Here is a 121,896-nt window from a genome sequence, read left to right on the forward strand (position 1 = left end):
GGGGGATGTAAAATGATGCAGCTACTGTGGAAAACAGTTTGGTGGTTCCTCAAAAAGTTAAACATAAAACTACCATATGACCTGGGAATCCCATTTGTAAGGATATACCCAAAAGAATTTAAAGCAGGGACTCGAATAGTTATTTGTTCAGCAATATTCACTGCAACATTATTCACAATAGCCAAAAGGTGGAAGCAACCCAAGTTTCCGTCAACTGATGAATGGATAAACAAAATGTTCTATGAAATAGAATACTATTCAGCTGTAAAAAGGAATGAAAGTATGATACATGTTGCTACATGGGTGAACTTTGAAGACATCATGTTGAGTGAAATAAGCCAGACACAAAAGGATAAATATCGTGTCATTTCACATACATGAAATAACTAGAATATGCAAATTCAGTAGCATTGGTATTATGTTTGAAAAAGCCATCTGTTAGAAATACATACTGAAACAGAAAGTAGAGTACAGGTTACCAGAGGTGGAGGTGAGGAATGGGGAGTTAATGCTTAATGGGTAGTGTTTCTGCTTGGGGTGATGGAAACTTTTTGGTAATAGATGGTGGTGATGGTAGCACGACATCGTGAAAGTAATTGGTAACACTAAATTGTATACTTGAAAGTGGTTAAAATGGGAAATTTTATGTTTTACATATGTTTCCACAGGGGAAAAAAAATTAAAAATGGGGCAGGGACCTGTTACAGATTACTTTTTCTTAAAAGACACATCAACCAAATACAAAGTGTGGACCTTACTTAAACCTTTATGGGAACATTTCAATTACAAAAGAAATTTGAACAGGGACTGGGTATTAAACGATTTTAGGGAATAAGTATTACTTTTGTTAGGTGCGACAGTAGCATTGATATTATGTTTGAAAAAGCCATCTGTTAGAAATATACACTGAAATAATTTGGATACAATATGTCTGTGATTTGCTTTATAATACTCTAGAAGGAGGGAAAAGTGGCAGATGGATGAAATAAGATTGACAAAATGTTGATGATGGGTTATGTGTACATGGCAGTTTATTATATTATATTTTTATGTATGTTTGAAATTTTCCATAATAAAAAAATTTTTAAGCTGCAAGTAAATGAGAAAATGGGGACAAAGAGAAAAGACAGATCAAGAAATAGAAAAGTTTGGAGCTTCTTAGCAGCCAAAGGAAAGAAGGAAACAAGTCTTGATAGCCAGGAGATGAATAAAACCAACAAACCAACAATAGCTCCTTTAAAAAATGGGATTATGGTGGTGGCAAAATTCAGGCCTAATGTGACCTATCAGGTGACCAGCAGAGGCCAGTCACATCCTGATTTGAGCTACAGTGAGGGGTTTGCTAAAACTGGGACAACAGGAGGGGAAAGTGATGGACCTTAGAGGATGGGGAGAAACCGGGGAAAAACAGAGGAAATGCAGGGCATTCTAGGTGGGACGTATAGCATGAACAAAGTCAGGGAGGCTACTCCATTTTCCTAAAATAAATTATACAAAATTTGTATGAACCGAAATAAAGCTGGTCCTTTTTTGCTCCCTCCTCACCCTCCAAAAACCTGATCTAATGCCAAAAAGGAAACAAGTCTTTACGGAAGATGCCTGAGGACACTGCAAAGGGGCACATTGCACCCCACAGCAAGATTTCCTTTCAAAATCCTCCTAAATCATCTCTCTTCCTCAAAGTTCCAAGTCACGAGTTCCTCCCCAAACCTCTTTTCTTTTTCTCCTTTCCAAATTCCTGACCACTCAGACTCACTCAGCTCTCTCCCCTCCCTTCTCCTCTCAGCCCCACTTCCTCCTTTTAGTAGCAGCTTTTCCTGAGTGGGACTGGGAGGAAATTCCTCCAGGTAAATGCACACTTTTGCTTGTCTATTCCTCGCTCTCTGCTCTTTTCCCAAAGACTCTTTAGAACTAAGTCGGGAAAGCGGAAAAGCTGTGAGTATTTACCTGCGAATATTTTTGTCCCTGTTGCATAGACAAAAAGATAGGACGGAAATACACCAGAATGTTAACAGTAAGAGGCCAGCAGAAGTTTGGAATAAAATAAAGCTGGGCCCAGGTCCTAGCTTTGCTACTTTCTAGCTGTGACCTTGGCAGGCCTCCCTGGAAATATTTCTCTAAATCTCAGATTGCTTTTCTGTGTATTACTCAGCATGTTATCTGGCATATAGTGAATGTTCCATAAAGTGTAGCTTGCAAAATAAAGGAGTTATCACTACCTGGTAGGAATATAGCAAATTTCATTTTGCCTGTATCAATATTTTATTAAAATTTTAAATAATGAACACATATTTGTAACTTAAAATAAAAACACCATGAAGAGTAATATAAACATGGGCATATACTAAATGTTTATCACTAGAAGACTAAATGAAATATGGGATATCTATATACTGGAATATTATATGAACTGGTTAAAAATAATGAGGTATATCTATAAATAATGACAATAAAAAATGCCCACAGTATATTGCAAGTTGCCAAATAGAATGTGTAGTGTGATCCCATAATTTATATATTTATATATTCTCTTAAATACATAAACATTAAAGGTTCTGGAAGATTACGCAACAGTGGCTATCTCAGCAGTGATTGAACAGTTGAGGGTTTTTCATTTTTTTAAATCTAATTTTTTAATGCAATTCTATTGGGATATATTCACATAGCATACAAACCATCCAAAGTATACAATCATTGGCTCACAGTATCAGCATACAGTTGTGCATACATCCCCATGGTCAATTTTAGAACATTTTCATTACTCCAGAAGAGAAATATAAGGGAAAAAGAAAACCCACATCCTTCCATACCCCTTATCCACTCCCCAGTTACTGACCCATAATACTGGTGTGGTACATTTGTTCCTGTTGATGAAAAACTATTAAGATATTACTAACTGTAGTCCATAGTTTGCAATAGGTAATTTTTTCCCATATACCCCTACATTATTAACTCTTGTAATAGTGTGGTACACTTGTTCTAGTTCATGAAAGAACTTTTTAATTTTTGAACAGTTATTCAGACATTGACCACACACGATTCACTGTACTATACATTCCCGTGTTTTAAACTCCAGCTTCCCTTCTGGTGATGTACATGAAAATCTATAGTTTTGGAAGGTTTAATTTTTTAAATAAAACGCTTGAATTACTTTTACATTTTAAAAACATTTTTAGGGGAGAAAAAACAGGCAGGGGGCCTAGGGAGGGTTTCCTGGTGGACAAAGCATGGCGGAAAGAAAAAGCCTCTCAGAATTTTGACGCAGCACTTCCATCCTGTGCAGCAAGCACCAGCTCCTGGGTTGGGGGTGAGGAGTTAACAGCCGCATCCTGTCTGCACCCGAGGAGCCAGCCGAGGTTGGCCCCCAATTGGGGACCCCTCTAGAGTGCCTCTCCTGAGTAAAGTTTGCTGGAGCCATTAAGAAGGCAGGGGAAGAGAACGCTCGGGCCCTAGAGATCTTTCTCGATCTCATTAGGGGTACCGGGGACTCTCCTCTCCCTTCAAATCTTGTAGGGACTGATTCTGAGGGAGGGGTTCTGTGGGACAGCACAGTTTTGCCGGGTACTGAGTGGGGCCCGTCCTGCTGCGTGTGGATGGAAGGAGCCGCTGGGTCCCCAAACACTTGGGGGACAAGCCTGGGCAGTTCCTGGAATGGGGGTGGGGGAACAAGTGAGACGACACACTAGGGCCCCTATCAGCCTGTCACTGTACAAACCATAGTCTCCAGATCTACTCCCCAGATTAAGTCCCAGGATTTCCTGGCTGGTTCCAAGAACCCTGCCCAGAAGGTGGGCGGGGTTCCCGCCTCCTCTCCTCCCACCCCCGCGGGCCCGTTGGGCGTTGGGGCCCCAAATCCGGGCCCAACCCCAGGGCCAGCCCTCCCAGCATCCACGTCAAGTCGACCCCTCGTCCTCAAGACACTCCGGGGTGCCCAGCCCGCCTCCAGCACACCCAAGGCGCTGAACACCCCAGCGCCCCACGTCCAGCGCGCCGCGCATCCCAGCTCATTTCCGCAGAGTTTCCGCTCTTCCGCTCCCGTCGCCCCGCGCGCGCGCCTCCCTTTCTCCTGGGCCCGCGGGAACCTGAGAGCGACAGCCCCGCCCACCGAGGCCCCGCCCCACCGGGGCTCCGCCTCAGTACGTGCCCGCGCGCGCTCCTTTCACCTCTCCGGGCTTTCAGGCACTGCTGAACGCCAGGCGGTCCGGGACCTGGAAACCCTCGGCGCCCTCATTTAGAGCGGTGGGGTAGAGATCGCAGTGTTACGGGAAGTTCGGGGAAGACGCTTCAGTTTCGCTTAGGCCAGGGAGGCAGACACAGGCGCTTCTTTCTTTCCCCCGAGATGGAGAGGCCGCAGGGTCGGGCGAGCGAGGGCCTTAGAGCTGAGCCCGCGCAGCTGGGAGCTGGAGGGGAGGCGAGGTGTGGCGCGCTCGGTGTCTCTGGTGGAGGGCGAGTCATGTGAGTGGGGCTTGGAGGGATGTCCGACTAGAATCCGGACTCCGGGCCCAGCGAGGGGTATTGCGGTGAGCCTTGGGGAACGTCTAGTCTCAGGCGCAGCGGCTCTTTCGGCCTGAATGCCCTGCCCTGCCCTGGTAGGGGGTGGAGAGCACCGCCAAGGAGGCTCTACCCAAGCGGAGCGCTCTCTTCCCGGAGCCTCCCAGGTGCGGCGCGGAGTTCGGCTCTGCGCCGCCACCGTGTGGCCGAAGGCAGCGGAAGCCGCCTGGCACCGGGAGACCCCTCGGGTAGGGAGGAACCAGGCCCCGGCGACCGCGGGAAGGGCCGCCCTCAGAGCGAGTTTTCCAGGTATGGCCTTGTTCGGATCCGAGTTCCAGGGTTGGGGTGTGAGGTTGCCATGGTGACGGCGGAACTGGGCGCGGTGCCTTCCTCCCACTACTGTGAACCTGCTCAGGACCGCGCCAGACTAAGGTGCAGACTCCCAGCACCCACCACCGTCCCGCGCACGGAATAACGCAGTGTGGTTGGGGAGAAGAGAAGGATGTTTCCCAAAGGCAGCCAGGCCCCCAACAACCAGCCTTTGCTGAGCACCTGTGTGTGCAGCAGCACTGTCTGAAGGAAGTACGCAAAATAAAACTTGGAATAACAAGTAGGGAACATTTTATGGCATGTCTTTCAGACCCTGGTTCATGAAATAACATGTAAAATATTTTATTTATTTTTTATTTTGAAATATGTCCAAACTTACAGGACAGTTACAAAAATAATACAAACCTGGTACAGAAAACATACCCCTAACCCCCAGATGCCCAGATCCACCAGGCTATTTGCCACATTTGCTGTATCATTCTATCCATCCATCCATCTATCCATTTATCAGTCCATTTTCTGAACACTTGAGTGTAGGTTGTATACATCATGCTCCTTGAACATACTGCCATGTACATTTCCTAAGAACAAGAATATTCTTATGTAACCACCTTCAGTGCAGTTTCAAATTCAAGCAATTAAACACTGATATAAAGCATAGGTACATAAATACAACATGAACTTTCCCATCTCAATAACTCGCAAGCATACCATTCAATGGGATTAATTACATTCACAGTATTGCAGTATCCTTTCCACTTTCCATTGCTAAAACTCCCCATCTCCTGAAACAGAAACCCTATGCCCATTATGTAATAACTTCTTCCCCCACCACTACCCCACCCCTGGCAACCTGTACTCTACTTTCTGTCTCTTTGAGCTTCATATCCTCTGCTATTTTCTTTATGGTTGCCGTGGGGCTTAAATTTAACATCCTAAATCTATAACAATGTCGTTTGCTTTGATATCAACTTCAATAATACATGCAAATTTTGTTCCTATACTCCTCTGTCCCCCTTCTTTATGTAGTTCTTGTCACAAATTACATGTTTATACCTTATGAGTCCCAAATGACTGGTTTCTCATTACATTTTATGCATTTGCCTTTTAGATCCTGTAGGAAATTAAAAGTGGAATTACAAACAAAAAATGGACTAGTACTGGCATTTATGTTTACCCATGTCATTACTTAGTGGAGATCTTTATTTCTTCGTGCGGCTTTGATCAATTGTACCTTGTCTTTTCCTTTCAGCCTGCAGAACTCCCTTTAGCATTTCTTGGAGGCCCAATCTAGTTGTGACAAACTCTGTCAGCTTTTGTTTATCTAGGAATGTCTTAATCTCTCCCTTATTTTTTTTAATTGAGTTTTATTGAGATATATTCACATACCATACAGTCATCCATGGTGTACAATCAACTGTTCACAGTACCATCATATAGTTGTGCTTTCATCATCCCAATCCATTTTTGAACCTTTTCTTTACACCATAAAGAACAAAAAGAAGAATAAAAAATAAAAGTAAAAAAGAACACCCAAATCATCACCCCCATCCCACCCCAATCTTCATTTAGTCCCTGTCCCCATTTTCTACTCATCCATCCATACACTTGGTAAAGGGAATATGATCCACAAGGTTTTCACCATCACACTGTCACCCCTTGTAAACTACATAGTTATACAGTCATCTTCAAGAGTCAAGGCCACTGGGTTGGAGTTTGATAGTTTCAGGTATTTACTTCTAGCTGTTCCAATTCACTAAAACCTAGAAAGGGATATCTATATAGTGCATAAGAACGCACACCAGAGTGACTTCTTGACTCCATTTGAAATCTCTCAGCCATTGAAACTTCATTTTGTTTCATTCCACTTCCCCCTTTTGGTCAATAAGATGTTCTCAATCCCATGATGCTGAGGCCAGGTTCATCCCCGGAAGTCATATCCTGCATTGCCAGGGAGATTCCTGGGAGTCATTTCCCACTTAGCGGGGAGGGCAGTGAGTTCACCTGCCAAGTTGGTTTAGCTAGAGAGAGAGGGCCACATCTGAGCAACAAAGAGGCACTCGGGGGAGACTCTTAGGCACAGTTGTTATAAGCAAGTTTAGCCTCTCCGTTGCAGCGACGAGCCTCACAAGGGAAGGCCCCAAGATAGAGGGCTTGACATACCAAACCATCAGTCCTCAATATTTATGAGAACATCAGCAACAATCCAAGTGAGGAAGTCCAACACTTCTGCATTTTCCCCCAGGTCCTCAGGGGGGCCCTACATATATATTTTTATTCTCTGCCCAAATTACTCTGGTATGTGTCACTGTTTCACACTAATCTGTACAAACCTACCAGATTTCACTTCCTTTTCAAAGTTCCATGTAATCGTGGTGATTGAACACGCTGACTGTACAAGTTAAATTGTTTAATGTACTACAAAAAGTATAGATCCTGCTCCAGATAACCTTCTCTTCCCTTGGTCTCACATGGAAGTTGAAATTGTAAAACAGTCAGTATCGTCCTTTACCCTTTGACCCAATTTGCCCTAGTCCTAACCAGATTTGCTTCATTCATATCTCCAATTGAAGTCAAGACTCTTTTTCAACTTTTTAAACAGTTGCTGTATGTGCTAATACTGACATTCATATCCGTTGAGCTCTAGCTCTGAGCCTCAGGTGTCACACAGATACCCAGTTCCAGAGACCAGTCAGGTCATACACAAAGTGATCAGCATCTCAGAGTTTGGAGACAGCCATTACAATTCAGAAATAGATGTGACTGTTGTTAAGATCTTACAGTCTAGGGACCATTACAATAATCATTCCCCTGTTAGGCTGTGCTCTAAGATTCAATTCTGAGTTTACGCATGGTAGTTAGTCCATATTGGTGAGGCATTATAGTGTCTGCCTTTGTTTCTGGCGTACTTCATTCAACTGCTGTCTTCAGGATCCATTCACCTCATTGTGTATCTCACAGCTTCACTCCTTTTCCCAGTTGCTCAATATTCCATTGTATCCATACTCCACAGTTCACCATTCTTTTCCTCAGTCCTTGTACCCTTAAGCCACCTCCTCTACCCGTTGCAAATCATGAATACTGCCTCCATGAACACCAGTGTGCAAATGTCCACCCATGTCTCTGCTCTCAGATCTTCCAAGCATATACCCCATAATGAGGTTGCAGGACCTTATGGCCCCCACATACTTAGCTTCTTGTGGAATCATCACACTGTCCTCCAGAAAGGCTATGACAGTAAATAGGTATATCCTTCTATCCATGTTTTCTCCAGCACTTTTATCCCTATTTATATTTTTTCCCACAATTTTATAGAGATATATTCACATACCATACAATTATCCACAGTGTACAATCCGTTGTTCACGATATCATCATATAATTGTGTATTTATCACCACAGTCAGCACTTAAGCATACTGATTACTACAAAATAAGCACTTTTTAAATGAATAATAAAAAAGGTAATAAAAATAAAATATCGTACAATACAATATAATAATAAGGTCAGACAACACCACCACTACCAAGAATCCCATATCCCGCCCCCCTTCATATCCCCCTCTCATACACATTTAGCTTTGGTTACATTTAATGGAAGCATACTACAGTGCTACTGTTGACCACAGACTGCAGTTCACTTTGATTTTATTTTTTCCTCAATACCATCCCTTTTTCAATACTTTGCATGGTTGACCTTCATTTGTTCTCCCACATGTAAAAACAATCCCACAGGGAGTGGGGGCAAGATGGCAGCATAGAGGGGTGTGGAATTTAGTTAGTCCTCTGGAGCAATTAATAAATAACCAGGAACAACTAGTAAATAATCTGGAACAACTGCTGGGGGACAACTGTGACTGTCCACACATCGTACACCAACCTGGATTGGGTGGAATGGCTGAGAACGCAGCATAAAAACTGTAAGTAAAAACTGTGGAACCATTCTGGGAGCCCCCTCCCCCCACAACAGGCTAAGCTGCAAGACCTTGCTGTGGGAGAAAGCAGCATTCCCAGAGCAAGTGAATATAGCACAACCAAGCTCCAATTGGGATTTTATTTAAATGTGGATGGCAGAATACAAGCTACAAACATAGACAAATCTCTAACAAGCAGCAAAGTACCCTGAGGTTGCTCCCAGTGGAGAGGAGGTGGGGCTGATGGAAAAAAAGTTAATAAAAAAAATACAGAGACTTTTAGAGACGACTGACCTTAGAGAGCCAGAAAATGCCTGTGCCCCAGGGAAGGGAGCCCAGAAGACCAGGTGCTCTCTGACCAATGTGCAAAACTGGGGGGCTGTGGACTGGCTCTGAAAAGGGGCTTTCTTTCCCTTTTTTTCTCTCTCAACCTGAGTGGCTCATTAGAGAAAGCTTCAGCCATTTTCAGTTTGCAGTGCTCTGACCCAGACAGGGGTGGAGTTAACAGAGTGAGAAACAAAGGAATAATTCAAATGCAGAATATAATTCCCTAGGGGGTGTATCTTTCCTAAGAGGAAGGAGGTTGGGCCCAGCTCTAGTGCCTGCCCTTCCTTCAGAGCTCAGACCCCAGGGCCTGGGGGGAAACAGTGAAAACAGAAATAACCTAAGTTGAGAATTAAAGGGGCCACACCTCCTTATACCATTCGGGAGCAACAGGCTGACAGGTGCCACGTGCTGGGCAGGTTAGGGAAAGCACAGCAGCTAGAGGCCTCACAGGAAAGTCTGTCAATCTTCTAAGACACACCCTTAGGGAAACTTGACACTGAATATAGCCCCATTCTGAGACCTAAACTCGTTCTGGTCTGGGAAAATCTGGGATAACCAAGGAAACCAGATGCCTAGACAATAGAAAACTACAAATTACACTAGGAAAAACGAAGATATGGCCTAGTCAAAGGAACAAACTTACACCTCAGTTGAGATACAGTTGAGATATTGTTTCACTTTAATGAAACAATCAGTTAAAGATTTTCAAATAAATATGTCAAATCAATTAAAAAACCAAATCAACAAGTTCAGGGAAGATATGGCAAAATATATGAAGGATATAAAGAAGACAATGGGTGAACATAAGGTAGAAATCAAAAGTTTGAAAAAACAACCAGCAGAATATATGGAAATGAAAGGCAAAACACAAGAGATGAAAAACACAATGGAGACATACAACTGCAGATCTCAAGAGGCAGAAGAAAACATTCAGGAACTGGAGAACAAGACACCTGAAATCCTACACACGAAAGAACAGATAGAGAAAAGAATGGGAAAATAACTCAGGGAATTGAATGACAACATGGAGTGCATGAATGTGCATGTCATGGGTATCCCAGAAGGAGATGAGAAGGGAAAAGGGGCAGAAGCAATAATAGAGGAAATAATCAATGAAAATTTCCCATCTCTTACAAAAGACATAAAATTACAGATCCAAGAAACAGCATGCCCCAAACAGAATAGATCTGAAAAGACGTACACCAAGACACATAATAATCAGATTATCAAACATCAAAGAGAAAGAGAGAATCCTGAAAGCAGCAAGAGAAAAGCAATCCATCACATACAAAGGAAGCTTGATAAGACTATGCAGATTTCTCAGTAGAAACCATGGAGGCAAGAAGGAAGTGGTGTGAAATATTTAAGGCACTGAAAGAGAAAAAACCACCAACCAAGAGTCCTATATTCAGCAAAACTGTCCTTCAAATATGAGGGAGTGTTTAAAATATTCTCTGAAAAACAGACAGAGAGTTTGTGAACAAGATACCTGCTACAGACAGATAGGAAGAAATAGGAATGAGAGGTTTGGAACACAATTTTGGGTGATATTAGTGCAACAATGTAAGTACACTGAACAAAGATGACTGTGCATATGGTTGAAAGAGGAAGGTTATGAGCATGTGGGACACCAGAAGGAAAGAGGAAAGATAAAGAGTGCGCAACAAATGTGATAAAATGTACAAATATGTTTTTACATGAGGGAAAACGAATGTTAACCTTGCAAGGTGTCAAAAATGGGGTGATATTGGGGGAAAAGTACTATCAATGCAAACTAAAAAACAAAACAAAACTTTCCTACATTTGTACATTTAATCAAAATTATCAACCACTCCAGCTTTTACCAAGTCATACAGTCTCAGTCCCTATTGTCTCTGTACCTCCATTGTCATACATGCCCCTAGCCCACCCCTCTAAGCTTCAATCACAGACATCTTTGTTCAGTGTACTTAGAATATTGTGCTACCATCATCCTGCTATTGTGGGGTGCAGTGTTCTATAGATGTCTGTTAAGTCTAGTTCATTTATTGTACAATTCAACATCTCCATTTCTTTATTGATCCCATCTATATGTTCTATCCATTGATGACAGTGGTTTATTGAATTCTCCAACTATTACTGTAGAGCTATCTACTTCTCCTTTCAGTGCGCTCAGTGTTTGCCTCTTGAATTTTGGGGCACTCTGGCTTGGTGCATAAATATTTATGATATGTTTTCTTGATGAATTGGCCCTTTTATTAAGATATAGTGCCCTTCTTTGTCTCTTTTAATTGTTTTACTTTTGAAATCTAATTTGTCTGATAGTAATATAGCTACTCCCACTTTTTTTCTTGTTGTTTGCGTGAAATATCTTTCTCCAACCTTTCACTTTCAGCCTGTGTTTGCCTTTGTGTCTAACATGAGTTTCTTGTAGACAGCATATAGATGGGTCCTGTTTTTTAATCCATTCTGCCAGCCTTTGTCTTTTTATTGGGGAGTTTAATCCATTAACATTTAGTGTTATTACTGTAAGGGCAGTGCTTTCTTCTACAATTTTGTCTTTTGGGTTCTATATATCATATCTTATTTTTTCCCTCTCTCTCTCCTTTTACCCTTCCTGATAATCTTCATTTCTGCACTCTTTTCCAAACCTCTCTCTCCTGTCTTTTCCTGTCACCCTGTAGCACTCCCTTTAGTATTTCTTGTAGTGCTGGTCTTTTATTCACAAACTCTCTCAGTGTCTGTTTGTCTGAAAATATTTTAATCTCTCTCTCATTTTTGAAGGACAGTTTTGCCAGATACAGAATTCTTGGTTGACAGTTTTTCTCTTTCAGTGTCTTAAATATATCATAGCACTGTCTTCTCTCCTTCATGGTTTCTGTGGAGAAACCTGTATATAGTCTTATTGAGCTTCTCTTGTATGTGATGGATTGCTTTTGTCTTGCTCCTTTCAGAATTCTCTCTTTGTCTTTGATATTGGACAATCTGATCAGTAAGTGTCTTGGAGTAGATCTATTGGGATCTGTTCCATTTGGGGTATGTTGTACTTCTTGAATCTGTAATTTTCTGTCTTTCATTAAGAGTTGGGAAATTCTCAGTGAATACTTCTTCTATTATTCTTTCTGCCCCTTTTCCCTTCTCTTCTCCTTCTGGGACACCCGTAACACATATACTTGTGTGCTTCATGTTGTCATTCAGCTCCCTAAAAGCCTGCTCATATTTTTCCATTCTTTTTACTATCTGTTCTTTTGTGTTCATGAATTCAAATGTCTTGTCTTCCAGTTCACTGATCCTTTCTTCTGCCTGTTCAAATCTACCATTGTATCCATCTATTGTATTTTTTTTTTATCTCTTCTATTGTACTTTTCATTCCCATAAGTTCTGCCATTTGTTTAAAACTTATGAATTCTTCTTTATGGTCATCCACTGTCTTCTTTATATCCTTCATCTCTTTTGCCATATCTTCCCTCAGTTCATTGAATTGGTTTTTTAATTGATTTAGGAGATTTGTTTGAACATCTTTAGTTATTTCTTCCCTCAGTTCATTGAATTGATTTAGGATTAGTTGTCTCAACTCCTGTATTTCAGTTGATCTATTAGTTTCTTCCTTTGGCTGGTCCATATTTTTGTGTTTTCTAGTATGGCTCATTACCTTAAGCTGTCTAGGCATCTGATTTTCTTGATTAGTTTATTCTGGAGCTCATGTTCACTCTTTTACCTAGGATTTTCTTGTTAGTTGGCTTTGTTCTCTGTCCTTTGGTGTTCAGTTCAACTTATTCTAGATCCCTAAGTTAGGTTCTATTTAATTGATCCGAATTTTTCACCTCTTGTTTTTCTGTTTCTTGCCTTGCCTCTATGTAGCCTGTTTGTGAGAGGGTCTCCTCAGATATGGTCAACCCCAGTTAGGTTTTCCCAGTCCGGAGAGGCCCAGGTCTCAGAAGGAGGATATGGAGTTTCCCTGAGAATGAGACCCTCCTGTGAGGCCATTAACTCTGTGCTTTTCCTATGCTGTCCAGCAGGTGGCACTTGCCAGCCTGCAGCTCCCCCACCAGTGTAAAGAGTGCAGTGCCTTTAGTTTTCTGGCTTACTCTGTCCCTGTTGGAGGGATGGCTGACTGAAACTAGTTTCTGATTTCCAGCCCCTGGGGTCTGAGTTCTTTGAAGGAGGGCTGCCAGTTGAGCTGGACCATGTTTTGGCTTTTATGCTGCAATCTCAGCCATTCCACCCATTCCAGGCTGGTGTTCAATGTGTGGACAGTCGTGGTTGTTCTCCAGCAGTTGTTCCAGACTATTTGCTAGTTGCAGTTATTCCAGACTATTTACTAGTTGCTCTAGTGGACTAACTAAATTCCACTCCTCTCTATGCCACCATCTTGCCCCTCTCTCCCTTAATTTTTTTAAAATTCAGTTTTATTGAGATACATTCATGTACCATACAGTCATCCATGGTGTACAATCAACTGTTCACAGTACCATCATATATTTGTGCATTCATCAACCCAATCTATTTTTTGAACATTTTCCTTACACCAGAAAGAATAAGAATAAGAATAAAAAATAAAAGCAAAATAGAACACCCAAATCATCCCCCCAATTCCACCCTATTTTTCATTTATATTTTGTCCCCATTTTTCTACTTATCCATCCATACACTGGATAAAGGGAGTGTGATCCACAAGGTTTTAACAATCACACTGTCGCCCCTTGTAAGCTACATTGTTATACAATAGTCTTCAAGAGTCCAGACTACTGGGTTGGAGTTTGGTAGTTTCAGATATTTACTTCTAGCTATTCCAATACATTAAAGCCTAAGAGGTGTTATCTATATAGTGCATAACAATGTCCATCAGAGTGACCTCTCAACTCCATTTGAAATCTCTCTGCCACTGAAACCCTACTTCATTTCATCTCACATCCCCGCTTTGATCAAGAAGATATTCTCAATCCCATGATGCTGAGTCCAGATTCATGCCCATCTCCCTTAATTTTGAAAGAATTTTTGCAGTTGTAGAATTCTTGGGTGGCAATTTTTTTTTTACTTTTAGCACTTTACATTTCATCCCACTGCCTTCTTGCCTCCCTAGTTTCTGATGAGAATTTGGCAGTTGTATCTTACTGAGGATTTCTTGTATGTGACATGTTGCTTCTCCCTTGTGGCTTTCAGAATTCTCCCTTTATCTTTGGCATTTGACAGTCTGATTATAATATGCTTTAGTAGGGATCTGTTTGGGTTTATCCTGTTTGGAGTTCATTGAGTGTCTTATATGTGTGTATTCTTGTGTTTTGTTAAATTTTGGAAGTTTTCAGCCATTATTTCTTTGAATATCCATCTGTTCTGCCCCTTTCTGTCTTTTTTCTCCTTCTGGGGCTCCCAAAATACATGTATTGGTATGCTTGATGGTGTCCCACAGGTTCCCCAGGCTCTGTTCACTTTTCTTCATTCTTTCTTCCTTCTGCTTCTCAGATTGAAGGATTTCAATTGTCTTATCTTTGAGTTCACTGATTCTTTGTTCTCCTAGCTCCGATCTGCTATTGAACCCCTCTAGGGAATTTTTTTATTTCTGTTACTGTAGTTTTCAACTCTGTTTGCTTCCTTTTTATAATTTCCATCTCTCTATTTATATTTTCTTTGTGTTCATCTATTGTTTTCCTGAATTCCTTTAGTTCTTTGTTCATGTTTTCTTTTAGCACTTTGAGCATATTTAGGACCATTTTTTTTGAAGTCTTTGGAATATCCCAGGTCTGGTCCTCCTTTGATGGTTTTTAATGCCTTAATTTTCTCCTTTGCATGGGCCATCACTACTTGTTTCTTTGTATGTTTTGTAAACCTTTTATTGAAATCTGGACATTTGGTTAATTAACAGACTCGTGTCTGTTCCTTCAGTTTGTATCCACTTAGTGTTATAGTCAGTTTTCCTTGAGTGTCTGGGAGCTAACGAAAAAAGAAGGAAAAGAAGAAAACAACTTTCCCAGTCTTTGCAGATTAACTTGTGCCAGTGCTCTCTTTCAGGGTTTATCTATACAATGGTTTGTGTGACAAAAGTGTGGGGGCCTCCCTAATCCTTTCTGCACATGTATGCATGTGTGGCCCTGGGAATTCCCCTGTTTACACAGTTACATATTTCCCCTCTTCCCTAGGAAACAGTTTCCTCATGGTCCCAGGCATTACACTGTATGTCCTGCAGCCAGCAATCCCTCACCACAGGCAGCATAACCTGACTGCTGTCCTACAGCCCCCCACAGTCTGTAACAAAGTTCTGTGAGCCACCATCTATATACAGAGAAGTTCTTGGACAGCAAGTCACTCAGGCCCCCATCAGGCAGATTGGGCAAGACATACATGCTCCCAGCATGGGCATGAGGGCCACTCTGCTCCCTGTGGAACCAGGACCAGGGATCTGCACTGGGCACACGGACCTGCTCTGCAATGAGCAAGTGAGAGGTAGGGAAGAGGCCAGCTTGGGTGGCGCAAGATCTTGCAACTTCTAAGCAGCCTATTCCTTCACTCAGTGTTTGCCCTGTCACTGCAATCCTTTAACTGTTTTCTGGAGTCTTGAGAAAGATGTTTCTGCCAGTTCTTGTTGGTTTTTCAAAGCTTCTGTGTGGGGATGGAGCCCTGAAGTGTCTTACTCTGCCATTTTGATCAGAGCGGGACCAACAGGTAACATTTAAGGAGTGCTTACTATATGCTAGGCACTTAGTGAGTGATTTTACATGCATGAGGACACTGAATTCTCACCACCATACTTTAAGGCTAGGAAACAGTTTCATAGAGGTTAAATGACTCTTCCAAAGTCACACAGCTAGCTAGGGATTGAATTACTAAACCTGGCTTTTGCCCACTATGCCATTCTCTTGCCCTGCTTGAAGGCCGTTGTCATTAAGAGGGTGGGGAGATTCCACTGGGACTTTGAAGGATGGATAGAATTCCAAAGTGGGGGGTGGGATGGGCATTCAAGGCAGATGTATGGCATATATAAAGAGGTGGAGGAGTTTTCATATTTTCAGGGTACTTGGTACAACTTGAGCAGATGTTCTCAAATTTTAATCAATTGAGTATCAACCTTATGAAATTTGTCCTAAGCAATAATAGATATGAAATGATGGGATTCATGTGCACATTTCATTTTTTTCAATTACGCATTAAAATAAATGCATATTAAAATAAAAAATATCTGGCCATATACCACTAAAGGCATCTTGAGGGCCTCCAGTGGTAGCAGGCTCTATTCTGGATAATACCACCACTGGGAATTAGCAGGAGGTGCCCTGAGGAGATAGGATGAGGCTGCTGTTTGTTGAGCAAGGGCTGTCTATCTATGTCCAAAGCAAGGGGTTTTCACTTTTTGTAACAAATCTGACTTCATCACTTCCTTGCCTCAACGCTTTGTTGGTTTCCCATTCCCTTCTAGAAAAACAGCAAATGCCTTACCATGGCCTACACGGCCCTCTGGGATCTTGGGAAGGCCCATGATGAGCCCATGATCAGGCTAGTGGATAGAGAGAGGGGGAGACAGCAGGGCCAGGAGACAGGGAGGGCCTTCTGGAGGAAGTGACATTTGGGCTGAGATCTGACTCCCAAGTGGGAGAAACCTAGACAGTGGTTGTGAAGAGCTTCCCAGGGAAGAGCACATGCAGGAGTCCTGAGGCAGGTGTGCATATGAGCACCTAAAAGAGTCATGAAGAAGAGGCCAGGGGAGAGAAGTTTGCAGAGGCCAAATCATACAAGACCTTGTGGGACTGTGATCAAGATACTGTGCACAAGGTGAACTCACTGCCCTCCCCCCTGCATGGGACCCGACTCCCAGGGGTGTAAATCTCCCTGGCAATGCAGAATATGACTCCCGGGGATGAATGTGGACCCAGCATCGTGGGACTGAGAGTATCTTCTTGACCAAAAGGGGGATGCAAAATGAGACGAAATAGTTTCAGTGGCTGAGAGATTTCAAATGGAGTTGAGAGGTCACTCTGGTGGACATTCTTATGCACTATATAGATAACACCTCTTAGGTTTTAATGTACTGAAAGAGCTAGAAGTAAATACCTGAAACTACCAAACTCCAACCCAGCAATCTGGACTCCTGAAGACAATTATATAATAATGTAGATTACAAGGGGTGACAGTGTGATTGTGAAGACCTTGTGGATCACACCCCCTTTATCTAGTGTATGGATGAGTAGAAAAATGGGGATAAAAACTAAAGGACAAATGGGGTGGGATGGGGGGATGATTTGGGTGTTCTTTTTTCACTTTTATTGTTTATTCTTGTTCTGGTTCTTTCTGATGTAAGGAAAATGTTCAGAGATAGATTGTGGTGATGAACGCATAACTATGTTATCATACTGTGGACAGTGGATTGTATACCATGGATGATTGTATGGTTTGTGAATGTATCTCAATAAAACTGAATTTAATAAAAAAAAATAGATCAGGGTGACGAATGAACAACTATATGATGGTAATGTGATCAATGGATTATATATTTTGGATGACTATATGGTATGTAAATAAATCTTAATTAAAAAAAAATACTGTGCACAACCCATTTGGGTGTCAAGTAGGGGGATGACTTTTATTCAATTACATGAATAACAAATATCTTTTGAGCAGCTACTGCATCTAGGGTGCTGGAGATTTTTACAGTTACAAGACTGCTGTGATCCCTGCAATCAGGAAGCTTGTATTCTTTTTCTTTATTTAATCAAAATGCACAGAGTTTAAAGGGACAGGATTATAAGGTTTTCTGTGAAAATAAGAACAGCAGTCCACTATTCCCTCCCCCCATTTCCACTTTCCCAGAGGCACCCATTCTAAAGTCTTTTAGCTGATTATATTTTATACTCATCTCCATATCTCTAAATAGCATGCTTGTTATGTCACTTCTTGATATTTCTGTTTTAGGCACTTCCCACTATGGGAAATAAAGGTTTAACTCTCGTCCCCCATCACCTGCCCCCACCATACACATAAACCTCATCTTCCCCAAACTCCCACTATAACAATATTATAACTTTGGACAGATTATTATTCAATATTCAGTGTTGATATTATTATGATAATCTATGGTTTGTTTTCCCTGGAGTTAATAAATGTTGGTTTGTCATTGGCTTAGTTTTGATGTATTCCATTCTCCACAGTTGTCTAAATGTCTTCTCAAGATGATCAGACAAGTCAGGTGTCACAGGTTTCCTTCTCTGGCAGCAATTTTGTAGGGTCTGGAACTTAGACAATCTGTGGGCCCTTTTAAACAAAGAATCAAAATTAGGTATAATTTGTTTGGATTGACAAAAAAAAAATTACAATAAATTACAGAAGCTTCCATTCCCTTGAAAACTCAGGACCTTTTCTTTTGAGAGCTCGTTAGGCAATCTAGCAGAAAAGCTTCACGATTACAACCTGGCTTCCTCTACCCCTCTAGAATCTCTGCAACCCCCTGGCACTCACAGAGGCTTATGGAAGTGCAGGAACTGGAAGCTCAGGCTCCAGGGGCCTCTCGGTAAATTTGCCTCTGCTCCTGGGATAGCCTTCGCCATCATCCTAGGGCTCTGTTCCTGCTCTCCTGTGCTGGATCTGCCCAAGGTTGCTTCTTTCTTGACTTACTCCATCCTTCGGTTGAAGCAGCTCTCCAGTAGCATCTTGGGAAAAAGTGCGGAGGTGACAGTTTTGAATTCTTGCATGTCTGCAAATATCTTCATTCTACCCTCACCCTTAGTAATTTGGCCGAATACAGAATGTGTGAAGAACCTTTAGACCAGCGCCCAGCACATAGTAAACTATTAATATTATAGAAAATTCTGTTGGAAACTATTTTTCTTTAGTGTTGCTATTGAGAAGCCCGAAAGCATTCTGAGTCCTGGTCTTTTGTATGGAATTCTCTTTTCCATTTTGGCAACTGCTGTTTGTCCCCAGGGTTCTGACATTTCGTGTTTAGTGGCCTTGGTATGTGTCTGTTTTTATCCATCGCATTGAGCACTTAGAGCCACCATGCAATATGAAAACGAACATCCTTCAGTTATGGGGAATTTTCTTCAATTTTTAATGGCCGATTCCTGTCCTCTGTTTTCTATACTTGCTCTTTCTGTACTTCCTATTATTCAGATGGTGGGTCTCCTGGACCAGTCCCCTAATTCCCTCCCCTGCACCCCTTTCTTCCATGTCTTTTTCTCTTTGTTCTACTTTCTGGAAAATTTCTGCAAATATATCTTCCAACTCTTCTATTGAATTTTTTAATTTCCAAGGGCTTTGTTATTGTTGTTTGGCTGTTTTTCTCTTTTTAAAATGCTTTTCTGTTCTTATTTCATGGATGCAACATCTTCCCTTCTCTCTGTGAGGATATTAACAGTAGGTCTTTCCCCTTGGCCTGATCAGATTTCCTCCAAGAGAACCTTTCCTGATCTCCTGCCTAGAAAGCAAAGCCAGGGCTGCCAGCTTTTCTTTTTTTTAAAGCTTTATTGAGCTATATTTTACGTGCCATAAAATTCAGCCATTTAAAGTTTACAATTCAATGGTGCAATGGTCACCACAGTCAATTTTAGAACACTTTTATCACCTCAAAAAGAAACCCCGGACCCTTTAGCAGTCACCCCCCTACTCTCCCGTTCAGACTCACACCCCTAGTGCTCAGCAACCACTAACTTACTTTCTGTTTCTACAGATTTCCCTATTTGCACTTTCATAGGAATGAAATCATATAACGTGGTCTTTTAGTTGTGGCTCTTTTCACTTGGCTTAATATTTTCGAGGTTCATCCATGTTGTGGCATGTATCAAAACTTCATTTCTCTTTTTTTCGTTCTTTCATTCCTTTTTATTGTTGAATAATATTCCATTGTATGTATGGATTACATTTTGTATCTCCATTCATCCATGGTGGACATTTGGATTGTTTCCACCTTTTGGCTATTGTGAATGGTGCTGCTCTAAATATTCGTATCTACATTTCTGGGTGAACATATGTTTCCATTTCTCTTGGGTATTTACCTGGGAATGGAATAGCTGGGTCATATGGTAATTCCAAGTTTAGCTTTTGAGGAGCTGCCAGACTGTTTCCCACTGTTCTGGTTTGCTAATGCTGCTGTTTGCAAAACACCAGAGATGGATTGGCTTTTACAAAGGGGGTTTATTTGGTTACACAGTTACAGTCTTAAGGATGTAAAGTGTCCAAGGTAAGGCAACAGCTATAGGGTACCTTCACTGGAGAAAGGTCATTGGTGTCCAGAAAACCTCTGTTAGCTGGGAAGGCACATGGCTGGCATCCGCTTGCTCCCAGGTTGTGTTTCAAAATGCCGTTCTCCAAAATGTTGCTCTTGGGGTGTTTTGTCCTCTCTTAGCTGCAGCTCCTCTTCAAAATGTCACTTTTAGTTGCCCTGAGGTCCTTCTGTCTGTGAACTCCTTTATATCACTCCAGTGATCCAATTAACACCCACCCTGAATGGGCGGGGTAGCACCTCCATAGAAATTATCCAATCAAACGTTTCACTCACAGTTGATTTAGTCACATCTCCATGGAAACACTAAATGAAAGAATTCCAATCTAATCTACCCCCACAAGATTGCATCAATGAACATGGCACTTGGGGGTCATAATGCATCCAAACTGGCACACTCACAGTGGTTGTTCCATTTTACATTCCCACCAGTGGTGTATGAGGGTTGGCTGCCAGCTCTCTGGGAGCCAACATGGGGTACAGCATTCACGGTGCAAATGTTCACATAACTGCCTGATCTGAGGACACCCCTGTCCTTAACTGTGCCTGTGGTCTCCCATTCTGTGATGCTGTTTCCTCTCTGGAGAATGAACCTCCAGTCTTCTGCGACATTGGGGATGGGACTCAGGGAGCTAACAATTCTGATTCTTCAACAGCTTCCAACCCCTTCTCTGTGTTTTATATCCCTTCACCCCATCTAAACAGTACCTGAGCCTCTTGGGGAGTCTGCAGTCTAAAGGGGTTGGTTCTCTCTCCTCTCACCACATCCAGATCCAGGTACAGTTCTCCTAGATGTGCTGTGGAGTTGCCACCCAGCCTTCAGTTTTCCAGCTTCCAAATGCAGTGCTGAGGTCTCCTCCCTCATTCTCCTCGACTTGGTGGGTTTATGTCTTGCGCAAAATTTTTTCAGTGTAGTTTCAGTGGGGTTTTGGGAAGGAGTGAAATTAGATGCATATATTCAATTTGCCATAAGTTTCAGAGTTTACATTCTTATGTAAACTGGTAAGCAGAATAATAATTATAGACTGTGTGAGACCCAAAAGGAAACAAGTATGGAGACATGATGAGGACAAGCAGAACTCAGCCTTAAAAAACTTAAAAGATGCATCTTGCTGCTGGGTAGAGAAGAGATTGTACAGGAGCGAGCCTGGAGTCTGGGAGACAGTGAGGAACCCCTACAGAGATCAAGGTAAATGATGGGGTGCCATGGCCCCTGGGAGGAGCCATTTAGGATGTTGACAGACTGTAACCTCAGAGGGCAGGGACCATGGCCACTTCATCCCTGCTGTGTGTGATCCCTGACCATCTGAGATACTTTACAAATGGTTGTCGAATGAATAGCTGGGACATGGGGTGTGAGGGAGAGGGAGGGGTCGAGGACAAGCTCCAAGTTTCTGTTCCTGGTGTGGACTTGGAAGGCCAACTAGAAGCCGTGGAGGGTGCAGTTAAAGGGACTTCCAGAAGGCTCAGGTGAGAGCAGGACCTGGCAGCAGCTCTGAGGTTCTTACCTGCACACATAGGCCCCTCCACTTTTGGGCCTCCTCTTCCACCAGCCTCTGCTTCTTTGTCCATGCAGTTCCCTCTGCTTGCCACTCCCTCTCCCGGCTCCAGCCCTTCACCTGGCCGCTCCAAACCCCATCCTGGCCTCAGAGGCCACAGTCTGATTTTTATACCATGCTCTTTTTCTGCCAAGCTCTTACTTGGTTTGCAATGTGTGACCATTGGTGGGATTCTGTGTTTAATGTCAGTCTCCCCCATAAAGTGTAAGCTCTGGGAGGAAGCTGCCTGTTTTGCTTGTCTTTGTAACTCCAGCACCTAGGACTGGGCCTGACATGTGAAGGGGCCTCAATAAAGAGTTGTTGAATGAACCAAATAAAAATAGGCATTGTCTCAAAAAGATGGTGGGACAGAGAAGAGATTGAAGGGGAGACACTGGAGGAGGCATGGGCATGGCCTGGGAGGGAGAAGGCTCTGTCCCAGCACGGACAAGGGGCAGAAGTTCTGAGAGAGGAACTGACAGGTCTTGATGCCTGGAGGGCCTCAGTTGAGTGAAACCAGCCCTGAGCCTTTGCTTGGTGCTGGGCCCTGGCCTGCCCCGAGGAGCTCTGTGGACACACGTGGCATGTGACTGTCTAACTCCGGGCTTGGTGTGGTGAACTGCTATGGGCAGGTCACACACGGTGAGGGCAGCAGGGAAGGCTTCCTGGAGGAAGATGCCCTGGAGATGGACTTCGAAGGCTGAGGAGGACATGGCCAGCCAGAGGGGAATCTGTCGAAGGGCTCCCAGGTTCTGAGCCTGGGTATGGTTGAATGGTGGGGCCACAGGCAGAGGCAGGAGACTCGGGTTTTGGACCCATGGATTGGCGTCCGGGCCGGGATGTCGATTTTGAGGCGCAGGTAGAAGGGCCCAGACAGAGAGGGGCATGTTTGTCTCATGCTAACCCCTCCCTCTGCAGGGCCTGCTTGCTGCCTGGATTCAACCGCCCCAACCCTGCCTGCCCTGGGTTCAGGCCACTAGGACACACCTGCTTCCTGGTGCCATTGCTCACCCCCCTCCCCAGCCTCCTTGCCAGCCCCTCCCTGAGGAGGGCTCACCCTCTCCTTTCCCCCCAGGAGTTGCTTCCCCGCACTTCAGCTCCCCCAGGATTTTTGTGCTGGGCAGTTTTCAGACCTCTCTTTTATTTCCTTGCATTTGGCCATGTACCCCACCCCCACCCCCCTTTAAAGTGAGAAACTCAGGCTCAGAGAAGTGAAGTGACGGCCACAATCATATAGCTGGTCATGGGAGTTAAATCTAGGTCTACAACTCTAAAGCCCCCTTCTCACTGCACCCAAAAGAGTCCTAAGCAAGCAGGCAGGAGGCCTGGGGTGGAGGGGCCAGTGGGGGGGGGGGGGGATGGTCAGTGCTGCTTCTTCCAGCCAAAGCCCTCTCTGGATGCCCTGAGAGGTTTTAATATATTTTTATTCAGATTTATTGAGATATATTCACATACCATACAATCATCCATGGTGTACAATCATCTGTGGTTCACAGTACCATCATATAGTTGTGCATTCATCACTGCAATCAATTTTTGAACATTTTCCTTACTCCAAAAAGAATAAAATGGGTTGAGCCCTCTACCATAGGTTTTACCCCTGGGAAGACGGTTGCTGCAAAGGAAAGGCTAGGCCTCCCTATAATTGTGCCTAAGAGCCTCCTCCCGAATGCCTCTTTGTTGCTCAGATGTGGCCCTCTCTCTCTAGCTAAGCCAACTTGAAAGGTGAAATCACTGCCCTCCCCCCTACGTGGGATCAGACACCCAGGGGAGTGAATCTCTCTGGCAACGTGGAATATGACTCCCAGGAAGGAATGTAGACCTGGCATCGTGGGACGGAGAACATCTTCTTGACCAAAAGGGGGATGTGAAAGGAAATGAAATAAGCTTCAGTGGCAGAGAGATTCCAAAAGGAGCCGAGAGGTCACTCTGGTGGGCACTCTTACACACACTTTAGACACCCTTTTTAGGTTCTAAAGAATTGGGGTAGCTGGTGGTGGATACCTGAAACTATCAAACTACAACCCAGAACCCATGAATCTTGAAGACAGTTGTATAAAAATGTAGCTTATGAGGGGTGACAATGGGATTGGGAAAGCCGTAAGGACCACACTCCACTTTGTCTAGTTTATGGATGGATGAGTAGAAAAATAGGGGAAGGAAACAAACAAACAAACAGACAAAGGTACCCAGTGTTCTTTTTTACTTCAATTGCTCTTTTTCACTTTAATTATTATTCTTGTTATTTTTGTGTGTGTGCTAATGAAGGTGTCAGGGATTGATTTAGGTGATGAATGTACAACTATGTAATGGTACTGTGAACAATCGAATGTACGATTTGTTTTGTATGACTGCGTGGTATGTGAATATATCTCAATAAAATGAAGATTAAAAAAAAACATAGATCGGGGTGATGACTGAACAACTATATGATGGTAATGTGATCAATGGATTGTATACTTTGGATGATTGTATGGTATGTGAATAAATCTTAATAAAAAATTAAAAAAAAAAAGTAAGAGAACACCCAAATCATTCCACCCCCACCCCACCCCATCCCACCCTATTTTTCATTTAGTTTTTGTCCCCATTTCTCTACTCATCCATCCATACACTGGATAAAGGGAGTATGAGCCACAAGGTTGTCATGATCACATAATCACATGGTGTAAGCTACATAGTTACACAATTGTCTTCAAGAATTAAGGCTACTGGGTTGCTGTTCGACAGTTTTAGGTATTTACTTCTAGCTATTCCAATGAATTAAAACCTAAAAAGGGTTTTAATTCATAAGAATGCCCACCAGAGTGACCTCTCAACTCCATTTGGAATCTCTCAGCCACTGAAACTTTATTTTGTTTCATTCCACTTCCTCCTTTTGGTCAAGAAGATTTTTTCAATCCCAGGATTCTGGGTCCAGGCTCATTCCCAGGAGTCATATCCTGTGTTGCCAGGGAGATTTACACCCCTGGGAGTCAGGTCCCACATAGGGGGGAGGGCAGTGAGAGCACCTGCCGAGTTGGCTTAGCTGGAGAGAGAGAGAGGGCCACATCTGAACAACAAAGAGGCATTCAGGGGAAGACTCTTAGGCACAATTATAAGTAGGCTTAGCCTCTCCTTTGCAATAACAAGTCCAGGAGGTTTTATTTTGTACCAAACAGAAGAAGAGTTAGGCAACTGGGGGAACAACATAGCCCAGTGGTTAGAAGCACAGATTTAAAAGCCAAAGTGCTCAGGTTCAGGGCTCAGCTCTGCCACCTCCTAGACCTCAGTTTTCCCCTCTGAGATATGGCATACTACGTACTTTATAGGTTTATTATGGGGATTAAACGAGGCACATAGTAAGCACTTTATCAGTCTTGTTATTATTTCCCTTTCCCAAGCCCCTCTGCTTGGTCAAGTTCAGCTGTTTCTCTGACCCTGGTCAGGGGTGGGCAGCAGGGAGCAGGGTTTCCTCTGTGCTCTGGCCTGGGGACCAAAGACAGGAGGAAGTAGTTTCCTACCATCTCCATTGTATAGATGAGGAAACCAGGCCTCAGAGAGCAGAAGTGACTTGTTCAAGGTCACAAAGACAGGGACAGAGCCAAGATTAGAAGCTGGGCCTACCCAGCCCCTAAGCCTGGGGTCTCCACATGCACCAAGCACCTCCCCAAATGGAGCCAGCATTGCTCACTTCACAAGGAGATCCAGAACACTCTTCTTTCAGTTCTAAGAAATGCATGAAACCCCTTATATCCTCCGGAAAGATGGTGGAGTAGATGAGGCGAAAACAGTCTTCTCCTCCGTGAAAGTAACTAGAAAAGGGGCTGGAGGACACCAGGGACCACGGTTTTGGGGTGTAACCGGCCATAGAGGGTCCCTCACAGTACATGGAGGGGATACTGACAAAATCAGAAGACAGACAGTGGCTCAGGGACGGGTGAGTGTGTTCCCATCAGACCACCTCCTGGCTGGCGGCTGGCAAGCAAAAACTGCGGCTGGGCAAGGGAGTGAGCAGTGGCCCTCCAGTCCCATGCACCTACCTTGACAGTTTGCTGGGGGCTGATCCTCTACAGTCAGACAGAGGGCAGCACTGCATTCCTCATGTGTAAGTTCTGGATGGGTGCAAGAGTGAGAAGCAGGGAAGGGAGAGGCACCATATCGGTGATCAGGAGTCCCTCCCACACCCCAGAGACTCGCGGCTGCAAGGCAGGCAGAGAACCAACAAGCAGGGCCCATGTCTCACCTGCAGGGTGCCCTTGATCAGAGTCCCTGCTTGCCTGCTCAGGGCCTGCATCCCAGCCACAGGACAGACATTCCCTGGAGCACACGGAGATCCAGTGCACTCATGGTTCCCCACCCAGTTTGGACTCTGCCCACTGCGAAGTTCAGGGAAGACATACTTGAGAGCACCACCTGCTGGTAAGTTAGGGAAACTGCACTCCAGCAAGCTGTACCTCAAGAGCGCCACCTGTGGTGAGGGAAACCACCCCAGCGTGCTATAGCTTTACCAAATTATATTTAATGTGCAAATAATTATGCACTTCCCAAAATAACCCTATCAAGACAAGCAAAAGCCCCGAAGCCAACAGAAAATTACAAAGCCCTTGAAGGTTCTAGAAGATATAGACAAGCCAAACGAACAAATTAAAAAGCTTAAAGAGATACAAAACTTGGAGTAATTGGTTAAAGACATACAAACAAATCTCCAAAACAACTTCAATGAGATGGTTGAAAACATAAAGGAAATCAACAGGACTCTACAAGAACATAAAGATGAATTTAAAAGAGTAAATTTAAAAAATAGCAGACCTAATGGAAATAAAAGACACTGTGGCTCAAATTAAAAATATCCTAGAGAGAAGAGAAGGGAGAGACCAGCAGACACCACTATGTGCCTTGCCATGTGACAGAGGAGTAAAGAAGAGCCTGTAGCTAGTCATTGGAAAGAAAGCATCACCTTGATGATGCTGGATTTGGACAATTTTTCTCAACCTTAAACTGGAAGATCCAAGATGGTGGATTAAGAGAGACAGAGAAAAATTCTCCTCTGTGAAAAACACTAGATAAAAGATAGAAAGTGCTCCAGAATAGCAGCTCCAGGGTTCCCCTGGCTAGGCAGGGACTTATATATCCATAGTGATTGGGCACTTGGAGAAATGGAGAGACTGTGTTTGGAGTCAAGTGTTTGGTCTGGAGAGCAGATGGGGAAATGGTAGATGGACTCACGCTGCGATGGGGAGAAACCAAGGGATGGTGTGTGGAGGCGGGTTGGAGTGGGACCTGAGGAGCGGCTAGGGAGCTGGCAATGGGAGCCATGGTCAATCACAGTGGGGAGTGCCTTCCATGCCCCAGGCACCCACCTTGGTATCTGGCATGGGTGACAGCTCTTTGCACACCCACAGCTGAAGGCCCCCAAGCCAGGGACGAATTGCCGCAGCAGGTGGACAACCACGGAAATGGGTAGTTTCCACACCCTATGGAACCGTCTTTGCAGTGGGCTGGGAGACACCCCTTTGCAGCACTGTGGCCAAGAGCTTCCTCAAGGGAACTCAGGATTCAGCTGGCTTGTGATGGTGCAATTCCTCCTCCGCAGGATCCTGCAGAGTGCAGAGCCTAGAGGCAGGGGTGCTGCATGGAAGTGCCAGGAACCCTACACCAAGCCCAGGGACTTGTGGGTCCATGGCAGAGAGGGACTGAGGGGAGTCTGAGCTGAAGGGGTGGACGCCTGCTGCAGCCCAGGGTACTCCAGCTTCAGGCCCAGGAATGGAGGGCAGTACTGGGTCTTAAAGCCCTCTTCCCTGCCAAACTGCACAGGGCATGCCCCCCACCCACAGGGCTGGCAGTCCTCACTGCACATGGAAAATTGGTGCACTGATTGGACATCCACATGGTTTGAACCCTTCACTGCATAAATGAAGCTGGGGAGAACTGTATTGAGGGTAAGAGGTGGCTTGGGAGCATCATCTGCTGGCAGGTCAGGGAAAGTGCACTGCACCAAGCTGTAGCTCTGTCAAATTATTGATAATTGTTTAAATAAGTCTGCATATTCTAAAAGAACCCTATCAAGATAAGCAAATGCCAAGAGGCCAAAAACAACAGAGAAGTATAAAGCATATGAAGAAACTAGAAGATATGGATAGCCCAAACACCCAAATTAAAAAAATCAGAGGAGATACGGAACATGGGGAAATAATCGAAGAAGTAACCACAAACACCAATACCATGGCTCAGGATATAAAGGACATCAGGAAAACCCTAGAAGAGCATAAAGAAGAATTTGCAAGAGTAAATAAAAAAATAGAGGATCTTATGGAATAAAGAAACTGTTGGTCAAATTAAAGATTCTTGATACACATATCAACAGATTAGAGGAAGCTGAGCAGCAAATAAGTGAACTTGAAGAAAGTAGGTTGGAAAGTGAAAGCACAAAAGAAAGAATGGTGAAAAAAGTAAAAAAATTTGAAATGGATCTCAGAGATATGATGGACAACATGAAGCACACAAATATAAGAATCTTTGGTGTTCCAGAAGGGGAAGAGAAGGGTAAAGGACTAGGAAGAGTATTTAAAGACATTGTTGGGGATAACTTCCCAACTCTTCTAATGACATAAATACACAAATCATAGATGCCCAATGAACTCCAAAAAGAATAAATCCAAATAAACCCACTCCGAGACATATTCTGATCAGATTGTCAAATGCTCAAGAGAGGGAGCAAGTTCTGAAAGCAGCAAGAGAAAAGCAAATTCACCACATACAAGGGAAACAACATAAGACTAAGTAGTGACTACTCAGCAGCCACCATGGGGGCAAGAAGGCAGTGGTATGACATTTAAAATTCTGAAAGAGAAAAATTTCCAACCAAGAATACTTTATCCAGCAAAGCTCTCCTTCAAATTTGAGGGAGAGCTTAAAATCGTCACAGACAAACAAATGCTGATAGAATTTACTAACAATAACCTGCCCTACAAGAAATAGTAAAGGGAGTCCTATCAGCTGAGAAAAAAAGAAGGGAGAAAGAGGTCTGGAAAAGGGTACAGAACTAAAGAGTTTTAGTAAAGGTATGTTAAAGGAAATAAAGAGAGAGGGGAAAATATATACCACAAATAAAAACCAAAGGATATGGCAACTGATTCAAGATCTGCCTTCATGTAATAACATTGAATGTGAATGGATTAAACTCCCCAATTAAAAGATATAGATTGGCAGACCAGATTTAAAAATATGAACCATCAATCTGTTGCTTACAAGGGACTCATCTTAAACCCAGAGACACAAAGAAATTGAAAGTGAAAAGACGGTAAAAAAAAAAAAATTCCATGCAAGCTACAGCCAAAAAAAAGCAGGAGTAGCAATATTAATTTCAGAAAAATAGACTTTAAATGCAAGGATGTCATAAGAGACAGAGAAGGACACTATGTAGTAATAAAAGGGACAATTCAACAAGAAGAAATAATCATAAATATCTATGCACCCAATCAAGGTGCCCCAAAGTACATGAGACAAACATTGTTCACAGTTGACAAGAGATGGAAACAATCCAAGTGTCCTTCAACAGATGAGTCAATAAACAAAATGTGGCACATACATATGATGGAATACTTTGCAGCAGTAAGAACAAGGTCCTCACAAAATGGATGAACCTGGAAGATACAATTCTGAGTGAAATAAGTCAGACATAAAAGGACTGATATTGTTGGTTACCACTTCTATGAACTCTCTGAACAATGTAAAATAAATGTCTTATAATATGGAATTTTGGGGACCTAATGATAGACAGTAGCTGGTGAGGGGGAATAATAATCCAATATGTTCAGATATGTTAATGATGGTGAATTCAAAGGTATGGCAATGGATATGGGCTAATGATTGTTTGTTAATGGGATTATAAGTATCAGAGCTGTATTGAAGGTGAATAGGATTGAAAGGAGTTGTTTAAAGGCATGTTTCCCACAGATCAGCACCACAAATATGGATAGGTGCTAGAATGATATACTTCTAAGGTATGACACTAGCATAGAGAGTTGACAACAGAAGGGTATATGGAAAAATCTACATAATGCATACTAGGGACTATAATTAACAAGAATACCATACTAGTATTACACAAATACTAGGGACAAATAATTAAGGGCTGATAAGAGCTATGTTTTGGGTCATGAGAATTATTTAAAATGGAGAGTGATGAGGATTGTACAACTAAGTGATGACAATGTGAGATATGGATGGATTATGGTAGACATAACATGCTAGTGAACTTAGGAACCTCCTACTTGATAGGTCAAGCCCTTGATATTGAGGCTTGCTCAGGTGAAACTTATGGTTGTAAAGGGGAGGCTAAGTCCACCTATAATTATGTCTACGAGTCACTTCCAGAGAACCTCTTTTGTTGCTCAAATGTGGACTTTCTCTCTCTAAGCCTAACTGCAAGTAAATTCATCACCTTCCCCCCCAACGTGAGACAGAATCCCCAAGATGAATAAACCTTCCTGGCAACATGGGATATGGATTCTGGGAATGAGCCTGACCCTGGCATCAAGGTGTCGAGAATGCCTTTTTGACCAAAAGGGGGGAAAGAAAGGCAATAAAATAAGGTTTTAGGGACTAAGAGAATTCAAATAGAGTCAAGAGGCTGCCCTGGAGGTTACTCCTATACAAGCTTCATCTAGATATGCCAAATGACCACAGTATGATAAGCCCAAGTCAACAGTAGTCCCCAAAACCTTAAAGAATACCCAGATCCCTATCTGAGACTCGATAAAAGTTTCACTTACCAAGTTCATTCATCAGAAACTTAAATCCTTCAGAGAACTCCTATGTCAGACAAGTCCCCAAACTCAGAGGCAATAGCCTCTTCAAGAACATCAACTAGATGTTTCCCCTTTGCTCATAAAGTTGACACCCCTTTACAACCTGAACTGCCTTGAAATTCCTGAAGATCAGGAAAGTGATTAAACTAGAGGAAGGGGTAGCAACAGACAAGATGGAATTTAACAAAGGATTATGAATACTGAATTATTATATAATTTTCTTTTTCTTAGTTGCTAGGGTATTAGAATAGTCAGAAGAAAAGAATTGAAACGGTGGAACTGTAATAACCCATAGCATCCTTTGAAGTTTATTCTATAGCTACTTGTTAAATTGTAACTTGAAAGCTATCATCTTTTTGAATATATTTTATATTTCACAATAAGGAAATAACTAACTATGGCACTATACTCATAACAACTTTGGAAATTTCCTATGTATCTATTTGTTAAATCGTATTTTGAAAGATATTACTGTTTTGTATATGTGTTATATTTCATAATAAGGAAATAACTGGAACTGTGGAACTGCAACCTATATTTTTTGAAATTTGCTCTCTAACTACTTGTTAAACTGCACTTGGAAAGTTATCACTTCTATGTATATATGTTATACTTTACAATAAAAAATACGATTAAAAAATTTACCATATTATACACATTAAAAAATAAATAAAAAACTAGTTATGGGCGGCCCCCATTCCCAGTTGCCCTCAGATGGCCAGAAGCAGGGAGTTAGGGACACAGAAGGCAGGCCCAGGGTGGTAAGGAAAGCAGCCCATGGGCTCTGCAGCCAGGCAGCCTCAGATTTGATTAAGCTCTGACACCACTTTACTGGGTGACCTTGGGTAAGTCACTTTACCTCCCTGAATCCCACATTACCCAGGTATAAAACGGAATAAAACCTCCTCTTAGGGATCTTGTGAGGTTGTTGTCTGCCTAGAACCTGATGGGTAGCTGATATGTTTGTTGAGTGACTGACTGACTGACCAAATGCATGTAAATGGTTTATAAGCACTGGGCCCAGTGGCAGTTTCTGCTGAACTACTTGGCGCAGGGCCCACCCTTAACCACCCACCCTTAACCACACCTGTCCGTTGCTGCACCTTCAGTCCAGCCTCCTCTCCAAGCATTTTGTCCTGTCCTGCATGGGTCCTTCGGCCTACCAGGCCTCCGACTCCAGGCAGCTGCTGCCAAGATAAACCGGCCTCCCCATTTATGGTTTCTTCAACACTTTCCAGCCATGTCCGATCCCCCAGCTTCCAAATGTGTCCCTCATTGTCCCATTTCTGGCCCTGCCTATGACCTCAGACTGAAGCTTCTCCCTTTTCAACCTCTGGTAATCACTCTCAACCAGTTTACTTGTTCTCATGACACTTATCATTTGCTTCCTGATTATAGTAGTGAGGCCAAGAGCAGGGGCCTGATTGGGTGAAATTATAACACATTAATACTGTACAATACTGGGTTTCCACTGTTGCAGAAGAGTCAAGAACTTAGTCTCTGTGGAATCAAAATGCTTAGATTCAAATCCTAGCTCAACTACTCATTAGCTTTGGGACCTTATTTAACTCGTCTATGCCTGTTTCCTCTGGTAAGGTTGTTGCAAAAAATGAATGGCCTAGAATGGAAGTTTCATAAGGGCAGAATTTTGTCTGTTTTGTTTACTGCTATCCCTGGGGTCCAGCCCATAGCCTGGCATGTAAAAGCTAATCAAACAATATCCATTGAATGAATCTGTGGAATAATGAGATGAGATAACGCAGCTCTGTCCAATAGAAACACAGTACAAGCCACACATACAATTTTAAGATTTCTGGTAATCATGTTAAAAATTTTTAAGTTACTTTTTTTTTAATTGAGATTGCTCACGTACCATACAATTATCGAAAGATCCAAAGTGTACAATCAATTGCCCATGGTACCATCATACAGCTGTGCATCCATCCCCACATTTTTTTTCAATTTTTAAAACATTTTCATTACTCCAGAAAAGAAATAAAGACAAAAGAAGGAAACTCAAATCCTCCCATACCCATAACCATCCCCCTCCATCACTGAGTCATAGTATTGGTATAGTACATTTGTTACTATTGATGAAAGAAGGTTAAAATACTACTAACTGTAGTATATAGTTTGCAATAGGTATTTTTCCCTATATGCCCCTCTGTTATTAACTTCTAGTTATAGTGTCATACATTTGTTCTAGTTCATGAAAGAGATTTCTAATATTTGTACAGCTAATCATGCACATTGTCCACCACAAGATTCACTGTTTTATACATCCCCGTCTTTTAACCTCCAACTTTCCTTCTGGTGACATATGTGACTCTGAGCTTACCCTTTCCTCCACATTCACACACCACTCAGCACTGTAAGTTATTCTCACAATGTGCTGCCATCACCTCTGTCCATTTCCAAACATTTAAGTTCACCCTAGTTGAACTTTCTGCTCATAATAAGCAACCGCTCCCCATTCTTTAATCTTGTTCTATATCCTGGTAACTTACATTTCATGTCTATGAGTTTTTATATTATAATTCGTTCATATCAGTGAGACCCTGCAATATTTGTCCTTATGTGTCTGTCTTATTTCACTCAATACAGTGCCCTCAAGTTTTCTTCATCAGCCCTTTTTTTTTAAAGACAGTTTTGTTCACACACAATACATCCCATCCTAAGTAAACAATGGATGGTTCCCTGTATAGTCACATATTTATGTATTCACCACCATCACCACTATCTATATAAGGACATCTCCATTTCTTCCATAAAGAAGGAGGAAGAGTCAAAGAAGACAGAGAGACAAAAGAGAAAGAAAAAAGAAAGAGAGAAAAAAAACATGACAGCTAGGAAGCAACAAAAGGAAAGATAACATTAAACTAAAGTAGAATAAAGAGTCAAACAACATCACCAATGCCAAGAGTCCCATACCCTTCCCCAATGCCCCCCCCCCCATATGAACTTAGCTTTGGTATATTGCCTTTATTATATTAAAGGACGCATAATACAATGTTTCTGTTAATTATAGTCTGTAGTTTGCATTGATTGTATATCCCCCCCCCAATCTCTCCCTATTTTTAACACCTTGCAATGTTGACATTCATTTATTCCACCTCATGTAAAAACATATTTGTCCTTTTATTACAATCATTGGGCACCTTAGGTTTCACTGAGTTATAAGTCCCAGTCTCTATCTTTCCTCTTTCCTTCTGGTGTCCCACATGCTCCTAACCTTCCTCCTTCAACCATACTCACAGTCATCTTTGTTCAGTGTACCCACACTGCTGTGCTACTATCTCCCAGAATTGTGTTCCAAACCTTTCACTCCTGTCTTTTCCTTTCAGTCTGTAGTGCTCCCTTTAGTGTTTCCTGTAGAGCAGGTATCTTGTTCACAAACTCTGTTATTGTCTATTTCTCAGAGAATATTAAGCTCACCTTCATATTTGAAGGACAGTTTTGCCAGATATAGGATTCTTGGTTGGTGGTTTTTCTCTTTCCATATCTTAGATATATCACCCCACTTCCTTCTTGCCTCCATGGTTTCTATTGAGAAATCCACACATAGTGGATGGATCATTTTTCTCTTGCTGCTTTCAGGATTCTCTCTTTATCTTTGACGTTTGATAATCTGATTCTTAAGTGTCTTAGCATAGGCCTATTCAGATCTATTCTGTTTGGGGTACGCTGCACTTCTTGGATCTGTAATTTTACGTCTTTCATAAGAGATGGGAAATTTTCATTATTTCCTCTATTATTGCTTCTGCCCCTGTTCCCTTCTCTTCTCCTTCTGGGACACACATGTTATCTACATTCCTGCATTTCATATTGTCATTCAATTCCCTGAGACATTGCTCATATTTTTCCATTATTTTCTCTATCTGTTCTTTTGTGTGTAGGCTTTCAGGTGTTTTGTTCTCCAGTTCCTGAGTCTTCCTCTGCCTCTTGAGATCTGCTGTTGTATGTTTCCATTGTGTCTTTCATCTGTTATGTTGTGCCTTTCATTTCCACATATTCTGCTGGTTGTTTTTTCAAACTTTCAATTTCTACCTTATGTAGAAATTTCCATTATACGCTTCATCTCTTTTGCCATGTCTTCCCTTAACTTTTTGAATTGATTTAGCAATAGTTGTTTAAATTCCTGTATCTCAGTTGAAGTATTAGTTTGTTCCTTTGATTGGGCCATAATTTTGTTTTTCTTAGTGTAGGTTGTAGTTTTCTGTTGTCTAGGCATCTGGTTTCCTTGGTTATCCCAATCAGGTTTTCCAAGACCAGAACAGGTTCAGGTCTAGAAGGAGGCAATATTCACCCTGTGAAGCCTCAAGCCACTGTGCTCTTCTGCCCAGCAGGTAGCGCCTGTCAGCATGTAGCTCCTGACTGGCGTAAAGAGGTGTGGCCCATGGCTGTTTTCCCCCAGGCTCTGGGGTCTGGTTCTGAATGGAAGGTGGGTGGTAGAGCTAGGCCCCACCTTCTTCGTCTTAGGAAGATACACCCCCTAAAGAGAGGTCATTAGCATTTGAATAGTCTTTCTGCCTGTGCTATCTCCACCCTTGCTTGGGTCAGAGAGCTGGGAACTGAAAATGGCTGAGACTTTCTCCACTGAGCCAATAAAGGGACAGAAATCCCCCTTAGGGCCAAGTCCATGGCCACCCTTAGTTTCACCTATCAGCCAGAGATAGCACCTGGTTCTCTGGACTTCCCCTCCCTCCCAGAGAGTTCCTCCGGCTCTCCAAGGTCGGTGGTCACCAAAAGCCTTGTCTGCTTTTTGATATTTGTAGCTTGTATTGAGCAGCTCACGTTTGTTAATTAAAACCCCAGTTGGAGCTCAGCTGAACTATATTCACTTGCTTGGAGAGTGCTCCTCTCTAGTATAGTGAGGCTTTGCGGTTTGGGCTCCCAGTGTGGGGAGGGGGCTTTCAGCTTGGATTTGCAGTTTTTACTTACAGATTTTATGCTGCGAACTCAGGCGTTCCTCCCAATTCAGGTTGGTGGATGGTGAGTGGACAGTCACAGTTGTCCCCCCACAGTTATCCCAGATTATTTACTAGTTGTTCCTGGTTTTTTTTTAGTTGTTCCAGAGGGACTAACTAGCTTCCACTCCTCTCTATGCTGCCATCTTAGCTCCTCTCTCAAATTATTTTTAACAATATATATTTGTTGGGGGTTGAAATTGTGTGCCCCCAAAAAACAGGTTGAAGTCCTTACCCTGGGCACCTGGGAATATGACCTGATTTGGAAATAAGGTCTTTGCAGATATAATCAATTTGAGATGAGGTCATACTGGATTACAGTGGATCCTAAATCCAACCACTAGTGTCTTTATAAGGAGAGGGAGATTTGGAGAGAGGCAGACACCCAGGGAAGAAGGCCATGTGAAGACGGAGGCAGAGATTGGAGTGATGCAGCAACAAGCCATGGAGCACCAGGGGATGCTAACCCCCACCAGAAGTTAGGAAGAGGCAAGAAAGGATTCTTCCCTGGAGCCTTTGGAGGGAGCATGTCCTTGCTGACATCTTTTTTTTTTTTTTTTACAGGAGTTTTGTGTTAACAGATCAATCATCCAATCATGCATAAAATACAAAATTCCCATACACCATCCCACCACCAACACCTTACAATGGTGTGGAACATTTGTTATGTGATTGATGATAGCACTTTTTTATAATTCTATTGATTTTTTTAACTGTAGGTTCCTTTGTTACAATTGATGAAAAATTATTAAAATAGTACTATTAACTATTGTCCATAATTTACATTAGGTGTATTTTTTTCCATATTCCTCCATTATTAACACCTTGTATTAGTGTCATATATTTGTTATGATTCATGAAAGAACATTCTTCTACTATAAACTATAGTCCATCATCTACAATAGGGTTCACCGTGTTACGCAGTCCTATGTTTTATCTTTTAATTTTTATTCTAGTAACATATATGACCTAAAGTTTCCCCTTTTAACTACATTCACCTATATAATTCAGTGTTGTCAATTACACTCTCAATAATGTGCTACCATAATCACCATCCATTTTCAAATCTTTACCATCAACCTAAACAGAAATTCTTTGCAAAGTAAGCATCAACTCCCCATTCTTTAACCCTCTATTCTAGTTTCTAACTCTATGAGTTTACTTATTATAACTAGTTAATATCAAAGAGATCGTACAGTATTTGTCCTTTTGTGTCTGGCTTATTTCACTCAACATAATGTCCTCTAGGTTCATCCATGTTGTCACATGCCTGAAGACTTCATTCCATTTTAAGACTGAATAATATTCTGTTGTATGTATATACCACAATTTGTTTATCCATTCATTAGTTGATGGACACTTGGGTTATTTACACCTTTTGGCAACTGTGAATAATGCTGCTATCAACATCAGTGTGCAAATATGTGTTCAAGTCCCTGCTTTCAATTCTTCTGGGTATGTATCTAGCAGTGGGATTGCTGGGTCATATGGTTTATACTTAACTTCCTGAGGAACTGCCAAACTGTCTTCCACAGTGGCTGTACCATTTTACATTCCTATCAGCAGTAAATGAGTGTTCCTATTTCTCCACATCCTCTCCAACACTTGTAGCTTTCTGTTTTTTTAATAGTGGCCATTGTAGTAGGTGTGAAATAATACCTCATTGTGGTTTTGATTTACATTTCCTTAACAGCTAATGATGCTGAGCATCTTCTCATGTGCCTTTTGGCCATTTGTATTTCCTCTTTGGAAAAATGTCTATTTGGTCTTTTGCCCCTTTTCCAATTGGGTTGTTTGTCTTTTCTGTTGTTAAGTTAAAGAATTCTTTATATATTCTGGGTATTAAGCCTTTACCAGATATGTGGTTTCCACATATTTTTCTCCCATTACATAGGTTGTCTTTTCACTTTCTTGATAAAGTCCTTTGAAAGCACAGAAGTTATTCAATTCTGAGGACTTCCCATTTATCTATTTTTTTCTTTTGTTGCTTGTGCTAAAGTCTAATAAACCACTGCCTACTACAAGGTCTTGAAGAAGTTTCCCTATATTTTCCCTCGGGAGTTTTATGGTCCTGGTTCTTATATTTAGGTCTTTGATTCATTTTGAGTTTTGTACAAGGTGTGAGGTAGGGGTCCTCTTTCATTCTTTTGGATATGATATCCATTTCTCCAAGCACTATTTGTTGAAGAGACAGTTCTTTCCCAATTGAGTGGACTTGGTAGCCTTGTCAAAAATCAGTTGGCCATAGATGTGAGGATCTATTTCTGAACTCTCAATTAGATTCCTTTGGTCATTATAACTATCCTTGTGTCAGTACCACACTGTTTTGACCACTGTAGCTTTAAATTCAGTCAGGAAGTGTGAGTCCTCCAAATTCATTCTTCTTTTTCAAGATGTTTTTGGCTATTCAGGGCCCTTTGCCCATCCAAATAAATTTGATAATTGGCTTTTCCATTTCTGCAAAGTAGGCTGTTGGAATTTTGACTGGGATTGCACTGAATCTGTCATCATTTTGGGTAGAATTGACATCTTATATTTAGTTATTCAGTCTATGAATACGGCAAGTCCTTCCATTTATTTAGGTCTTCTTTGATTTCTTTTGGCAAGTTTGTAGTTTTCTGTGTACAAGTCCTTCACATCCTTGGTTAGATTTATTCCTAGATATTTGATTCTTTTAGTTGCTATCGAAAATGGAATTTTTTTTCTTGATTTCCTCCTCAGATTGCTCATTACTAGAATATAGAAACACTACTGATTTTTGGGTGTTGATCTTGTACTCTGCCACCTACCGACACCTTGACTTCACATTTCTAGCCTCCAGAACTGTGAGAGAATAAATTTTTGTTTTAAGCCACCAATATGTGGTGATTTGTTACAGCATTCAAATTATTGTCATTGCAACATGTAATCAATATAAAATAGGAATATTTTCCTTTCTTTGAAATTTGATATGGATTGTATACCTATGGGACATTCAATTTACTGCACAGCTATGCAACAATATCTTATACCATGCAATGGTTAAAATGAAATGTAGTTGTGCCAGTATGGATATATTATGTCCCCGCAAAAGCCATATTCTTTAATGCAGTCTTGTGGGGGCAGATTGATTAATCTTTTTTATTAAAGTGCGACCAATTGATTGATTCTTTCCATGGAGATTTGACCCCACCTATTCAGGATAGGTCTTAATTAGTTTATTGGAGTTCTTTAAAAGGAGCAGACCCAGATGTTTGCTGACGCTTTTGAGATGCTAGCCCAGAGTTTGCCCCGGGGAAGCCAACAGAGGACAAAATGCCCCAAGAGCAGCTGAGAGAGAATTGGAGAGACACGTGGGAGCTGATGCTTAGAGATGCTTGGAGTTGTGGACAGAACAGCTGAAAAAGACATTTTGGAGAAAGCCATTTTGAAACACAACCTGGGAGAGCAAAGGACCAGCAGACGCCAGCCACGTGCCTTCCCACCTGACAGAGGAGATCCAGATGCCATCGACCATTCTTCAGTGACGGTATCCTCTTGTTGATGCCTTAGTTTGGACACTTTTATGGCCACAGAACTGTAAATTTGTGATAATAAATCCCCTTTATAAAAGCCAATTCATTTCTGGTATTTTGCATAACGGCAGCATTAGCAAACTGGAACAGTAGTCCTACCCAAAGAAATCAAGTTGTATTTAACAGAAAAATATTTTACACTGCTTCTGTTTCTAGATCTATGCTAATTAAAAATAGATAAAATTAATCTAAATTAATTAAAAATTTAATTCCTCAGTCACACTAGCCACATTTAAGGGCCCAGTAGCTACCAAATTGGACAGTATAGATGTAAAGTGACTGGCACAAGTGAAGTTCACAATAAAGTTCAGCTATTATTGACTGTGTGGAAAGATGTCTTTGCCTTAGGTTAACTGAAACAAGCAAGCCACCAAACACTGTATACAATATGATTTCACTTGTGCAAAGAAACACCCCACCTCAAAACTATTTATATATGTTAAATATATAACCCAGATGTAAGCAGAGGCCTCCTTGCTCTGTGAGAACTTCAACCCCCAATCCATGCAAGCAGCAGGAAAAAAATGAAACGGACAACCACAACTGCCTGCTAAGGAGGTGGGCCCAGGGCAAAGGAAGCCTTTGTGTGACCTCCCTGAGGAGTCTGATAGAGGATCTGGGGGAACTGAATGGCTCCAGTAAAGGAGGGAGGGGAATTTGCATTTCCTGCGTCAGGGAAGGATGGAAAGATGGGAGAGCTAAGGGGCAGGGAGGAGAGGGAGAACAATATGGAGCAGCTGCATGGGTAAATGGTCAGGGACCATGGTCTCAGGGACAAGCGATGGCAGAATGGACTTTGAAGTTGGTCACAAAGATGCCACTTAAAATTGTTTGCTATGTGAGGTACAATGTGAACAACTCCAAGGGACCCCCCGAACCCTCACTGGTCTTCTTGACTCACCAATAATCGGTGGGCCTGGGTTTTAGGGTGGAATCCAGGAAGGCTGTTTCTTGTCTGGGTCAGAGAAGAGAAAGACCAAGGCAGAACCGAGAGTCTGGAGGCAGAGAAGACTGTGGGCACGTCAGGCCCCCACCCTACCTATCTTGGGACTCAAAGAAATCTGGGGGCAACTCCGGACTTCCACTGTTTATGGAGATGGAGGTTTGAGCCAATCTTGCTATCTCAGCTATGTCTTGAGAGGCAAAGGGGACTTCAGAAGACATATGGGCTGCTTCTGTGTGTTTGTAAAGGCACAGAAAAAGGCCTGGAAGGGTCCATAACATAAAGGTGGTGGTTGCTTCTGGGAGGAGAGTTGGTTTGCAGAGGCAAAGGGGAATTTCACTTTTGCTGATGTCTGTATTGTGTGAATTGTTTTACAAATGATCTGGTAATACTTTCATATCCAGAAGGAAAATGCACTGACGCCCCTCCCACCACCTAAGGAACACATGGCTATTGTGGAAAACTTAGACCATATGGGCAGTTAAGATAGGAATGAGAAATAAAATACATTGTTAACCTCGTTGCCCAAAAGCAACCACTCTCTCCTCAGTTGCCGCTGAGATTCTGGAGATATGTCTGACCTTGCACTGGCCTTCTGTAGCGCAGGTTCTGACAGGCTGGGCCCCACCATTTTGTCCCAAGTCCAGAGTAGCCAAAAAGATTTCAGGGCCCATGGTCTTGGCCCCTGTGCCCGAAGTGCCCTGGTGGAAAATGGAGCCCTTGCTTAGATCTGTCGGAGCTCGATTCTGGGGCTGTGCTTGGAACACAGGGGCCACCAGGGGCGTGTGTGTGTTGTGCAGCACAGGGCACTGAGGACACCGACTTCTTAGGGCACAGCGGTCAGGAGTCGGCCCAAACCTGGGTCAGATTCCAGCTTTACCATTAACTGTATGGCAGCAAGCTAGCCTTTCTGGGTCTCTGTGTTCTTTTCTCTAAAATATTGTTCTAAGGGTTAAATGAGATAATGCTATGTCATACACTTAGCACAAAGAGATCTTGGTAAGAATAAAAGCATTCCAAGAACTAGTCTTTGTTCAGCTAAATCCTCCATCCCTGGTGAAGGAGTTGGGAGGGGATGTGGTTATTTTCTGTTATAAACAGGGCAGGAAGAGACTGGAAACTTCCCTGGGGCAGTGGCACCAGCATGGGAGCCAAAGGTGCAATGGTGGAAAGCGGTGAGGGATGGGGCAGCAGCTGGTGGCCTTAAGGGCTGGGACATACAGTTATATCCTCAAGGTCATGGAAGTCAGACCCATGTAGGAGGCAGGTGAGGATTCTAGTCTCCACTCTGCCATCAGTGAGCTGTGTGGCTCAGGGCATGTGCTAGGGACTCTGTATGGTGTGAAGGTTTAGAGGTTTCTAGCGCAGACTTCAGGCTCAAACTGCCTGAATTTAAGTTAGGCTTAGTTGCTTACCAACTCTGTGACCTTGGGCAAGTGACTTACTCTAGGTACAACTCTCCCACCTGTAAAACAGGGACAATGATGTTAGTCAGTAGTTGTGAGATTCAGACATAAGATTGCTCAGACTCACAGTGAGAGCTCAGAAGGGGTGCAGAGTTGTTGGCATTCCCTGTCTGCATCACGGAAGAGTGGCAGATGATTCTTTGGGTTCTTTTTGGTTTTAACAGTCACCATTTTTCTGGTGTTCAACCTAGAATTCTTCGTGGGCAATTTAAGATGAGTCCCTCCTGTTCAGTTCTCCCTCCAGCCCTGTGGATAACAAAGCTTCTGAAGAAGTGAAAAAACCATTCTCTATCCCCTGCACTTTTTGGGGGAAATGAAGGGGGTATTTCTGCTATGGTCAGTCAAACTCTGCCTCAGCCTTCTTGTCTAGAACCTGTCCAGGTTTGGACAGTTACCCTCAGGTTTCCAAGGCCCAGTCATTCATTCCCCATCAGGTACTACCTGAACACCTAGTCTGGAGCCGGCCGGGCCTGGCCTGGGCTGATGCTCACAGCACGTGTGACCTTGAGAGGCCTCTCACCTCTCACACTCATTGTTTCCACCTGTAAAATGGAGGGACTAACTCCCACTTCCTCAGGTTGGTGTGAGGATTAAATCAAAGTGAATTGAATCAGTTACAACTGACTTTTCAGCTGGAAGTAACGCAACACCTGACAAAAGCAATAAAGACATTTCATTATGTCACATAACTAGCATCTGGAGGTTGGTAGCTCTAGAGTTGCCTTGGCAGCCATGAGATCCTAGGCTCCTCTTTCTGCTGTTAGGTTCAGAGCCATTCAAGAATCCACACAAACGCAGCGAGTCATGGTTTAAGTAGAGAGTTTAAGGTTTACTAAAGGAAGAAAGCAGAAAAAGCAGGTGGGAGCCATCAGAAAAGAAAGGAAAAATGGCTCCGGCCCTCTTTCTGAGAGCAGCATTTTTTAAAGGAAAAACCCACGTTGGGTGTTGGGGGGGAAGGGTTCTGCCGAGTGTGTTCTGGGCCTCGACTGGGTGGGTGTCTGTCAACTTCTAGGCTGACAGGTTGTTAGGATTCTAGCCCATTATTCTTCTCAGGAAAGCAGCTGTGTTATCTATCTAGGGAGAGTAGGCCTTTTCAGTTGTTCATCTTTTTGGATGTACCTGACCTTGCTTTTACCCACCTTTTGGGGTTGGGGCACCACTGTGGCGGGGACAGCCTTAAACAGCCTTCATTCTTTAGTTTATGGGGCGCCTGTTTTCTGTGAGATAACCTGTGGGGGCCTCTGGGTTAGAAACTCCTTCTACATGTTAGTTCCTTTCTTTCTGGGATCTAACACTCTCCTGTCCTCAATGTATTGGGAACATTTTTCTTTATAGCCACAAGCTGCAAGCTTCAAGCTCCAAGCTTCACATTTTCATGCAACATCTTAAACAGGAAGTTAGGGGGGAAGCAGCAATAAGCCCTTTTCCTCTAGAAACTCCCCCTGCCCCACCCCCCACCCCCAAGAAAATCTTTCTCAAGCTTTAGAGGAAGAATCACCTGAACAGCTTTTTGAAACAGATTCCTGGATCCCACTTCTAGGGATTCTGATTTCGTACGTCTGGGGTTTTTGAAACACAAATTCTTGCTTTTAAAACACAAATGCAAGAACTGCATTCCTAACAAGTTCACAGGTATGATGCACGGGCCTTGGTCCAGAGACAGAATGATGGCTTGGACTGGGTTGTGTCCTAGCCTGGATCTCTAGAAAAGAGACACTGAGGGAAGGATTCAAGTGCTAATACTTCATTTGGGAGATGCAAACCCAGGGTGATGAGAGTGAGAGGGAGAGGGAAGAGAAGATCTGATGCAAGGAGATGTGATGCATTATGCGCCGGCTACTGCCTCCCAACAGAGACACAGCAAGTCACTCAGCAGGTATATTTGATTGGCACAAGAGATTTTCTGGGACAAGTTGGCTACAAGGAGGAACTACCTTGGAGATCATGGAGAGACATTATTTATCAGTACAGTTTCCTCCCTTTCATAGGGAGAACTCCTTCACAGTCTAGAACAAATCGCCCAGCCATTTGGCTGCCTTTCAGGAAGCCAGATCCCATGTCCCTAGAAGTGGTGTTTCATGCAAGCCCAAAAGTGGAGGGTTTACCTGGCACAAGTGGGGTACCAAATAAGGGACATAATGGGACTTGAGATAACACAGACAGCTTGTATCTGCTACAGGTTATGCAGGGAAGATGGTGATAACTGTCTGGGTTCAAAATACATTTTGGAAGTAAAGCCAATAGCATTTATTGCTGGATTGGGCAGGTAGTGTGAGGGAGAAGGAGAGGGAGAGGTTTCAGTGGATGATGGTTCCATTTAGAGAGATGGGGAAAGCTTGAGGGGACTTTGCTTTGGGAGAAGAAGACACGTCAGGTTGGAGAAGTCTATTCAAACATCTAAGTGGTATCAGTCTAGAGCTGGGAGAGAGGATCTGGCTGGAGAGATGAGTTGGAGTTGTCATCAATAGAGATGAGATTTAATGTCAGAATACTTGTTGTGTATGCTTAAGGAAAGAGGCAGGTTGAAAAGGGAAGGCAGATGAGGCAGAATTTTTGACTCTGGCAAGACTGATGCGACTGGTGGCATGTTTGATAAGTAGTGGGGACAAAAGTCTCATTGGAGTGGGTTGAGAGAATGGGGTGGTGGTGGTGGTGGTGAATACAACTTTTTCAAGTTTTGCTGTAAAGGGGAGCAGAGAAATGGGGTGGTGACTGAAGAGGCCAAGGACGGATGCTTTCAAGGCCTGGTGTGTTTGCAGGTGGGAACAATCCAGGGGAGGAGAAAGGGACATTTACACCATTAAGTCCCTGGGGAACTGAGAGGGATGGATCCAGATCACAAATTGAAGGTCTGCCCGTAGAGAAGGGGTGTCCCCATTGTAACAGGAAGGGATGCAGGGTATGTGCACTACACTGCAGGTGGGTAGTAGAGGAGGAGGGGGGAGGATGAGGTAGCTCCTTTCTGAGTGCATCTACTATCACTGTGAAGCATGAGGGGAAGTCATGGATGAGAGCAGAGCTGGGAATAGGGTGTTGGGGATGGAGGCCGGGGGAATGTGTGAAATGTTACCCCAGAGAGAAGAAAGATATTTCAGGGAAATGTTACAGGAGGGTCTGGCAGTGTTGAAGACCCATTTGAAATCTATGGTCATAGCTAGGAAGCAAGTCCATTTAGCAAGGTGGTGTGAAGTTTTCCTGCAATGTTCAGTTATTTGGGTGCAGGCTAAGTGCCAGGTGAGTGTAATGGAAAGAGAAGGGAGTTGAGCATGTTTGCAAGGAGTGGCTTTAGGTGAACCATGGAATCTAAGCTGAGTAAGAGGGAAGTGAAGATTAAAGAGAGGAGGTGACTGGTAGAAAAAGTGAAAAAGAGGTAAGGGTCAAGGAAGTCTCTGAGGTTGGAGGGGACTGACTTACTACCAAATATATTTTATCAAATTTATATTTTTATAATATAGGTAACTACTGAACAAAAACACAGACCTTCCTAAATACCCAAAACAAACACAACTAAAACAAACTAAAAAAATAAAATAAAATAGACAACACATGAAAGATTATATATATTAAGACTAGGAATACATATAAATAAAACAAAATATGACAGAATCAAGGCCAAACATCCATCATTTTATGCTGCTATAAAAAGGACTGATTTCTCTATACTAATCTGGGTCTCTCTATACTAATAAGGAGTTAACTCCAGAATATATTAAGTGCAAAAGCAAGGTGGAGAAATGTATGCTATCTTTCCCTAAGAAAAGGGGAAACCAACATACATTTATCAGCTTACACTTAAATGGAAATTAAATGAAGTTTACCTAAGTAGTCAGTCAATAGCAGAGCCACAAATAGTTGTTAATGTGACTTTAAAATACAATAAAGTGACTTTACATACTTAGTGGATAATCTACAAACAAAACCTTTTTGCAAACAAAACTGCTTTCTGTAATCACTTTTGATAGTATTGTTATTCTGAGACTGTTGTGTAATGAGGTAAAGTGCGGTCGCAGTTGATTTGTCTGGGGCGGGGGGCGGCCGGTTGCTGAACCCTCGGCTCTCGGTGTTGCTTGGAGGGTACCGGCGGCGGGGGCTCTTTCCCGGAGGCGAAGGCGAGGCGGGGGACTGGGCCCGGTCCCCGGCGGAGGCGTGCAAGGTGTGGAGGGCGGCGAGAAGGAACAGGCAGGACACGGTTTTTTGAGGGTGAAGAAGCCAAGAGAGTTTATTAGGGGTGAGCACAGGTTATATAGGCTGGCATAGAGGGCGGGGGTTGTTACAAGCCAATGCTGAGGGGATAAAGGCTAGGATTGGTTCTGAGAGGGTGCGGAGGTTAGGATTGGTTCTAAGAGGGCGCGGAGGTAGTTTGAAAAGGGGCGGGAGTTGCTCTGGCAACGGTGTCTGGCAACAGTGTATGCACACTGGTGGTGGCGGGAGTTGCTCTGGCAACGGGGAGTGTACGGGCAAGATAAGGGGGTGGGGAAAAGGCGATTCCCTCCGGCAAGCTTCCCCTAACGGTGGTATTTTGGGTGAGGAAATGGGGCCTGCCTCCGGCCTCACTTTCCCAGGCCTGGGGGGCTGTGGAGGGCGCTGTCGCCCGTGCCCACCACCCTCCCCAGGGGCTGATCAGGTCCCCTGGCCCAGGCCCGCCAAGTTGAAGCACATAATCAGTATCCCGCAGTAAAGCAATTGATATTACGTGATATTTTAAATTCGTAATACAGGGTGTTGTTGAGACCTCGGGTTCTGAGTGTTGACAAAGGATATAAAAATGCAAGGCAGAAAAGTTACGAGAAAACTCTGAAGTCTTGAATTTAAATTGAAAGTATCAGCAGAAGTATTTTATCTTAAAAAGAAAGCAAGTGTCCTGGCTTTAGGACACTTTTCCTTTTGGAAAAAGGTCTAGCAACAATGACCAACAGTAGCAATAGGCACTCTAGAGCCTAGATTTTGGTCTTAAAATACCAGTCACAACTAAAGGAACCAAGGTTTTTTGTTTTTGTTTTTTTTAGGAACAGCTGATTTCAGGTTTGGAGCAGGAAATGTACAAGGTAAGCCTGAAACATCCTGTCACGCCAGATAGCAAGGAAATCATCAAATAGTGGAAGGGTTGTATCAAAAGGACTCAGGAGCCAACCTGAAGAGGCCCCCACTGGCTAAAAACTGGATAATTTGAACATCAGTAAGTTTAACAACTGCAATGAACTGAAACATAAAATGTTTAATTCTGTGATCATAAAAACACTCATTGGTCACCTTTGGGAGATGATAGCAAACCAACTCATTACTTTGAAAACAGGCCAACAAAGGAAATTTGGGTATTTTTCTTTTTCTAATATGAACTGTAACTCAGGATAACCAAATAGCAGACGAGTTAGTTTCTATTTGTAGAAATAGTCCAGGTATTCTAGGAAGGAATGGTAGAGTTAGAGCAACACCATTTTACAACCCTTCAAGAATTAATGGATCCAGACACTGAGCTTCAATGGCTGCAAGATCAGAGACATGATATGCCTCCTGAGGGAGGAACATACCATCTATGTGGTTTTCTTGCCACAAAATCTGAATCCAATCTCACCTCTAGATCCACTTACTAGATATAAAGGATAGAAAAACCTGTCCTTTTTTATTTTGCAATCAGCAAAACCTAGACAGTGGGTAACAGAGATGAAGGTACCTATCAATTGCCATGTGTGTATCTTATTTGAATTCTGGTTCAAATTCCTTTTTTTTTTTTTTAATTGGTTTTGTGGTAGTGGTGGTGTTTTCTGTCCTTATTAATATATTGTATTGTATGACACTTTCTCTTTTTATTATTTTTTTTATTATTCACCAAAAAAGAGAAAAACCTTTTTCATAGTAATATGTTCAAGTGCTGACTGTGGTGATAAATGTACAACTATATGATACCAGGAACAACTGACTGTGCACTGTGGATAGTTGTATGTTATGTGAATATATCTCTATAAAATTGTAGGAAAAAATATAAATAGGGGTTAAAGTGCTGGAGAAAACATGGACAGAGGGATGTACCTATTTACTGTTGATGAGGCAGAGTGGTGTAGCCTTTCTGGAGGTCAGTGTGGTGGTGTTCCACAAGAAGCTAAGTACGTGGGGGCCATAAGGTCCTGCCAACTCATTATGGGGTATGTACTTAGAAGATCTGAGAGCACAGGCATGGATGGACATTTGCACACTGGTGTTCATGGAGGCAGTATGCATGATTTGTAATGGGTGGAGGTAGCCTAAGGGTACATAGTCTGAGGAACAGAATGGTGAACTGTGGTGTATGCATACAATGGAATATTGAGCAACTACGAGGAGTGAAGTTGTGAGACATGCAAGGTGAATGGATCCTGTAGACAGCATTTTGAGTGAAGTATGCCAGAAACAAAGGCAAGCACTATAATGCCTCACCAATATGGACTAACTACAATGTGTAAACTCAGAATAGAATCTTAGAGCACAGCTTATCAGGGGAACGATTATTGTAATGGTCCCTAGATTGTAAGCTCAAATCTATTCCTGAACTGTAATGGCTATCTCCAAACTCTGAGATGCTGATTCCTTAGTGTAAAACTTGATTGGTCTCTGGAACATTAGGTATCTCTGTGACACCTGAAACTCAGAGCTAGAGCTCGGCAGATATAAATGTCAGTATTAACGCATACAGCAACTGTTAAGGAAAAAAAAACTGAAAAAGAGCCCAGACCTCAATTACAGATATGAATGAAGCAGATCTGGTTAAGACTATGGCAAATCGGGCCAAAGGGTAAAGGTTGAAACTCGTGTGTTAAAACTTCAATTTCCATGTGAGACCAAGGGAAGAAATGTTTATTTGGTGTAGGATCTATATTTTCTAAACAATATAACTTCTACAGTCAGTTTGTTCAAACACCACAATTACATAGAACTTTGAATAGGAAGTGAGATGTGGTAGGTCTGTATAGATTAGAGTGAAATAGCAACACATCCCAAAGTAATTTGGGTGGAGAATAAAAATATATATTTGGTGCCCCCCCGATGAGCTGGGAGAGGATGCGATGTTGGACTTCCTCACCTGGATTGTTACTCATGTTCTCACAGACATTGGGAACTGACAGCTTGACATGCTGAGCCCTGTCTTGGGGCTTACCCCTATGAACTTGTTACTGCAAAGGAGAGGCTAAGCCTGCTTACAATTGTGCCTAAGAGTCTCCCCGAGTGACTTTGTTGCTTAGATGAGGCCGTCTCTCTCTAAGCCACCTTGGCAGGTGACCTCACTGTCTTCCCCCCTACGTGGGACCTGACTTCCAGGGGTATAAATCTCCCTGGCAACGCAGGATGTGACCCCAGGGGATGAATCTGGACCCGGCATCATGGAATTGAGAACATCTTCTTGACCAAAAGGGGGATGCTTCAGTGTGCTCAGAGATTTCAAATGGAGTTGAGAGGTCACTCTGGTGGACATTCTTACACACTTTTAGGTTTTAATGTATTGGAATAGCTAGAAGTAAATACCTGAAACTACCAAACTCCAACCCAGAAGCAATGACTCTCGAAGATGATTGTGTAGCAATGTCGATTACAAGGGGCGACAGTGTGACTGTGAAAACCTTGTGGATCGCAATCCTTTATCCAGTGTATGGATGGATGAGTAGAAAAATGGGGACAAAAACTAAACAAAAAATAGGGTGGGATGGGAGGGATGATTTGGGTGTTCTTTTTTATTCTTATTCTTTCTGGTATAAGGAAAATGTTCAAAAACAGATTGGGGTGATGAATGCACAATTATATGATGGTACTGTGAACAGCTGATTCTACACCATGGATGATCGTATGGTATGTGAATATATCTCAATAAAACTGAATTAAAAAATAAAAAAAAATCACTTATGAGGCAACAGAAATGTAAAAACTTGGGTATTAAATATTATGGAATTAATATTAACCACATTATCATACAAAATTATGTTTAAAAAAAGCCTATATCCCTCAGAGATATATACTGAAATATTTATGTATGGAATATGTCAGATAATGGTGAGGGGGAGAAGGAGACAGTGGTATGAATTAAACAAAATTGGCCATAAGCTGATAGTTACTGAAGCTGTGTGGATGCATGGGAGTTGACTATTATTCTACTTTTGTATACATTTGAAATTTCCCATGATGAATTTTTTCAAAAGTCACCATGATGTAGGGACTCACTGGATGTGTGCAATGGTGGGAGGGTGGGAGAAGCCTGGGATGACTAGTAGATTTCTTGCTTGCTGGATGGAGTGAGTGTGCTGCTTTCACTAGATCTGGAGAAGGCAGGAGAGGTGGGTTTGAGAAGAGCAAGGTACCATTTTGGTTGTGCTGAATTTGGCTGTCTGCGTTACATGTGGGTGGGAATGCCCACAATATTTGGTGGAAATACTGACCTCAGAGAGCTGTGGGCGGGAGATGAAGATGTGGGAGCCAACCGCATACAGACAGCAGGGAGGTGGCGGCACAGGGAGAAACTGTAGAGGGCATCCCAAAGGGGCCTGAGTCATCAGAAAGCAAAGAACTAGACGAACACTAGCTTGGAAGCTAGAAGCCCTTACCTCACACTTAACAAAAATTAACTAAAAAATGGATCCCCTTCCCCCCTGCCCCCCCCCAAAGGATCAATCTTAAAAGTAAATCTCTGTGGCTCTGGTTAGGCAATGGTTTCTCAGGTGTGACACCAAAAGTACAAGCAACCAAAGTAGACTTCATCAAAATAAAAATGGGCATCAAAGGCCACAATCAAGTGAAGACAACCCACAGAATAGGAGAAAATATTTGCAAACCATTATTTGATAAAGGACAGGTATCCAGAATACCTAAAGAACTCTTACAACTCAATAAAAAGACAATCCATTTAGAAAATAGGCAATGGATCTGAATAGACATTTCTTCAAAGATACATAAATGGCCAATAAGCATATGATGATCAACATCATCAGTCATCAGGGAAATGCAAATGGAAATCACAACAAAATATTACTTCACAGCCACTGAGATGGCTATAATAAAATGGGAAAATAAGTGTTGACAAAGATTCAGAAAAATTAGAACCCTCATACACTGTTGGTGATAATGTAAAACAGTGCAGTCACTATGGACAACAATCTGACCCAGTGATTCTACTCCTAAGTATATACCCAAGAGAACTGAAATATATGTCCACATAAAAACTTGTACATGATGTTCACAGCAGCATTATTCCTACCAGCCATAAAGTGTAAACAACCTAAAGGTTCATGAACTAAACTGACAAAATGTGGGATGTATCAATTCAATGGAATATTATTTGGCAATAAACAGGCATAAAGCATATGCTATAACAAGCATGAACCTTGGAAATATTACACTAAGTGAAAGAAATCAGTCAAAAAAGACCACATATAGTATGATTCCATTAAGATGAAATGTCTAGAACAGGGCAATCCACAGAAACAGAAGGAAAATTAGGAGAGTGGGAATTGGGAGAGACTGCTACTGGGCATGGGGTTCCTCCTGGGGGTAATGAAAATATTCTGGAATTTGACAGTTACTCAACACACACCTTGTGACTATACTAAAAATACTGAACTGTACACTTAAAATGGTGAATTTTACAGTACATGAATTAAATCTTAAATTTTTAAGAAGTATAGGGAGTGCTTAGGGTATCTAATTTTATAATAGAGAAATGTGACCTGCCAAGACTGATTTAGGAGTAGGCAGGGGACCCAGTTCTGCCCAGCGAATCTCAGGCTGCCAAGTGGCTTCTGGGAAATATCCATGTATTTTTAAATAAGAGAAACCACAAAAAAGTCCTTCTTCCTCTGGATGTTGGTGTGTCAAACTGTGATGCTAGAGCAGCTGACTAGGTTGGGGTTGAGGTGGCTGCATGAGAGCCACCAGGGTCCTTGGAGCTTCTCATCTTAGGAGATAAACCCTCCTACTGTTTAAGCCATTTTGATTTTATTATAGTTTTTTTTAACTTAACAGCCCAAAGCATCCTAGTGCAGGATACAGGTGACTCTTCCCCTGAGATCAGAGAAAGGGCTTGCAGACGGGCCTAAGGAGTGAGAGAGTCCACCTTCCCGTTTGTCCACTAGAGACTTCATCTGCCCCGCTGGTCAGGACAGGTTGGCACCAAACAATGTGCTATTAGGGCTGTCTGAAGCATGGTCTTGACCACACTTTGATGTCTGGGTTCCTGGTTCTTAAGCCCAGGCACTTTCATGGTTCAAAGCCAATGAAATCAATACATATCCAGGGAGGGGGAAAAAAACTCAATTTCACCTCATTCATCCTAATTTTTGGTATCAGGAAGAGAGCCAGTAAACAGAAATAAAAACAGGTTACTACTAGTGAGTGTAATCTTGGCCAGTCACTTCACATCTCTGAGCCTTTTTCTCAATCGTTAAATGGGGGTAACACCTGTACCTCAAAGAACAGAATTGAAGATTAAAGAGCATGTGGCAGAGCTCCTAGCAGTCCATGGCTCACGAATAATGAATCTGAACACAAATATTAATATAGTAATCTCAACTGTGGCTTTCCCAAATTCTGCTCAAATATCACATAAGTTATCTGTACCCCTAACTAATCTAAGACAGGTATACTGGTTACAACTCTGGAAGATGATGCCTCTCCCTGAATAAAAATTAAGAACTTACAATCTGTAACTATTTCAGCAATAATGAAGGTAACTGGTTAGAAATTGCCTTAATAGACAAATGACATTTTATTCAGAAGGCATCTCTAAAACAGAAATGATTTGTCTAGTGAAGCAGGGAGCCTGAATCCTAGATATATACATAACCTCGAACAAGTTTCATCTCTGAACCAGTTTCTTCATCTATAAAATGGGTATAACACTTGTATTACACAATTGTCCTAAGACCAGAGATGAGATAAAAGAACTTATCAAGAAAGAGCTCAACTGACAGGCTCTACCTTTCTGTTAGACAAGGCAACCTAAGACATTTTGTACAGTTCTCCAATTTATCTTATTCCCCTCTAACAAAAGGTGGCCTATGAAAGCAAATACAAATTGCAAGCACCAACAAAATACAAGTTCTATATTCTAACAGATAACTTCCTACTATTTCACTAGAGAAAAGCAGTTCCCTGCAGGGTCTCCAAACTAAAGCAATTAGAAGAGTCCCCATTAAGGCCCTTGTTTGGGAGCCAGAAAGACACGTACTTAACCAATTTAGAGAATAAAGTGTCTTGTCACTGGCTTTATACATCTTGTCACCAACTGTGTAGACAGGGGTACTTTCTCTTGACACAAGGACTATAGGTGGATCTGTAACTAATTGTATTGAAACACAATACTTATTTGTAAACACAAAGTGGAAAGGGCCTTTCCCACCTTCTACCAGGCCAATGCCTCAGTCCTACCAAAAAATCTAGTTTATATAAAAATACACTTTTGAGAATGCTGCACAACAAACTGAGGAAACACTTCTCTGTTCCCAGCCTCTTGCAACCAACCAACCTGCTCCTGGAATCCTTCGTAACTCCACCTAGCACTGTGTGTTTTGGAGAATGACTATCAGTCAATGAAATACAGTCTGAACATACATGGAACCTCTATACCTCATACTGTGGTTGGGAACAGAATGCACCCTGTCCTAAGACTTGGAGAAACTAGGCTCCCCAACTTGTGGGAAAAGATCAGAGGCAGCATTCCAAGCCAAACTGTATCCAGCTTTATTAAAGATACTTTTCATAAACATTCATGGTATTTCAGGCAGGACATGGGCAGACAATCGGTAACAGTATACAACTTTCAAACTCCCTTCTTCAATGGACTACCAAAATCAGACAGCCACTATAAAACCCAATGAAGTCTTCATTTGATGCTCTGAACAAGGTAAGTTTTAGAGTGAGGGCTGACATTTCACATTTAGCATGTTGTTTGACAACTTTTCACGAGCCGACCCTGACTTTCAGGAAATGAAATGAGAACAGCAGAATCATCAGTTTTAAGATCCACAACCTAAACAAGGACTCACTGCTCTTTTGTAAGATGCCATCTCAGGGGCATCACTGGAAGGTCCAAATTGCCCGACATTCTGGTAACCAATTCTTTTGGGTCAGGCCCCAACAGGTTTAAGGGAGCCAAGTCTATGCTGAAGGCTGAGAGGGAGAAGAGGACATAAAAACGAATTTTAGTTTTTCCATATAAGGCATTTGTGCCAAGGTGGCTAATGTGTGTCAATATTAGGGAATCCCATCTCCTGGGGGTAAAGAGGAAATCTCTCAAAATCAGAGGGGAAAGATGTTTTCCTCCATATCAACCCAGCTTCAGAGACATTCTATTAGCGACATTTGCCCCTTCCCCAAAAAACAACAATGAAGTGTTCTGTGTGCTAACAACATAGCTTTAAAAAAAAAAGTAAAACAAAATTCTGCATTTTTATAAAACTTGATAAAAAATAGTATTTCAAACTGTACAGTCACCAGAAGTACACAGTTATCAAAAATGCACACACTTCACTTGGCATCTCCAGCACCTTCAGCTTTCTGTGCCTAAAAGAAAAACAAGACAGATAAAGGCAGTATGTAGATTTTCAAACTGTCTTCATTTCATATTCCTTTATAGCATTATTTCGTTCAACATGGCAAAGTTTGGATTTTAGATACTTATAATACCAAGACTTCACACTTCTTTTGAGAACGACTTGCTGGTTAACCTTGCCGAGTCACGTTCTCTCTGGGTCTTAGTGTGTAACTGGGGAAGTGCACTCCAAGATCAGAAGCACTGAGGTTACTCTCTGCTTCCTATTCTTGGAGGAGGCAGGGGAAAGCCTCAAAGGCAGAATACTTCTAGCTGCAGCTACCTCACAATGGACCAAGCAACACCTCACCCAGAATCCAACATTTAAGTTAACGGAAAACCACAAACCAACCCTGGACCAAAACTCACATTCATTGGTTTCATACATGAAGAAAACTGGACTACATTTAGTAGCCCTTAGTGGGTATCACATCAGGGGCAACAGAAGTTTTTGGGATCAGTAAATGATTGAATGAGCACACCTAAAAATATGTGAAATGTAACAACTTTACCTGGTCTGTTTTGGCATCTCCATTTTCTGCAGGGTTATTCCCATCCTTGCCAGTATCAGCTTTCCCTTTTTTCCCTTTGGGTACCTTCTCTCCCTTCTAAAAGGAAGGGGGAGGGGAAAAAAAAAAAAGAGCTGTTTCCCCTCCATCTTATAACCAGGGTATGGTCTGCAAAGTTCTTTCTGTACAAAGTAGAACTGTTTATTATTAAAAATAAAATAAGAAAACAAAACAAACAAACAAAAAAACACCCCTACAAACAAGCAAAAATAACCCTCACCCATTTATGAAATCAACTGACCAAAATCAGGCCAAGTTATCTATACTTTGCTATATCTTCAATAGATAAAGTTTATCTAAATATAATTATATGAGCAAGAATAAACAGCTTAAACACCTGGGTGTTTAATTCCAAAAGTGCAGAGTTGTCTGGAAAAAGATGACAAAACTCTTGTTCAGGAAACCAGTATTATGAATATCAGAAATAAGAGATATTATAAAAAAAATAAATAAATAAAACTATTAGAATCACTATTATGCTCTGTGAAAAATACAAATTCTGAAGCTATTTTAAGGCTCAAGTCCTAATAACTTTGACATTATTTCAAAACTCCCTGTCAGCAACCTGGTCTTTCAATCCCACTCACCTTTGCAGGGGCCTTTTTAGGCTTGGGCTCTGGCTTTGGAGGAGCAGGTTTCTTTTTGGAGCAAAGAAAGGAGAACTTTAGCAGACTGAACCAAAGAAAACCACAAAAAAACAAAAAACCACAAAAACCCCAACTCCCTCCCAACACAAAAAAAACAAAAACAATACCACCGACAGAAATTTCTCCTCCTTCTCAAAGTGCCCATCTTCCCATTAGAATTCTTCAAAAACCCACTCAACATCTCAAGTATCCCACTTTGGCCATCGTGATTGGAATTTCAGAACCAACAGCCCCAAATAGTCAGAAGTGCAAAGCAGATCATTCAAAACTAACCATCAGTCATATTTCATGGGAAATAAAAGAGATTGCTAGCTTCAGGGGTAAGTATGAAAATTTATGAGCTCACTTACAGCAGATAACCTTGCAGATCTTCTCTGTGGCTATTACAAAAAAAGAGACAAAGTTAGAGAAAGACCAGCTGAGCCACTAAGTCTTTAAAAAAACCCAAATTAACCAAAGAAATAAACCAAACTTTTGGTGCAGATACAGACTATAGGAAGTCAACAGAACTTACTTAGATAAATTCAGAAAGCTTATGGTTGCTTTTTACCCTTTAAGAGTCCTGGGGCCTTTATCAACCCGACGTTTTATAAGACCCCAAAAGAAGAGACACTAGGACTTACTTCGTCTTTTACCTTGGCTTTATCTCCTTTAGCATCCCCTTCAGCCTATAAGACAAAAGAGCCAGTAAATCGCAACTTCTGGGTTATTTTTAGCGACTCCCTACATTAACAGATCCCTAAAAAGGTTAGTTATACGTGCAACTTTTCTAGGACTTGTATAAATCGTCGGTCTTTAATATCCGCAGCTCCTAAGCCTATAAAACCGTTAAGTTGTCCATCTCAATCCATCCAAAAACGAGTCGGAAAAGTGCATGGGTGTTCCGGGCCCCAGTCCTCTGGGAGTCGGCCCCAAGCAGCCCCGCGGAGCGCAGAATAAGCAGGAGCGAGGCGCTGGGAGAAACTGCTTGCAGCGGTCGGGTAAAGAGTCCCGCGCCCGCTCCGCCGGGCGAGGAAGAAGCAACAGCTGCAGATGGTGCAAACAAACCCCCTCCGGAGGCGGAGCCCCGGCGCCGTTGCCATGGCAGCCGTCGAGGGCGGGAGCGGCGAGGCGCGCGCAGCCGGGGGACTCGTGGGCGGCGCACCGCGGCCCGTGCGCATCCCGCTTCCAGTCCCCGGGCCGCGCGGCGCGCAGGCGGAGGCAGGGCCACAGTGCACAAGAGCCGCCCTCGGGAAGCTACCCCGCCCCCTTACGGCGGCGGTTTTTTGGCGGCAGCGCGTTCTCCTGCCCGCCAACCGCGAGCGCCGCCTTCCCGCCCTTTCGGGTTTGAATTGCCCGCTCGCGCGGAGGGGGGCCTCGCGGTGGGGGAGGGGGCACGGGGAGGGCGCTTGGAGCCCGAGGGGAGCGGGATAAACAGCCGCCAACATGGCTCCTCCCGCCGCGGCCGCCACTCCTCCAATATGGCCTCTGGCGCCCGCGGGCAGCCGAGCCGCGCAAGGTTAGCCTGAGGCCGCCCGCCACCCCCTGGAGCACTTGCTGGTGGCTGACCCTGTTCCAGCCCAGAGCCGATCCTCGCGCCCCAAAGCTGGGGAAGCGGTGGCGGCAGCAGTGGTGGTGGCGGCAGATGCGGTGGCGGCCCAGTGCCTCGGGCCCTCGCGCCACGTACCTTTCTCTTGGGCATGGTGGCGACGGCGGTAGGACGTGGGCGCTGGACGCGGGGATGCAGCGGTGCACGGGCTTTTGTCGGTCCAGGGGTCGCTCTCGCCTCTTCACACTGCTCGGGCTCCGGGGGGTTTATAAAGTTTTTATAGCGCTGGGAGCCCCGGACCGGTTAGAACCGGATTTCACCTCCCGTCGCTGCTCATTGGCCCAGCTGGGGTCACGTGGGCGGGGTTTAAACTCACCTCCTCTGGAGGGAGTGAGGAGGGGGGTATGCGGGGGGGAGGGTGCGCGAGACGGCGGCGCGCCGAGGGGTGGGGGCGCAGTGGGGGAGGCGCGCCTCAAAGGCTAGAAATGGGGAGGGGGGTGCAGAGTCGGAGGTCTCTGGGTTTCTGCTCCCGCCAAGAGCTGGGTTTTGCAAACTACCAAGTTCCTTCCACCCTGTGCAACCGAGCTACCCACTCCTCCAAGTCATGCAACACTCAGAGCGCATCTTAGCCGCTTTCCTTCCTGCTCCCGCTGGGGGCCCCAGAAGAAGGTTTTGCGAGGTCTGGCGGGACCGCCCTTCTCCACTGGAGGCGGAGGGAGCGCGCGCTTGGAGTCACCAGCTGCAGTTTCCAGCGCCAAGGCTGACGCTGAAGTGGAGAAAAGAGCGGTGGAGCCAGCTTGGCGCAGCCAGACGTGCATGCTTCCGAGCTATCACTCCAAACAGGCTTTTCGTGCACCTCACCTGGAAAGCGGTTCACACCAGGTGGTGTCGGGATTCGAGGGGAGACTTTACGTGCAGAGGTGCTTTTCAGGGCAGGTAGGAGCTGTCCTTTCAGCACCCGTTGCTCAGCTGCCTCCCCAAATGCTAACGAAGACCACCCTCCACCCTGCCTGTCGGGTTTCTGTATTCCTGGACCTCGGGCCCTCGTTACAGAAAGATGGAGAGTAGCCGCCAGGAAGGGGATACCAGCACTCCCCTCCCCTAAGCTCCGCCCTTTTCGGAGGCATCTAGCCCAGCTACCCCCACCCGACGCGGCCACCAAGCCTGGGCATTGCCAAACGCAGCTGGCGAAACCCCTCCTTCCACACCGTTAGGCTGCTTCCTTTCACTTGTACGAGGATAAGGAGGGTGGAGGAGAGCGCCCCGGGGATTAGGAAACAAGTAGCGGAACAGGTGTTGCGAAGGCAAAAGGACTCATCCACTGTGACCCCACCCCACCCCAAAACCAGGGGTCCAAGTGCACCTAAGGGAAGGTAAGCAATTCCAGCAGCAAATCAGGATGTTCTTCTGGTTGCACTGTTAGCAAATAAGTTTTAGAACCAAGAAAACATATTTAATTCTGTTTGAGGCCCAGGAGAACACAAGAACATGGTAAATAGCCTCAAATTAGGGCTTGGCTCATAGGTGAGAGGACATTTAAAGAGGTCCCACCGGGTTTCTCAAAGCAAACACTGAAGCTGGTTTGTACAGATCATACCAGTGCAAAGCAACCACAGTGAGTTCAAATCGACTACTTCACAGCTCCTGCTCCTGGGCTACAGTGGCCCCTCTGCCACCTCTCCTTTCCACACCCACAGTGCCTCCTGGGGCAGTTCTTCCTTACTCCACCCTATGCACATTCCCAAGAATACAGACCCCCAGGCCAAAGGGAAATACCAGTTCCATTAATCACCTCTGCTGTACCCCAATCACATTAAGGAGAGTCAGGCACAGAAAGGCAGGGAGACAGGACTCAACATCCACTCACAGGGCAGATTCCGTTTGCTGCCTCCAGCCCCTCATTCCTGCCTTAATTGTAGGGCTCTGCATTATAGCCGCATAATTCATGCCTCTCTAATTAGAGCTGTCAACAGCCCCATTGTAAAGCTAGAAAATGTACAGCACCTGCTCTCCAGGAACCCTGTGCCAGGGATTGGTAGTGGGGAGTGCCAGGTGGGGGGTGGAGCTTGCCAAAGGGTGCATTGATTGGCTTCTCAATCGCACTGAGTGGCATTATGCTTGATTCTGGGAGCCAAGGTGTCTCTTGTGCCAGGTATCCAGGCACAAAGAGGGGAAGAGGGGTCCAGGGTGTAGCAAAGTTAGGGCTCTGAAGAATATACCCTTCACACTGCTTACCAGACCCTTAGTTGTCCCCTAGAGGGAGGTGCTGGGGCAACAGCTTACAGGAGGTAAAATGGGAAGACTAAACAGTGGCATTAGCTTGGTATTACTGGCTGGTGCTTGCTGCTCTGGAGCACCTGAAGCACAGAGATGCCCAGGCAGACGGTGTTTCCAAGGCACTAATCCTCCCGGCAGCTCCACAGTGAGGCCTGGACAGGAAAGGGAAAGGGAAAGGGAAGGGAAAGGGCACAGCTCTTGACTCGGCCCTCTTCTTCCTGCTGGGCAGTCTTGACCCTCACAAATGGAAGAGGGCTTGGAACGAGCTGGGACTCTGCCACACTGAGAAGAAATCATCTCAGGACATGCTCAGAGGACCAGGTCAAAAAGCTAAGTGACACCTCTGAGACTAAGGAGGCGGAGGAAATGGGAATCAGAGTTCAGGTGATGAGAAGTGCTTTTTTCTGTGCTCCTGGTCCTGATGTTACAGGGTAGGAGGCCAGGGCTGCATTAGAGGCACAAGAGCCTGCAGGCCCTTCTGTTATCCTGCAGCCATGGAGGGGGCCCAGTCTCAATGGGGAGTGGAGCCTGGCCCCATGCCCTCCTGGAGGAGGAGTAAAGCTTGTGTGGGCTGAGTCGACAATAGGTAATTGGATTGTAATCACCCGCCTGGCTTTTGCGCGCCATTGGGGGCGCTGAGCCTTTCAGTGAGCAATCAGTACTGTGTGGCAGGAAGGGGGTGGCAAAATTCAATAGCGAATCCCAGGTGGAGAGCCAAGAGGGAGGAGCGGCAGATGGGCAAATTTCCTTCCGTCTCTCCCACCTCTTTCTTCCTTGCCCAAATAGCGGCTGCCTATTAGCTATTTACCAGCAGATCCACGGTGGGAGCCAAATCTTTTGTGAAAGTTTGATAGAAGGCTAAGATGGGTGGAGAAAGGATAAGGTATGGGAGAGACCTCCTCCCACAGTCCTGTGTGTTGAAGGGTATGCTGGTGGAAAAAGGAAGTGCTTCTAGGAGCATAGGCAGTGATGGTAAAGGTGGAAGGAGCAGGCAGCTGAAGAGCTGGGGGCTCCCTGCTCTCCAAACCTACTGGTGACCACAAGTGAGTTTCGTGGGGGACTCTCACCCTCAACTGTCCTCAGGGACACTATCCCAGATAGCACAAAGGCCAGCAGACCTGGCCTTGGGGGCTCCACTGCCAAGCAAAGGGAACACAATTCATCATCAGGAGGGAGGTGCTTTCACCAAAAAAAGAAAGGGGAGTGGGGCCCTGAAGGCAGGGGCAGGCAAAGTGGCAAGTGGCCAGCCTCACTCAGGCTGATGCAGTGCCCAGACGTGCCAGCCAGTCAGCCCGCTTGAGTTCCAAGGCCTGCAGGAAACTGTGCACCCGCTCTTCCCGTCTGGCTGAGAGTTTGTGCAGGCATGTCTGTCGGAGCTGGGCGTCCCCACTGGCCTGAAGCCCCTCTCGCAGCAGCTGCTCTGTCACGGCAGCCTGGTCCCTCTCCAGCTGCTGCCTCTTCCGCTCCTCAGCATACATGTCTCGGGCTTTCTGCTAAAGAAAAGTGAGGAATGGGGTGGGGAGATCATTAAGGTATGGGTGAAACTGGGAGGGAGGATGTGTGGGGTGGAACACATGGCAGGCCAAGTTAAGTGAAACAGTAAAGAGTCTGTACCAGATTTGGAAAGTCTTGGGAGTAGGTGTGTGATGGGTGGTGCCCATGTTGTACAGGTTGGACAGTGGCAGTTCTGGGTCCATCTTGGTTTGTTTGGGGGGTGGGGGGTTGGGAATAGATATTTTTTGACATTTTCCTTAGGTTTGCACTTAGAAGGGAACCAGACAAACTTAGGTCTGGTTTCTGGTTTCCCCACCAACTAGCTGTGTAGCTTTGAGCAAATCCTCGCCTCACTTCATTTATTTATCTATAAAGTGGGGGTTGTGCCTACGTTGAATAGTGATTAAGAGATAATATATGCAAAATCCTCTCTAGCATATTAGGAGTCTCCAACAGCATAGCAATTTTACAAGTTATTACTGTATTCTCTGCTGCAAGGCAGTTCCTATTCCTGTCTGGATGCATCCATGGGGTCCCTTCCCTTGGTTTTCCAGGTTACTCTAAGGTGCCATCCTCCCCACTCCCTAGGCTGTTCTTCAGGGTTCAATCCCAGGCTTGCCTCCTTTATGGAGAAACGCTTGACTATTACAGCAAATGACCCTCCTAGCAACATTGAGAAGCAGGTTCATATCTCTTAAGCCACTCACTCACTCAGCGCACTCTGCCTAGTAGAATAGGTGTTAGGGTCCATAGTCCACTTTTTCTGTTAGAAAATAAGCCCTTGAAGGCTTGATAGAGCCTCCAGGGCTCCAGGAACCAGTTCTGATGCCAGAGGTGATCATACTTCCTGAGAGCACTTCTCTTTCATGTGTCCAGACAAACCACGAACTTGAGGATAGAGACTGTGCCTTTTCCTTTCTGGTAATCAATTGACTGACCATGTGATCCCAGGAGGGCAGGGAGGAAGCTCCTGGCACAGAACAGGGGAAAATCCCTTTGGAGGAGAACCAAGGCCTTGCTGAGCCTCACCAATACTTTCTGCTCCTGCCAGTCTAACTAGCCCACAGAGCCTCTGCACCAGAGCTCCTCCTGCCAAACCTATTTCATGTGTGAAAAACAATGTTGTACTTCATACTTGGCATCGTATGTCTCTATCTTCATCCTTTAAATAATATCTTACATGTGCACAAGGACTTTATCTGTTGTCTCACTTGACCCTCAAAATGGAGCTGTGAGAGAGGTACTTTCTATATGTTGGAGACACTGAAGTTCAGAATAGTAAATTGCTAAGGCCTCTCAGCAATAAAAGTTTACTGCATGAATGAAGATGACAAATGAGAATTCTGGAATCCTCCATGCCACGTAATCAGGGGTACTTGAATGATCCCAGGTAATTAGGGGTGCTTCTCTTCTGCTCTGATAATGAGATCACATGTGGAGCTTTGAAGATCAAAATGGGCCTAAGCAACTGCTGCTAAGGTTCTCCATCTTGCTAAAAGGGCGTCTTCCTGGCGTTGATCAGGAGGAACCCCGAGTCCTATGTACGGGACCCCGTTGGACGTATGGGCAGAATCCCAGCAATCAAGGTGCTAACAGGCTGATTAGGAAAGACATGGACACAAAATATGGTAATACAAGGTAAAATGTTCTAAAGGTCTAAAGGGAGGAAGTGAAAGGGCCTTGCAAGCCTAGAGGAGAAAGAAATTGTATTCAACTAAGGTCAAGGAGCAATGAAACCTTATGGACAAGCAAATGTGAGCTGGGCTTTAACCATTGAGAAACAATGGTTAGGGGAACATCCAGCAGTGGGAATAATGGACAAAGATGCGTGAAATTGATTAAAGAGCTTGCTCAGAACAGAGTGAGTCAGCCTAGAGCACTGGGGTTTAAGAAAAACAAAAGGAGATATCTGAAACACTGTGTAAGGACTCTCTTACCTCTCTAAGCCTATTTCTCTACCTGCAAAATGGGGATAATAGTACTCACCTCACTGGGTTGTCTGAGGAAAAAATGAGATAATGCTCATCCTAGTGCCTGGCTGTAACTGTTAGCTACTCTTCTGGATGGCCGACACCCAGCCACAAAGTGGGGTGGGGGGAGTGAGTATGATGCTGCTTAAAAGCATCCCACGAGGCTCCTTCTTCCAAACAGCAGCCCAGAGTGAGGGCAGGGAGGCTGCAGCCAGGGCAGAGCCTGGTCCCTATTTGCCAGGAATCAGTGGTTCATTTATTCAGTGACAGAGTTGGGAAAGCTCCTAAAGACAATCTCCTCCAGCTTCCTCATTTTACAGATGAGAACACTGAGGCCAAGACCAGAAGGGCTAGGCCACACGGCCAGTAGAAGTTCCTTTGGTTTTTCCACTAAGGTGGCTTCTTGAGAAGGCTACAGGAAATGTACCTTGTGCCTATGAGTAAGCTATACTTTCTAGGGGTGGAGTGAGGAAGCCAGTGACCTGTCTGTCCAATCTCCACATTGTCTGGATCTACTCTCCTGATCTTGGAAGTTTTCTAAGTTCTTCTCAGGTATTCACTCTCAGAAAATCCCAGTTAACTGAAGTCCTACTGATCACTTTCTCGCTCCCTGATCATATTATCTACTCCCCCTGTATAATGACCAATCGAGAGTGAAGGCATTCATTCTTTCCTTAGAAATTTTTTGCATAGACTTTGTGCAGTTGTGGTACAAGTGCTCCACAGAGTTTGCTTTGAGAAATGTGGCTCTAGCCTATTAATCTAAATTCCTCCTGAGCATTAAGGTTCTTTGCTTTTATTCTCCCCTCTGTAGACTCAGCAACAACAGGTAATAGCCTTTCCTGTACTTAAATTCTCAAGTGCTCTACCACCTTGCAGCAACCTGGAGAGAGGCTTCAGGTCCTGGGCTTCAAAACATTCATCAGCCAAGGAAAGTCCTCCCCTAAGTCCCTACTTCTCCTAGTTAGCATGCCCATGTTCTGAGACAGAGCGAGCACCTCCTACTGGAAACACGATGTTCTGAAGAGCCCCAGTCTCCCTGCTGCAAAGCTGTACTGGGGACAGGATGAACAGACTGTCACATGTGTATAGCTTTTCAGAGACAGAACTGTGATGAAGGGCCCAGATACACCCATGGAGGGCAACCCTGGCCTCCATGCTCTGAATATGTACTTTGTTCCAGACACCACCATGCTCAGCGCTTTTCATGTAATAGCTTACTGAATCTTCATCACAAACTTGTGAGATAGGTATTATTATTACTTTTGTTTTATATAGATAAGGAAAATGATACTTGGAAGGATTAAATAACTGCCTAGCGCACAGCTAGCAGGCAGCGCCATAACTCAGAATCAGGAAGGTCTGAACCAATACCTCAAGCTTTTAATTTCTCCTGAGGAGAAGACTGTGATAACTTGAAGAACACTATAAATAAAACGGTCCATCAGCCTGGTACTTACTCTTTGACAAATGCATCTGTGCAGTTTGGATGTATTATGGCCCCTAAAATGCCATTATCTTTGATGCAATCTTGTGGAGGCAGACGTATTTGTGTTGATTGGGTGGAAACCTTTTGATTGGATGTTTCCGTGGAGATATGACCCACCCAACTGTGGCTGATGACTTTGATTGAATAATTTCCATGGAGGTGTTACCCCACCCATTCAGGGTGGGTCTGAATTAAATCACTGGAGCCATATGAAGAGCAGCTGTGAGTGACACTTTAGAGAGCAAATGAGAGATATTTTGAAGACGACCATTGAAAACAGAGTTTTGATCCAGAGAAGCAAAGAGAGGACAAATGCCCCAAGAGCAACATTTTGAACAACCCACAGGAACTGAGAGAGGAGCTAGAACACAACCCAGGGATCAGCAGATGCCAGCCACATGCCTCCCCAGCTTAAGGGAGGTTTTCCTGGATGCCACTGGCCTTCCTTCGATGAAGATAGCCGATTGTTGATGCCTTACCTTGGACACTTTATGGCCTTAAGACTGTTAACTGTGTAACCAAATAAACTCCTTTAGAAAAGCCAATCCATTTCTGGTAGTTTGGTTAATGGCAGCATCAGCAAACGGAACAGCATCAAAAGCAGTTTAGTGGAAACATGTGTCCTCTCCTGCTGTAATACCATCCTTACAGATTAGGTGGACCAAACACATTTTACTCATCTCTGTTAATGACCTCCCACAGACCTACCATCCATGCAACTTGTAACAGGATCAACTGCTCGGCACTTGTCACATTTCACAATAAGGAAATAACTGAATCCATGGTAATATAACTCATAACAACTTTGGAAATTTTATCTAATTGTTAAATCATACTTTGAAAGATATTACCTTTTTGTATATACGTTGTATTTCATAATAAGGAAATAACTGAAACTGCAGAACTGTAACCTATAATATTTTTTGAAATTTGTTCTCTAACTACTTGTTAAATTGCACTTGGAAAGTTATCAGTTGCATGTATATATGTTATATTCGACAATAAAAGAATGATTTAATAAAAGAGGGTGTCAAATAAAATGCTTTTAAAAATAAAATTAAAAACCTTGGGTGAAAAAAAATGGCTGCTAGCATTATCATTATCACAGACATTAAACAGTTAGCAAATGCCTGGTACATAGTAGGTATCAAATTATGTACAAGGCACATTTCCAAAATGCTTCCATCAAAAAAGGATTTAAAAAAACTAGGGTTCTTAAAGGAAATTTTTGGTCAGGAGGAAAAATCTACGCTATTGAGAAGCTTTGAATAAGTAGCAAGAACTAGCAAAAACATCTTTCTCAAAGGTCCAGAAAACAGCTATAGGACTGCAGTAACAGGGTAAGTGCTGAATCAAGAAAAAGGCCACTTAAAAGCAGTAGGATCTTGGCACCCTGGCTGATCCCCTCCACCCATTACCAGCTGGGCACTGAGCTGGCCCAAGTGGACCCCTGATCCAGTCCCAGAGGGAGCATAGTAACCCTGTGCACATACTAGGAGTGTGTACGTCTGGCCCAGTCTGTCAGGTGGTGGCCTGTGGGACTCACTGTCCCAGAACTTGCTCTGCAGACTCTGTGGCAGAGCAGTCAAGTTGTAATGCCGGGGCGAGGGACTGCTGGCCGTAGGACATACAGTGCAGTGTCTGGACCATAAGAAAACTGTTTCCTAGGAAAGAGAGGACATTCAGATCTGTGTAAATGGGACAATTCCTAGGGCTACATGTGGCCAAGACACAGGGAGGCCTCTACACTTTTAGCCTGGAACTATTTCTCATACTACCCATTGTATGGATAAGCCCAAAGGAGACAGCACAAGTCAATCTGCCCAAACTGGGAAAGGTGTTTTCTTTTTTTCTTTCATGTTTGTTAGCTCCTGGCATTCAAGGAAAACTGGTCATAACACTAGCTGGATGCAAGTTTAAGGAACAGACACAGCAAAGTCTAAATTTCAGTGATAACACATTAAAATATCCAACTGTCCAAGCTTCAACAAAAGATTACAAAACATACAAAGAAACAAGAAGCAATGGCCCAGGCAAAGAAGAAAATTAACGCATTAGAAACCATCAAAGGAGGACCAGACCTGGGATATTCCAGACAAAGACTTTAACAGAAATTAAAAATTCTCTAGAAGGATTCAACAGCGGATTAGACCTGGCAGAAGAAACCATCAGTGAATGTGAAGATAACTGAGATTACTCAGTTTGAGGAGCAGAAGGAAGGAAGAATGAAGAAGTGACTAGAGCCTGAGGAACACATGGAATACCATCACGCCACACAGCCACCACCAACACACAGAAGAGAAGAGAGAAAGGGGCAGAGAGGAACTCAAAGAAACAATGTGAAAACTTCCAAAACTTGACAAAAGACAAGAATATTCACATCCAAGACACTCAACAAACTCCAAACAAAAAAAAAACCAAATAGACCCACGCTGTAGCATATTATAATGACTGTCGAATGCCAAAGGTAGAGAGTTCTGAAAGCTGCAAGTGAGAAGCAATGTGTCACATACACGGGAGCCTCAATAAGATTAAGTGCTAATTTCTCATCAGAAACCACGGAAGCAAGAAGGCAGTGGGATGACATATTTAAAGTGCTGAAAGCAAAAAATTGCCACCCAAGAGTTCTATATCTGGAAAAACCGTCTTTCAAAGATGAGGGAGAGATTAAGACATTCCCAGATAAACAAAAACTGAGGAAGATCATCACCACTAGACCGACCCAAAAAAAGACTGTAAGAGAGTTCTGCATGTTGAAAGCAAAGGACAATGGACAATAGATTGACGCTGCATGAAGAAATAAAGATCTCCAGGGAGGGGAATGGCAGGAGTAAATAGAAATGCTAGTGCTAGTGTATTTTTAGTTTGTAATTCCATTTTTTTACTTCCTAAAGGATGTAAAAGGCAGTTGCATAAAACATAATGAGAAATCAGTCGTTTTGGACTCATAATGTATAACCATGTAATTTATGGCAAGAATTACATAAAGGTGGGGGAAAAGAGGGGTATAGGAATAACGTTTGTATATACTACTGAAGTGAAGTTGATATCAAAGCAAACGACTATCTTACAGATTTAAGATGTTAAATTTAGGTAACTACAAAGAAAATACTGGAGAATATGCGCACTCACAGAGACAGAGTATAGGTTGTAGGGGCGGGGAGCAAGGACAATGAGGAGTTAATGCATAATGAATGTAGGTTTTCTGTTTGGGGAAATGGGAAAGTTTTAATAATGGAAAGTGGTGAAGGTACCACAATATTGTGAATATGATCAATCCCATTGAATGGTATGCTTGGGGTTGATATGGAGACGTTTATGTTGTATATACAGTCCCACAATTTAAAAAAAGGAAAGAAAGAAAGAACAACTAAAAAGACAATGACAAATGCAATACTTGATCCTGGATGGGATCTAGCAAGGGAGGAGAAAAGGCTCAAATGGACATTACTGGGGCATATGAAAAAATTGGGATATAGACTGTAATCTTTCTATTAGCATCAAATTTCTTAAACGTGATTACTGTATGTAAGATGGTTACCTAAGTGCATATCCTTGTTCTTAGGAACTGTACATGGCAGTAATAAGTTTTCAAGGAGCATGATTTATATAACCTACACTCAGTGTTCACAAAATGGACTGATAGACAGATAGATAGATGGAGGTTTTCATCACATTCCCCAAAAGGCCCCTGATGCCAAGGAGACTGAGAAGCCCTAGACTCACATCATTATCTCCCTTGGCCATTATCACTCCAGACTCAAGAAACCACACCAGCTCTGGTTTTAAAATTCAGGTCCCTGGTTTTGTAGCCTTGGGACCGTTATTTAGTTTCTTTGCCCCTTGTTTCCTTATCTGAAGAATGAGGACATCAAACCTGCTTGGTTGTTGGTAAGGCTAAATAAGAAAACTTGCATGAAATACCTAAGTGCCTTAGAAGACCCTTAACATATTAGCTACTGCCACCGGCAGGCACAACTTTATTAAGACTCCTAACCAGCTGCAGTTGACTCTGCTTCCTAGTGAAACCTGTTTCAAGATCTGGTGATCAAAACTGAAAGTATAACTTCAAGTCTTGGCATACAACAGTTTTACACAAGGGAAGACAAGTGTTATTTTGTTCCTAATCTCTTCCGGAAGAGGTTTCCTTTCTATATACTTCCATTGCTACAGTCTTTTATTAGGCTAATACCTTCAGGGAATAAGGGCCAATATCTGAGAAGCCTTTCCTAGGTCTCTGAAGAAGACATTAAAGACTGGTAGACTGAAACTCGGTTCTGTCTCTTACTGGTTATATGTCCTTGACTCAGTCATTTCTCTTCCATTTACTCATACGCAAAAGTGGGAAAGGACTAATAATCTCTACCTCACTGGGTAACAGGAAGGATTAAATGAAATAATGCACATAAAATGTTAGCAGTGTTTGATACATAGTAAAGAGTAAGTGTTCACTACTTTCATCATCTTCATCATCATCATCATCATCAACATGCTTAGCAAGTGTCTGGTGTATAGTAGATGGCAGGTGGCCAATCAATGCTAACCTTCTCTTTTTCCAGCCCCACCCAGTCAGCCAGCCCTGAACTCTTACCTGGAGCATACTGTGGTTCATCTGGAATCTCAGGATGGCCTCACAGAGATTCCAAAATTTGTATTCTGGCCACAGAACAGGCTGGAACACCAGGCAGGTGTGGGAGGTCTGGGAAAGGTGGGAGAAGGAAGATTATTGTTTAATTACATGTCCTTGGGACACATTCCTGGCCAGGATGCCAAAGAGGAGGCAGGCTGAGCAGGATCTAGCAGCCCAGAGATGAAATGGCACAAACACTCTGAACTGCTGCTGCTGCCTGCCCTGACTCACTCACTACTAGGGGAGGGGTCACCTGAGGCATTTAGATGAGCTGCTGCAGCAAAGCAGAAATAAAACAACACTAGATCAACATTTCCACAAAGATTTTTCTAGGAGCCACACTGTCTAATAAAAGTCAGCAATGAATAAACGGTCACTACTGTTATTTTTAAGAAGCAGCAGTGTGGCACAGTGGTTACGTGCACAGGCTCTGGAGTGTGGCCACCTGGCTTTGAATTCTGGCTCCACCATTTACCATTTATGTGATCTTGGACAAGTTACTTAGCCTCTCTGGGCTTCAGTTTCTTCAACTGTAAAATTGGGTATTGAGAACACCTAGATTTAGGGCTTTATGAAGATTAAATGAGATAAGGTACATAAAGCAGTTAGAGCCCCCGGAGCCAGACAAACTTTGAGAATCCCTTTTGGAGCATTCTTGACAGCCTCTGCTTGATACCTTTGGTGGTGGGAGTTCAATGCCTCAGGGGGGATAACTTTAGTTGTTGGACAGTTAATTATGTTAAACTAACATCACCTTCCCTGGAACTTCTACAGGGTCCCAGATTTTTTCCCTGGAACAAGTTCGTTTCTTCTTCAAAGTGACATTCTTTCAAACATTTGAAGACAAGTTTAGAGCTGCCTGTTATCATTAAGAATCACCAAGGTGAGGGGGGAGAAGACAAAGGTTGTAATGATTTATTCAGAGTCTATCTTTGCCAACAAACTCTAAGTTTCAAGACAGCAGGGATTGTTTCTGATTTGGTCACTATCATAGTCCCAGCATAAAAGAGGAACTCAAAACATATTTTTTCAGAGGGAATGAACTATCACTATGCTTCCCTTTTCCACACTACTATCCTTCACTGGTTCCTTATAAGACATGAGTTTCAGATACCTTGCTATTCAGGTTGACCTCTTCCAGTAAGTCCTCTAGTTTCCCACTGTAGTTTCTTAAAACTCAGTGCCCAGAGGTAAACTTTCCACATGTGATCTGAGCAGCAGAGAGGGTCACAGAACCATTAGCTGAAAATTACACTTCTTTCAATATAGCAAAAGATGGAAAATATCTTCATAGCTAAATCTTCCTAGTTCACTTTTAAAATTGTGGTCCATTAAAATTCCTGGAGCTTTATCATGTGAACTGCTCCCAAACTGGATCTCTCTCACCAACCCATTCTTCTGTTTTGTGACTCAAATCTCCTTGAACAAAAACTTCTCCCAGTCATGTGCTATCCAGGGCCAAGATAACAGGAGATGGAGATTTTCAAGCAAAACCAAACTTATTTGGATATGACCTTTTTGGGGAATACCTACCCTGGAGTTACTGAGCTGAGAGGCAACAGCAAGCCCCTAAGAAAGAGTGTGCATATTGTTTATATCCCTGAGGACTGTGCTTACATAGATGTGGTCCTTTATTCTGAAGGGGAGAGATGAAGAGGTTCTAGTCCAGAGCAGACAGGTACCTAGCAGGTTACCAAGGCAGGAGCTTATACTAAGAGACTCAAGGCAGAAGTCCAGTTCCCTGAATAGGGGCACAAGTGAAGTTTTTACTATGGCTGGATAGCCTTGATTTTTTTCCTATAGGCTGGATGCCTTGCACTTTAGAGAGGCTGACAAAGCCAAGGAAAGATGAGAAAGAGATAGCAAAGGTCAATAGGCATAGCCTGTAGATACTTCCCATATTTTAGCTCCCTTCCCCCCCAAGTTCTCTGGTCCCCAGCATGACTAGGAGTGGGGTAGGTGATGAGCCACTCTAATACATTCTGTGGGTACAGACACAGTTTCCAGGCTGACACAAACAGAATGGTGGTTGGAAACTACCTACCTGCCACAGCAAGAAGTCGCTCAGCCTTACTTCCCCAGAAGTCCGTATCAAGATGTCTGGATGAGGAGAGCAGCTGGTATAGAGGCACTTATCAAGCAGAGACTCAGAGATATCGCTAAGGTGAGTGGGCAGGAGACAATGACAAGAACACATCTCTTTTTGTATTACTCTCATGGTGAACTTTCATACATAAGGCTCCCCAGTTTATAGAACACTATCAAACACAGTCAATATACTACCTGGTATGCAGAAGGTCCTCAACCTTTGATAAACCTTTTTGATAAATTAATGAATTATTTTAATCCTCACAATTTGCATAAGGTAGTTCTATTCTCATTTTATACATAAGGAAACTGAGGCTCAGTGAGGATAAATAATTTGCCCAAAGTTATTTAACTATAGGCTTAAACTCAGATGTACCCACTAGAATATTGTGTTGTTTTTCACTTAAAACATCTTGTTTTTTAATATGCATACATCCTTTGACCCAGCAATTTGAGGAAATACTATATAACTGTTTTTAAATAAAGGTAAATCTAAAGGTAGTGATTTGGAAGACATCCAAGATCTAATGTTAAATGAAAAAAATCAAGTTTCAGAAAACATACACAGTGGGTAATTTTTTTTTTTTTAAACACATACTCAAACATCAACACAAGTGCATATATGTGTATATAAACAAAGAACAAAGTCTTGAAAGATACATAATATAGTATTAATAGTGGCTACCTCTGGAAGACAGGATAAAACTATCCCTTTTTACTTTATATACTTCTGTATTATTTGAATTTATTATAGAGAACATTTTTAAAAACTTAAGTGATACAGACCCGGAAACACTGCAAAAATCCACATTACTCAGGATTTTAAATAAAAAGCAAAATGATCAGCCCTCCTGTGTTTGAGAAGAGCTACTTTTCCAAACAGACACTCAGAAAGGAGATGGAATTGACGAAAAATGATGACCAGCAGCATTTATCTGAAGTAAAACTTCCCTGTACATGGAAAGAGGATAATTGCAAAGCTGTTATCTGTTGGCTTTGAGGGCACTGTTTACCTGTCTTGCCAAGAACCCATAAGCAGAATTTGGAATATCCTAGTGATTTGGTGGGAATGTTTCTGGGAGTATCATCCAGAAAGCAGAACTATCTGGGCTGTGTGTTCAAAGTCAGATTCTACACTTACTAGCTGGGTGCTTTGGGGCAAGTTACTTCATCTCTCAATCATCTGTTTGCAAACCATGGGGGCGGGGAGCTTTAGTTTTTGTACCATCACAAAGGAAACAGTATTCCCTTATGGATTGGTCAATAGAAAGTGCTCTGGATTAGATTCCCTGATAATCTTGACAGTGATATCTTGGCAGCATGGTCTTAATTAGAAGAGGTATGTGAGACTTTGCACTACGACTTAATTTTTCAGGTCACTTATCTTTAAATTGGGCACAACATTTGTCCTATCTACTATAGGTTATTGTGAGGGTCAAATCAAATGAAATAACAGATTTGAGTCTACCTTGGGGACTATAAGGTAAAACACAAATAAATAATAATAATAAAACACTGTTTCAAATGCTACCAATTTGCTGTGTGACTTCAGATCCCCACTTAGACTCTGGGTTTCAAACATATCTGCAAAAAGTTTATCCTGCTCACTTCAGGCACTGGGTAGAATTCTTATTGAAAAAGAGGTTAACTCTAAGGCGGAGGGAGGAGGTAATAAAACTGACAAAATCAAAATGGAATATCTGTAAGCTTTGGCCAACAAAAATTCAGCACTAAACATAATTAGTTGTCTACATGAAGACTTCACGAAATAATTTATAACAACACTAACACTTCAGGAAACGGCCAACCCAAAATAAAATCAATTTAAAATCTATAATAAGGATATGGGAATAGGATCCGGAATGTGGACCTGGTGATACTGAGTGTCAATAGGACATTAAATGGCCTGACATCAAGAAAAAGGAGGAGTAAGAACATATTAGTGTTCCAGAACCATTTCAGAAAGAAAGACCCTTTCTAGAAGTATGAAGATACATACAAGTGTGTCCTATAATAACAACAACAGTATAATACATTTATATAGCTGTTAATTTATAAAGGAAATGGTGAAATGTTATAATAGAGAGTACAGGCTTTGGAGGGAGTCAGACCTGGGCTGGAGTTCGAGCTGTCCCACTTACTATCTTATGTGACTTTGGGCAGGTCAATTAACCTCTCTTTAACATGTTCTGTAAAATAATAATAGTCACTATTTCATGTGAGAAATGCAAGAGAAACATTTATTCTAGTGCCTGACTCATAAGATTCAATAAATATTAGTTATTAATTCTTATACTGCCTTATTGTTTATTTCAGCCTTTGAATGAGACAGACAGTTTACCACAGTGAATAAAAAACAGGCTCCTGAGATGGGAGGGGGCAAGATGGCGGCATAGAGAGGAGTGGAAGCTAAGTAGTCCTCCTGGAACAACTACAAAAAAACAGAAACAACTAGTAAATAATCCAGACTAACTGCAGGGGGACAAACGAGACCATCCACTCATCATACACCAACCTGAATTGGGAGGAATGCCCGAGAACACAGCATAAAATCTGTAAGTAAAACCTGCGGAACCAAGTCGTGGGACCCCCTCCCCCATAGCCCGAGCTGCAAAGCCTCGTGGTACCAGAGAGAAGCTCTCTCCCAGCAAGCGAATATAGCTCAGCTGAGCTCCAACTGGGGTTTTAAGTAGCGAGTGTGAACTGCTCACTACAGGTACGCATCCCCAAAAAACAGACAGAGGCTTTGGGTGACGACTGACCTGGGAGAGCTGGAAGGTCACCTTGGACTGGGTCTGAAGGGGACTATCTGTTTCTTTTTTGGCTCAGTGGAGAAAGCCCCAGTCATTTTCAGCTTCCAGGGCTGTGAAGCGGAGATGGGTGGAGACAGCACAAGCAGAGAGAAAGACCATTGAAATGCTAATGACCTCCACCTGGGGGCTCTGTCTTCTCTAGGAGGAAAGGGGTGGGGCCCCTTCCATTCAGAACCAGACCCCAGAGCCTGGGGGAACACGGCCATACCTCCTCACACCAGTCAATAATTATAGGCTAACAGGCGTCACCTGCTGGGCAGAAAAGCACAGTGACCCGAGGCATCAAAGGGTGGAGCAATTTTCTAAGACACACCCACAGGGAAACCAGATACTGAATATTTCTTCCCTCTGGGACCTGAGACTGTTCTGGTCTGGGAAAACCTGAGTTGGATAACCAAGGAAACCATGCCTAGACAACAGAAAATTACGACCTACACTAAGAAAAACAAAGTTATGGCCCAGTCAAAGGAACAAACGTACCCTTCAACTGAGTTACAGGAATTTAAACAACTAATGCTAAATCAATTCAAAAAGTTTAGAGAAGATATTGCAAAAGAGATAGAGGCTGTAAAGGAAGCACTGGGCATGTATACGGCAGAAATCAAAAGTTCAATAAAACAACTAGTAGAATCTATGGAAATGAAAGGCACAACACAAGAGATGAAAGACACAATGGAAACATACAACAGCATATCTCAAGAGGCAGAAGAAAACACTCAGGAACTGGAGAACAAAACACCTGAAAGCCTACACACAAAGGAGCAGATGGAGAAAAGAATGAAAAAATATGAGCAACGTCTCCAGAAACTCAAGGATGAAACAAAGTACAATAATGTACATATCACTGGTGTCCCAGAAGAAGAAGAGAAGGGAAAGGGGGCAGAAGCAATAATAGAGGAAATAATTAATGAAAATTTCCCATCTCTTATGAAAGACATAAAATTACAGATCCAAGAAGCGCAGCATACTCCAAACAGAAGAGATATGAATAGACCTACGCCAAGACACTTAATAATCAGATTATCAAATGTCAAAGACAAAGAGAAAATCCTGAAAGCAGCAAGAGAAAAGCGATCCATTACATACAAAGGAAGCTTAATAAGAATATGTGCGGATCTCTCAGCAGAAACCATGGAGGCAAGAAGGAAGTGGTGTGATATATTTAAGATACTGAAAGAGAAAAACCGCCAACCAAGAATCCTGTATCCAGCAAAGCTGTCCTTCAAATATGAGGGAGATCTCAAAATATTTTCTGACAGACAGACAATGAGAGACTTTGTGAACAAGACACCTGTCCTACAGGAAATACTGAAGGGAGCACTACAGGGTGATAGAAGACAGGAGTGCGTGGTTTGGAACACAATTTTGGGAGATGGTAGCACAACAATGTAAGTACACTGAACAAAGGTAACTATGAATACGGTTGAGAGAGGAAGGCGGGGAGCATGTGAGACACCACAAGAAAGGAGGAAAGATAAAGACTGGGACTGTGTAACTTGGTGAAATCTAGAGTATTCAACAATTGTGATAAAATGTACAAATATGTTCTTTTACGAGGGAGAACAAGCAAATGTCAACCTTGCAAGGTGTTAAAAATGGGGAGGCACTGGGGGAGGGATGCAATCAGCACAAACTAGAGACTGTAACTAATAGAATCATTGTATTATGCTTCCTTTAATGTAACAAAGGTGATATACCAAGGTGAATGCAGATAAGAGGGGGGGATAGGGGAGGCATGTTAGACACTTGACATTGGTGGTATTGTCTGATTCTTTATTCTACTTTGATTTAAGGTTATTTTTCCTTTTGCTGCTTCCTAGCTGTCTTTTTTTTTCCTCTTTCTTTTGCCTCTCTACCATCTTTGACTCTCCCTCCTGCCTTGTGGAAGAAATGTAGATAATGGTGAAGGTGGTGAACACATAAATGTATGACCATGCAGAAAACCATTGATTATTTACTTGGGATGGAATGTATGGTGAGCGAACATAACCGTATTAAACATAACCATATTAAAAAAAAATGGGTTGATGACAAAACCTCAAGGGCAATATACTGAGTGAAATAAGCCAGACACATTAGGACAATTATTGCAGGGTCTTACTGATAGGAACTAATTATAATATGTAAACTCATAGACATGAAATATAAGGTACCAAGATATAGGACGAGGCTTAAGAATGGGGAGTGGTTGCTTAGTATGAGCTGAATGTTCAATTAGGATGAACTTAAATGTTTGGAAATGAACAGGGGTGTTGGTAGCAAGATGTGAGAATAACTAACAGTGCCCAATGGTGTGTGAATGAGGTGGAAAGGGGAAGCTCAGAGTCATATATGTTACCAGAAGGAAAGTTGGAGGTCAAAAGATGGGAATGTATAAAACTGAATCCTATGGTGGGCAATGTCCATGATCAACTGTACAAATACTAGAAATCACTTCCATGAACCAGAACAAATGTATGACAATACAATTAGAAGTTAACAATAGAGGGGCATATAGGAAAGAACTATATACCTATTACAAACTATACACTACAGTTAGTAGTATTTCAACATTTTTTCATAAACAGTAACAAATGTACTATATCAATACTACGAGTCAACAATTGAGGGGGGTTGGTTAGGGATAGGGGAAGATTAGAGTTTCCTTTTCTTTTCTTTTTTTTTTTTTTTTTTTCATCTTTCACTTTATTTCTTGTCTGGAGTAATGAAAAATTTCTAAAAATTAAACAAAAATTAAGTGTGATGGATGCACAGCTGTGTGAGGGTACCCAGGGGCAAGTGATTGTATACTTTGGATCTTTGGATAATTGTATGGTATCTGAACAATCTCAATAAAATTGAAAAAAAAAAAAAAAATCCCCCAGAATAGCAGTCAGATATTACCAATTAAATCCTCATCATCTGAGATGGCAACAAAAATTAAATGAATAATAGGGGAAATGGGGGATTGGATGTTTTGGGTGTTTTCCTTCACTTATATTTTTATTCTTATTTTTATTTCTTTGGAGTTATGAAAATGTTCAAAAATTGATTTTGGTAATGAATGCACAACTACATGATGGTGCTGTGAACAACTGATTGTACACTGTGGATGACTGTATGGTATGGAATATATCTCAATAAAGCCGAATTGGAAAAAAAAAAAAAAAGTAAAAAAAAAAGTTAAAAAAAAAAAAAAAAAACAGGCTCCTGAGCCAGGATGAAAACCTGGCCTGAAGCTTTGCCAAGTCTATGAACTTGGACAAGTTACTTAACCTCTGTCTTGGTAGTCTTACCTGTAAAATGGGGGGGGAGGGGGTATCTCATAGTGCCTATCTAAGGATTAAATAAAATAATGCACATGGAAAGTGCTCAGTAAATAAATGCTCAGTAAACATTAGCTATTTTATTAGTAATACTATTGTTTTACAAGGGAAACAGAAGCCTGTAGGGGTCAAGTGACTTCCTCAAGGTAACTCAGCTGTAATGGAAGACAGTTTTATTAAACTATCCTTTAAGCTAAATCTATTTTCTTCTTCTATAGTTCCAGACTCACAAAATAATCTATTAATTTTATTGCCAGGAAAAAAAAATTATACTCTTGAGGAAAGGAAAATGGGCATTTGGATGGTGGTAGTGACAGGAGAACAGGAAAATTCTAGCTACTAGAAGGGTAAAGCCTAACTGTAATTGACTCATTGACTGTTATCAATGTGGACTTGTCTGAATTTGAATAATAATTAGCCTGAGACAGCTGAACACCAAGCTTCAGGAGCTGGAAGACTAAGACATCAGCCACCTTACCCTGGTGATCCTGCCTGGACAAACTCCTCTCTTTTGGGCTTAATACTGGCTGCTCTGGTTTTCTTCCTACCTTTCTGGTTGTTCATTCTCTTTTTTCCTTTCAAGCTCATTCTCCTCTATCCAACTAGTAAAAGTTTCTCAAAACTCCATCCTTGGTCCTCTCTTCTCCTCACTTCAGACTTCATGTCCTCTCTTTGCTTGTTGCCACCCACACACAGTCCATCCACACAGTGAAGCTCCAGTCCCGACTTCTCAATTGTCGATCTGACATCTCTGTTCAACATCAGCACTATAATTTTATGCCTCTTTGTATAATCTTGATCAATGTCAAGATTTTGCTCAATGCCAGAATCTGAACTTCACAAAGACAGGAAATGTATATTCTCATTCTTACTATACTAACCTGTGTGCAGCAAAGTGCCTGGCTTATACAGGCATACCTCATTTTATTGCAAGTTTTTTACAAATTGAAGGTTTGTGGCAACCTTGCATTGAGCAAGTTTATCGGCACCATTTTTCTAACAGCATGTGCTCACTTCATGTCTCCGTGTCACATTCTGGTAATTCTCACAATGTATTTCAAACTTTTTCTCCATATCAGCAAAAAGGCTGTTTTGCTTTCTTATCATTTGTGTGTTCACTGGAGTAGCACTTTTGAGAAGTCAGGACTGTTCTAAAATTGATTGCACAACTCAACTATGTGATAATACTGGGAGCCATGGATGGTATGCTTTAGATGGATTGTATGGTGTGTGACTATATCTCAATAAAATCGCATTAAAAAAAAAAGAAGGAAGAAAGAAAAAGATATATAAACATTAACAGGCATCTGAAAGCAGTTGATTTCAACCCTCCAAGGATGACTTTGAGCTGTTCAAGACATTTGTGGAAGAAGTCACTGTAGATGTGGTGGAAATAGCAAGAGGACTAGAATTAGAAGTGATGCCTGAAGATGTGACTAAATTGCTGCCATCTCGTGGTAAAACTTTAACGGATGAGGAGTTGCTTCTTAGGAGTGAGCAAAGAAAGTGGTTTCTTGAGATGGAATCTACTTCTGGTGAAGATGCTATGAATGAACATTGTTGAAATGACAACAAAGGATTTAGAATATTACATAAACTTAGTTGATAAAGCAGAAACAAGGTTTGAGAGGACTGACTCCAATTTTGAAAGAAGTTCTGCTGTGGGTAAAATGCTATCAAACAGCATCACATGCTACAGAGAAATCTTTCATGAAAGGAAGAGTCACCTAAAGCGGTAAACTTCACTGTCGTCTTATTTTAAGAAACTGCCAGCTACCCAAGCCTTCAGCAACCACCACCATGATCACTCAAGCGTCAAGACCCTCCATCAGCAAAACCCTCCACCAACAAAACCCTCCAGCAGCAAAAAGATTACAACCCACCAAAGGCTCAGATGATGAGCAATAAAGTATTTTTCAGCAATAAAGTATTTTCTAACTGAGGTATGTACATTGTTTGTTTAGACATAATGCTACTGCACACTAATAGACTACACAGTATGGTGTAAACATAATTTTCTATGTACTGGAAAACCAAAAAATCTGTGACTTGCTTTATAGCGATGGTCTGGAACCAAACCCACAATATCTCCAAGGTATGCCTATAGATGGCACTTAAAAAACTGCCACCTTTCTTATCTAATTCCATTCTCACTGAGTAACTTCTTGATTTTTTTAATTTAGTTTCCCAGATAAACTGAATTATGTGTGAGAAGGAAAACAGAAAAATTCCTGGGTCCCAAACTCCCATTTAATAGAGTTAAAGGAAAAGAACTCTGAAATAAGACAGTTTTAGATATGAATCCAAGCTCTGGCCTTTTTAGCAGAATAACCTTGGGCAAGTCACTTAATGTTAAATTCAGTTTTCTCATCTATAAAACAGAAAAAGATGACTCTCACACATATGTTTATATGAAGTTAACAACATATAAAACACAGAGCATAACACTGCCTGGAATATTTGTGCTATTATTATTTTACTATTGCTATTAATAGTTTACTAGTATTATTACTAAATGCTACATTAATAACAGGATAGAGATTGGATAGATGGCTTCTAAAGTCCCTCTCATCAGTAAATTAGGAATCCACTACTGTTGCTAATGACTGACAATTTTCTTAGAGGTTTTTGAAAAATACATAGTTCTTGCTTGAAACTATAACATGAGAGTCTGAAAGGACTCTCTCCAAACAAGCTACACTCCTTGAAAATCATTCTTGGAAAAACACTGCCAACGGGACTTTGAGGGCATCTTTCTTTTATTGAATGTCATGTCCCTTACCGTCTGCTTTGCCATTTCTCTAGGGTTTCCTGGTGTGGGGTGAACACAGAGAAATTCTGAAGCAGGCTGTAATAGGCCAATCTCTAAGTTTAGGGCCCCAGCAAAAATCTTTTCATATGCATCCCTGATTTGACCTCTGGCCCAAGTAGATGGAAGAGTTTTATGGTTTGGTGCCTGCCTGTTTTCCTCATCAGTCAGCATGCTAAAACAACTAGGGATACCTGGGATCCAGGAGGCCTTCCTCCACTCCCCAGGCCATCTCTCTCACAGCATTGCTGATCTCATGGCGGGATGTATATGCAAAGCAGACGTTCAGGAAACACCTGAGAAGGGAAGAACAAAGTAATTCACCAAAGAGTCTGCAAGCTGGGGGACAAGGACAAATGACTGGAGTCACTGATTACAGAGCACCCCTTCCCTGGAAGAACACACACTAGATGTTAACTATGGCTACCTCCGAAAGGTGAGATAAGGAATTTTTTGTGTTTTCTTGAAATAAACATATTTGTTTTACAATAAGATAAATACTAAATGTCCCTTATTACCCCACTAACTTTCTTCCCTACTACTGCCAAACGGCTTTTAGAGGATGTGAATTCACTGTGATATTAGCACTATGCAAAATAGAACAGGTAGGAAATCTGATGCAAAACAAATCTACCATCAAACAATAAGGCACATGTAAATGAAGTCTAGATTACTGAACTCTGCTCCCCGCTGTATTTGTACAACTTCCCAGTCATCCTATCTGTGGGTTAAAGAACTGGGATAGAAAAATAATTTCTTGAAGGATCAGTCTTCAGAGTCAGGGATGAGACCTGCTGCATTTCCACCCCATCCCCTCTCAAGTTAAAAAAATATATATATATACATATATATATTCTCTCTCTCCGTTCCCCCCTCCCTCGCTCCCACTTCCCCCTCACCCCCAGGCCACAAGAAGGGAGAAGAGGATGAGAAAATGTGTGTGCATGTGGGAGTCTACGCATATTTAACATAGTATTGCAGAAGTATCTCTGGTCTGCCCTGCAGATGGAGGGAGGAAGTTTCTAAGATTCCCCAACTACTTCATTGCCCCTAACACCAAATGCAGACCAAGGAAGGCCAACATGTCTTTTTAAAGCTTACACGGTGTCAAATATTGATAGAGGCCCCAGGGGAATATAAGAGCTTACTTGTTGTAGTTTTTGGTGGCCTGCACAGCTTGTGCAATCAGCTCCTGGAGATCCAAGGGCAACAAATGCAGATCACCCAGGACCCGGATACACACCCCATGCTTCTGCAGTTTCTCCCTAATTGGAGGGTGGGGAAGAAGTAGAGTTGGGATAGAGTACCTGCTGAGCTGGAGGGAGCCAGGTGCTTAGATAATTAACAGCCAGTTTTTGAGTGCTTTTTTAATGTGTCAGACACTGTTCTACACATATTATTTCACTGCATCCCTTCAACAACTCTGAGTGTACGACATTCCCCATTCAACAGAAGGAAACTGAGGCTCAGATAGGAGAAGCAAACCTGCCTAAGCACATATAGCCAGCAAGTACTGTTTCAACGACTGAAACCCAGGTCTGTCTGATTTGAGAACCCAAACTCTAGCACACATTATACCGCCTCATGTCCTTGTCAGCAAGTTGCATTTTATGCATTGTCTGATGTTTGCTCCATTTTGACAAGTAAATTCCTCAACGGCAGGAGCTGTGTTATTGGTTATTTTTGTATCTCATTGTGAAATATGATTATGATAATGACAGCTAACAATAATTATGTGTTTACTAAGTGCCAGATACCAGTATAAGTACTATACATGCACCAACACATTCCATCCTTACACCAACCTTTCAGGTAGCTACCATTATTATTCCTATTTTGCAGATGAGGAAACTGAGGCACAAGGAGGCTACGTTAATTTGCTCAAGATCAGGCAGCTAGTGAGTAGAGCCAGGATTTGAAACTAGAGAGTTGGTGCCAGAGCCTGTCCTCTTAATCCTGACATTATACTGCTTCCATGTGGTAACTTCCAAACATTGCACACAATGATATGAATTCACTGTTGCCCAGCCAGCCTCCCTCACCGGGGAATGCTATGGAGAAACTGAAAAAATATTTGGAAAATGGGAGCTTAATAAAAAGTATACTGTGGAATGAGAGTATCTGGCAGGTCTTGGGGACCTTGATCCAGAGTTGAAGGCCATGCCCACAGCTTATTCACCGTATAAGCCTTAATCACATTCCTACAAAGGTGAAACAAGATCTAAACACCTATTTTTGAGAACCCAGTAGAGCTATAGTAGACAAGTATATAGTCAAATCAAGGCAAAATTTGGATAAGAATATCTAGATTCAAGTGCTAGTACTACCCATACTAGCAGTGTGACCTTGCACAACTACTTAACCTCTCTGGGCCTCTGTTCCTCCCCCAAAAACTGGGGGTATAACCTTTTCTGCCATACCATCCTCATATGTTAGGGTCAAACAAGATAAGGTACATGATAGTGCTTATTCTCATACATCAGGTCCAAGGCTGTAGTGAGGCCCATAGTGAAGGAAGCTGCAAAAGCCCTAATGATAAGGCAGGAGATCTGGGTTCCCAACGTCGCTCTGCAACTAGCTGCTGTGTAACCAAGGCAAACCTTTTCTTTTCTTGATCCTTCTCTTCACTAGGATTTAGATTCCCCAGTGAGGAAAGTGAACTAGTGTTTTTCAACCTTTCTTTTAGAAAGGACTCTTTCTTCAAATTAATTCTTATACAGAAGCCCAATATATAAAATAGATAAATGCAAACCAGCACCCTGTACCCCCAACTCTCCCTGGTTTCTTTCACTCCCACTCCTCAGAATGTTGGGGTTCTATGGCACATCGTTGGAAAATCTAAGATTTCTTCTTGCTCTGTCCAGAACTTCATGATAAAAGAAGACCATTTCCTCTATCACTGGCTGATTAATTTCAGCAGCACCTATACTGCCAGGCATTTTGATCTTTCAGGAAATTTAAAACTGCCTCTTTTCTCTCAGTGTACAGTACAATAGATAAAAACTCAGGCTAGGGAATCAGAAGGAACCGGGTTTGCATTTGGCTCTGCCAGCTGATAGCTGTGTGGTCTAAGATACAGGACTTAACCTCTCTGGTTTTCACTTCCTTCCTCTCTAAACTGGGCTAAAAAAATCTTTCTCATGGGATAATGTAAAGATTAAATGAGAATGTATGTTACACTCTGAGCCTGGCACACACTGAGTACTTAAAATAGGTTAAGAAGATATGTCAATATAGATGTAGAAAGACATTATCATTCATAAGGACATTCTTCCTTCCTCACACCTCCAAGGTAAAGTACGGAAGAATTTGGATACCTGGGATGTGCATATGCACTTTAGTGCTAATGTGAGAATAGTAAACCTGCCTCCACCCCTAGTCCCTTGGGTGTGAACTCTGAGCCACATGGGCTCTTCCAGAGACCAAGAGCAATGTCTGTGGCCCAGGGTCTCACCATCCTAATCTGGATAAAGAGAGAAGCCTGGCTACCCTATTCCTCACCTCCTGACCCACACAGGGACAGAACTAACAGAACCATTACACTAGAAAGCTTTTCTAAGAAGGCCCAGTTCTGCTGGAGTTCTAGGTTCTCTGTTCTCTCATCTTCCTGGTCTTGGTGCAGGTAGGAGCTAGGCAGAGAACACTTACAATGAAGATTTTTGAGCAGATCTGGCTGGTGAAGGCTCTACCCTTTCTTTGAAGCAAAGAACCTCCATTAAACTTCCTCTTTGCCCATTTCTGGCTTTGCTCCCTAAGTTAAGCCTATACGTAGCTACAGCTCAGAGTATTATTGACACTTCCCCATAAATGCCTCTTATTCATCATCCCACCCCCTCAAGAGAATATGCAACGGAGTATATTAACTTTTTGGGGATGACTGCCCAGTAGAAAATTACCTCTTCAGTGTTTCCTTCATCCCACTCCCATGACCACAATTTATTGGTTCTGGGGTAGAAATTTGATCTAAGAGGGGCCAATTAAGGAACTCAGTTAATTCTGGGTTGCTCTTTTGAAGCAGAGAAAGTTGGTCTGCAGAGAAAGAAGGAAGTAAATGTACAAAGAGGCTCTACCTAATGAATTTCAATTCTTGGTTTCAGTTTTGCTTGAGGCTGACTGTACTAGTTCTTGAATTCTGTGAAATATGTCTTCAAATAAACTCACCCTTTATGTCCTCAAATAAATACCCCCTTTAAGGAAAAAAGAAAAACTAGCCTTTATTTCTTCTGGTATTTGCTACCAAAAAGTTCTAACTAACATTAAAAAGACTTAGAGGGGCCTTTAAATAAGCTTTAAAGGAACAAAGTTGTGAGGGTGAGGGTAAGACTGCACGTGGTAGAAGAACATGCTCTCCCCTCTGCCAGCATCTTACTGTTCCTCCATCAAGCGGCTGAACTTCTCCCGGGCCAGATCCATTAGCCCATCTACCTCACTCTTTGAGCGTTTGAAGTTCTCGATGCTGAACGCGTAGACTGTCACTTCCATGATGCCCAAGTTCAAACACCAGCGCAGGGTCTGAAAGGGGAGAAGGAAAGGAGCTGGTATACAAGGAAAGGCAAAGTGGGAAGGGATAGAAGAGATGCACTAGCCCTGACTGAGTGTTGGAGGTGGGAGGCAGATTTTTCTCCTCCCCAAACCTGTGAAAATCTAAGATAACTTTAGTGCTTATGTCAGAATAATAAACCAAATAAGCAGAAAATCACAACTTAAGAAACTGAAGAATGTGATCTTAATGAGTCCTACTATGCTGATGCCACTGTAGTTTACTAGTAAGAACTTGCCACTGAGAGAGTAAAGATCTAGGTTCTAGTCCCTACCTCTATCATGTACTTGCTTTGTGACCATAGGCAAATCATTGAACCTCTCTGGGCCTAAGTCTCCTTATCTGCAAAATGGGATCACAATTTATGCCTCACAATGTAACTAAAAAACAATATAAAAACATAAGGTAGTATTATTCACAGCATAATTTTCTGGTAGAGAAAAGGCTGATGAGCTCTAAGAATTAAAGCAACAACTTTTATTGTGTAGCATTTAGTAATCTGCAAATGTTTTTCATATATATTATTCCATTTAATTCTTCAAACAACCCCTAACATTACTGTTTTCATGCCTGTTAAATAGATGATAACATAAAGGCTTAGAGAGGTGAAGAAACCTGTCAAAAGTCTACAAGTCTAGCGTATGATTCATCATTTGAAGTTCTAGAAGAGGAAAAACTCATCAATAGTGATAGAAATCAGAACAGTGGTTGCCTGGAGTGGGGAGAGGACTGAGACAGAGGTCGACTGGGAAGGGGCACGAGGGAACTTTCTGAAAGAATGGAAATATTCTATACCTTGACAGGGAATGTGAGTTAGACAGACATATGCAATTGTCCAAACCCACAATCTGAGCATTTCACTGTATAAAATTATATCTCAATTAAAAAATTATAAGAAGATATTTATAATATGTATTTATAACGTCAAAAAGTAGAGCAGCTAATCAAATTATGTCAGGGCCTCATAATGAAATCTCCTACCAGTCATTAAAACATAATTAGAAAGACTACAGATCAACCAGAAAAATACTTGCCAAAAAGTGAAAATAAGGTTACTAAAACCACAAACGCAAGTTTATAAACGTTAAGTCATACATAGAATATATTACAAGAACTGGGATGAGGTATAGAAAAATATAAACTGTTGATTAAGGTGGTAAGAGGAGGCAATTTTATTTTAATTTCTAATATTTTGTGATGATTCACTGGTCAATGAATCTTTTTGTCAATGTGAAAAAGAGATCTTTAAACAAACGAGTCATAAGACAAACAGCTATAAAAACACTCTAAAAACCACGGCAAACATGGGGCCTGGTTTTCTAGCTATAATCCAATTCTCTATAGCTTGTCCACATTGGGTTCTTCTACCCAAATTCACCTCAGCCAGCTTGTTGAAGCCCTGTGAGTGGCCCTCCTGCCGTTCCACCTGGCACTTCTTGGCATAGCGACGGTTTCCATCCATTATAAAGGCAATATGCTTGGGCACCGGGCCTGCCTATGAGGTAAGGAGACAGATGATGAAATATCACATAACCTTCATGGATACACTACACTCCAAGTTCACAAGACCTGGCCTATAAGATAAAAGCTGTGAGGAAGGGAATTGGGTATTTTAAGCTCTTAGCTCATAAATGGGAGTTAAGCACTTTTATTCATTTACATGTTTATTGAGCAATTACTACCACGTACCATGCAAGGCTTTTTATATCCCATTTTATTTTTTTTCATATAACCTCATAAAGTAAATGATATCTTCATTTCACAGGTGAAAAAACAGAGGCTTAGAGAAGATGAGTGACTTGCACAAGCCACACAGGTAGGAAGAGGCAAAGTGGGGATTCAAACTGAGGTCTGTCTGCTTCCAGAGTTCATCTTTTAATCATACACTAATTAACCAGGACCTTGTTTTCACCAGTCGCCAAGTGGGAGCCCCAGGAAAGATACTGATGGGTATGGTCAACTGGAGAGGGCATCCCCCACATAAGAGGCAGCCACTCCTCAGCTCTAGACAATTGCTGCCACACAGGAATGGGTGACTGTGGTAGTTTGAAGCTGTTTTGTATTCCAGGAAAGGCCATGTTCTTTTAATACATTCCTATAGGTGCAGATTTATTGTAGATGGGACCTTTTGATTAGGTTATTTCAAATGAGATGTGACCCATCTCATTCAGGGTGGGTCTTAATCCCCATACTGGAGTCCTTTATAAGAGGATAAAGGACACACAGGAAAAGCCCTGAGAGCTCAGAGCAGCACCCAGAGAAGCTGAAAGACAAGGACACATCCACAGAAACTGAGAGAGGAAGCCACTGAAGTCAGAAGTTGGAAGCAATGAAACCCAGGAGGGAAGGACCAGCAGACTCTGCCATGTGCCTGGCCATGTGACAGAGGAGTCCAGATTGCCAGCAGTCTCTGTTTAGAAAAGGTGTCATCCTGTTGATGCCTTAATTTGGATATTTTCACAGCCTTGGAATTGTAAACTTGTAAGCTAATAAATCCCCATTGTTAAAAGCCAGTCCATTTCTGGTATATTACTTTTTGTAAGCTTTAGCAAACCAAAACAGGGCCCAATGGAATTGGGTCTTCTAATTTTTCAAGAAAAGTAAAAAATCAGAATTTTTAATAAAACGTAAATATAAGGAGCTGTGTCAAAGAAAACAAAAGAGACGTTTTAGGGGCTAAACAAAACACATTTGGTTTAGAGAAGCCTCAGGTTGTCTATCACAGCAAAAATGGATTCCTGAAGATGGCAGACTGGTGAGCTGTATGTTTTAGTTACTCCTCCAGGAAAGTAGGTAGAAAGCCAGGAACTGCGTGGACTGGACACCACAGAGCAATCTGACTTTGGGCATACTTCATACAACACTCATGAAAACGTGGAACTGCTGAGATCAGCGAAATCTGTAAGTTTTTGCGGCCAGGGGACCCGCGCCCCTCCCTGCCAGGCTCAGTCCCGGGGGAGGAGGGGCTGTCAGCTCCGGGAAGGAGAAGGGAGAACTGCAGTGGCAGCCCTTATCGGAAACTCATTCTGCTGATCCAAACTCCAACCATAGATACACGGAGACCAGACACCAGAGAATCTGAGAGCAGCCAGCCCAGCAGAGAGGAGACAGGCATAGAAAAAAAACAACACGAAAAACTCCAAAATAAAAGCAGAGGATTTTTGGAGTTCTGGTGAACATAGAAGGGGGAAGGGCAGAGCTCAGGCCCAAGCTCAGGCCCTGAGGTGCATATGCAAATCCCGAAGAAAAGCTGATCTCTCTGCCCTGTGGACCTTTCCTTAATGGCCCTGGTTGCTTTGTCTCTTAGCATTTCAATAACCCATTAGATCTCTGAGGAGGGCCCGTTTTTTTTTTGTTTTTTTTTTTAATCCTTTTTTCTTTTTCTAAAACAATTACTCTAAGAAGCCCAATACACAAAGCTTCAAAGACTTGCAATTTGGGCAGGTCAAGTCAAGAGCAGAACTAGGAGAGCTCTGAGACAAAACGCAATAATCCAGTGGCTGAGAAAATTCACTAAACACCACAACTTCCCAAGAAAAGGGGGGTGTCCGCTCACAGCCATCATCCTGGTGGACAGGAAACACTCCTGCCCATCGCCAGCCCCATAGCCCAGAACTGCCCCAGACAACCCAGTGTGACGGAAGTGCTTCAAATAACAGGCACACACCACAAAACTGGGCGTGGACATTAGCCTTCCCTGCAACCTCAGCTGATTGTCCCAGAGTTGGGAAGGTAGAGCAGTGTGAATTAACAAAGCCCCATTCAGCCATCATTTCAGCAGACTGGGAGCCTCCCTACACAGCCCAGCAGCCCAGAACTGCCCTGGGGGGACGGCACTCACCTGTGACATAGCACAGTCATCCCTCAACAGAGGACCCGGGGTGCACGGCCTGGAAGAGGGGCCCACTTGCAAGTCTTAGGAGCCATACGCCAATACCAAGGACTTGTGGGTCAGTGGCAGAGACAAACTGTGGCAGGACTGAACTGAAGGATTAGACTATTGCAGCAGCTTTAAAACTCTAGGATCACCAGGGAGATTTGATTGTTAGAGCCACCCCCACTCCCTGACTGCCCAGAAACATGCCCCATACACAGGGCAGGCAACACCAACTACACACGCAAGCTTGGTACACCAATTGGACCCCACAAGACTCACTCCCCCCACTCACCAAAAAGGCTAAGCAGGGGAGAACTGGCTTGTGGAGAACAGGTGGCTCGTGGACGCCACCTGCTGGTTAGTTAGAGAAAGTGTACTCCACGAAGCTGTAGATCTGATCAATTAGAGATAAGGACTTCAATTGGTCTACAAATCCTAAAAGAACCCTATCAAGTTCAGCAAATGCCACGAGGCCAAAAACAACAGAAAATTATAAAGCATATGAAAAAACCAGACGATATGGATAACCCAAGCCCAAGCACCCAAATCAAAAGGTCAGAAGAGACACAGCACCTAGAGCAGCTACTCAAAGAACTAAAGATGAACAATGAGACCATAGTACGGGAGACAAAGGAAATCAAGAAGACCCTAGAAGAGCATAAAGAAGACATTGCGGCAAGATGGCAGACTGGTGAGCTGTATGTTTTAGTTACTCCTCCAGGAAAGTAGGTAAAAAGCCAGGAACTGCGTGGACTGGACACCACAGAGCAATCTGTCTTTGGGCATACTTCATACAACACTCATGAAAACGTGGAACTGCTGAGATCAGCGAAATCTGTAAGTTTTTGCGGCCAGGGGACCCGCGCCCCTCCCTGCCAGGCTCAGTCCCGGGGGAGGAGGGGCTGTCAGCTCCAGGAAGGAGAAGGGAGAATTGCAGTGGCTGCTCTCATCGGAAACTCATTCTACTGATTCAAACTCCAACCATAGATAGACTGAGGCCAGACACCAGAGACTCTGAGAGCAGCCAGCCCAGCAGAGAGGAGACGGGCATAGAAGGAAAACAACACGAGAAGCTCCAAAGTAAAAGCAGAGGATTTTTGGAGTTCTGGTGAACACAGAAAGGGGAAGGGCGGAGATCAGGCCTTGAGGCGCATATGCAAATCCCGAAGCAAGGCTGATCTCTCTGCCCAGGGCACCTTTCCTTAATGGCCCTGGTTGCTTTGTCTATTAGCATTTCAATAACCCATTAGATCTCTGAGGAGGGCCGTTTTTTTTTTTTTGTTTTGTTTTTTTTTTTTAAATCCTTTTTGCTTTTTCTAAAACAATTACTCTAAGAAGCTCAATACAGAAAGCTTCAAAGAATTGAAATTTGGGCACGTCAAGTCAAGAGCAGAAATAAGAGAGCTCTGAGACAAAAGGCAATAATCCAGTGGCTGAGAAAATTCACTAAACAACACAACTTCCCAAGAAAAGGGGGGTGTCCGCTCACAGCCACCATCCTGGTGGACAGGAAACACTCCTGCCCATCGCCAGCCCCATAGCCCAGAGCTGCCCCAGACAACCCAGTGTGACGGAAGTGCTTCAAATAACAGGCACACACCACAAAACTGGGCGTGGACATTAGCCTTCCCTGCAACCTCAGCTGAATGTCCCAGAGCTGGGAAGGGGGAGCAGTGTGAATTAACAGAGCCCCATTCAGCCATCATTTGAGCAGACTGGGAGCCTCCCAACACAGCCCAGCAGCCCAGAACTGCCCTGGGGGGACGGCACTCACCTGTGACATAGCACAGTCATCCCTCAACAGAGGACCCGGGGTGCACAGCCTGGAAGAGGGGCCCACTTGCAAGTCTCAGGAGCCATACGCCAATACCAAAGACTTGTGGGTCAGTGGCAGAGACAAACTGTGGCAGGACTGAACTGAAGGATTAGACTATTGCAGTAGCTTTAAAACTCTAGGATCATCAGGGAGATTTGATTGTTAGGGCCACCCCCCCTCCCCGACTGCCCAGAAACACGCCCCACATACAGGGCAGGCAACACCAACTACACACGCAAGCTTGGGACACCAATTGGGCCCCACAAGACTCACTCCCCCACTCACCAAAAAGGCTAAGCAGGGGAGATCTGGCTTGTGGAGAACAGGTGGCTTGTGGACGCCACCTGCTGGTTAGTTAGAGAAAGTGTACTCCACGAAGCTGTAGATCTGATAAATTAGAGATAAGGACTTCAACTGGTCTACAAACCCTAAAAGAACCCTATCAAGGACAGCAAATGCCACGAGGCCAAAAACAACAGAAAATTATAAAGCATATCAAAAAACCAGACGATATGGATAACCCAAGCCCAAGCACCCAAATCAAAAGACCAGAAGAGACACACCTAGAGCAGCTACTCAAAGAACTAAAGATGAACAATGAGACCATAGTACGGGATATGAAGGAAATCAAGAAGACCCTAGAAGAGCATAAAGAAGACATTGCAAGACTAAATAAAAAAATGGATGATCTTATGGAAAATAAAGAAACTGTTGACCAAATTAAAAAGATTCTGGACACTCATAGTACAAGACTAGAGGAAGTTGAACAACGAATCAGTGACCTGGAAGATGACAGAATGGAAAATGAAAGCATAAAAGAAAGAATGGGGAAAAAAATTGAAAAACTCGAAATGGACCTCAGGGATATGATAGATAATATGAAGCGTCCGAATATAAGACTCATTGGTGTCCCAGAAGGGGAAGAAAAGGGTAAAGGTCTAGGAAGAGTATTCAAAGAAATTGTTGGGGAAAACTTCCCAAATCTTCTAAACAACATAAATACACAAATCATAAATGCTCAGCGAACTCCAAATAGAATAAATCCAAAAAAACCCACTCCGAGACATATACTGATCACACTGTCAAACATAGAAGAGAAGGAGCAAGTTCTGAAAGCAGCAAGAGAAAAGCAATTCACCACATACAAAGGAAACAGCATAAGACTAAGTAGTGACTACTCAGCAGCCACCATGGAGGCGAGAAGGCAATGGCACGATATATTTAAAATTCTGAGAGAGAGGAATTTCCAGCCAAGAATACTTTATCCAGCAAAGCTCTCCTTCAAATTTGAGGGAGAGCTTAAATTTTTCACAGACAAAGAAATGCTGAGAGAATTTGCTAACAAGAGACCTGCCCTACTGGAGATACTAAAGGGAGCCCTACAGACAGAGAAACAAAGACAGGACAGAGAGACTTGGAGAAAGGTTCAGTACTAAAGAGATTCGGTATGGGTACAATAAAGGATATTAATAGAGAGAGGGAAAAATATGGCAAACATAATCCAAAGGATAAGATGGCCGATTCAAGAAATGCCTTCACGGTTTTAACGTTGAATGTAAATGGATTAAACTCCCCAATTAAAAGATATAGATTCGCAGAATGGATCCAAAAAAATGAACCATCAATATGTTGCATACAAGAGACTCATCTTAGACACAGGGACACAAAGAAATTGAAAGTGAAAGGATGGAAAAAAATATTTCATGCAAGCTACAGCCAAAAGAAAGCAGGTGTAGCAATATTAATCTCAGATAAAATAGACTTCAAATGCAGGGATGTTTTGAGAGACAAAGAAGGCCACTACATACTAATAAAAGGGGCAATTCAGCAAGAAGAAATAACAATCGTAAATGTCTATGCACCCAATCAAGGTGCCACAAAATACATGAGAGAAACACTGGCAAAACTAAAGGAAGCAATTGATGTTTCCACAATAATTGTGGGAGACTTCAACACATCACTCTCTCCTATAGATAGATCAACCAGACAGAAGACCAATAAGGAAATTGAAAACCTAAACAATCTGATAAATGAATTAGATTTAACAGACATCTACAGGACATTACATCCCAAATCACCAGGATACACATACTTTTCTAGTGCTCACGGAACTTTCTCCAGAATAGATCATATGCTGGGACATAAAACAAGCCTCAATAAATTTAAAAAGATTGAAATTATTCAAAGCACATTCTCTGACCACAATGGAATACAATTAGAAGTCAATAACCATCAGAGACTTAGAAAATTCACAAATACCTGGAGGTTAAACAACACACTCCTAAACAATCAGTGGGTTAAAGAAGAAATAGCAAGAGAAATTGCTAAATATATAGAGACGAATGAAAATGAGAACACAACATACCAAAACCTATGGGATGCAGCAAAAGCAGTGCTAAGGGGGAAATTTATAGCACTAAACGCATATATTAAAAAGGAAGAAAGAGCCAAAATCAAAGAACTAATGGATCAACTGAAGAAGCTAGAAAATGAACAGCAAACCAATCCTAAACCAAGTAGAAGAAAAGAAATAACAAGGATTAAAGCAGAAATAAATGACATAGAGAACAAAAAAACAATAGAAAGGATAAATATCACCAAAAGTTGGTTCTTTGAGAAGATCAACAAGATAGACAAGCCCCTAGCTAGACTGACAAAATCAAAAAGAGAGAAGACCCATATAAACAAAATAATGAATGAAAAAGGTGACATAACTGCAGATTCTGAAGAAATTAAAAAAATTATAAGAGGATATTATGAACAACTGTATGGCAACAAACTGGATAATGTAGAAGAAATGGACAATTTCCTGGAAACATATGAACAACCTAGACTGACCAGAGAAGAAATAGAAGACCTCAACCAACTCATCACAAGCAAAGAGATCCAATCAGTCATCAAAAATCTTCCCACAAATAAATGCCCAGGGCCAGATGGCTTCACAGGGGAATTCTACCAAACTTTCCAGAAAGAACTGACACCAATCTTACTCAAACTCTTTCAAAACATTGAAAAAAATGGAACACTACCTAACTCATTTTATGAAGCTAACATCAATCTAATACCAAAACCAGGCAAAGATGCTACAAAAAAGGAAAACTACCGGCCAATTTCCCTAATGAATATAGATGCAAAAATCCTCAACAAAATACTTGCAAATCGAATCCAAAGACACATTAAAAAAATCATACACCATGACCAAGTGGGGTTCATTCCAGGCATGCAAGGCTGGTTCAACATCAGAAAAACAATCAATGTATTACAACACATTAAAAACTCGAAAGGGAAAAATCAATTGATCATCTCAATAGATGCTGAAAAAGCATTTGACAAAATCCAACATCCCTTTTTGATAAAAACACTTCAAAAGGTAGGAATTGAAGGAAACTTCCTCAACATGATAAAGAGCATATATGAAAAACCCACAGCCAGCATAGTACTCAATGGTGAGAGACTGAAAGCCTTCCCTCTAAGATCAGGAACAAGACAAGGATGCCCGCTGTCACCACTGTTATTCAACATTGTGCTGGAAGTGCTAGCCAGGGCAATCCGGCAAGACAAAGAAATAAAAGGCATCCAAATTGGAAAAGAAGAAGTAAAACTGTCATTGTTTGCAGATGATATGATCTTATATCTAGAAAACCCTGAGAAATCAACGATACACCTACTAGAGCTAATAAACAAATTTAGCAAAGTAGCGGGATACAAGATTAATGCACATAAGTCAGTAATGTTTCTATATGCTAGAAATGAACAAACTGAAGAGACACTCAAGAAAAAGATACCATTTTCAATAGCAACTAAAAAAATCAAGTACCTAGGAATAAACTTAACCAAAGATGTAAAAGACCTATACAAAGAAAACTACATAACTCTACTAAAAGAAATAGAAGGGGACCTTAAAAGATGGAAAAATATTCCATGTTCATGGATAGGAAGGCTAAATGTCATTAAGATGTCAATTCTACCCAAACTCATCTACAGATTCAATGCAATCCCAATCAAAATTCCAACAACCTACTTTGCAGACTTGGAAAAGCTAGTTATCAAATTTATTTGGAAAGGGAAGATGCCTCGAATTGCTAAAGACACTCTAAAAAAGAAAAACGAAGTGGGAGGACTTACACTCCCTGACTTTGAAGCTTATTATAAAGCCACAGTTGCCAAAACAGCATGGTACTGGCACAAAGATAGACATATAGATCAATGGAATCGAATTGAGAACTCAGAGATAGACCCTCAGATCTATGGCCGACTGATCTTTGATAAGGCCCCCAAAGTCACCGAACTGAGCCATAATGGTCTTTTCAACAAATGGGGCTGGGAGAGTTGGATATCCATATCCAAAAGAATGAAAGAGGACCCCTACCTCACCCCCTACACAAAAATTAACTCAAAATGGATCAAAGATCTCAATATAAAAGAAAGTACCATAAAACTCCTAGAAGATAATGTAGGAAAACATCTTCAAGACCTTGTATTAGGAGGCCACTTCCTAGACTTTACACCCAAAGCACAAGCAACAAAAGAGAAAATAGATAAATGGGAACTCCTCAAGCTTAGAAGTTTCTGCACCTCAAAGGAATTTCTCAAAAAGGTAAAGAGGCAGCCAACTCAATGGGAAAAAATTTTTGGAAACCATGTATCTGACAAAAGACTGATATCTTGCATATACAAAGAAATCCTACAACTCAATGACAATAGTACAGACAGCCCAATTATAAGATGGGCAAAAGATATGAAAAGACAGTTCTCTGAAGAGGAGATACAAATGGCCAAGAAACACATGAAAAAATGTTCAGCTTCACTAGCTATTAGAGAGATGCAAATTAAGACCACAATGAGATACCATCTAACACCGGTTAGAATGGCTGCCATTAAACAAACAGGAAACTACAAATGCTGGAGGGGATGTGGAGAAATTGGAACTCTTATTCATTGTTGGTGGGACTGTATAATGGTTCAGCCACTCTGGAAGTCAGTCTGGCAGTTCCTTAGAAAACTAGATATAGAGCTACCATTCGATCCAGCGATTGCACTCCTCGGTATATACCCGGAAGATCGGAAAGCAGTGACACGAACAGATAACTGCACGCCAATGTTCATAGCAGCATTATTCACAATTGCCAAGAGATGGAAACAACCCAAATGTCCTTCAACAGATGAGTGGATAAATAAAATGTGGTATATACACACGATGGAATACTACGCGGCAGTAAGAAGGAACGATCTGGTGAAACATATGACAACATGGATGAACCTTGAAGACATAATGCTGAGCGAAATAAGCCAGGCACAAAAAGAGAAATATTATATGCTACCACTAATGTGAACTTTGAAAAATGTAAAACAAATGGTTTATAATGTAGAATGTAGGGGAACTAGCAGTAGAGAGCAATTAAGGAAGGGGGGAACAATAATCCAAGAAGAACAGATAAGCTATTTAACGTTCTGGGGATGCCCAGAAATGACTATGGTCTGTTAATTTCTGATGGATGTAGTAGGAACAAGTTCACTGAAATGTTGCTATATTATGTAACTTTCTTGGGGTAAAGTAGGAACATGCTGGAAGTTAAGCAGTTATCTTAGGTTAGTTGTCTTTTTCTTACTCCCTTGCTATGGTCTCTTTGAAATGTTCTTTTATTGTATGTTTGTTTTCTTTTTAACTTTTTTTTTCATACAGGTGATTTGAAAAAAGAAGGGAAAGTTAAAAAAAAAAAAAAAAAAAAAAAAAGAAAAAAGACAAACAAGGGAAAAAAAAAAAAAAAAAGATGTAGTGCCCCCTTGAGGAGCCTGTGGAGAATGCAGGGGTATTCGCCTACCCCACCTCCATGGTTGCTAACATGACCACAGACATAGGGGACTGGTGGTTTGATAGGTTGAGCCCTCTACCATAAGTTTTACCCTTGGGAAGACGGTTGCTGCAAAGGAGAGGCTAGGCCTCCCTGTATTTGTGCCTAAGAGTCTCCTCCTGAATGCCTCTTTGTTGCTCAGAAGTGGCCCTCTCTCTCTGGCTAAGCCAACTTGAAAGGTGAAATCACTGCCCTCCCCCCTACGTGGGATCAGACACCCAGGGAAGTGAATCTCCCTGGCAACGTGGAATATGACTCCCGGGGAGGAATGTAGACCCGGCATCGTGGGATGGAGAACATCTTCTTGACCAAAAGGGGGATGTGAAAGGAAATGAAATAAGCTTCAGTGGCAGAGAGATTCCAAAACGAGCCGAGAGATCACTCTGGTGGGCACTCTTACGCACACTTTAGACAACCTTTTTTAGGTTCTAAAGAATTGGGGTAGCTGGTGGTGGATACCTGAAACTATCAAACTACAACCCAGAACCCATGAATCTCGAAGACAGTTGTATAAAAATGTAGCTTATGAGGGGTGACAGTGGGATTGGGAATGCCATAAGGACCAAACTCCACTTTGTCTAGTTTATGGATGGATGTGTAGAAAAGTAGGGGAAGGAAGCAAACAGACAAAGGCACCCAGTGTTCTTTTTTACTTCAATTGCTCTTTTTCACTCTAATTATTATTCTTGTTATTTTTGTGTGTGTGCTAATGAAGGTGTCAGGGATTGATTTAGGTGATGAATGTACAACTATGTAATGGTACTGTAAACAATCGAAAGTACAATTTGTTTTGTATGACTGCGTGGTATGTGAATATATCTCAATAAAATGATGATTAAAAAAAAAAAAAAAAAAAAAAAAGAAGACATTGCAAGACTAAATAAAAAAATGGATGATCTTATGGAAATTAAAGAAACTGTTGACCAAATTAAAAAGATTCTGGACACTCATAGTACAAGACTAGAGGAAGTTGAACAACGAATCAGTGACCTCGAAGATGACAGAATGGAAAATGAAAGCATAAAAGAAAGAATGGGGAAAAAAATTGAAAAAATCGAAATGGACCTCAGGGATATGATAGATAATATGAAACGTCCAAATATAAGACTCATTGGTGTCCCAGAAGGGGAAGAAAAGGGTAAAGGTCTAGGAAGAGTATTCAAAGAAATTGTTGGGGAAAACTTCCCAAATCTTCTAAACAACATAAATACACAAATCATAAATGCTCAGTGAACCCCAAATAGAATAAATCCAAATAAACCCACTCCAAGACATATACTGATCACACTGTCAAACACAGAAGAGAAGGAGCAAGTTCTGAAAGCAGCAAGAGAAAAGCAATTCACCACATACAAAGGAAACAGCATAAGACTAAGTAGTGACTACTCAGCAGCCACCATGGAGGTGAGAAGGCAGTGGCACGATACATTTAAAATTCTGAGTGAGAAAAATTTCCAGCCAAGAATACTTTATCCAGCAAAGCTCTCCTTCAAATTTGAGGGAGAGCTTAAATTTTTCACAGACAGACAAATGCTGAGAGAATTTGCTAACAAGAGACCTGCCCTACTGGAGATACTAAAGGGAGCCCTACAGACAGAGAAACAAAGAAAGGACAGAGAGACTTGGAGAAAGGTTCAGTACTAAAGAGATTCGGTATGGGTACAATAAAGGATATTAATAGACAGAGGGGAAAAATATGACAAACATAAACCAAAGGATAAGATGGCTTATTCAAGAAATGCCTTCACGGTTATAACGTTGAATGTAAATGGATTAAACTCCCCAATTAAAAGATATAGATTCGCAGAATGGATCAAAAAAAATGAACCATCAATATGTTGCATACAAGAGACTCATCTTAGACACAGGGACACAAAGAAACTGAAAGTGAAAGGATGGAAAAAAATATTTCATGCAAGCTACAGCCAAAAGAAAGCAGGTGTAGCAATACTAATCTCAGATAAAATGGACTTCAAATGCAGGGATGTTTTGAGAGACAAAGAAGGCCACTACATACTAATAAAAGGGGCAATTCAGCAAGAAGAAATAACAATCGTAAATGTCTATGCACCCAATCAAGGTGCCACAAAATACATGAGAGAAACACTGGCAAAACTAAAGGAAGCAATTGATGTTTCCACAATAATTGTGGGAGACTTCAACACATCACTCTCTCCTATAGATAGATCAACCAGACAGAAGACCAATAAGGAAATTGAAAACCTAAACAATCTGATAAATGAATTAGATTTAACAGACATCTACAGGACATTACATCCCAAATCACCAGGATACACATACTTTTCTAGTGCTCACGGAACTTTCTCCAGAATAGATCATATGCTGGGACATAAAACAAGCCTCAATAAATTTAAAAAGATTGAAATTATTCAAAGCACATTCTCTGACCACAATGGAATACAATTAGAAGTCAATAACCATCAGAGACTTAGAAAATTCACAAATACCTGGAGGTTAAACAACACACTCCTAAACAATCAGTGGGTTAAAGAAGAAATAGCAAGAGAAATTGCTAAATATATAGAGACGAATGAAAATGAGAAGACAACATACCAAAACCTATGGGATGCAGCAAAAGCAGTGCTAAGGGGGAAATTTATAGCACTAAACGCATATATTAAAAAGGAAGAAAGAGCCAAAATCAAAGAACTAATGGATCAACTAAGAAGCTAGAAAATGAACAGCAAACCAATCCTAAACCAAGTACAAGAAAAGAAATAACAAGGATTAAAGCAGAAATAAATGACATAGAGAACAAAAAAAACAATAGAGAGGATAAATATCACCAAAAGTTGGTTCTTTGAGAAGATCAACAAGATTGACAAGCCCCTAGCTAGACTGACAAAATCAAAAAGAGAGAAGACCCATATAAACAAAATAATGAATGAAAAAGGTGACATAACTGCAGATCCTGAAGAAATTAAAAAAATTATAAGAGGATACTATGAACAACTGTATGGCAACAAACTGGATAATGTAGAGGAAATGGACAATTTCCTGAAACATATGAACAACCTAGACTGACCAGAGAAGAAACAGAAGACCTAAACCAACCCATCACAAGCAAAGAGATCCAATCAGTCATCAAAAATCTTCCCACATAGACACTCTAAAAAAGAAAAACGAAGTGGGAGGACTTACACTCCCTGACTTTGAAGCTTATTATAAAGCCACAGTTGCCAAAACAGCATGGTACTGGCACAAAGATAGACATATAGATCAATGGAATCGAGTTGAGAATTCGGAGATAGACCCTCAGATCTATGGCCGACTGATCTTTGATAAGGCCCCCAAAGTCACTGAACTGAGTCATAATGGTCTTTTCAACAAATGGGGCTGGGAGAGTTGGATATCCATATCCAAAAGAATGAAAGAGGACCCCTACCTCACCCCCTACACAAAAATTAACTCAAAATGGACCAAAGATCTCAATATAAAAGAAAGTACCATAAAACTCCTAGAAGATAATGTAGGAAAACATATTCAAGACCTTGTATTAGGCGGCCACTTCCTAGACTTTACACCCAAAGCACAAGCAACAAAAGAGAAAATAGATAAATGGGAACTCCTCAAGCTTAGAAGTTTCTGCATCTCAAAGGAATTTCTCAAAAAGGTAAAGAGGCAGCCAACTCAATGGGAAAAAATTTTTGGAAACCATGTATCTGACAAAAGACTGATATCTTGCATATATAAAGAAATCCTACAACTCAATGACAATAGTACAGTCGGCCCAATTATAAAATGGGCAAAAGATATGAAAAGACAGTTCTCTGAAGAGGAAATACAAATGGCCAAGAAACACATGAAAAAATGTTCAGCTTCACTAGCTATTAGAGAGATGCAAATTAAGACCACAATGAGATACCATCTAACACCGGTTAGAATGGCTGCCATTAAACAAACAGGAAACTACAAATGCTGGAGGGGACTGGAGAAATTGGAACTCTTATTCACTGTTGGTGGGACTGTATAATGGTTCAGCCACTCTGGAAGTCAGTCTGGCAGTTCCTTAGAAAACTAGATATAGAGTTACCATTCGACCCAGCGATTGCACTTCTCGGTATATACCCGGAAGATCGGAAAGCAGTGACACGAACAGATATCTGCACGCCAATGTTCATAGCAGCATTATTCACAATTGCCAAAAGATGGAAACAACCCAAATGTCCTTCAACAGATGAGTGGATAAATAAAATGTGGTATATACACACGATGGAATACTACGCGGCAGTAAGAAGGAACGATCTCGTGAAACATATGACAACATGGATGAACCTTGAAGACATAATGCTAAGCGAAATAAGCCAGGCACAAAAAGAGAAATATTATATGCTACCACTAATGTGAACTTTGAAAAATGTAAAACAAATGGCTTCTAATGTAGAATGTAGGGGAACTAGCAATAGAGAGCAATTAAGGAAGGGGGAACAATAATCCAAGAAGAACAGATAAGCTATTTAACGTTCTGGGGATGCCCAGGAATGACTATGGTCTGTTAATTTCTGATGGATATAGTAGGAGCAAGTTCACAGAAATGTTGCTATATTAGGTAACTTTCTTGGGGTAAAGTAGGAACATGTTGGAAGTTAAGCAGTTATCTTAGGTTAGTTGTCTTTTTCTTACTCCCTTGTTATGGTCTCTTTGAAATGTTCTTTTATTGTATGTTTGTTTTCTTTTTAACTTTTTTTTCATACAGTTGATTTAAAAAAGAAGGGAAAGTTAAAAAAAAAAAAAAAAAAAAGAAAAACAAGGGAAAAAAAAAAGATGTAGTGCCCCCTTGAGGAGCCTGTGGAGAATGCAGGGGTATTCCATGGTTGCTAACATGACCACAGACATAGGGGACTGGTGGTTTGATGGGTTGAGCCCTCTACCACAGGTTTTACCCTTGGGAAGACGGTTGCTGCAAAGGAGAGGCTAGGCCTCCCCATGGTTGTGCCTAAGAGCCTCCTCCCGAATGCCTCTTTGTTGCTCAGATGTGGCCCTGTCTCTCTAGCTAAGCCAACTTGAAAGGTGAAATCACTGCCCTCCCCCCTACATGGGATCAGACACCCAGGGGAGTGAATCTCCCTGGCAACGTGGAATATGACTCCCAGGGAGGAATGTAGACCTGGCATCGTGGGACGGAGAACATCTTCTTGACCAAAAGGGGGATGTGAAAGGAAATGAAATAAGCTTCAGTGGCAGAGAGATTCCAAAAGGAGCCGAGAGGTCACTCTGGTGGGCACTCTTATGCACACTTTAGACAACCCTTTTTAGGTTCTAAAGAATTGGGGTAGCTGGTGGTGGATACCTGAAACTATCAAACTACAACCCAGAACCCATGAATCTCGAAGACAATTGTATAAAAATGTAGCTTATGAGGGGTGACAATGGGATTGGGAAAGCCATAAGGACCACACTCCACTTTGTCTAGTTTATGGATGGATGAGTAGAAAAATAGGGGAAGGAAACAGACAAAGGTACCCAGTGTTCTTTTTTACTTCAATTGCTCTTTTTCACTCTAATTATTATTCTTGTTATTTTTGTGTGTGTGCTAATGAAGGTGTCAGGGATTGATTTGGGTGATGAATGTACCACTATGTAATGGTACTGTAAACAATCGAAAGTACGATTTGTTTTGTATGACTGCGTGGTATGTGAATATATCTCAATAAAATGAAGATTAAAAAAAAATAATAAAATAAAATGTAAAACTTTAAAAAAAAAAAAAAGATAGGCTTTGATTGTATGAAAACTAAGTTAAATGCTTCTAAAAGCTTAAAAGTGCATTGCTAAAAAATATTATCAAATTAAATGTAAGTGAGGCAATTGTAAAAAAAAATCTTTCAACTGTAAAAATCTAGGATTCTGCACTCAGACCGCTTTGCAATGTATTTATTTTCTAGCTCTGTGTTAAAGAAATGGAAATTGTGAAAGTAATACAAATGACAGTGTGATTTATATGATATTAACAATGCAAAACTCCAGTTGAGGGTGGTGGTGCACAGACTCAAAGGAAAGACCTTGGCTCCACTGAATGTTTGATGGATGAATGCACAATATACAAGCATTAATTTTAAAACATGTTGTATAATTTTTTGTATTATTTCCCCCCAACCACTTTTTTGATTAACCAATTAATGACAACTGATGTGTCAACTAAGAATGTTCACTGTACTAGATTATTGTTTGGAAGACCCTGTCAGATTGGTGTCTTAATATTCCTAAAATGAGTCAGAAAGCTGAAATTTTTCATAGTACTGTTTTTATGTTATTTGAAAATGAAACCACAAAAACATGGTTAAGTACAGAATAACAATGCTAATCTCTTAATGTATTGCATTTACAATAATGTTGGCATAAGTAGATATGATTTATGGAATGAATAATAATTTTTCTTTCCATTCAATTTTTTAACTCCCATTTAAAAATAGAATGAATTGTTAAAAAAAAAAAAAAAAAAAAAATGGATTCCTTAGCCAATGTTTCCTCACCTATAGGGGCTCTTCACTGACTGCTTCCCCAGGTACCTCTCTAGTATCTTCTACTTTTGTCCCCTACAAATAGTCTTTTAAAAAAAAAATCCAGTCAAGTCATGTAGTTTTTTGTTCCCAACTCATGATTGTAATAGTTCTTGGAAAAGATATTTTCCATTTCCTGGCCTACTTGAGATCACTTGGAATTTGTGTGTGAGTATAAGGCTTATTGGCTCATAGATTCACTATTATCAGGTGCTTCACAGCCTGTGGCTGATGAGCAAAACCAAGCTGACTGTCCCAAATCTCAAACCAAATCCTTGTCTTAGGCAGAAGGTATAACAGTGTTGTGATTCCTAGAAAAAAAGCTGAGGGAAGACTTGAAGAAACAAGGTGTGTAGGAAATAGAGTGATCATAGTCTTCTTATGGCTGAAAGACAGCCCCAATAATAATAGCAATTAAGATGTAATTTAAAATTGCTGAACAGCTACTAAGTGCTTTACATGTATGTTTCACTTAGTTGTCACAATAACCCTATAGTTGTCAGTCACATGGTTAATAAGTGATAGAACATGTCTTTCACTCATGTCTGACTGCCTCCAGAGCCCAAATTCTTAACCATAATGCTCTACTGCCACATCTAAGAAAAATAATCTTTTCTACCTAAATCCAGACATTAGTACTAGGAACAACAGATCAAAGTTTCAGGCAAACAAACTTCAGTTCTCTATTAAAAGGAAGACCTAACAGTCAATGCTACCCAACAAGGAAGAAAAATCCATTATATGATATTGGGAGGCCCTGGGCTTCCTGCCCTGAAAATGTCAGTTAGGACAATAGTCTGCCAGAAATGTGGACATGTAACTCATCTTGGAATTCTAAGACTCTAGTTTCCTTGCTAAATTCCACTCAACCTCATGGATTGTTTGATAGATTTCGATACAAGATTACCCAACTGAACAAAAGGCTGTTGATTCCCTGGGTCTCTGCTCACCTTTAAGATGTTGGCACAGAATCGCTCCCAAAGTGACAGCTCTCCTTCCTTGATCCATGACATAGTTCTTGCTCTGACAGGAGATTACCAAGAACAAGCCACTGCCTGTAACACTGGATAAACAAAAAAGAGAACAAGAAAATATCAGGGTTTGCAAACAACTACTGCTGACTTCTGGCGATGCACCTGGACACTGGTCTAAGTCTCTTATCTTTCACAACTTAAAGCTGTATAGGCCAAAGCGACCTTTGGGGCAGAGGTCTTTCCGTGGTTCTCCTAGCTTCGTGGCCCGTGCTCCCATCCTCTTTTCCTAGGTATCTGCACTGTCTTCTATTTAACTCTGCTTCCGCCACTCACAGTGCCTACATCTGGATCACTCCCCACCTCTTTCTTCTCCATCTTTCCCCAAGCCGTTTCCTACTCCCTGAATTCCCAGTTACTATCCCCTTCAGTCGTTGCACCTATATTACCCCCTATCTCAGTGGTCCTCCCCATTATCTACTCCCTCAGTTTCTCTTCCACCGTTCCCTTTATCCTTCCTACAGCTGTAACCCGGCCCAGTCCCTTCCCTCTCCCCTCGTTCACCCCTTCCGGTCAGCAACTGAACCGCTCCGCCCGATGCCTTCCAACTGCTCCAGTCTGCTGACACCTCCTCAGGACATGGCGCTGAAAGAATGCGTCATCGTCGGGCGCGAGAACGAAGAGGACCCTTCTTTAACGAAGAGGCTGGTTCCTGATCTGCGCATGCGTACCAGGAGGAGGAACGGTGCGAGCGTCCGGCAATACCATTCGCGCACTCCGGGCGGATGCGGTTAGAGGGGTTCGAGGGCGACAGCCAGGCACGTGACCGGTTGGGGCAAGAAGTGGGGCTCCAGGCAAGGTGCTGGGGACAGGCCTGGCAAACGCAGGGTCGGGACCACCAGGGGGAGCGAAAGGGTTTGTAGTCCTCAGGCTGTCTTCGCTGAGGGAAATGTACCACAGGGCAGGTATTAGGGGAGCTTCACCTCAGAAATCCAAAGCTTCCCAGCCGCTAATGGCACTTTAGGACAGCTAAGAAACTCTGGAAGGCTGCAGAATTGGGCTTCTTTAGAGGCCTGGCGCACCACGGTCTTCAACATTAAATTTTACTGTTCTGTGTTTTATTTCTTGGATTTAACCATTTGGAAAGAAGTTCCTAGCCCTATTCTATTTTTTTTTTTTTTTTGACGGCCACACATGCCTTTATTTATAATGGCAGGGGGCAAACATGAATGAAGTTTTAAGTATGTGTATTTCACACTAAAACCATTTCTTAAAGGCTTAAGACATAGAAAAGAATTTCACAAAAATAACAGAATCATTATCTATGGATTTTTCTTCATTAGAAAATTATTCATACTAGAAATCACAAGAGGAAATGACCATAAATCTTGCAATTCTAGAACACAAAATTAAACTTTGTGATAAGGGATTCTTAAATTTTCAAAGAGTAGAAAAAGAAAAAAGAAGAAAAATTGGGAATCGTTTAGGACAGTGTTTCTCAAATTTAGGTCCTTCAACAGACATATTCTTGGGGGAGGGGGCTACAGGATGTCTATGAGAATTTTTAAATTTTACATTTTAATTTTGATGATAATCTAAATCAAAGTAATACACACTCAGGATAACCTGGACAAGCATCTTATGTAAGAATATTACCACGTGATTGCAGCATCTGCACTTGTGTCTCTGACCCCTGTGGCACCAAGTGAAGACTTAACAGTGCTTAACTTCTCCTGCAGTTTCTCAACTTGGGCCCTCAGATGTTTCATGGAATTGTTGCACATTTCCCATGAGAACTCGAAGTTGTCAAGGTTAAGAACACTGGCTCAGGGCAATGATTCTCAAGATGGGATAAAGTGAGGTGAAGATGGCCAAGGGAGATATGCATGTAGTTTGAAAAACATTTAAGAAGCTATTTCCATTTCTTCCACAAATAAAGAGGAAGAGGAGAAAAAAGAAAAAAGGAAAGAAAAATAAAAGAAGCTGTTGATGTCATGAAAGTCAGCTCAGAAAAATAATTTTGGCTGATGGGTAGGATCAAAGACCAAATAAAGATTTATCCTAAGAGCCTTGGAATAAACATGGCTGTGGTTGAGAAACACTGGTTTAGAGGCAGAGGAGTGCTGGCTCATGGAGAACAGTCAGTAAGAAAAACATGTCCAAAAGAATATTTTTTGGGTCAATGAATGAATCCTAAATCAGAACTTGTCATGGTCTTTTGGAACCCAAAAGGCCAATCCAGAAGAATCCCAAGATGATCCATCAATCTTTTTGGCCCCATAGTGTGGGGAAAGTTGATCTACTTTTTAAAACTGATCTGAAAGAAGAAAAGCTTTCCCCCCTGCCCAAACTCCACTCCCCCTATTATTATAATTTTGATAACTGCATTTCAGAATTTAAGTAAACAGTTGCTACAGCTGGGTAACAATGGCCCCAGATCTATCCACCAAGAAGTGCTGCCATCGTTGATGAGGCCATCCAGTTCCCAAGGGGGACATCACTGGAGTCTGCTCTGTAATTATTTTAGAGCTTCAATTTGCTGTAGCCGGGTCTCCAGTTCCCTACTCATTTGCATATTTATTAGATCAGAGCATTCACCTTTATGATCTTTTCCAATAAAAACCCGAGGTACCGTTCTTGCCTCTGTGAGCTGTTGGAACTAATCTTGAATCACGTTTGTCATTGGTGGCTGTGGTATCGACAAATTCCAGAAGTCCTTGTTTGAAGGGCATTTGACAGAGGATCTCTTGGGTCTTTCTGCGGTAGGGGTAGGTGGGTTTGATGAACACAATCACCTTCCTGGGGTGGATTTCGCTATTCACAAATTCCTAAGCCATGCTGACAGGCATCCATCCTCCCGGGAGCACGATGTAAAGCCCGGGTGTAAGGGCCCCCTATTCTATTTTACCGACACATTTTATTCCAATCCATTTTGTGCTGATCTCCGGCACCCAGATTCTAGGATTTGCAATTTCCAGGACCCACCCAAAAGAACTCAAAAAATAGACTAAGGCCAGAAAGAGCTGTTGTAAGAGTGAGTTCTCAAAGAACAGAAAGGCCATCCAATCTGTCAACCTGGAGTAGAAGAAACAAGAGCATTAGCTTTTCCCCAAACTTCTAAGGAAAAGCTGTTGAAGAAATTTGACTCCGATTCACAAAAGAAATTGGGAGTTCAATTCTCTTAAAATTAAAATTAAAAAAAGAATAAAAACCCTGTAAATGTAGAATCTTATGCAACCAAGTTTGTTATTTTTTCTTTCTTTCTTTCTTTTTTTTTCCCAAAGCATAAAACAACTTCCATTGGAATGAGAGTGTGGAATAGAATCCTCATTTCAAAGAGCTTTCTTGTAGTTCCTCAGTTTGGATTGCAGTCTCATCCAGAAAACAGTTACTGCGCTGTCTTCCACTCTTTCTCATGGGTTATTTCTAAGAGCAACATTTTAAAAACTGGAGATGACTAACCCACCCATGAATAGTCTTAAACTTTTCCATCCTTCTGTTTTGCAACCTGGGGAGCAACAGTTTCAGTCTAGAAGATTAAATTTTACACAATCGTTTACTCAATCACTATAGTAATTTGCTGCTTTATCGGCTTCCCCTATCAGCTTTGACTTTTGGTACAATTAATGAAGAGGCCACAAAGCACGTGGAGTGGGTATGTGAAACTTCTTACCCTTGCTCTGGTAAAGTTGATTTTTTCGTAATACTTGGTATGCCTCGAGTTAAAACCCTTTTCATTTTTAAGTCCTCTTTCTCTAGAGGGAGCTAGACATCTAGAAACAATGTGCATTAGCAGGCTAGCAAACTTTGGCTCAAAGAATATGTAAACAAGTGTTCATTAACAGATAGTATACCTCCTCTGGCCTCAGTTTCCCTGGTTCCACAAATTCCCTTCACTGGATGCTGCAGGAGGGGTGTAATTAGGATTTGTAAAGGAGTAGGGATCCCATGCCCCAAGCCATGGCCCCATCCTTTCATCCTAGCCAGTGGCACAGACAACCCCATTCTTATGCAATGCTAAGTCCCTAATCCCTCTTGAATGTGGCAGCTTCTAAGGAAAGGACAAGAGGCCTTAACTAGAAACAAAAACCCGCTGTAATGAGGAACTAAGAGGACTGAACTTAGTATACTATTCATTCCTAACAAAGTGGCTGAACAGAAAACTTAATGGCTCTTCTGTGACCTCCCAATCCAAGACGGTGGGAAATTTATGGAAGAGGAAAAGAACCCTAAATATCTGACAAGGAGATAACAGGTTCGGTACCAATAAGTCTTTATTTATTCATTGTATTATCCCAGAAAAAATGGGGAAGGGGAAAGGGTCAGCATGTGTTACAAAATGATAGCAGAAGGGGAAGTACCCAGTACAAAATCAACCATCAGATAAACGTTCCCAGTGATAGTGTCATCAAAGCCCAAGGGGGCTCAGTCTCCTGCAGTTCAGGAATGAGGGGAAGGGATTAGGGAACAGACAGGTATACGCTTTCCTACCCTCCCTTCATCCCCATAAATTCAAGATTCCACAAAGCTTTGGTTTCTAGCAGTAAACATGGAGTTACATTCTTCCGTCTCCTGTTAAACAATCGTGTGGCCACTTTGACATAAGTTTCTTGCACCTGCATAAAAGTTCCTGAGTGACTTGGATATACATTCATCTTCCCTCTTTGAATCTCTTACTTCCACTTTCTACATGGAACCACCACCCCCACACACACACCCATTGTTTCTCTCTATCCTAGGATTAAGTAGGTTTGGTCAATCCAAGTACAGCAGCATTAAACTTTTGGCATGAATCACATCAAGGAATGGTCTTAATTCAGAAGGTTGGGAATGAGGGATGGAGGGTTCCTAGATTCCTCAGGTCTTCTGCATAAGTCATTGAAGAGTTGTGGAGATAACCCCAAAATTATGTGTATGGGGGGTTGGGGAGAGGGAACTGGAAAGGGAAAGGGGCAATGGGGTAAGTTTTTAGTACAGAAGGTCTAGTCCAAAATTGGAAATAAGGGAAGGAGAACACAAAAGAAAGGATAGTTCAAGATCCCCACTTCAAAGAGTGGCTCCCAAGCATGTTTCAGATCTTTTTGCCTGGTGCAGAATCTTTTGTCAAAGATGCTTTGGCTATTTTTCTTTCACCACAAAAAAAAAAAAAAAGAAGTTTGTAAACAATAAAAACCCCAAAAGAACATGAAGAAAGACCAACACATTATATTTACACAAATTAGGCCACCTAGCAATCACCAAATCAGCGACTCGTGAAGTTCTACAAAGCCCAGACAAATACAATAACTAGAGGGGGGCAGCATTTGGGGGAGACAAGAACCCAGGATCAGACACACATCACCCAATGCGTTCTATTGCATTTGCCCCGTTTCAACACAGTGAGGTAGGTTTGCAGTGATCCCACAACATGTAAACGAAACCCCCTTTCTCCTTTAGCTACTGTGACACTATAATCACTACTGCAGCAGGGTAGGACATTGGCTCTGGGTCCCACGAAGAAGCCTTCACTGATGGTCTCTTTGGAAGCCAAGCAGGAAAAGTCCAGACATTTGAAAGGTTAAGAATTTTAGTCTTTGCTTCATACATCCATCCTTGGACACATACACACCCACACACCCATTATGCATGGCAGGCCCAGCCTAATCCAGGGAAGGATGGATCTGGTGTCCCAAGCCAAGTCCTGTGCCCTATGATTAAGAGATTACCAACATATGTATTAAGGAAACAGGAATCCCTTATTACATATATTGGTAACTCTCACCTAATCTTGGCTTCTTCTCTTGACCTCTAACCTGGTCAAGCTTCTCCTAACCTCTCTGCACCATCTTCCCACTTAAACTAATTTCCAATCTTCCAGTAGGAGATCAAGTCATGGGGCCACCCAATTAAAACAGTCTCCCATAAAGGGAGGGATTTCAAGAGGATACTATGGCAGAAAAGCCAGCTCTAATTGGCAAAAATGAGGTAGTTCAAGTAGTTGTTCTTTGTGGTGATAAAGCAACAAAATAAAAAAGTATTCCTGCTATGCAGACCTGGAGCTGCTGCTGACTTATCCCTGAGATTGTTCATGTACCTGAGAACACAGTGCAGGAATGAGGGCCTTAGATTAAAATATACAAAAATACAAAACCAGAATATTTATATTACAAAAAAAAAAGTTAAAATGCACAAGATACGTCATTCGCACACAGCTAGTGCAGTTGGCATCCTGGAGAAAGTGGGACCCAAGGTGCAGTTATCCAAGGGAGCAAATAAATAAAATTGTATTGGCCCAGAATGGGGTAGTGAGCTTAGGAGCAGTTGGTCTGCAGGTGTCCCACCAACCATCCCTTTTGCCTGTCATCACAACCCACTGCTTAGGATAGTTCCCAGCACCCTGACCCAAGAGAGGGTTATGAGACAAGACATGGAAAAACCCTGTTCCACCCCTGAGATTCCCTCCCACAGAATGTATTGGCTCCTGGGTTGGGTCCATCAAACTGCTCTCATCTTTTCACTCTGGCATGAGAAATTTTATAAATCCTCTTTCAAAAGAAAACTTCCCTGTCCAGGCCACTGTCATAAAATGAGAGATTCTAGAGTATATCATGCAGGCTCTAAGGGTATTTCTCCTGAAAGCCCTCACATGTATTTGGATAGAGCATGGTTGGAATTCCTTTGCCTCACCCCCTCCCACACCAAGATGGAAGAGAGGGTGATGCTATGGACCCCAGCCTGAGATAAATGGCAGTGCCAGCTGCCCCCTACCCACCCTCTCCCACTTTCTCCACTCTGCCGATTGATGCCTGCTCCTTGGAACTTCCTAATCACAAAAGGATTGCCCCCACGCACTGTAGGCTCAATTCTGGGCCTCTGGGAGCAGGGCAGGGCTGTGGATCTCTTCTTCTTCCTCCCGAAAGTAGGAGGGCTTTCCCTGTGAGCTGGGCGCCTGCTGGGCCTTCAGTGGACATGAGGCCACCATATGGCTGATGCTTTGGCAGAAGTGACATTTCTTGGGCTGGGGTGGCAGCTTGCATTCCTTGGCATGATGGTCTAGACCTCCACAATTGTAGCACCTAGTGGAAAGCCAGACAGTAAAGATGAGAGAAAGGAGTGAGGAGATGCCAGAATCTCTCCCCTGAGCGAGGACACTTGGGCTCTGGTCCAGGTCCTATCATTACCCTCGTTCCTTCTGGGAGACCAATTCTCCTCCTTATAAAAGATGCCAAGAACAGAAATCACTGAAATCATCTGGGAACACTTCATTGTGGGAGATACTGTACCCTTTTATAAAAAAACTACACATGCCATCCATTTAAAACATAGGTGAAACTAATATTTTAGTTTCAAGCACAAAGATAAGGGGTGTCAAACCTATTGGCAAGATTAAGGAAACCAGCCATTTGGAGATCTGATGAATAAGCAATAGATAAAACCATATTTCCCCCATCATTTACCCTTTATACTACTGCATACATGGTCACCTTTAGCTCTAAAATAATCATGTGAGGTTAGTATATCACTATCTCCACCTATCAAGGTTAGAGCTTACAGAGTAAAATCACTTCCAAGTAGAACAAGGTCTTCTCACCTCCCTCCCCACCCCAAATGCCCTCAGGGTTCACAGGCTTCATTTTGCCTTTCTTTGGTAACCTTGTTCAGTATGTATGTGTGGGTGGTTTGGGTAGGCAGAAAACTGAGAGAGATTTCCCCATCCTCAGCGTGTTCCTACCAACCCATTTAAGCTGCCTTGCAGTCCATACCTGTCTCCTTTTGATCTGCGCTTCTGCATGTTCTTCCCCTTAGGCCGTCTCTCACTCCCAATACAGAACACCCCACCAGGTCCAGTGACACGGATAGATTCCAGGCCCTTGGCAGACTTCTTAAAGGTGAACTCCACTGCCTCACCCTCCTTCAGGCTCCGGAAGCCCTCCATGTGCAACTTACTCTGGGGAAGGGGAGCATGGTGGATTTTAACATTTACTCATTCCCAGTATTATTCCAAAAACAGAAACAAAAAACATCACACACTTTCCTGTGAGGTAGGAAGAGCAGGTGTGGTTTCATGTCCATTTTGTCATCAAGGAAACTGATTGAAAGAGTCATCACAATTAAAAATAAGGAATCTTTATTACATTAAAAAGAACAATAATTATATAAACAGATGCCATAACATTTTTTTTTACAGCTATTCCCATTTGTTTAAAGTCTGAAGTAAAATAAAACAGGATAATCTCTAAACATCATATTTATAAGAAATCAATATATTAAAAAGGGGAACACCTTTAAGCACCTAAACATGCTTTCACGTCAACTGCCTCATTTAGTTTTTATTCTATCATCAAAAGACCAATTAAGTAAAATACTGGGGAAAAAAAATTAGATATAAGTATTGTATGCCTTATATAAAAAAAAAAAGCCAAGCTGTTAAACTCAAATACTCTTTCATAATAAGAAGCAAAAATTACAATAAATTTAACAAAGTAAAAAGCTTACATGAAAAACAAAACAAACAAACAAACAAAAAAACAAGTTGTATTAAAGGATATAAAATAGGCTATGAAGAAAAGGGGAAAATCCAATCCAATCCAATCCTAGATTGGAAAACCTGGTGATTGATAAGTTTATTTTTAAATGTCTGCTCTAACTATCAGACAAACCCAAACTGAGGGACATTTTACAAAATAACTGGCATACACTTCAAAAATGTAAAGATCATGAAAACCTGAAGAAGTAAATAAACTGAAACAATTAAATGCAATGCAAGTTCCTCGATAGGATACTGGATTATGGGGGGAACTATTGGGACAACTGAAAAAATTTGAATACAGAATGAAAGTTAAGTTTTGCACCAATGTTAAATTTCCTGATTTATCATTGTACTGAATTATGCCCCCAGTCTTGAGAAAAGTGCTTGGTGTCCACAATTTATGGTTTAGGGGGAAAAGTAAAGAACAAAGTAATAAAGCAAATGGAACAACATGTCAAGATTAAGCAACCTGAGTAAAGGTTATATGGAAATTTTTGTACTATTCTTGCAAACTTTTTCTAAATTTGAAATTACATCAGAATTAAAAGCTACTGAAAAGTTGAGGGAAAAAAACAATATGATCCAGGCACTGATAGATCTATGGATTAGAATGGAAAGTTCAGTAAGATTCGAGTACTTATGGAGAAATGAATAACTGAAGAAATAATTCAATAAATGCTGCTGAGAAAATTGGTACTTCATCTGGAAATGAAATCAAATTCATTTTCACAACATATGTTCACAAAACACATTTCAGAGGAATTAGATATCTAAATTCTAAGAAAAAGTATATAAAACTCAAAACAAGTAAAAGGACTGATAAAATAATTTGCTGTTTTATTGATATAAATATGGTATATCCGTTGGTGATATTGAATACCATTCAGCCTTTTAAAAGAATGTAAAGTCCTTGTTTTGTTCACTGCTATATTTTGGCACCTAACATAATGCCTAACACTCATTTTTTAATTTAATCACAATGAACAGATAATATTGTTCAAGGAGAAAAGCAAGATTTAGAACTATGTATGGGACAATTCCATTAAAAAACTATGTTTGTACCAAAATTTCAAAACATGACACATTAAAAAATAAGTGCTCAGTAAATATTTCATATATTACTATTCATAGCTTTTGTCCCCAACCCACCATAGAAATATTTCAAATATCCTTTCACTACTCTTTTTCTCACAGGACAGCAGGGGATGTGATACCCCCTCCCCCCTACCGATTTTATATGGGGGAAGGGGCAGAACATAAAAGTAGTTAATAAAAACACTACAGAAAGCCCTTTCCCCTCCCTGTTAAACAGGAATACCTCCCTGAATTGAAGTCAGATTTGACTTGTCTCTTACTGAGCTGAGACAGAAGATAGGAGAGAGTCCCCGAATCAAGGGGCTGGAGGGGCAAATGCAGAACCTTCTTGACCCAGCTAATTCATTTCAACCATTTGCCTCCTTAGCTCCTAGGCCAGGACCCTCTGTGAAAGGCAAGGGCTTGGAGCTCAGGGCTTTGCTCAGCTTCCCAAACTATAAAAAAGAGTAAATACTATTTTACGGTGGTACCCTGAGGTTTTATGCATGAAAAGCAGTTAACATATTGCCTGTCGCACCCATAAATCCTCAGTGAGGGCCAATTATTTACCTCTACTGGATCTTGGAGGCTTACAGTGAGAACCAAGTGTCAAGAGACATTAAGTTAACTCTGGCTTTATTACTAATTAGCAGTGGAAACTCAGAAAAATATCCCCTTTCGGAGCTCCAGTTTACCGAGGGTAATACCTTCTTCTATCTACAATTCATAGCCTTGGTATGAGAACAAAAAGATGTAAAAGGGGATGTGCAATATGAAAGCCACGAGGGCCCTGCAAGTCACCTACTACGTTATTGGAGGATTTGAGGTCCTTTTAAGACTTTCAGTAAGAAACCCTACTTCAGTCTCCTCACCCAAACCAGCCAGGATTTAGACGGGTGGTCTCCAGGGGTGGCTCTGCCCCCCTCCCCACCCCTTCCTAAAGCACATTGTTTGAATTCCTCTCTTATCAGATAGGTAATCAGTGTGCAGCGCCACTGAGCCAGCCTCCCAGAACCAGCATGTGAAAGGAGCCTGAAATTCTTGCTACCACCCCCACCCCCAACCACACACGAAGTGGGGCCGGGCCCTGCCCCTCTCCCCGTCCCGTCCCAAAAGAAAAGGCCTGGGGGAGGGGCATGGCCTGAGCTCCCCCAACAGAGCCCAGCTCCAGGAAACAAAGAGTGGATACTGGTTAGTTCTGGTGGTCAGATTCCTGGAGTTCCAGGGGCTGCAGATCCCCCCTGCATCCCCCACAACCCCCATATGTTCACCATGATTAGCCCCTTCCTTTCACTCCACAGTGGAGTTATGGTCATGGTGAAAGAAATGGATGGAGACACCTTTCCAACCCAGTCCAGTTGACTGGGTTTACAAGTCAGCACCAGCATCCATCCTTTCCTCTGACTGGCCCTGAATTATGGTTATTTACTCGGATTGATTATTTCAAAGGTGAAGGGGGTAGGCAGTACTCCCATCTTCCTTTCCCAATTAGTCCAATAAGAGGATAGACCACCTACTGGGGACCACTGTGCAGGGGAAGCTGGCACTCAATGAGACAGAAAAACCGTTGCAGAAGGCATTTTTCATTTTTCTTCTTTTTTGATAGGGAAGGAATCTCCCCAGTAAAAGAATTTAGGCCTTCTGTTCCCTTCTTGCTATTCTCCCACTGTCTACTCTACCCCTTTGCCTGTATCAAGTAACCCATCCAAGTACTTTAGCTCAGAAATAGAAAAGATCTTAAGGACCACTTGGGAAATGTGGTGGCACAAAACCTCATAGGAACCTGAGTTTTCCTCAACTTGCTCTAAGAAAGTTGGGCAAGCTCCAGTTCCTTGTAAAGGCAGCGATTTCTTAATGAAAATATGTTCCCTTCCAGCTCTTAACATTGCCCATTTCTAGGCACATCGCTCTCTTCTACAGAAACAGCATAAGACTCAAATCGGATCCCAGATCAGGTCTCTTCAGCAACACTCAGGGCCATTCCAGCTCAACACTATCTTATATAATATACACTATCATATATATATAATTGTACTATCTTATTCATGTTGTTCCCTCCACACGCCCAGAAGTGCACAAAACATTCGTGAAATAAACCAAGTTTTCTACTATCCTAAATAACTAACATTTGTTGATGCTTACTGTAAGCTAAGAAATGTAATAAGCACCTTAGATGTTGCAACCTGTTTAACCTTCATACCAAACCTAAGAAGTAAGTTGTTAAGATGATTGACCCCCATGTTACAGCTAGGGAAATAGAGGTAGAGGGGTTAAGTACCATGTCTAAGATCAGAGAGAGAGGAAGAGCTGGGCTGTAATTATCCAATAGAAATTTATTGCAAATCACATATATAATTTAAAATTTTCTAGTGGCCACATTTAAGAAGTAAAAAGAAGCACCTGGAATTTAAATGACTCAGTCCTTAGGTGCCAGAGCCCTACCTGACCTTCATTCCAGGAGGTAGGGTTTGGTAGGGGGGCTAGGAAACTGACTGGTTCTCCCACCAGTTTTTTGGATGGTGTATGTTAGAGCAGGCGAGGAATGCGATATGGCCAGAGTCAAAAAACAAAAATCCCAAAATGAGACGAAATAGTTTCAGTGACTGAGAGATTCCAAATGGAGTCGAGAGGTCACTCTGGTGGACATTCTTATGCACTATATAGATAACACCTCTTAGGCTTTAATGTATTGGGATAGCTAGAAGTAAATACCTGAAACTACCAAACTCCAACCCAGCAGTCTGGACTCCTGAAGACAATTATATAATAATGTAGATTACAAGGGGTGTCAGTGTGATTGTGAAGACCTTGTGGATCACACCCCCTTTATCTAGTGTATGGATGAGTGGAGGAATGGGGATAAAAACTAAAGGACAAATGGGGTGGGATGGGGGGATGATTTGGGTGTTTTTTTTCACTTTTATTTTTTATTCTTGTTCTGGTTCTTTCTGATGTAAGGAAAATGTTCAGAGATAGATTGTGGTGATGAACGCATAGCTATGTTATTATACTGTGGACAGTGGATTGTATATCATGGATGATTGTATGGTGTGTGAATGTATTTCAATAAAACTGAATTTAATTAAAAAAAAAAAAAAAATCCCTAGACTCAGAAGACTCTGCTCAGACATTCCCAGGCCCACCAGTTCCTGCCAGTTCTCCACCAGATGGTGCTGCTCACCAGCCTGTCTGCACAAAGGATAAGTCAAGAGAAAGCCAGGAGCATAAGGTCAGAGCTGCTTGGTTCTCAACTGTGAACGCAATCAACATTTCCTCCCCCTTCCTCGGGAAGCTGGAATTTCCAGGGAACTGAACTGTGATCAAAATGGGTCCATTTAAGTATGGGGTGATCGCTTCCCATCTCACCCCCACAACTCCACTCAAGGAGTGCAGGGTATGAATAAAAGGAGTCTGGAGTTTTAGACCAGAAACCTGGTTGTTCCTATGGTCGGCACTTTAGAAAAGCCATTTACTCTCCCTTTTAGCTTCGGTCTTAAAGTGTCTACAAGCTGAGATAATTTTCAATATGTCTATACTAATTATGTACTGTAGGTGAAAGCTTTTTCCTCCCTCTCTCCCTTTGACCTCCTAGACTTAACATAGGTAATTGTTATTCATGCCTGGAGAAGAAGGGAGTGGTTGGGGATTTTGCTAAGAATAATTTATCCAACAAACAAACAAACTTTCCGTAGTGGAGCGAGTATGATAGTCCCATTAGGAAAGTTTGAAAAAAAACATTGCCTTGGGGAAAGTCACTGAAAACCGGTTACAGAGTAGCAATGTCACAAACTACAAGGTAGAAAATTCCATATTCAAAGCTTTGCTCCCAATCCTGAACCACAGTGAGCACTCAGGATTGTGGCACAGCCTTTACCTGGGACACCGTTTAGAAAGAGAAGCCTCACAAGCAGATTCACAATGCCGAAACTAACCTGTGTAATTCTCTTTAAAGTGCAAAGTGACTCACTATTTTTTCAAATTTTCCCTTTCCTATTAAAATGGAAATAAAATAACTAATGAATGGCCACCAAACTCATGTCTTCCAATCAATCAGCAAAAACAAGAGCTTTGTGGTCGCTGACACTCCACAAACATTTATGGTGCACCTAATTATGTGCCAGGTCTTACTCGAGGTGCCAGTCCAGAGAGCAGAGGGTTACTGATGATCAGGTAACACCCCCCACCCCACCCCCATCTCCAGTCTTTCCTTTGCTGACATGGATCCCAAAGATAGTGCACTCCTGATTCACCAAGGCTCTCAGAGCCTCAAACTTCTTCATTTGGTCCACCAACTGAAAATTAACTAGAAATTTTCCTGAAAATTAACCAGACAGCTAGGCCCTCTCTTCCAAGAACTTACAGATTAGTCGACATCAATAACTAGACACAAGGTGAGTAATCAGAGGTGCCGGCAGTTATAAATCGGATTACATTCCATCTCCCTCCCACTAAAAAAAACCCAACAGTCCTAACTCTAGACCCTTCCTGAAGCTGCCCTTGCCACCCCTCAAACACCCTTCCAGGAAAAAAAGCAGGCCATGTGGCTTTGGATCAGTTTCAACTGTTTCTTTCTCAGTATTGAAAATTTTTTTCTCCTAACCTGACTCAGTCTTTGGTTAAAATCAGGCTTGCCTTTTGCCTCTAAGCCTTCTTATAGCACACGAGTCAGAGAGCCCATTTAAACATATTTATTTGCGTTTTGAGGAGGTGTTGGAAGAAGCTAGGAACTAGTAACTCTCTTTTTCTCATTTCCAATTTTTTACAAATCTCTGGATTTTTGAAGTTGAGCCTCAGGAAATGTGAGTTAGGTCAGAGGGTGTGGGGATTTTTAGAATTCTTGATGAATCACAGGAAAATAGGCTACAGTTTAACTTGCTTGCTCCAGTTCTGCCTTTATAATGGGTGGTTTCTCAACCAGGGATGATTTTGCCTCCCAGGACTTTTGACAATGTCTGGAGACATTTTGGATTGGGTGCAACTGGCATCTACTGGGTAAAGGCCAGGGATGCTGCTAAACATTGTACAATGCACAGGACAGCCACCCACAACAAGAAATTATCCTGTCCAAAATATGTCACTATTTCTGAGGTCAAGAAACGATGATTTAAGGGCTTGCCATCTGCCATTATGATTTCCAAAATTTCCCCTGGCTCCAGGGACAGGCAGAGTTCTGGATCTGAAGATCTGTGGCTGAGCAAAAAGATTATATAGAAATCTCTTTGCTTTGTGGGCTTCTGGAGGAGACTTTCAGATTGAGGCTTTTTTTTTTTTTTGGATGAGGTTTTCTCTTCCAGCCACCCCAGGCAGGGCAGGGCATTTTGGGGGGACTGAGCATAGTTAACAGGATGTTGGGAGCCTAATATGCCCAACCTTGGAAGGGAAAAAAAATGTTAAAATTGTTTTTTCCCCTTCCCCTGGAAAGGAACTCCCTGTTCCTCTGCCCCTGGCAGATGCTTTCTTAGGACAATTATCCTTCTCATCACCAAGCAGCCAAAGAATGGATGATTTGTTGGAGACATTTCTTTCCCTCTCTTCACTTTAGGAACACTTTCCCTCAGACAACAATTCTTAGGAATCATCCTCATCATATCATTGTCCCTTACATTTATGTTCTCAGAGAGGTTATTTCAAACTTCTCAAGAGCAGGGACTGGAATCACTAGTGCTAGCACACCACTGAAGTGGGGTTTTAGGACATTCTCCAGCTCCAGCAGCATGCTATCATAAAGACAGAGCTACCAGATAAGGCTCAGAGAATTTCGACAAGTTATTGTCCTCTTTGACGGGAGTTGGATGCTTTGGGGGGCAGGTTAGGGAGATACAAGTTTCTGATCCCAACTCTGCTCTCTCCTGATAACTTACTCCTTTTTCTGAGATAAAAGTGGATCCTGAAAAGTCCAAAGTATCTCCCTGTTGACCAATCTGAAACAGCCTGAAGGTCTCTGCTTTCCTCCATGATTGATGCCATCTGATAATTTCCCAATTATTCAATCCTAAAATTAAGTCTGCAGAAGCACAGATCCCCACCTGCTCAGGAAAATTTTCCTAGGGATTTGTATATCACAAAGGAACCCCAAAACACAAGGGGTTACTTTCCCCTCAGCCCTTCCCTATTTAGAGGAGACTAGGAAATGTTGAGTCTGACTTTTATTCCAGCCTCCCAAAATCGGGGAAGCTGTCCAGTCAGTCTCCAGACCAGGAGAGATTTTAATCTCTTTGTGATCAAAGGGGAGAGTGGGTGAGGCTTGACACCCCGCTGAGGAGGGCCATTCAAAGCTGGTTCCTGTAATAAAGTGATTTAATAGATCTAAAGAGGCCAATTCCCTTCTTTCTCCCACAATTACTTCCTGTCGGTTATCATTCACATATGTAAATGAGACGGAGTGGGGCAAAGCCACCAGCTTCAAACTAGATGTCTGATGGGAGTGGGGGGCTGCTGCGAGGGGGTGGTAGGCAAGCATCCTGCTGTAGGCCCTACAGGCAGATGACCCTCTGCTCCCAAATTAACCAGTGGGTCCCTAATTCCTTGCATCCTCCCTCTCCCTTGACCCCCGACTCCTCCTCAAGCTCCTCACTGAGGGCCAAGCTTGGGATTTCCCTGCCTCCTACTACCAGTCCACCCTGCATCTCCCTTCCCTGCCCTTCCCCCTCCAGAATACCCTCCCTCAGGCTGCAATCCTTAATCCCCACATCCTCCTTTCCCCTCCCCCACGGCTCCTAGGGCCAACCTCTCTGCTGTAACCCCTCTCTGCCCAGCCTGTGTCAACTTCACGGCCTGAGATTAGAAATCTTCCCAGGTCCAGCCCCACAGCTCCAAAAGTGGAAGGGACTCAGGCAGCAACTTCCTTTACATGGTTGTTAGGAGTGGCTAATGTCCCAGGACCACCGGAACTCCTACGACATCCCGGAAGGGGTGAGAGGAAAGGGAGGCCAGGAAGGAGGAGGGGGACCTAAAAAGACTCTGGCTCCAGGAATGTTAGGACAGCAATCAACGGCTGTCTGGGGCCATAAACTCCAAGTAGAGGAGAATAGGTCCAGGCTAGTCTCCCTCCAACCCCTGCCTGAGACACTGAATTTCACCCCTACTGTGTCCTACTGCTCTAGCTGAGAACTTGGGGTTGCAATCCAATGGCTTCCCAGTCTGGGCCAGGAATCTAAGGCCTGGGGCTTCCTAAGTTTTCCTTCCTGGTAGGAACTGGGCAGCAAAGTCCCTGCAGTATGTGTCTGAAACTAACCTCTTGCCCCCAAATGGATCCTTCAGTGATCTGCCAAACCCACCCCACGGAGGGTTGAGCTTTGAGTGAACACCTAGGGATGTGTGCATTACACTGGGGACCTGCTGTCTTCTCAGCCCCTGCCAGTTGCGTATGGGAGCAGGTTTCCCTCCCTCTCTCTGGCCCTTCCAGCTCCATTCAGACGTTACTGAAAGGCTCTGGGCGCGGAGCTCCCAGCTTCGGCCAGGCATGTGCTTGCTTCCCTGGCGGGTCCGATCGCCCTCCCCCCACCGGCAAACACAATACAACCTTAGTTTCTGCCACATGGGGTCACCTCCCTGCCCCCTTCCCAGGGGAAAGAGGTAACAGACACGTGGTGCGCTGGAGGGGATCCCAGAGGGGGGCGAGGAGGCTAATAATTGGCGCTGACCCCTACCCCCACCCCGGAGAGTTATCGGGAACTCAGAAAAGGGGGTACCATAGCAAAGATGAGGGCCCTCAACTAGGGGAACTGAGTCTCCCTCAATCCGAGGGTCGAGTTTGCCCGCCCACCCAGGAATACAAAACTCCCACCCACCCCCCTCCAGCCCGGCAAAGTTACCAGAATGAGCCTCACCTGATGCACAAAGACGTCCACAGGGGGGTCGAGCGCGACCCCGGCGCGGGCGGTCATGGACAGGAAGCCGAACCCCATGCGCACGTTGAACCACTTACAGATGCCGGCACCGTGCAGCAGCTGCGGCTCCCCGGCCTCCCCGGCCGCGTTCTCCGGCGCCTCCTCCGCCGCCTTGGTGCAGCCACCTGGAGATGGGGAAGGAGAGCCGGCGCTCAGTTGGGGGGCCACGGAATCGGAGGGCCCTCGCAGAGACCAGGCAGGGAGGCCCAAATGCCCAACCCACGGGTGGACATCAGGAGCCTGCAGATACCAACCTACCAAGACTTGTCCCGGCCGCTTCCTACCTATACCGAGATACGTGGTGCCCCGAAAGTTTTGCTCCTCTTCCCACAACACGCTGCCCGGGGACAGACGGCTGGACAGGGCCGTTCTCTCTTCCGCCCCCGCCCGCACAGGCGTCGGCGAGTAAGCCGCTGGGACACCAGGGTCCCTAGCACAATTGATGGCTCTTGAAGCAGAAGGCCGCACCGACTTGGGGTCCTCCGGGCAGCCTGGAGGGATACTTCCCCACCTCCCTTCTAGATGACTCCTGGGCGCCCCCGCAGCCTAAGCTACTCCCGTTAAGTCGCGAGCTCGAACCTGCAAACTGCTGGTTGGACACGGAGCCCATGGTCGTCGCCTGAGCCCGCGGCCCTGGGCCCCTGGTCGGGCGGCTGCTGGCCCCAGAGAAGTCCGGAGGCAAAGGGGTGGTTCGGAGAAGAGGCAGCTACATCTTCCCCGGCACAATAGCGGTGGGAGGGCCCACGGCTTTTCAAAGGCTCCCAAATTCTAAAAGACAATGACCCAACCCCCCGCGGGCAACCCCCTCCCCTCCCCTCCCACTTCTCTCCCCTCCCTTTCCCTCCGGCAAGCAGCTCCGTCCCTCCCCCCGCCGCTCTGGTCTCTGACACCTCTGGGGTGTCCCTTTTCAGAACCTAGAGGTTTGACACCCCCCTCCCCACGCACACATCTGGAAATGGGGGCCGTCTTGCCCGAGAAGTCTTGGGTACCCTGGAATTTGGGGTCGTGCACTTTAAGGACTCATTGGGGGTCCCCAAAGCGGCATACAGGTGGGGGGCCTGCAGGGGGTTAGTTTTAAAACCACGTGACTGCTCCCCCCACACACTCACTCACCACCACCCCCACCCCCCGCGCAGATAATTATACATTCCAGAGAGTTGGGGGAGGGAGGTGTGAGC

General features: G+C 42.6%; 3 protein-coding genes and 1 pseudogene across 5 annotated transcripts; all 4 read right to left on the reverse strand.

Moving 5' to 3' along the window:
* Positions 1 to 53,176: 53,176 nt before the first annotated feature.
* Positions 53,177 to 57,127, reverse strand: HMGN2 (high mobility group nucleosomal binding domain 2). The gene is made up of 6 exons (XM_037828069.1): positions 56,933 to 57,127; positions 55,890 to 55,934; positions 55,617 to 55,646; positions 55,207 to 55,257; positions 54,563 to 54,658; positions 53,177 to 54,022 (listed from the first exon to the last, which is right to left on the reverse strand). The coding sequence occupies exons 1-6, from the start codon at positions 56,945 to 56,947 to the stop codon at positions 53,987 to 53,989; spliced, it is 273 nt and encodes a 90-aa protein (XP_037683997.1). The 5' UTR covers positions 56,948 to 57,127; the 3' UTR covers positions 53,177 to 53,986.
* A 1,094-nt stretch (positions 57,128 to 58,221) lies between these two features.
* DHDDS (dehydrodolichyl diphosphate synthase subunit) lies at positions 58,222 to 103,964 on the reverse strand. Of its 3 annotated transcripts, none has more exons than XM_037828068.1 (9): positions 103,811 to 103,947; positions 103,226 to 103,338; positions 85,588 to 85,704; positions 84,039 to 84,181; positions 80,818 to 80,934; positions 79,864 to 79,965; positions 70,699 to 70,813; positions 68,616 to 68,723; positions 58,222 to 60,561 (listed from the first exon to the last, which is right to left on the reverse strand). In XM_037828068.1, exons 2-9 carry the CDS (start codon positions 103,286 to 103,288, stop codon positions 60,325 to 60,327), a joined length of 1,002 nt encoding a protein of 333 aa, XP_037683996.1. In that variant the 5' UTR covers positions 103,289 to 103,338; positions 103,811 to 103,947; the 3' UTR covers positions 58,222 to 60,324. The 3 variants fall into 3 exon arrangements, with proteins under 3 accessions (XP_037683996.1, XP_037683995.1, XP_037683994.1); XM_037828067.1 differs by having other exon boundaries at positions 58,222 to 60,564; positions 103,811 to 103,946; XM_037828066.1 differs by lacking the exon at positions 58,222 to 60,561 and adding an exon at positions 64,990 to 65,688 and having other exon boundaries at positions 103,811 to 103,964.
* A 1,800-nt stretch (positions 103,965 to 105,764) lies between these two features.
* On the reverse strand, positions 105,765 to 106,083 carry LOC119520337 (annotated as a pseudogene).
* Positions 106,084 to 109,993: 3,910 nt separating this feature from the next.
* Positions 109,994 to 121,385, reverse strand: LIN28A (lin-28 homolog A). The gene is made up of 4 exons (XM_037818143.1): positions 121,298 to 121,385; positions 120,659 to 120,843; positions 110,989 to 111,173; positions 109,994 to 110,301 (listed from the first exon to the last, which is right to left on the reverse strand). Exons 1-4 carry the CDS (start codon positions 121,326 to 121,328, stop codon positions 110,085 to 110,087), a joined length of 618 nt encoding a protein of 205 aa, XP_037674071.1. The 5' UTR covers positions 121,329 to 121,385; the 3' UTR covers positions 109,994 to 110,084.
* Positions 121,386 to 121,896: the final 511 nt, after the last annotated feature.

Source organism: Choloepus didactylus, chromosome 2 (assembly GCF_015220235.1).
Source record: "Choloepus didactylus isolate mChoDid1 chromosome 2, mChoDid1.pri, whole genome shotgun sequence".
NCBI lineage: Eukaryota > Metazoa > Chordata > Mammalia > Pilosa > Megalonychidae > Choloepus > Choloepus didactylus.

Excerpts from the sequence above, each read along its gene's own strand:
- HMGN2 (XM_037828069.1), bottom strand. Across the intron at positions 55,258-55,616 it reads GATCTGCAAGGTTATCTGCT|AAACCTGCTCCTCCAAAGCC; the intron begins GTAAGTGAGCTC and ends TGCTCCAAAAAG. Across the intron at positions 54,659-55,206 it reads CTAAAAAGGCCCCTGCAAAG|AAGGGAGAGAAGGTACCCAA; the intron begins GTGAGTGGGATT and ends CCTTCCTTTTAG.
- DHDDS (XM_037828066.1), bottom strand. The coding sequence starts at position 103,288 with ATGTCATGGATCAAGGAAGGAGAGCTGTCACTTTGGGAGCGATTCTGT. Across the intron at positions 70,814-79,863 it reads GAAGGCCTCCTGGATCCCAG|CGATATCTCTGAGTCTCTGC; the intron begins GTATCCCTAGTT and ends CACTCACCTTAG. Across the intron at positions 65,689-68,615 it reads TGAACCACAGTATGCTCCAG|GAAACAGTTTTCTTATGGTC; the intron begins GTAAGAGTTCAG and ends TCTCTTTCCTAG.
- LIN28A (XM_037818143.1), bottom strand. The coding sequence starts at position 121,328 with ATGGGCTCCGTGTCCAACCAGCAGTTTGCAG. Across the intron at positions 120,844-121,297 it reads GTCCAACCAGCAGTTTGCAG|GTGGCTGCACCAAGGCGGCG; the intron begins GTTCGAGCTCGC and ends CCCCATCTCCAG. Across the intron at positions 110,302-110,988 it reads CGCAGATCAAAAGGAGACAG|GTGCTACAATTGTGGAGGTC; the intron begins GTATGGACTGCA and ends GCTTTCCACTAG.